The sequence below is a fragment of the Vigna umbellata genome, chromosome 2 (assembly GCF_029865625.1).
Source record: "Vigna umbellata cultivar VRB3 chromosome 2, Vumbellata_1.0, whole genome shotgun sequence".
NCBI lineage: Eukaryota > Viridiplantae > Streptophyta > Magnoliopsida > Fabales > Fabaceae > Vigna > Vigna umbellata.
In genome coordinates, this window is record NC_142166.1 from 10,559,499 (window position 1) to 10,693,541 (window position 134,043).

At 33.2% G+C, this 134,043-nt stretch overlaps 7 protein-coding genes and 4 pseudogenes across 9 annotated transcripts; 7 read left to right on the forward strand and 4 right to left on the reverse strand.

Annotated features, from left to right (window-relative positions):
• The first annotated feature begins 3,881 nt into the window (after window positions 1–3,881).
• LOC148203402 (uncharacterized) lies at window positions 3,882–7,311 on the forward strand. Its single transcript, XM_088106093.1, has 6 exons — window positions 3,882–4,163; window positions 4,424–4,669; window positions 4,756–4,929; window positions 5,029–5,135; window positions 5,347–5,678; window positions 6,342–7,311. The coding sequence occupies exons 1-6, from the start codon at window positions 4,014–4,016 to the stop codon at window positions 6,899–6,901; spliced, it is 1,569 nt and encodes a 522-aa protein (XP_087962219.1). The 5' UTR covers window positions 3,882–4,013; the 3' UTR covers window positions 6,902–7,311.
• A 5,766-nt stretch (window positions 7,312–13,077) lies between these two features.
• Window positions 13,078–18,312, reverse strand: LOC124834512 (serine carboxypeptidase II-2-like). Its single transcript, XM_088106094.1, has 10 exons — window positions 17,980–18,312; window positions 17,748–17,855; window positions 17,436–17,531; window positions 17,115–17,207; window positions 16,760–16,845; window positions 16,411–16,674; window positions 16,177–16,316; window positions 14,127–14,222; window positions 13,545–13,650; window positions 13,078–13,437 (listed from the first exon to the last, which is right to left on the reverse strand). The coding sequence occupies exons 1-10, from the start codon at window positions 18,248–18,250 to the stop codon at window positions 13,276–13,278; spliced, it is 1,422 nt and encodes a 473-aa protein (XP_087962220.1). The 5' UTR covers window positions 18,251–18,312; the 3' UTR covers window positions 13,078–13,275.
• A 7,978-nt stretch (window positions 18,313–26,290) lies between these two features.
• LOC124821834 (putative LRR receptor-like serine/threonine-protein kinase At2g24230 pseudogene) lies at window positions 26,291–29,407 on the forward strand (annotated as a pseudogene).
• A 4,597-nt stretch (window positions 29,408–34,004) lies between these two features.
• Window positions 34,005–34,863, forward strand: LOC148203403 (uncharacterized; annotated as a pseudogene).
• Window positions 34,864–39,073: 4,210 nt separating this feature from the next.
• Window positions 39,074–58,014, forward strand: LOC124834509 (protein REDUCED CHLOROPLAST COVERAGE 2-like). Of its 2 annotated transcripts, XM_088106097.1 has the most exons (23): window positions 39,076–39,608; window positions 39,843–39,904; window positions 40,661–40,753; window positions 43,267–43,339; window positions 43,415–43,714; window positions 44,497–44,561; window positions 44,865–44,996; window positions 45,224–45,265; window positions 45,344–45,856; window positions 45,938–46,095; window positions 46,403–46,922; window positions 47,098–47,160; window positions 47,245–47,346; window positions 48,416–48,736; window positions 48,823–48,915; window positions 49,006–49,107; window positions 49,194–49,298; window positions 49,671–49,804; window positions 50,422–50,605; window positions 53,638–53,769; window positions 53,858–53,970; window positions 55,276–55,354; window positions 55,478–58,014. In XM_088106097.1, exons 1-23 carry the CDS (start codon window positions 39,539–39,541, stop codon window positions 57,569–57,571), a joined length of 5,550 nt encoding a protein of 1,849 aa, XP_087962223.1. In that variant the 5' UTR covers window positions 39,076–39,538; the 3' UTR covers window positions 57,572–58,014. The 2 variants fall into 2 exon arrangements, with proteins under 2 accessions (XP_087962222.1, XP_087962223.1); XM_088106096.1 differs by having other exon boundaries at window positions 39,074–39,608; window positions 48,823–49,107.
• Window positions 57,731–61,511, reverse strand: LOC148203404 (heptahelical transmembrane protein 2-like). The gene is made up of 4 exons (XM_088106098.1): window positions 60,837–61,511; window positions 60,181–60,249; window positions 60,017–60,095; window positions 57,731–59,015 (listed from the first exon to the last, which is right to left on the reverse strand). Exons 1-4 carry the CDS (start codon window positions 60,986–60,988, stop codon window positions 58,335–58,337), a joined length of 981 nt encoding a protein of 326 aa, XP_087962224.1. The 5' UTR covers window positions 60,989–61,511; the 3' UTR covers window positions 57,731–58,334.
• Window positions 61,512–63,469: 1,958 nt separating this feature from the next.
• On the reverse strand, window positions 63,470–66,876 carry LOC148203405 (disease resistance protein UNI-like; annotated as a pseudogene).
• Window positions 66,877–72,755: 5,879 nt separating this feature from the next.
• On the forward strand, window positions 72,756–94,189 carry LOC148203406 (histone-lysine N-methyltransferase ASHR3-like). The gene is made up of 11 exons (XM_088106099.1): window positions 72,756–73,162; window positions 73,246–73,392; window positions 73,790–73,954; window positions 74,389–74,415; window positions 74,729–74,846; window positions 75,028–75,121; window positions 75,560–75,653; window positions 75,798–75,876; window positions 76,093–76,264; window positions 85,304–85,384; window positions 93,790–94,189. Exons 1-11 carry the CDS (start codon window positions 72,914–72,916, stop codon window positions 93,950–93,952), a joined length of 1,389 nt encoding a protein of 462 aa, XP_087962225.1. The 5' UTR covers window positions 72,756–72,913; the 3' UTR covers window positions 93,953–94,189.
• A 1,459-nt stretch (window positions 94,190–95,648) lies between these two features.
• LOC148203407 (putative WRKY transcription factor 32) lies at window positions 95,649–99,141 on the forward strand (annotated as a pseudogene). Its single transcript, XR_015784502.1, has 5 exons — window positions 95,649–96,035; window positions 96,125–96,174; window positions 96,920–97,609; window positions 97,726–97,884; window positions 98,692–99,141. The product of XR_015784502.1 is annotated as a putative WRKY transcription factor 32 (transcript).
• A 7,041-nt stretch (window positions 99,142–106,182) lies between these two features.
• LOC148203408 (uncharacterized) lies at window positions 106,183–113,531 on the reverse strand. Its single transcript, XM_088106101.1, has 5 exons — window positions 113,307–113,531; window positions 113,129–113,189; window positions 112,926–113,030; window positions 109,512–109,875; window positions 106,183–106,361 (listed from the first exon to the last, which is right to left on the reverse strand). The coding sequence occupies exons 1-5, from the start codon at window positions 113,445–113,447 to the stop codon at window positions 106,340–106,342; spliced, it is 693 nt and encodes a 230-aa protein (XP_087962227.1). The 5' UTR covers window positions 113,448–113,531; the 3' UTR covers window positions 106,183–106,339.
• A 5,564-nt stretch (window positions 113,532–119,095) lies between these two features.
• LOC148203409 (leucine aminopeptidase 1-like) lies at window positions 119,096–133,570 on the forward strand. The gene is made up of 10 exons (XM_088106100.1): window positions 119,096–119,389; window positions 119,471–119,888; window positions 120,618–120,812; window positions 122,034–122,259; window positions 129,654–129,780; window positions 130,230–130,325; window positions 131,922–131,999; window positions 132,394–132,454; window positions 132,704–132,891; window positions 133,222–133,570. Exons 1-10 carry the CDS (start codon window positions 119,168–119,170, stop codon window positions 133,348–133,350), a joined length of 1,740 nt encoding a protein of 579 aa, XP_087962226.1. The 5' UTR covers window positions 119,096–119,167; the 3' UTR covers window positions 133,351–133,570.
• Window positions 133,571–134,043: the final 473 nt, after the last annotated feature.

Consider the following 134,043-nt stretch of genomic DNA (forward strand, 5'->3'; position numbering starts at 1 on the left):
GCAATTATTGTTGCATTAAATTTCTAAAAGGCATTTAATGTTCATTCATCAATTAAATGTCCAACAAATACGTTACGTATAAATTCAACGATAATTTAAAATACATTAAATTCTTAAAATAAAATAAAAATTGAACAAATTCTTAATCTGCCAAACAAATTCATTGACAATATACATCTAATCTCCACCTAATCTTTGCTTAATATTTTACTCATCATTTTTTTTTACAAATCAAAAATCAAATATAACAATAAAGACAAAGTTGCCAAACAAAATCATTTACCATATATAACTATTCTTCACCTAATCTAAGTATCTGTCTTAATATTCAACTCACCAATTTATAACCAACCTTATTCATTTCACTAAATTCTAAAGAAAATTGAAGGAGAGATCTCATATAATACTCAAAAGTAAAAGCTAACCTTTTCCTATGAAAAAAATATATATTAGCATTAATTGAATTATTAAAGAAACTTTTATAAAATTCATTAATTATTAATTATTAATGAATTACAATTTTTAGTTTGACAATAATTGTCATTTAATATTTTTATAACATGATTAAATTTATTGAATGTTATTAATTTTTAAATATAATCATATTCGACATAAACTCATATATCTCTAATATGTTTTGCATTCTATGGGTAGATATATGAATATAAAAAATAAATTATAAAATGAATAATAATTAACTCTTTTAAAAGTTTAAAATGATAATTAATTCAAAATAGTCATTTTAAATCAAAATAAATCATAAAAAATAAATATCAAAATTATTATTCAAATCTTAAGTATTAAATATTTCACTTGTTTTTATCAATTGATTAACGAATTTCATTATGATTGTCCTTTTTATCATGTAAAATGCTTTTTATCACACGTGACTTGTTGTTTGTCACCTCACAAAAAACTTAACACATTTTAAGGACTAATTATAATAGTTTCAAAACTAAAAAAACTAAAGGAACAAAACTTTGGAATAGAAACTAAACCCAAAATCGTGTAATAGTTAAATGACTAAAAACATATTTAACCCTTATAACTTTTGTAAGACCCTGAAAATTAGAAGAAAAAGTAAGTTTTGAGTCATTAGAATACTAAGAAACTCAAGATGTAACAAGTTGCAACAAAAGTACGAAGTATAGTACAAAATACAATGTTGTCGACTTTGACAAGGTTTAGTATTTCAATTATAATTTTTTTATAAATTAGATATTGAGTTAATTCTTTCTTCATTAGAAAGTAGATTCGAATAGCTTCGATTTGAGTACTCATACGTGTAATTCCGACATCGGGAAGGAGTTCAACTAGACTGACAAAGTTGTCCGAGTGAGTGGACACGTTTTTGACGCGTTTTTGACTGTTTAAACGCGTTTTACTGTTTAAACGCGTTTTTGGCTATTTAAGGACGTCCCAGGGGCTGGAATGGTTCCTAAGTTGAACCAGAGGCTAGAGTACGAAGGTTTTGGAGCAGAGGGACTTTAGAGTTGTGATTTGAGTCGGGAGAACGTTCGCAAAGTTTTTTTCCGAAAGGCTAGCTAAGGAGAAAATCGTAAGGGGAGCTAACCTTGAGTCTTTTTGTTTCTGTATGATCTTAAATTTGGTATATGTTTAGGATTTTGATTCTCTTTATGATTTTAGAATGAAATTCTGCTTCTGTTGTATCTTTTGAATTGATGTACGGTTTGGAATTGGGATATGCTTTCTGTGTTGATAATTTTGAAGAGATCTTGTTCGTATTAAGTATTTTGAATCGGTGGAAGTTCTTTTTAAGGTATACGTATAGATCGAAGATTTTGAATCTGTTTATGGATTTAAAAGGAGACTAGGTTATTGATAGAAAATTTTGGATTGTACTATTCATCCGCTGCCTTTTATTTATATGTTTAGTTTAGATGTTTATAAGCTTTGAATGAATATGGGTTGTTGATCGGAGAGTAGTTTTTGGATGTCTAGAAAGTCTGTATGATAAAAGGAATAGTCGGTATAGCCGAGAAGTGAATTTTTGTGATTTTGGAATAGTAAATTCGCTTGAGCGAATGAGTCAACTCGCTGGAGCGAGTTATGTGTGACAAATTTAGTGTTTTTGATGTTTTTGACATTTTTGGAGTTTTGGATGTCCGTTTTGGACGTTCTTTAGGTCGATATGGGGGTTTTTGACCCTTCCGGAGCCATTGGTGAGGGTATCCAAGCTGTTTGAACTACTTAAGGGTTCGAATTAATAAACCATAAAGAGTTATGTGTTAATAAGTGATGTTTCTGTAAGGATGTGAAATGTCTGAGTATGTAAGAGTTATTTTCTTGAGATATGACTAAAAATGATAATATGTTGACATGTGTATTTATGAATGGAAAGTGTGGAATAGTGTTCCAAGAAGGAACTCCTTGTTGATTTTGTGTCAAGTACCGTACGTATGAATGTAGGAACTCCGATTTAGGGGTTCATTCTTATGCTCTCAATAGTCTCGATCTCACTTAGAGAGAAAGCTATGTGGTGGAGAGTGGGAAATCCTTACCGAAGATCTACAGTGAGGTGGACAGAGTAGGAAGGATGTAGCTTCAGTGGTTGTATTCATATCCGAAGATCCAGTTTGGGGGACAGAGTAGGATAGAATACTTGAGCTAGCAAGTAAGTGCATCCATATCCGAAGATCCAGTTTGGGGGGACAGAGTAGGAAGGATGTAGCTTCAGGGGTTGTATTCATATCCGAAGATCCAATTTGGGGGACAGAGTAGGATAGAATACTTGAGCTAGCGAATAAGTGCATCCATATCCGAAGATCCAGTTTGGGGGACAGAGTAGGAAGGATGTAGCTGAGTAAAGTACCACTGTAACTGTAGAACTAGCTAAGAGTTCAATATTCATACGATTATCAGGATGAGTGAGTCTACCATGATTATGGTATGTTTATTGTATTATTGAGTAATTTAACTTGTAAGTTGGAAATTTGGTTATTAATTTAATTTACCATAACATTTTATGTTGCATTAGCTCACCCTTGCTTTGTCTGTTGTGTGGTTGTTATTTTGTGTTATATATTTTGTCTGGCGATGATCATCCGGTGGATAGGAGCAAAAGTTGGTGATATGCCGGTGGAGCAAGCTTTAGACGGAGGATCGACAGAAGCTTAGTTATAAGAATGAGACTTATATTTTTAGTCTCTGTTTTAAGCGTGAATTGTATTTGGTTTGAAATTTGAGTGATGGTTTGTATAATAATGAGGAAAACTGTTATTCCTCCTTCTATCAACTGTTCTATTGTATCAATGATGTAAGAACTCTATTATAGTTTAATCCTATAATAATTGGGATGTTACAACTTTTACCTTATATTAATTAAATAAATGATAGAATTTTATCTTTCAAGATTGCTAATACTTTTAGACTATTTTCAATGTTCTTACCATTTTTAATAATAATAATATGTAATTTACATTACCATTTAACTATAAATAGTGATAGTTAAATTGTATAATAATAATTATTTTAAAAACTATATTTTTTTTTTCATAAATACCTATTAAACTCCTTTAGTAATTCTACATATAAATTAAAATGTGTATTTTATAATATGTTATTTAAAAAAAATATGAATATTTTTCTTCAAAAATAATATTTTTAGAATTTTTCTGGATTTTTTTTTATATATTGTTTATAAATTGAAAATTTATTATTTTAAGAAAATAATTAAGTTATAAATAACCAACGGTTTTACTCCACAATATTAGTTATTAGTAATCTATTATAAATTTATAATATAATTTTCTATATTTAAAAACACATGTAAATTTTAATTATAATATAATTCATATGCTTAAAATATATGTTTTGGAAAAATTTATTTAAATAGAAAAGGAAATAAACATTACGTGGACATAGACACCCCTTTCTTCCTCAACGAACAACCATTTCGAAAGCCCAGCCCATCGCTACTCTTCGTTTGCAATTAGGGTTTCCGGTATCTCCAACACCTTCTTCTCCGTCTTCGATTGAATTCGTTAGTGGTAATGGTTCAGCTGATGAAGAATTCTGGAAAGGCCGAAACCATTTCGTGCGGTGATGCGAAGAACAAGAACACCGTCAAGTTGGAGATCGTCGAGGACCCACTGGAAGAAGAGCATGGCCCCCTCAACAAGCGTCACAAACCATCGTCTCAGGTATTTCGTAAACGTTTTATCTAACTGTCTATCTCCCTTTCATGGATCGCGTTTTTAGTGACCTAAATTGCGTTCAAAAGATATTTTTTTTATTTCTTTGTTAAATCCTTCTTTTGCGTTGGCAATTGCTATTTCCAGACTGTATTAATTTACACGTTATCTAAATTGCCTAATTTGCCTAATTGTATTTTTCCAAATCATAGAGCAAGCGTTTTGTATTGTTTAGTTGGAGAGATTGAAATTTTGTGCTAATCGTGTAGCAATGGAGTGCTTCCAGTTCTCCTCCCAATCTGAATATTCTCGACGAGCCGAGTCCTTTAGGGTTGCGCCTGAGAAAGAGCCCTTCGCTGCTGGATTTGATTCAGATGAAGCTCTCTCAGGGAACAGCGCAGCAAGACGAGAATTTAAGTCCTGGAATGAAAAGGGAGAACAGGGCTGCTACTGCTGCTGACAAGCTTAAAGCTTCAAATTTTCCGGCTTCGCTTCTTAAGATTGGTGCATGGGAGGTATATTTGAGATTTGTTGGGGTTATGTTTTGTAACTGTATTTTTGTTATTCAACTTTGACTGGCTGAAGGTTCTACTTTTGGCAGTATAAATCGAGATATGAGGGTGACTTGGTTGCCAAGTGTTACTTTGCTAAACATAAACTTGTCTGGGAAGTTCTTGAAGGTGGTCTGAAGAGCAAAATAGAAATCCAATGGTCAGATATCGCCGCACTTAAGGGTCATTGTCCTGATAATGGGCCTAGTACATTGACTGTTGTGGTAATTTATTTATCTGTTTTAGCTGTTTGAGTTTTATGAATCATTTATGTATATGTATGGGTTTGAGATTAGAGTATGATTTTTCAATTATTGTCTCAGCTTGCTAGACCGCCTCTTTACTTCAGGGAGACTAATCCTCAGCCTAGAAAGCATACACTATGGCAGGCAACAGCGGATTTTACTGATGGACAGTGTAGCAAACATAGGTATATTCTTTAAAACTGTTTTCTTCTGGGATGGGTTCAGCTCTTTCCCTTTGAAAAGTTTGATGATTTTATTCATTTATCATAAGTTGTCATAAAAAAATAAAGCATTTCAATAAACCCATTATTCAGCTTTGAAATTTGAAAAGGCGGTATGAGGTGTACTGGAGTAATTGAGTGAATGAGATTGAAAGTATGATATTGTGGTTTGTAGGTTGCACTTTTTGCAATGTCCACAAGGGCTGTTGGCAAAACATTTTGAAAAGCTTATTCAGTGCGACGTGCGCCTTAATTTCTTAAGCCAACAGCCAGAGATAATTTTGGAGTCACCACATTTTGACCCACAACCTTCTGCTTTTGAGGATCCAGAAAATTCAAAAGGTCATGAGCAACTTCAAGTCAGTGGTAAAGGATCCTCCGCATCTTGTTTTCAAGACAGTGGATCACCTGTGACATCCCTGTCATCATCACTTAAGATTGAACACAACGATCCACCTGGAATCACAATGGATAGTCTCCTGCAAGATGCACATTCACCCAGTTCAGGTATTAATACAAGAACTAAGTTCACTCCGCCTTCTGTTTCATGACCAATTCACTTTGCCTCCAAAAATATAAAAATAAAAAGGAAACAGATGACTTGAGAATTAAACTCTAAAATAATTCTTAGAGGATTTTAGTTGATCCCTTTCATAATATTTTTTATTTATATGAATAAATGGACACAATATAATCGTGATAAATAGGGTAAATCTAGATATAATATAGTCATGATAAATAAGGTAACCTAGACACAATATAATCATGATAAATAAGGTAATCTTAGACACAACATGATAAATAGGGTAATCCTTGACACAATAATGATGATAAAATAGGAAAATATTCTAACAAGATATTTAAAAATGAAATGCATACTTCTATCCAAAGGTTCTAATGTACTGTTCACATTGGGGTGTATCCCAGAACTTTCAGCTTTGGTTTTCCATTTTGGGCTCTACCTAGTATTCCAATTGAATATGATGAGGATTTCTTGAGCAAAAATTCTATCTGTATAGTTGAGTTTGATTGATTAGTCATTTCTGTACCTTATTTGCCAGTCCATGTTTTTTCATCTTTAGATATTATTTTAGTGTATTTGTCAGTACCTTGATTTTTTCTGGTGCTGTTTGGCTTACTTGTTTTATTTGTTTGCATTTTATACACAAGTCATGGACTGTAGTTCAATTGAAGGGAGTACAAGCTCTGAAACTGATTCGAAGGGCCCAAGAAATAGGGATCAGATAAAACTTCCTGGACTTCGACCTTCTATGTCAGTTAGTGATTTTATTGGCCAAATTGAACTTTGTCTATCAGAGCAAATATCCTCTGGGAATCCACCATTCTCTGATGGAGGAGCAGAGTACAAGGAGATCCTAGAAGATATTGCACAACATCTTCTCAATGACAATCAGGTTGCAGCAACTTCTGATGAAAAGTCACTCATGTCAAGGGTTAATTCTCTCTGCTGTCTTCTGCAGAAGGACCCTGTAACAGTGCAGAATTCTCATTTTACTGAAGATAGTAGTACTATTGAAGGACCTGATGATGGAAAAGATGTCAAGCCTGCCGAAGAGGAATTAAGGGATGTTTCTGGTGGCAAGCAAGCACTAGGCATGTCTAGGAAAGACTCGTTTAGTGATTTGCTTCTCCACCTACCTAGAATCGCATCTCTTCCAAAGTTCTTGTTTAACATATCAGAAGAGGATGGCGACAGTCATGCCAATTAGTTCTCTTATTCCGAACTTTCAAATTTGGCAAGTACGGAGCTACCTAGCAGTGTTTACCTGCATGGGGAGTATGTTGTGTCTTTGTAGCAGTGCAGGTTTAATTTCTACCCTGGGAACCACTGGGATTTGGAAAAGTTGTTTTAATGAAGAATCCAAGTAGTGCCCATGTAAAAAATTGTCAGAGTAGATGTTTTAGCTCTGTATTTGTTTTTGAAAGATTTATATCTGTATTTGTCTACTTGTAAGTAAAATCTTGTGTTGCCTGTTCTATCAGGCTATTATTCATGGTTGGTATCCCTATCTTTCTATGTAATCGAGATAAGCTTGAGCTAATACTATCGCACTAGCAATCTCAGTCTGTAAATTCAAAATACTAGTCTCATTATTCATCAGTTTCTGCAGTTTCTGCCTTTACAAATTCTTTACCTTGGTTTTTGTTTGTCACTTTGTCATTCTTTAACGCAAACGGATAGCGGAAAATTAAATGAACAAGGGTCAAGCAGCTTTCTAACCAAGGGCAGATTATTTAAACACAAAATAAGTATTTCTGTAATAAAGTATATTTTTAAATCACCATTTTTGGAAGTAGCTAGAATTTACCTATTTATATAGGCGAGAGATTATATATTTTTAAAATAAGCATATTTGATAAGCAACAATGAATAAAAAGTTGGTCATTTTATTTAAAAAGTTGTTTTTTTTAAAGTAAGCCATAAAATCGAGGGATTACAATTTGACACTAAATTAAGTTTAACAGGAATGACATCAGTTATGTTTTAATTGGTTGGATTCAATTGATTGTCCCGAAAATTTTGAATTTAAATAATTAATTTATCCAGATTTAACTTGCTCCTGTTCTATTGAAGGTCTTGGTTTCAATATTAGGCCCACTAAGAGTTGATTATCTACATATATTTTTGGACTTGCTAAACAACACATAGAAGAAACACAAAAAGAATTTCAAAACACTCACACAACCTCTTATTCATGAGATTTTTGCAGTGACCATTCAAACTTTATTTGCAAATGTAAGACTTGAATTCCCAGCTAAGTATCAGCACACGTTCTTATTCTTATTCAAACTTAGGGTGAGCTATTATGAGTTAATTTATAAGCTATTTGTTTTATGCGAGAGATTTTATTCTAATTTTTATAAATATTTATTTTCTGAGTTGCCTTCTTGAGATATCTGTTGGGTATCCAAGTGTGAGTTCAAGTCTCACATTGGATAAAAATGAAAAAGTAGAACAATATATAAAGATGAAAGACCCATTAACCCACTGCCTTAAGGTTTTGGGTAAAGAGTGGTGTCGATCCCTTATATAGTTGACTCAGATGTTATTGGTGTTTGTGTAACACATAGGGAACCTCCTCCTCGATAGATCCAACAATGGTATCAGAGAAAGCATCGAGAAAATAGCTAATGCAAAGTCAGCAAAAGAAGCATGAGAAATTTTGAAGGTGCCATACAAAGGAGATACACATGTGAAGCAGGTCCGAGTACAAGCTCTCAGAAGAGAGTTTGAACATATGGAGATGGATGAAAATGAGGTCGTTGCCAAGTTTATAACTCGAGTGTAGAAGATGGTCAACCAACTCGGAATGAACGGAGAAGAGGTTCCTCCTAACCGGGTTACTGAAAAGATCTTGAGAAATCTGACGAATGATTTTGAAAGTATCGTGGTCACTATTGAAGAGACAAAGGATTTGTCAACTCTCATTCTGGAGGAGTTAGCTGGGTCATTAAAAGCCCACAAATTGAGGAAGAAAAAGAAAAAGAGGGGGAAGAAAAAGAAAAGGAGGGAACCCGACGATCAAACACTACAAGTATAGTTTGACTCGAATAAATCTCGGATTACTCAGAGCCGAGGTCCTAGCGGAAGAGGATGAGGAGATCGAGGACGAGGTGAACGTGACCGAGGTAATTTTGAGAATGTAAAGAAGAGCAAACCAGTCAACAAAACTAGCGTGACCGAGGACAAGGGAAAGGCCGAGGAGATCGGTCAGGAGTGAAGTGTTTTAAGTGTGGCAAGTACGACCACTATGCAAACAAGTGTAGATCAATCAAGTGCTATATTTGTTGTAAGGTAGGCCATATTGCAAAGTATTGCAGGTCCGAGACAATGGGAAAGACAAATCTCGTTACTGAAGATGTTGAAGAAGAGTGTGGAATTCTGTTGATGGCAAAGAGCTCGGGTGTAATGGACAATGGAGAACCCAATCCCAACAGTGGATGAAGTGATCTCGATAAAGGATGCAACAATTGTGGAGAAGGAAAACCTGGAGAAAGAACTCAAACAAAAAGATGAAGAGATTCAACGGATAGGGAGGTTTCTAGATGAAGCTAATGAAATTATGAATAAACAAAAGGTTGAGATTGAGGAGTTGAAGAAGGCGACTCTTGGAAAAGAAGAGAAAGCATCTAATGTTCTTGAACCAGACAGAGAGGATGATGAAGATGTTGAAAAGAACCCGATGAAGATGTCGGCCAAGATTATTGAGAAATCGCCTGAGGTTAGAAACAAGTTGGTCAAGGTTATTGAGAAGTCGAACATAACAAAGTCAGTCAAAGCATTAAAGAGGACAACCAAGGTAAAAGACAAGAGGGCCATAAGAAAAAAGAAGAAGTCAAATCTGATTGGAAGAAGTAAACCCGGTGTGGGATGATGCACATGAAAAGTCGAATGAAGGAAGGAAGGATTTAAGTTTATGGGGAAGTTTGTTGGGATAAACTTAAATTTTAGGGTTTTATTAATATTTTTGTTTAAATCTTATTTTATTAGTTTTTGGGTATAGTAATATTTCGTTTGATTTGATAGAGATAAAATGGGTATACGTAGTTATGATTTTTGGTTTATCTAGGTACAATATTATTTTATGACAGATGAAGCAGATTTTATTTTTAAGATACTTGATATTTTATTTTCAGATTTTATTTTCATTCCCGTAATATTTTTATTCTTGTAATTATTTTAAAGCCTTCAATTATCAATGAATAATAAGACTCAATTTTAGGAAAATATTTGAGTGTGTATATTGTGAGATTTTCTCATCAATATCTTCTCTAAGATCTAATTTGGATAAAATAAAATAGATTGGATCCATAATCCAAATTCATTTTAACTAAGTCAACAAAATTTAGATTTTTCTAATCTATCTTAAATTGGATCGAATTTAGATTGAATTCACTTGGTCAATTAAATTAAATACAATGATATTGATATAATATATTTGACTATTAAGTCTATTTATTAGATATGGATTGGATTGACTTGACTTAACTTGACTAAGGTTGACTTATGATAAGTTGAGTCTGGTTCACTTGGCTCGACTTGGGTCTAGGTCTCAACATCAGTTAAAGCTTCTAAACCAACCTGCCTTTACTTGAGTTTATGTTGATTTGTCTCGACCTTTAATTACTTGGACCAATTTGTCTTAACTTTTAGTTAGGGTCAACTTAGCTTAACTTTCGACCTAGGCAAACTCTACCCAACTTTTAGCTCATGTCATCTCGACTAGGCTTTCAACTCGAATCAATTCATCTCAATTATTTGGCTTGGGTCAACTCATCCTGACCTTCATACTAGGTTGACTCATCTTAATTCTTCAGTCTTAGCCAACTTGACTCAACCTCTAACCTGTCAGCCTAGAACATATTGACTTGACTTTCAACCTTTGTTAACTTCGTTTGATCTTTTGGCCTATGTCAACTTGAGTTGATCTTCGATTAAGGCCAACTTGACTAGAACTTTGGTTGGAACCATCTCGGCTCAACCTTTGGTTGGGGTTGACTAAGTTCAATTCTTCAATTGAAACCAACTTATGTCGGCTCTTATCCCAACTAACTCAACTTAACCTTCGATCGAGCATACTGAAGTTTATGTAGACCAATTTGGCTTGACCTTCGTCTTGGATCGATTAACTCAAACTTCGACTTCGACTTCGATTGACTTTGTTAAAGAAAAAGCATGGTTGAATTCAATATATCAAGAAAAAAGAGAAATGGGGCAACGTTTTATACGAAGATTGCTTTGCTTGGCATGAGAAGCACACAACTAAGTAAAAGCACATTAATTCAAATATAAAGATATAAAGAGTTGCACTACGCTTAATCTGAATATCAATAAACTTTTTCAACAATTTGAACATATTGTTTAAGAAAAAATTATAATGAGTTACAAGGATATACAAAGTTATCAGAAATGATAGTACAAAGTTAATCTTATTTTGATCACTCTCACACGTATACATTCCTCTTATGTTCAACTTGTTTCAAAGAGAACAAGATATAGTAATTGCAACAAACATAATTGAAAAGAAAGAAACAAATGCATGTTATGACTATGTTATCACAATGGTGGATGAAAAAGAGAATGGAGAGTTTCACATGCGTCATATATATATATATATAGAGAGAGAATAGGGAGTGGACAATTACTTGTAGTTGTAGAAAATTTGAACAATGAATAATATTGTGTTTTCATTCATTAAGAATATTATTTTGTAAGGATATCAAGCTTCTTCAAGAAAAATATATATTAAAGAATTGGATAAGACATGCACGAAATGATACAATGATTGATCATGGTGGAAAGCCAATTAATGTTGATCTTAGATTGGAAAGCTCAAAACAATATAAGCAAACAAAGATGTTCAATACTTTTAAGATTAGTTCATAATGTATCAGATTATCCAGAAGCATACACTGTGGATTATGAAGTTTATTAGAGTCATCAACTTCATTCCCAGTAAAGTCATATTTAGTACCTTCTTTGTCTCAACCATATCAAATGAGTTTCACGTGCTTATGGTTTGTATATGTATTTTTTTAATGTAACAATAAATTACAAGATATTTTATTGAAGTTACTGACATAAATCTTATTTTATTTTGTTTCGGATGTTCAGAATAACTGCAATATTGCATCAAATGAATAATTAGAATTTAGTTAGACTATCTTAGCTGTTGCATCGTTCCAACAATTCAATGAAACTTTATTAGAAATTGAGGCAACTCATGATTAGTTGTTTGTATGATATGAGTAGGTTAATGTTTTTTTTACTGATATGATTGTGTGATAAACTTTGCAGCATCAATTGTATAAACAAGAATGAAAAAGAAGTAATTCCATCAACAACTTTTTATTAGACCAATTAAATTGTACATTATTACAATACAAAGCTTTCAATACCTTAAATAAAATAAAATAGATATTACAACAATAAGCTTTACTTCAAAAGATAAATTAGATATTGCAACAGGAAACTACGCTTCAAAAGATAAACTACATATTACAACATGAAGCTGTGTTTCAAAAGTCATAATTCTTTGATATATACACACAATCAACATCCAGACAAATTCTTCTAAAGCTTCGATGAAATAGTTGGTTGGATGAAAATGTTGGAAAAGGTTGTGATGATAATATGCTGTTGAAGAATATTCCACGAGGGATTGAAGCAATAGGCTAGTGAGTGGCCAAAAGATTTATGCTGATATCCATTGGAAGAGCACTCTTCATTACAGCTTCATTATATTTCTATTTCTCATCTCTGAATGTACCTGTAACAAAAGAGTTTTAGGTTGTATGTAATATATAAACATCAAACAACCAAAACAGGGGAAAACACAATATTTTTAAGATCAAATCATTTGAAAGCTGAAAGAATGAAAAAAAATTATATCTAGAGGTATTTTTTTGTTAGAAGTGTATGATTATATATATGTATATTTAAGCTAAATCATTCTTTTGCATGAGATTTATTATTTTAATTTATTATCTATTTATAACAAATTATTGTTATTTTGAAAGCGAATATAAAATTTAAATGTTTTAAAAGTAAAGATAAATCTACCATTTTACGTATTCATAATCTTTCGTACCTTCATTAAATTAATTTAATGCAGAGTTAATTTAAATTGTATGCTGATGATATTCTTTTAATGTACAGATTGATTCTTCTTAAACTTTATTATGTGAGCTTTAATTTATTTAAATAGAATAATACTAAATCATATTGCTAGACAAAAATTATGGACATTACACTATCTATTACTTTAATATATTTTCAAAATTTCATCAAACAAGCGATCTTTTTCATTTCCTTTTCAATTCATTTAATTTTTTTTAACTTTTCCTAGCGATCGTTTTTCTCAATAATTTTCTTGGATAAATCTATCATACCAAACTTCATCCATTTTATTTCCATCATTACATATGATCCTAAAATTAAACAGTGAACAGCACAAGTCTGACTTACGCAATATTAAAAATAAAAAAGAAAAGTAGAAAAAAAATGGAGTCAATAGAGAACATTTTTAAACATAAAATAATGCAACAGAGGAGGGTCCCGTGGTAACGGTAAAGGTAAATTTCAAGAGGCACTGTGAAGCTCAAGATCAGGCATTGATGTTCCTGCTAAGAAGTTTTGGAAGAGTGTGAGAGCAAGTTTTGGTTTATGCAAAGGAACTTCATGCCCTGCACCCCTTACAACCACAAACGTAAGGCCATCGTATTCTTGGGTCCATCCTCCTACCTGTTTCATTTATATCACGTAGCAGTGCACATGGGTCTTAATAACAGAAAATAAACTAAGAGAAACCAAGTCACAAGAAATACAAAACTCATTGTGGAATCACTTACCTCCACATCATCATACCATGCACGCCAAGGACTCACGGTAGGTAGCTTCAGAGCATTTATGCTATAGCGAGTAGACGTGACAGGTATCACCGTGTCCGTATTACCACTGATATGATCAAGGACATTGAAATTATTTTGTACATTTAGATGATGTGAAATCATGAATTTGATCAAGAGGGTTTCAGATCATAAGTAATTAGCCAATTGTACAAGGCAGCGTAACAGATGCTGAGAATCACTTTCAAGCTCTTGGCCCACTTTACATATATATGTATGACATCAAACAAACGAGTAAACCCGTATAAAGACAGAGGTATTAGGTTAAATTAACCATTTGATCCTTTTACAAAAACTTGTCCTTTTAGTCCCTACACTTAAAAGAACTCCTTTTGGTCTGTACATATATCATTTTTAATCCCTTTTGTTCCTTTTCATAGGGACTAAAAGACAAAAATATGTATAGGGAGAGAGAAATTTAAAACGGGGTGTAAGAATAAAATGGATCCTTTACCTATATAGACTAAAAGGTAAAGTTTTTGTAACCTATAGGTTTAAATCTAGATATAAGAAAATAACACTAACCTGAACACCCATATCTTCAAACCCACGTCAATAAGTTCATGATAAATATCGAGCACTGTTATTGGAGAATCCTTCCAGTTTGAATTTACCACGTCACTGCAAAAAATGAGAATAAGAGGATTGTGTTGCCTGTAAGTTTGGTAAAAGAAACCAAACAGGAGCAAATAGAGAGATATAAACAAAAGGTACGACAATACATTTTATGTTGTTCCTACAATCCCTAAAGTTGCTACCAATTATCAAAATCTCGAAATGATGTAGTTGCAGGGATTCTTAAATTATTAAAGCGATAGTAAAAATAACAAGAAATGAAAATATCAAGACATGTGTGGTCATATGAAAAATGACAAGACAAGATACATTTGTAAATAAGGAGATATGGGCTTTGGCACCGATTGTGAAAAAAGATTAACAAAAAATCAGTTAAAATGACTTGGAGACAGATGAGAACCACCTATGGTAGTTGGAGACCAAAGCCCTATAAACCCCACACTAGAGTCTTATATTTGAAAAAAAGAGCAAGAGAAAAATTCTTACAAAGGTCGTCTTTATCTCGAAGATGAAACTAGGTGGCATTCGAGTTACCTAATGTTAGAGACATTCTTGACTTTTAAAGATGCCTTTAATTTGTTGGATATGTAAGACAAGAATTTTGGTGTTGAATTGTCCAAAAATTATGGTAGTGGGCCAATAGAAGAAGATTGGAAGCATGTTAGGTCAATTATACTCTCGATATAGGAACTTGTTCGAGCCGGTCACCAAGACAAACATTTGACTCTAATACCACTAATAGGTCTTTCGAGAGAGATATCACATAGAGATACAACTCAATGAGACATGAGCCCAATCCACACATAAGGGATTAGCACTACCTCCAACCCAAAACCTTAAGACAATGAATTTATGGGTTTTCATCCTTATATGGTGTTCAACTTTCTCATTTTTACTTAATGTGGGACTTAGACTCACACTTGGATTCCCAACAGGAGAGTGTGTACTCGAGGCTCATCTTGATGAATTCAATTCAATCTAGATGGAGCAGCTCCAAGACATCGATATCAAGGTAGAAGATGAAGATGCACTGATAATTTTGCTCACCTCTCTCTCATCATCCTACTAGAACTTGGCAAGTTCTTTTGAGTATAGGAAAGGATTGCATTACGCATGAAGAGGTGAAGTCTAGCCTCTAGACAAGGCAGTTTCGCCTTAACATTTGAGAGAGCAGAAAATGCGTCTTCTTTTGGGTTGGTGTTCTTCAAGAAAAACCCAACATCCAAAAGTGGAGGAAGATAGATTAATCCTAAAGATGCTTACATATATTGCAAGCAGTCGGGGCATTAGAAGATAGATTGTCCAATATTGGGAAAATAGGATTAGATGGCAGCTATAGCTCAGAAAGTGGAGTCATTTGTGATGATCACGTGTTGAGCATTGTCTCAAGACAACAGTGATTTGATAGGTGGGTGTTGAACCACATGAGTCCTCAAAGGGACTGGTTTACCATATTTGATGAGTTGAAAGGTTATAACATTTTGGTGGGCAGAGATACTTCTTGTAAGACAATTGGTGTAGGCTTTGTACAGATAAGGATGTACGATGACATCATTCATACATTGATCAGTATTAAGTACCATACAAAATCATGGTGACGGAGAATGAGTTAAGAAATGTAGTCAAAGAGTAGGGCAAAGTTATTCAAGAGAAATGTGCCATTGTGTCTCAAACAAACACTTGGCAGCAACGAAATGATGAAAAAATTGCATGGATATGGGAGAGAAGGTGAATGAGATATGTCCAGTGTGGTGGAGACGGTAAGGGATCACTAGAGTAATTTAGGGTGGATGTTGCCATAGGAGAGAAAGCAAGACAGAATATTTTCACCTGACATTCTAAAGCCTTTCCCATCCCAGTTCACATAAACCTTATTTGGAGGTTACACTTTTCTGTTTTTCCTTCTATATTTTTGTTTTAAATCAAATCATTTTATATTCGCATCAAATACTGTGGATGCAAATAGAAAATTTTCAAGTGCTTCTCAAGTGATCATTACCTGCAGGTATCCCATGTAGCAGGCTTATGATCTAGATCAACATGAAGAGCTGTTTGGACCTCAGGTCGATTGAAGTATGCAGTGGAGTGACTTTCGGTGCATGGATCATATGGTGCATTGAGACCGAGTCTACCAATTCTCTGTAGCATGACATAACACAACAATAATAATTATATGTACTACAAACCTGTCACGTGCACTGTACAATCATATTTAAAATATATTCACACTTACATTCTTTCTTCTCACCAGCCCACTTAGCTGACTAACATTGCCATGGCACGGTGGTGTATACAGACTGTATGGGTCTATATTTCCAAGTTCGTTATAAGCAATATCCCAAATTTTATCACAAGCATGTGACGGGTGTTCAACTGATTGAAAATCACAAAGTTGGTTCAAAAGCTTGTATGTTTGATCCGAAATCAAACCAGTTGACCACATAAACTCGAACATCCCTAATTGATCATGATAATCATCCGTCAGAGCATTTCCTACCTGCAGCAGAGATATATAGATTAAACTAATAATAAGAAGTGACACAAATCAAATATTTATTTTTATGCAAAATTAGAACCCATACCATGAAACCTTTCAGATTTATAGCATTTTCTTTACTAGCTGAGTTGTACCTAACAATAACTTGGCTAAGTTGAGGAACGTAATGCCCTGATACATGAGATTAATGATTGAACAATATGAATTAGAGCATGTTAAAATCTATAAGACCAAAATCAAAGAACTCAAACATACACATAAAACAAACAGAGCAGTATTGAAGTGCCAAATCTATTTCAGTTGACAACATAACCACTACTAGCAAACAATGACTTTAAAAAAAAACAATGAAACAAAACAGAAAAACAGAAAGATCTAAAGATCAGAATATCAATTACTTTCAATTTGAGCACAAACTTAAGCTGAGCAACATTGTTTACCTCCATAGCTCTCACCAACAATTAAAAAGTCGTTTCTTCTATACTGAGGGAAACGCTCAAACCATTTCAGCAGAAATGCTAAATTGTCCTCAGCTGCACAAAAAGCTTGATTAATTTAACTTGCACAAATTTATACGTAGCAATATAAGGTGACAGCTGTAGGGGAGTTAACCTTAACCATTCAATCTTCTTTGATTTAACCAAAACCAATATTAATAATCACTGAACGGTAAAGATCCCTGCTATCTCCTAATATGCTTATGTGTGTATACATGTGCAAATGCGAACCTGAAACAGGAAGCTGAATGAAAATTGCACTACCTGTCCTGTTATCGCCATTGTTCAGCAGGTCGGATCCGTTAATTGAATATGAAAATCCAACCCCAACAGGAGTGTCAAGAAAAAGAACGTTGGCAACTAAAAAAACAAAAAAGTGGTTAAATAATACAACTGTTCTCATATAATATAACCTCTTCAACTTTCATCTTCTATGTTTTCTTCTCAGATAAGTTTTCTCATAACTCTTCCAAAACAATTTTTTTTTTCTTTACATTTTCTCTCCTACAAAATTGTACGGAAAAGTTTCTCCCAACATGACCTGAAAGTGGAAAAGGAAGGTTGGGGGCACCTCACCTCGGTTCCAAGAATAGGGATTGGGATGAAGAGTCTTGCCATCTGGATTTATATAAAAGGGTCCAATTTCCTCGGACTGTCCGTAAGCAATGGATGAACAACCAGGTCCTGCGTGCATGAACACCAAATGTTTGATTTCGTGTCAATCGAGCGTTAACAATGTTATATGTAGTAGCAGAAGAACTAAAACAAAGGTGAATAGTTAGCTAGTGAAGAGTAAGATTGAACTGGCCTCCATTGAGCCATAAAAGAAGGGGCTTGGAATGAGGATCTTCAAGGGCCTCGATGAACCAGTAGAAGAGTGTTCTCTCAGCATTTTCATCGACGGTGATGTACCCAGCGTAGTGTGCGAAGCTAACGTTGAAGGTTTGACCCGGGAGCGTACCGACCCGGTCCTTTTGTTGTTGGAGCAACGGAGGGTCCGTGGAAAAGGAGGTTGCAAAACCGCCGCATAACAATAGAGTGGCTATGCACAACATTTCCGACCACCCGCGTTGCGCCATTTGCCACTCGACGCCGGAACTCCCTGGATCTGTCACTGGTTACAGATAATTCACACCCTTTGCATTCGTTGCATTAAAGGATTTTATATAAATTAAAAAATTAAAAAATATATTTTTTAGCCCTTTATTTTGGTTTTTAATCAAATCTTATTCATTATATTTTAAGAAATTAATTTAGCTTTTTCTTTAAATGGGTTTATACAATAAATCAGCGAACTTTCTAATTTTATACCCTTCCCTTCATCTAGTTATCCCGCCCAACCATTTCACTGAGGTTTAATCGTACACGTAATTTTTTTTTGTCTCGAATAAGTCTTCCACCTATTTTTTTATTTTAATTAAATTTTATTTTTGAAAAATTAAAACATTACTATTAGTTCCTTACCGTTAAAGAGATATTAGTTGATGTTCTTTTTAACTTTTTCAATATTTTTAATTATTTTTATTTTCTTAATTTATTTAAAAAAATAAAAAAACTTGTCTTGTGTGATTCTCTTGTATTTTTATTTTGTCTCACGAATTTGCTTTTGGTATCACTCCAAAAAGCCTCTTACCAATGAAGGTATCTTATGTGTATATAAACTCATGTCCATCTCTTATTTTATCAGATGTGGGACTTTGTTTGTACCCAACATAAATTGAGACAAAATAAAAATATAGAAATTGAATTAAGACAAAATCAAAATACAGGAATCAAGTTGAGACTAATGCAATGACATGTAGTATGCCAATGACAATGACACGTACTAATAGGATCACATCATATTGTCATTGTCATATACCACATATGAGCTTAACACGTGATAGTGATACTTTTTTATTTTAAAAAAATTTAAAACTAAAAATATTTTAAAAATTCAAAAAATACAAATTGACATGTGATATTCTCTTTAACCGTGTTAGTATGGAACTAACGACAATAACCTAATTATTTCAGCTTTTCAAAAATAAATATCCAAGTAAGACAAAAAATAAGCAAGAGACCTATTTGAGAAAAATTACTAGAAATAGAAACTATATGTATGATTAAATCTTTCACTAATTACATATAATTTATGAGTAGAATGCTTTGTCACTCACTTTTATTTATTTATAAGAGTACGAGTCTCTCTAACTTATTTACTAATAATTTCTTAAGATGTATTGGGTATACGTTTCTTTAGACTAACTTCACAAGTCTTTATAGACTAAATAACAAGTTATTTTGTGTTTACGAGGAAATTCTAACTGAGAGGGTGTTACAAACCTTTTATCTAGAATTTTAACTTTATTGAGTAAAGAATTTATAAGTATAAATCATCTCTAAAAATTTGTTTATAACATGCAATGATTCTACTTAGGACTTAAAGCTTTACGGTTTTCTTTATGTAAGAATTTACATAGTGGTATGTCGTATACATTTTTAAGTTGATTCTCCCTGCAAAAACTTCCTTTTATAAACTTCCTAAATTGGACCATTGATGTTTGTCTTTATGTTGATGCTTTTTTTTAAGATGTTTGTCTTATCTAACATATTTTGTTAGGGACATGTTTTTTCTTTTAAAACTCATTAGTTGTTCTATCAACTGTGGATTGAACATATAATGTTGTGTCAAAATCATTCTTAGGATGAGTTTCAATTCAACATTTTACCACTTTAAGATGTCTACTTGTAACTCTATCTTGTGTTTATTACATATAAAATGCATCTAAGTCAAAACATAAAATATAAGAGTTGAAACCTATTTTAAAAACTTTTGAATTTTTTTTTCAATATATAGTATGATGAAGTCTATGTTGGGTGCCACATGAATCAAGCCCAATGTCATGAAAAGGCACACCTCAAGTTTATAAACACTAACTCTTAGTGGTGATATGAACTGAGCACCACAAAACTCGCTCTGAGTGCAACTTTACTCGTGCCGAGCACCATTTTCGTTTAAGTGCACGTGCTCAGCTCATAACATGTGGCATTGGGCACCAATTTTGATGGCATGGCATCTATGGCTAATTTCTCCCTAGTTTTTAAAGGAAAGGGGGTCTTTTGGTAATTCTAAAGTGGTGAACACAATTTTGAAGACATTTAGGGTTGTTAGGGTTTTTTTAGTCCTTTATTCTCCTCTTTAATTATCAATCCTCTCTCATTGTTATTTTTTTTTTCTTTTTAGGTTCTTATGACAATGAAAAATTATTCATTTTATTGATGTTAGATGTAATCAACTAAATTATTATGTATTTGGTAATGTTTTTATATCAAACTTTTATTTGACTTTAGTATTTAGTTTTTATGTTTAATGTTGGTTGTGGTTTAATTATCCATAATTGGAGAAAAATTATAATTTTTAATTTAGAATTGAAACAAAATATCTAATGAAACTGATATCTAGGAACGAAGTTTGATTCACTACTTAAGGAAGAGGGTGAGTTAGATGTGAGAGACTTAGAAGTGTTTAATCTAGCTTTATTACGTAACGGGAAATGGAGACTGGGCAAAGTGAATAAGAAACATTGTAGTGGAGGAAAACAAGTTAAGACTCAAGGAAGCATGTTTCAAATAAGAAAATATCATTTTAGAGCAACTAAGACTCTTGAACTTAATGCATGGTTGCTCATTGAGGATTCAAGGAATTGGAACTTGATAAGTTATCATAAACTCAAAGTCACTAGATATAGGATTTGAGTAATATTGTGAGTTGATTTTGACATGAATTTAGAATTGAAATTATTGGATATGCATGAGAATGAAGTTGATGAAATCTAGTATTGACATTTGTAAATATTTTATGTTCATTTCTCCTTGCACTCCAATTGTTTGATAAAAATACAAAAAGAGTTTCTTTGTGTTTTATTGTGTTTTGTCGTTTAATTAAGTTGTGAATTGTGATAGTTGTCATGTGTTAGTCCTTATGAGGTGAACTATATTTATTACTTGTTAGGTGCGACCGATACACTTGTCATTTTTAATTAATAGAAATCAACATACAACAAAATTAGAAATAGAATAATGGGCAAACACTAATATTTTTTGACAGTTTTGCAATAGTTAATGGAGTTTCAACTTGTCCAAAAGAGGGGTGGATGTGACAAGTCATCTGTGTATAATGTGTTTTTAAAAAGTTCTATTTTTTTTCATAAAACTTGGAGATTGTACATAATTTTTATATTAAATTTCAAACGAAAAACTAAGGTTAACTCAATAACAATATCACATAAACAAAATATAAGCATATTACGAATTATAAAAAATAAATAATGCAGCATATATCAAACATACAAAAAAATACATTAAACATAAAAGAAATACTTTAATATAAATATACAAAAGAAATATTAAAAACATATGTAAAAATAAATAAATAAAATTTATGAACCTGGGAGCGTGAAACTACTTATAGCTTGGCATTCAAATGTTTGGAGTAGTAAGTGGGGAATTAAGAAACCTGAACAAAAATACAGAAACAATGCATTAGACACCAAGCATTAAGAAAAAAATGATGAACGAACCTTGCACTTTCGCAATGGGAAGAAAAGGGAGGAAAAAGATTGGTGGTGGTCGTAACAACAACAACGAGGAGGAAATTGGAGAGAAGGGAAGGGATGAAAGGGTAATGGCAACGTGAAAGCAATGGCGATAGTGTAGAATGATAAAAGCAAAATGGGAAGGGTGCAGTGCAGATCGAAAAAAGAAAGAAAAAAAGGAAGGAGAGTGGCGGCGAAGTGTGGAGGAAGGGAGAAAGCAATTGGAAGGTGATAATGGTGGAATGGAACAATGGAGGTTTCAAAAATGACTTTCGCACTGACGAAAGAAAAGTGACGCCTTCGTAAAAATTTTGCGTAAATTTATCCTAGATAACCTTTAGGCTTCGATTATTTATAAAATTGGTGCCTATATACCTCTTAGGTTTTTGTTCTATTAATAATCAAAGCCTAAAAGTTTCTACTAAAATAATAAAATATAAATTTCTATGACAATTTTAAAATTTTCTTCAATGTTTAGATCGTGACTCTCTTGAAATCGAAGCATATAAGATATATAGGCTTCGATTTCTAAACAACAGCAACTTATATCTTATCCTAAAATAAAATAATTAAAAAAATGAATTTTTGAAATTTTTATGAACTTATACGCTCTGGTTCCTTAGGAATCGAAGTGCATACAACATTTATGCTTTTCTAACATCCCAAAATTGCAATAGTATTAACACTGTTGTAGGATAGTTCACACGTCAATAAAACTATAATACTCAGAAGAAAAACATATATGAACTTTTATAGTTATCCAAGAGTAACCATAATAGTATAACATGAAGAAGAGATAAACTACTATTCAACACAACTCTTTAACACTTGAGAGTTAAAGCATAGGTAGAAGTTTATCAAAAGAAACTACACTAAAATATAAACATATACACAACATCAACAACTAAGAAGTCTAAGACAAGTCTTTTGCTCCATCATCGCCACTTAACATCTAATCTAGAGATAGCTTATCATTTGCTCACATCATGAATATGATCATTGTAACCCAAGAGATGAACAAATACAAACACAAAAAAAGGGTAAGTTAGTTTATCAAAGAAACACATATAAGCATCATTTATATCCATCATTCAAACAATTCAACTATCAATCACTAAACAATATTCACACACATTTCAACATCTAACTCTAGACTGACCATCATACATGTATCGATATCAAACTATAGAGGCTCTACCTTTGAGGAGGTATATCAACAACAACAACAACCTCATCAACGATCACCACACTCCAAGGTTAATCCTTTCAAGCATCTATGGCTAACAAATAACTAATAGACTAGGAACGTCCAACTACTCTCTACCACATAATCATCCTTCTCTTCTTGAGACTAGAGGTCATTCAGGATAACCTCTAATTACTAGCTTCCTATATCAATATTTACACTTACACACATAACCATTTAAAGGAATTCTCCATGAACTCCTTGTAACCATCATTCACATGCCATCATACCTTTTAATCATATCACAAAATATAAGGTACGTCATTAAACCATTCACAAATAAACATAGTAAAGAAACTCTTAAAATTAGCAAGAAAACCTAGACTTGCTCGCTTAGCGAGAGAAAAACCAGAGAGCTCTCACAGCTAAGCAAACTGGTTCGCTTCTCCTGCAACCAACACCTAATACCCTACAAACTCGCCCAGCGAGTCAAAATCACTCGCTCAAGTAGTGCGAAAACAGAGAACTCCCACAAACCAGTGAGGAAGCTCGCTCAGCCCCTAAAACTCATTGCCAAAACCCTTATTTACTCGCTCTGCGAACAATTTGCTCACTCAACCCCTCTCCATAAACCAGCAGGCCTTCAATTATGCCAAAGACACCACTCCAACCTCACATGTCCTCTCCCATGCACTTTCACTAATTTCTAACAATTCTAAATGGTAATCTAAGCTACAACCAACCTGTATATATGCACATAACCCAATCTAAACAAGTTTTAAATCCTTCTGCCATGAAATTCCCATTCAAAATCAACTCAATTTCCACTTTATAGACTAAAATTCAAATCTATCAATTCTTACTCATAACCATGCAACTTAGGGGTCTGAACAAGTCCAAATGGACTAAAAAGCAAACCCCAAACTCTCCCTTCTACCTAAACTCTTCTATTTCTAAAATTCATTACTCAAAACCTTAAAATATACTTAAAAGTCAATAAACAACACAACTTATCATTTACTATGTTATTCTAGACCAGCTATATGTTCAATCATCATCCAAATCAGTCCTAAATGACCCCACCAGAGATATCAAATTATCATTTCTTTCATTTTATCATTTCTTCTACAAGTCAACTACCAACCCTTCCCTCTTTACCCAAATGATCTAAAATCTCTATAATCTAAATTTTTAAATTCAACAATCCAACCAAAAATAACAGTACCATCTCACTAAATTATCATCAACAAGGTTAATCCAATCATACACATACTCATAAAATATATCGAGCATCATACCCCTAATTTCACTTAATCAAAACAATATTTTGACCAAGTCATTTATTTCTGACATAACTAAACCATACCATCATTATAAAGTTCATCATGCATACTTGAAATGAAATACTCAAATCATAAAAACTATATTCCCTTACCTTAAAAGAAAATATCAGTGCTCTACACAGCTCGCTACCCTTGCTTCGGCTCAAGGAACTCTAGAGAAATATATAAACCACAAGAGCACGATCAGAGCAAGCCCTTAGGACCTCTGATCGACAAAGAGGTAGGGAAAAAACTAACCTAACACATGCGAAGAGAACCCTTACGCATGAATTTGACCGAGAAATTAAAGAAAAAGGAGCATAAACTTACTTGTTCTATAAGAAAAAGTGATTGCACAAAAAGGAATGATTATTCACCGTGATTACTCAGACACCTCTTGATCGTCAAACAAATGATTAGGCGTTAGAAATTGTAGGGAGAATGCAGAGAGAGCTAAGAGAAATGTTTCTAAAGAAATGGTAAGTGTTTTGGATAATGAAACGAGTTTAAAAATTTATATTTATATTATTAAATTATTTAACTTTAAAATATTCAGTCTCATTATTTTAAAATATCTATCAACTCTAATACTCGATTTTCTAGAATCTTACAGTTTTAATTTAGGAGGAACTAGAACCTGTAAGTTCGAAAAATTTTAAAATTGTCATAATCTTTTTTATGTTTTGGTTTTCTAAAAACCAAAGCATACAAGGGGATGTCGAAATGCAAAACTGCACTAGCGTCTAATTACTGCTTGTTATTGTGTAATTGATACACTTGCCATTAAAAGAATCATGCTAATAGGGTTATGTGTCTTTTCCTAATTTTAAAGAATCACTCGTATGCTAGGGTTAATTAAGAGTTAACTAAATGTCAAATGTAAAATTGGTTGAGTTAACTTTAATTTAAATAGTCTTATATTTGCATTTGGGTTTGTTATGTTTCTAAAGATAGATGTTTTTCCTGTAATGTCCTTATTAAAGAGATTCAACTCCTTTTATAGTTTTTGAGTTCACTTTCGAAGCTGTGAGAGTTATTTACCTTACCTTGATTCTTATCTTGAGCTACTATTTCAAGTGGCTAATTTTCTTAGAGTTATCCTTCGGAATTCCTTACAAAGAAGGCATTTTCTTTCTCATTTTTAAGTCTCCATCTATTTTCTAATTTCTTTTGCAAAATATTTTTATTTTACATGTTTTTTTATTATATTCCTTCTAGGAATAAATCATTATGAGAAGAGCATGCTTTATTATATTCTTACTTTGAACCGTAACGGAGAAACAACAGCCAATGGACCCAGAAAAAAAGTGATAAATACTCAATGAAGAATCATTGAATTCCCACCAACATTTCTTCATACATTCACCAACCTCTTCCTCAACGCTATTCCCATTCAATTCCCTCTCATTTATGACCCGACCACACCCCAACCTTGCTCTTTACTTTTCCTTACTCATTCATATTGTCCTGCATGATTCACAGTCTCTACCTTGTTCATTTACTGAGTCAAAAAATTTAAAATCTATTAAAAAAGTCTTGTTTTGTTTCTTAGAGATCTAGCTTTGCTCCGTATGCTCTGCCACAGAAATAAAGTACCTTAGCTTTAAGTTTAAGACAAAGACATCAATATATAGTTTGTTTCTTGCATTAGGTTAGAACACATTCACTTGTTTACCATATATAATTAAGTTAAAATCTTATTTTATAATTTGATTATGTAAGATCAAATTAGATTTAAAATTTATTTCTTAATGATATTAAAATCATAAATTTAAATATACCTTAATAATATTTGTTATTTATTAAAATTTATTTTGTTATTGGAAAATTTATTATTTATTACATCTATTGTTTATTTATTATCGAATCACTATTATTGAATTAATTATTATGTCTATTCTCATATACAAATTATATGTTTCAACGAGTATAAATAAAACCAATTTACAGAAGGGAATTTTGCAAATCTCATTTTACAACAAATATAATGGTATAGGATTGAGTTGGAGTTAAAATTGACTTTTTAAAGCATGGTTTTGTTTCTTTAAACTCTATAAATCCAGTCAAAGAAGGGTCTCTCAGATGTTTTTTGTAGAAGTCCACAACCTTTGTGTTATGTTACATCAGAGGTACTTCATTTTTCCTTAAAAAATCTTCGTACTAGTAATTGCAAGTTGCAACCCTGTTGTAAGTTAATCCTTCTACTCTATTCTTCACTACAGCAAAAACATAAAGCATGATTTTTTTTCTGTTTTATCAGTATTTTCCTTCGGAGACTGAGTATTACAGATAGTGCATGGAGATATGGAATGTAGAAAAGCACTGGAGTATGCTTAATTATTCTAGTGTTGAAGTTCTGAGAGGGGCATTTTCCATGTTGGTGGAGGCTTTGCCGTGAGTGACTAACTATCTTGCATCATTTCTCAGTAACCGACATCTCTCCTTGGTGATGGCTTTGGGAGTGTTCGGTTCTGTTCTAGTTCTGACACTCTTCTTCAAGCACTTATCATCCCAGCAACCAAACACTGATGATTTCTTTGTGTCTGAGTTCTTGAAGAAGATGGGCTTAGCATCCTCCCAGGTCTACAACTTTTCTGATTCTGTCTGTTCATTTCGAGGGGTTTCATGTGATGCCAAGAAAGAACATGTTATTGGGTTAGTCTTTTCTGGCATGGACCTTTCTGGTCCCATTCCAGACACCACCATAGGTAAGCTCACCAAGCTTCGATCTTTGGACCTTAGCCACAACAAAATCACCGACTTGCCTCCTGATTTCTGGAGTTTTAGCTTGCTCAACAACCTTAACCTCTCCGGCAATAAGATTTCTGGTTCATTGACTAACAACATAGGAAACTTTGGTTTGCTGGAAGTATTGGACTTGTCCAGCAACAATTTCTCTGGGCCAATTCCTGAAGCTATCAGTTCCCTCGTGAGTCTGAAAGTCATCAAACTTGACCACAACAGGTTTGAGCAAAGAATACCTTCTGGGATTCTTAAGTGTCGTTCTCTTGTTTCAATTGATCTTTCTTCAAATCAGCTAAGTGGGACAGTTCCGGATGATTTTGGTGCTGCTTTTCCTAATCTCGTTACCTTGAACCTTGCTGGGAATAGTATTAATGGCAGTGATTCTGATATTTCTGGGTTGAAGTCCATTGTGAGTCTGAATATATCTGGAAATTCCTTTCAGGGTTCTGTGATGAAGTTATTTCAGGGAAGGCTTGAGGTCATGGATCTTAGAAGAAACCAATTTGAAGGTCGCATTTCTCAGGTACATTCCATCTCTAATTACAATTGGTCTTATTTAGTTTATCTGGATTTGTCAGAGAATCTGCTGGATGGAGAAATTTCCCAAAATTTGATTGAATACAAGAACCTAAAACACCTTAATATTGCCCACAATAGATTTAGCAGACAGAAATTCCCCAAGGTTGAAATGCTATCTGGATTGGAATATCTGAACTTGTCCAAAACTAGTCTCATTGGTTACATTCCTGCTAAAATCTCCCAACTTCGAAATTTGAGTACACTTGATGTTTCTATGAATCATCTAACAGGGAAAATCCCTTCACTAAAAAATAGAAACCTCCGAGTTCTTGACCTTTCAAACAACAATCTGAGTGGAGATATCCCATCATCAGTCATAGAGAAACTTCCTTCAATGCAGAAATACAACTTCTCTTATAATAACTTATCCTTCTGTGCTTTGGAAATCAAATCAGCCATCATCCAAAGAGCATTCTATGGATCAGTGAACAGTTGCCCCATTGCTGCAAACCCAAGTCTTCTGAAAAAAAGAGCCACTGAAAATAAGGGAATGAAGCTAGCTCTAGCATTGACCTTCTCAATGATCTGCTTGATTGCTGGGCTTATGCTTCTAGCTTTTCGTTGCCATAAGAAAACAAAACCATGGCCTGTTAAACAAACTTCATACAATGAAGTGCATAACATGTCAGGTCCCTTTTCATTCCACACTGATTCAACAACATGGGTGGCTGATGTTAAGCAAGCAACATCAGTCCCAGTAGTAATCTTTGACAAGCCACTATTAAATATCACATTTGCAGACCTCTTGGCTGCAACTTCAAATTTTGATAGGGGTACCCTTTTGGCAGAAGGGAAATTCGGGCCAGTTTATAGAGGATTTCTACCAGGTGGTATTCACGTAGCAGTAAAAGTTCTGGTGGTTGGATCCACTCTTACGGATAAAGAAGCTGCAAGAGAACTTGAGTATCTTGGAAGAATAAAGCATCCCAATCTTGTTCCTCTAACAGGATATTGTGTAGCTGGGGATCAGAGAATTGCTATATATGACTACATGGAGAATGGAAACTTGCAAAATTTGCTCTATGACTTGCCACTTGGTGTACTTCAAAATACAGATGACTGGAGCACAGATACATGGGAAGAAGATGCGAGTAATGGGATTGAAAATTCTGGATCAGAAGGAGGTCTCACAACTTGGAGATTTCGCCATAAAATCGCACTTGGCACTGCTCGAGCATTGGCATTTCTGCATCATGGATGCTCCCCACCAATCATTCACAGAGATGTTAAAGCTAGCAGTGTATATTTGGATTACAACTTAGAGCCAAGACTCTCTGATTTTGGGCTGGCTAAGATTTTTGGGAGTGGCTTGGATGAAGAGAGTGCACTTTGTTCACCTGGCTATGTTCCACCAGAGTTTTCTCAACAAGAATTTTGTACCTCAACTCCAAAATCTGATGTGTATTGCTTTGGGGTTGTTCTCTTTGAGCTGCTATCTGGGAAGAAACCGGTTGCAGATGATTATCCTGATGTAAAGGAAGCAACTTTGGTTAGCTGGGTGAGAGGGTTAGTGAGAGAGAACAGAGGTTCAAGAGCCATTGATCCAAAAATTCGTTATACTGGAGCAGAAGAGCAAATGGAAGAAGCCCTTAAGATTGGTTATCTCTGCACTGCCGATCTTCCTTCCAAGCGACCCAGCATGCAGCAGGTACTTGGACTTCTTAAAGACATCGAACCTTCTAATTAGCATCACCATAAACAAATGTTGTCGTTTTCTTTTCATTTTATCACTTTGACTTTTGCTACCGTAGGAGAATGAGTGTCACGTCAAACCATGAAGTAAATGTAAATCGCTTCAAATATTCAAAGTATGTTTTCCATGTTCGACCAACCTCTTAATATGCCAGTTATGCAACGCGTTTAGTCAATCATTTATTGTAGTTTTTTTCTTTTTTTACAAAAGCATCCTTCTTCTATAATTTTTTTGAAAACTATTTATTGATTTTTAAAAAAAATTAATATGAATAAGTTAAGTTGTATATATAAGGAGGGTCACACAAATTTAGTATAAAATATTTTTAAATTTGGATGGTATTAAGCTAGTACAACTTCAATATAAAATATTATGTGTTATAAAATGTTTGAATTAAAGTCATATCGTTTTAGAACTATATACTTAATTTAGTAACTTTTTTAAATCCATCCATTTCATTAATTTTTCTAAAATATTGTACCAATTTGTCTATTTTTTTTCTTCCTTTTACAACTCTGCTACATTGATATTTAATATACATGTTTGATATCTTCTCGATACATTCTTACTAGTTACCTTTTTTTATTTTCCATTTCTTTTAAAATTTAAATACTATTTTGGTTTATATTTTCATTAAATTTATTTAATTATTTCTAATTTTTTGTATCAATTTAGTTCTATTTTTTGTTAATTTTATTTAATTTAACTTTAATTGAATAAAATTAATAAAATTTAGAATTAAATTGAAAAAAAATATTACTATTGAATTAAATAAATTCAACGAAAATAAGAACAAATTATTTTAAGCATTTCAATTTGTTAATGCTCAATCTGTGCAATACATTAATTTCTGTTAAATTTTGTTTGGTGACTTTGTTGTCTGGCAACAGTGATTGACTAGAGTTTAAAAAAAAGTATAAAAATGGTATATATTTCAATGGTTATATTGAACATACTTTTAATTAAATTCAGTGATATATATATAGTTATTATTAGTATTATGAGATTTAAAAATCAAGGAGTATGAAAGATGGTGATATGTATTGTTTTTTTTATTAAAAGTGAAATCGATAAAGAGATCAATAAATTTGTCATGAACTTGAAAAACTAAACTCTAAACTTTGAAACAAGAGAATAAAATAAAGTTATAGGAAATTTTGTTGAGCAGATATTTTGACAGAGAATAAATACGATCACGAGTTCAATAAAAAAATAATAATTATAGAAGAAGCTACTTTTAAAAGAACATCGAGTCAAAGAAAATTTGAAGTAATTTGTTTTGGAGTCTAATATTAATTATCATCTACCATTAATGTAGGATGATAACAAATAATAATAGTAAGTTTTGATGGAATGAGTATCTCATCTGAGTGAGATAATAAAGAAAAACATGATCTAATCTAGAATTGCATTTGGAATTGTATATTACAAAAATTGTAATCTAGAATATAAATTTTATATTTTAAATTGTGTCAAAATATAAAATAAAAAATTGTTTTAAATTACACATTTTAGAATATAAAATAAAAAATATATTTTGGAATGTACATTTTAAAATGTAAAAGAAAAATCATTATAAATTGTATAATTCACAATATAAGAAATGTCTTTTTATAAGGGCAAAAGTATATTTTCAATTAGCTTATGGAGGTGCAAGGAGAAATGTATGGGAGTGTGGGAAGAACTTGCCCAAATTGTATGCAACAAAGAAAACATAAAAAGACCCAAATAGAGCAAGTTAGAACTTACAAGACATGTCGTCCTACATAAAACATGAATTCATTTTTGAACATCAAACCATCTACAACATGCAAAAGTTTACTCGTGCATATCCAGGATGTAATTAAAAGCAAACAATTGTAATTAAACTACATAGTGTTGCAAACAATGATAAGAGAAACCTCAAATATTCGAATAAAATGTAATTAAACTTAATTATTATTTATGTTAAAGAAGATAAGTTGTCTAATATATTGTCTTATTTATCTTCCTCTTGGTCTAATTATGAAACAACTTATACATTTGACTTTATGTTAATATTTAATTCTCATAAAAATAAATATAAACTAAATCAAATGCGTAACTTATGTTAACATTTAATTCTCATGAAAGTAAATCTAAACTAAATCAATTGCAGGGATATATTACTTTCATCAAATAATCAATCATAATCGCACTAATGGTATTGTAATCTAAATGATATAATATTTACATTCAAAAAGAATCCTCTTACCTACTACATTAAAATAAAAGCAAATCACAAAATTATTTTAAAGTTTACAAATAAAGTAACTATTGTAAAAAGATCACCAATTATGTACAATGATAATTAATAGTTAGAATTCTAAATGTGAGTTTATGTACCATATTGGATAAAATTGAGAAAATAAAACATCATATAAAATTGCATATTTATTAACTCATTGTTTCAAAGTTTTTAGTAGAAAATAGTGTCAATTCTTTATATGGTTAAACTCATTTTATTAGTGTTGTATCTCTCTAGCTCTATGTATTGAAAGACTTTCAGATAAATGTGTCTCGTGAACATGCAACCAACAATTATAAGTTTTTCAGCCTTATAAATATAAGTGTCTTTCCATGGAGCAATAAATAATGATCTTACATAAATGCACACATTGATATATTTGCATGTTCCAAAGTGTTATAAAAATGTTACAAAGTGATACCAAATGCAAAATTGATAATGTATTCAGTTATGTGAAGGTATTTAGTTTTTTTTCTTCTACCGAAATAGTGTATTTTTTTACACAAATTACTGAAATGAGCATATTCAAAATAAATTACAACTTTTGGATAAGCTATGCTGGATGAACATGACTTCAACTTTGAATTTTATAGAATAGGACTTCAACTTTGAATATAGTTATAATACGAGAAGTCGTATACCTCTTTCACGATTTCTGTGTTAAAGGTGATTGCCAAAGTCATAAAGATAAAGAACGAATTTTAATTTATTTTATTTTTAAATCAAAAGACATTGTGTTCCTTACACAATTTAAGTGTTAATTCAGTTTAAGTGAAGTCGTAAAGGGCAAGACGATTTCTAATTTTGAAGGCTGAAATTAAAAGTCGTGTTCATAAAATTATCGTAAAAGGAATGTACGACTTCTAATTTTAAAAATTGTTAACGACTTTTATAAAATTTAAAGTTGAAGTTGTGTTCATAGAACTCAAAAGCTCTGTAATTAATTTTGAATCTACCAATTTAGTAATTTGTGTACACAAGTATGTATATACTATTTCTGTAAAAAAATCCTTTATCAACCATGAGAGGTTAGAATACTTTCTTTCTCTTTGTAGTCAAGGCATAAGTTATAGAATTCTCGTGGAAGACAAAATTATTTAATAAAAAAGATTATTTGTTTTCTATGTAAAAAACGAAATCTCACCATGCTATAAGTAAGCATTTAAACCGGCTAAAAGAAAGTTTTAACTAGATAAATAATTTGACATTAATTTAAATCAATAGTTTAGTTAGTTCGGACACAATTTTAAAACATAAACTATATATTAAGATCAAACGTTATCTACTCACTCACACTAATCTAAGCCTAAGGCTTACAATTTAAACAAAACAAATACATAAAATCATAAACTCTTCATCTTGTTTAAAGGGGTTCAAAACATCAAATAAACTATTCAAGTTCAACACTATTCATTAAAAATAAAAATACACACAAAAAAAAGATGTTTAACATATTTCAAATCATAATGGGTAAGCTTGGTAAACATTATGATAATTATAATCGTATTGGTAAAATTTTAAAACATTTGACTGAATAGTAGAAACAACACATGATAAGATCTAATTAAAGAAGGTCTAAGAGAATGAATTGGTACAAAAAGCAAAAGAGAGAATAAATACAATAAGAGTTTAAAACACATTATCAAAACTATTAAAGAAGACTTACAACACAAATGCATACAATATTAGAATAAAATACGTGTCTAAAATTTTCCTTAAACATCTTCATAAATAAAAAAACTATAAAATACATTTTCTTTTTTTCAAATAGAATTTTAGTTATTAGTTCATAATTTAAAAACAAAGATATTGTTTAAAAAGATAAGTGAATCAACCAAATAATCTCCAAATTCTTTGTATTTGTTATTTGTAAAATCAATTATAATCTACAAATATATTCATTAGCCATTGTAACGAATGAAGGAGAAGTGGAGGGAAATGCAGCTACTAGGAAGGGACACATGGAAGAAGAAACTGTGAGAATGGACACGTGTAAAAGGGTGAGAGCACGTAAAGAGAATGTGCTATTAAAGGATTTTGTTCGGTGAGGAAAGCATGACTCTGGTATGATCTATTTTCTGTTTCCTCAACTGAGATCTGACTTCATCTCTTTCTCTCTGAAACTACACCTTCCTTTACACCCTTCTTCTCTTCTTCTACTTCAGGTTGAATCATACACTTTGGGGAATTCTTGCTTGAAGAGTATTAGAATTTTTCTATACTGTTATATTGTTTAGTTCTTGTTCTTGTTGTAAACAAATTTCACAAAGTTTACTGTTGCATTATGTTAAATAAACTTCCCTATTTCATTGGTGCTTTCATTGACGTCAATTGCTGAGAATACTCAGATGAAGGACATGCAAACCCAGCTCACTTCCATTTTGAATTGGATCGAGAAACAATCGGATCGTGATAAAACAAATTGACATTTGCTCCTTCAATTTCAAACCGCAAACAACGATCGTATGGATCAAATGCATAAATTGTTTGATTCTTTAACGCATAGAGACAATCGGCATATTGATGCTTCAAACTCAAATGGGTCGTCGTTGCTGGTGACTCCCTCCGCTTCTGCGCTGCCGGTACGCAACATCTCATTGGGTTTTCCTCATTTTGATGGCACAACACTGGTGTTAGAATGGATTTTCAAAGCCGAGCAGTTTTTTAATTATCATCATACCTCGGATCAAGAGAGAGTCGACATAGCTTCTATTCATTTTGAGAAGGATGTGATTCCGTGGTTTCAAATGTTACACCATATGGCGGTAGTTCGTACATGGTCAGATTTGTCGAGAGCTTTAAAGAGCCATTTCAGACCATCTCCTTTCGACTCGTCAACTACAAAATTGTTCAAACTGTATCAGTGTGACACTGTTTCAGAGTACTACCTCAAATTCATGGCCCTAGTTAATAGATCTAAGGGTCTTACTGATGGCGCGGTGTTAAATTGTTTCTTAAGTGGTTTAAATAGGGATATTAGAAGGGACGTAGTGGCTCAATGTCCTACTGATCTTCTGCGTGTAGTGTCTTTGGCCAAATTGTATGAAGAAAAGTATGCTCATGTTGTGCAGCAACGTTCTACCACATATACTCATAAATATTCTCCATTATCATCTACTATTGCAAATCTTACTGCAGCAAAAAATACAGTGAAACAATCATTACCTCCGCTGCTTCCCACACCTACCAGTCCACCAATATGCCATTCCAATGTAAAAAAAATTACACCTGCGGAGATGCAATTGAGGCGAGAAAAAGGTTTATGTTATTTCTGTGATGAGAAGTTTACTTTCAATCATAAGTGTGCTAATAAACAATTGTTGATGTTATAAGCTGAAGAAGAGGATTTTGATCATGATAATGAGACTGAAAATCTCCAATATGTGACTCATACAAATAGTGAAGATGGATTAGAATATACTCATCATTTGTCTTTAAATGCTATGAAGGGAGGTTTGGGAGTTGGCACTATTCGTTTTGTTGCTCACATTAATTCTTTGCCAGTCACGATATTAGTAGATGGAGGCAGTTCGGATAATTTTTTACAGCCACAGATTGCTAAGTTTCTTAAGTTGGACATAGAACCAGCTCCTTTGTTCAAATTTATGGTGGGAAATGGAAGTTATATGAAAGCTGAAGGATTGATTAAAGCTTTGCATATTCAAGTTCAAGGGGCAAGATTTGAATTACCTATATTTTTGCTACCTATTTCAGGTGTTGATATGATTTTGGGAGCCAAATGGTTAAAAACCATAGGATCTCATATTGCGGATTATGATGCATTGCAATTGAATTTTTTACATGAGGGGAAATTTATCACTCTACAAGGCAATCTTGATTCTTCACCTACGCAAGCACATTTACATCACATAAGAAGAATGGTGAACACTGATTTTATTGCTGAGGTTTTCAGTATGCAACTGCTCCAAGACAATCCATCTCAGTCCCCTGTGTTTGCTCTGCCTGTGGATGTTGCATCAGATTTGGCCTTGTTGTTACGTAATTATAGTTTGGTTTTTTATGTCCCTACATCCTTGCCACCTCCTAGATTCCAGGATCATTCTATTCCTTTGATGGATGGGTCTCAACCTGTCAAGCTGAGATTGAAAAATTGGTGCACGACATGTTTGAGGAAGGCATAATCCAACCAAGCAAAAGTCAATTTCCTTCTCCAATCATTTTGGTCAAGAAGAAAGATGGTCCATGGAGAGTATGCAATGATTATCGTGCTCTGAATGCAATTACAATTAAAGATAATTTTCCCATTCCTCACGGGTTACTATAGGAGATTCATTAAGAGTTATGCCACAATAGCGGCACCTTTAACATATTTGCTAAAAAAGGAATCATTTTAGTGGACTCAAAATGCATCCCTAGCATTTAAAAGGTTGAAAGAGGCTTTGACATTTGCTCCTGTGCTTGCCATTCCAAATTTTGATGAGCCCTTTGTTTTGGAAATAGATGCTTCGGGGTCAGGAATTGGAGCTATTCTTAGCCAGTGTCAACATCCAATTGCTTACTTTTCAAAGAAACTTTCTCCTCGAATGCAGAAACAATATGTTTATATCTGAGAATTTTATGTCATCACAGAGGCTTTGGCTAAGTTTAGACATTACTTGCTGGGCCATAAGTTCATTATTAAAACCGATCAAAAAAGCTTGAAAGAATTGCTTGAGCATCAACTCCAAACTTCAAAGCAGCAACAGTGGCTTCCTAAGTTTTTAGGCTATGATTTTACTATACAATATAAGCCTGGAAAAGAGAACATCTCAATTGATGCTTTGTCTAGAAGTTGTTTGCTGGCTTGGTCTGAGTCCAAATTCAAATGGCTGGAACAAATTGCTAAGATGACAAAGGAGGATGCAGATTTGAGCAAGTTGATGCTGCAGCATACCCAAGGCACTTTACCTACTCAGAAGTTTGTGGTTAAAGATGACATACTTTTCAAAAGCGGAAGATTAATGATACCAGTAGACACGACATTGAAGAATCAAATTTTGCAATAGTTTCATGATTCTAAAGTTGGGGGTCATGCTGGAACTATTAAGACTATAGCCCGAATCTGCAATCAGCTTTGCCTTATGGGTTATTACAACCATTGCCAACACCTCAACAGATTTGGGAAGACATAGCTATGAATTTTATTACAAATCTACCTCCTTCACACGGTTTTTCTACAGTCCTAGTGGTAATTAATAGACTGTCCAAGTTTGGGCATTTCATTCCCTTAAAAGTTGGTTATACTAGTAAGACAGTTAGTAAGACAGTTGCCGAAGCTTTTATTAATAATGTGGCAAAGATTCATGGTTTCCCTAGAACTATTGTCTCGGATAGAGATAGGATTTTTATCAGCTCTTTTTGGCAACACCTATTCAAAGCTCAAGGCACTACTTTGGCAATAAGCTCGACATACCACCCTCAAAGTGATGGGCAAACAGAGATATTTAACAAGACATTGGAGATGTATTTGCGGTGCTATGTTTTTTAGAGTCCCAAGCTATGGTATTCTATGCTTCCGTGGGCACAATATTGGTATAATTCTTCTTACTATCACAGTATAAAAATGAGTCCTTTTAAAGTTGTTTTTGTTCGGGAACCCCCTATGATTATTACTTATGAAGTTAATGCTAAAGATCCTTCTCTTATTCAAGAGTCTCTAAGCAATAGGGATAAATTGCTGCAACAGCCCAAGCACAATCTCATGAGAGCTCAAAATTACATGAAAATACAAGTTGATAAAAAAAAGAAGAGAGTTGCAACTACAAATTGGTGATCTGGCCTTAGTGAAATTGCAGCCGTATAGACAAAACTCGGTGACTCTTAGAAAGAATCAAAAACTGAGCATGAGGTTCTTTGGTCCATTTGAAGTAGTGGAGAAGATCGGTGCAATGGCTTACAAGTTAAAGTTGCCTCAGACAGCTCGAATTCACCCTGTTTTTCACATTTCTTTGCTCAAAAAGTTTTTGGGAAATCAATCTCAACCATACTTACCTTTACCTTTGACCACTAATGAGTTTGGCCCTGTTATAAGTCTAATGAAAGTGCTAGATACAAGAGTCATACAGTGTAACTCCACTGACATACAACAGGTGTTGGTTCAATGGCACTTTACTGCACCCTAGGAAGCTACTTCGCAGGATATTAATGAATTTCAACAAGCTTATCCTCACTTCAACCTTGAGGACAAGGTTGCTCATAAAGGGGAGGGTATTTTAACGAGTGAAGGAGAAGTGGAGGGAAATGCAGCTGCTAGGAAGGGACACGTGGAAGAAGAAACTATGAGAATGGACACCTGTAAAAGGGTGAGAGCACGTAAAGAGAATGTGCTATTAAAGAATTTTGTTCGATGAGGAAAGCATGACTGGTATGATCTATTTTCTGTTTCCTCTGCTGAGATCTGATTTTATCTCTTTCTCTCTGAAAATGCACCTTCCTTTACATCCTTCTTCTCTTCTTCTACTTCAGGTTGAATCATACACTTTGGGGAATTCTTGCTTGAAGAGTATTAAAATTTTTCTATAATGTTATATTGTTTAATTCTTGTTCCTGTTGTAAACAAATTTCATAGAGTTTACTATTGCATTCTGTTAAATAAAATTCTCTGTTTCAGCCATCATTTCTTTGTATTTTAATATCTAAACTTTCACACATGTCAATCCTTAGATATCATATTTTCCAAGTCAAATATAGATTATGTCGATAAAAGACACTCCAATACTCGAATCAATACATTAGATGACAATAAATACAGTAATTAATGAATACAATTAATGTATCTTATAGAATGTGTTATTTATGTATATTATTAATGGATCTAGACAACATGACTTAATTATATGTCAATCTCTTTGACTATTTTATTTTAACCTAATCATAATTTATCAATGTCAAATTATTGTTATTTCGAACAAAATAATACTCATACAGATATGGTAAAGGTGTGCTCAAAACATGTGTAGTAAAATATTTAATCATGACAAGACTTTTTAAAAAGTTATACAATAATAAAACTTTTGTACATGAACTATTTTTCTCTCTTAAAATCCAAACACACACTAACATTAGAAGCAGCTAGATAAAACTATCCTTAGTAACTTTCATCTCACTTGATGGAGAGAAGCAACACTCTAAAGTTCCACTTGTATATAAATAACAAACTTTGCAAGAACAAAGACACGAAGAATGACAATTTAGTTTGGGTCGAGAGTAGGACACAAGAACCGTAATTATTATCCCTAAGAAAGCATAGAAAAGGCATAAAAAAAATGAAGAGTTGTTGCGAGAATTATATAGATAGATAAAGGCGTGTGTAGTGTTGGTGATTTGTGAGGGTGCCACTGAACGGTGGCAGCCCAATCCAAAGAGCGTGGAAGAGGACAAGAAAAGCCTCAAATGAGACTCTTATGCGTGTCAACAAGGGTGAAAGGTTGTTATAGCGAGATCGAGAACGATGAGGTGTAAAAGAACAAAAATATATATGAGGCCCCAAATCGCTACCCTTACATTCTCCCTAACCTGCGTATCCCAGGCTTTCGCTTACCTTATCCTATCCTCACTCACGCTATTTCTTTTTCTATCTCTCTCTCTCTCGCAATCTATATTCTCTCCCTAACCACTCTTTCTCTTCTCTCTTAATTCCCTCACCATCTCTCTTCTATCTCATTCATTTCCACACTATATATCAATCTTCTTATACAGCAGCTTCGTCGGTGCTTTAATTTTCTTTTGCGCCATCCAAATAATAACAATATATATATCTTCTTACTTTCTTTCTTTTAATATAAAGAAAAATTCCAGAGCTCTCAACGACGGAGATGCTGTTTCTATTTCGTCTCTCACTTCACATGCACAGATATTTCTGTTTTCTCTACTCGATGAATCCAACTATTGTTTCTTAGTAATTTCCGTCCGCGAGAAGCTAGCTGCCGAAGGTGTATAAATTTTCCGAAACGTCTAATCACTATTAATTCGACTGATTGATTCCTTCCGTTCCACTGCAATGGCTCCCAAAACTGGCAAAACCAAACCGCACAAGGCCAAGGGAGACAAGAAGAAAAGAGAAGAGAAAGGTTAATTCGTATTTCCAACTCTCAAATATTGCTTTCAATCCAAACGGAATCAAATCAGTTTCGGTTTTTTTTTCGCTTTTTCTTGTTGCATTACCATTAACGTACGTGCTAACAGAATCAACATTCAAACGCCGTCGTTCTGGTATCCAATGCATTGCTTATCTTTTAATCTCATTGGTTCGCCAAATTCTTCACCTTATCCTCTCCTCATATAAATTACATTTCCCTCTGCAGTTTTGCCCACCGTCATCGAAATTACAGTAGAAACACCAGACGAATCACAAGTTACTCTCAAGGTACCGCCTATGGAGTCGTTTCGCTTAATTTTCTGCTCTTTCGTCAGATCGATATTATATATATATATATATATATATATATATATATATATATATATGTATATGTATGTATGTATATGTATATGTATGTATGTATATGTGTGTGTAATAGAGATTCGTTTTTAATTTTTGTTTTCTGGACTGTGATTTTGTTCCTTTTAATTTCACCTTTCAAACTAAATATCAAAATGTCAACATTTGTTTTCAAAAGTTTGAGAAATATTTTTGGCTTTCCTACACATTATCAACTTGGTGGTTGTGATAATGTCTATTTTCCGAAATGTATTTGTGATTTAAGTTTCAAGAATACCTAATTTTTGATATTGACACATTCACAGTGTAACTCGGGGTTTTAGTGTTTGTAAATTTTAAGAAGTTGAAAATGGTCCTATAAATCATTCTTAAATAATAAAATCATTTTTTATTCTGTAACAAACACTTATATTTTTTTCTCTTTTTATATGACGTCATGGTTAAAACTAAAAGTGTTTTTTATTTTAAATCCAAATTAATCACATTTATTTTGTTATTACATTTTCCTCGTATAATATTATGTTTTCATATTTAAATTCACTTTATATTTAAATTATTTAGATATAGTATATTCATGCAAAATTTCACAGGAAGTTAAGATTATTCACGTATATGGTATGCTTAATTTATTTTAAACCATGTATTTTTTTTTCAATAACAATTATTTGCATTTGTGTGTGGCAGGGCATCTCCACGGATAGGATCCTAGACGTGAGAAAACTTTTAGCGGTACACGTTGAGACTTGTTCCTTGACCAATTTTTCCTTATCTCATGAGGTAAGCTTCTTCTGTACTTTTTTTTTTTAAATATTGTTTAAGATAATGTAAATATAATTATTTCAGTTCTTGACTTTATAAGCTATTTTTTTACTCATACTTTACAAACTTTTATCTTACAAACATAATTCATTTTTAAATATTTTATCATATTAAAATGAATTATTTTTTACAAATTAAAACTCGATGAAAATATAAAAATAAAACGAAGGATTAAATAACTAGTTTTACCTTTTAGGCCATTTATTCTACTCCATTTCTGGTAAATCTTGTCCTGACTTACTAACAAAATAAATTGTTTACATCAAAGTATAACTGCTCTCACGCAATTGAATATATAGAAAACTACATTGTTTGCATAATAATTGAAAATTTTGTTATTTTGGCTCAGTTTTAAAAAAATTTAGTCTTACATAGAATAATTATAAAAATAATACAACTTTTATATTTTTTAATCTAAATATTTCTAATTTTCCTAAAATATATATTTGCATTTTGTTTTTTCTAATCGATTCTTCAATTTGATTGATAAAATGTACAAGAGTTAAATACATTTATTTTGATAAACCAAATTTAGATATTTTAGTTTAATATTTTATTGAAAAAAATGGTAAGATAATGAATGGCCGAGGACGACGTGCAGTTGCATTAATTGGTGTCTTACCATTCTCCAACTATAGCTAGTGACCACTCGAGGATTTGGAACGTGGGACAGTTTTTCTCCATCTTTTGCATATGCATATATGCATACATACTCGTGTTTTGCAAGTTGTTTTGGCATGTCTCTTAAATCATATTCATGATTATAATGCTACAGTAATATAAACATGTTTTCTTTTTTGTTATTGGGAATTACATGTATCATGACTTTGAAAATGGAACAATATATTTTCTATATAATAAGAAAATATTTTACATATTTAAAATATCTTTCAAAAAGTGTTTATATAAAATTGAATTAATTTTATCATTCTATTTTTTCTTAAAAAATAATAAAATTAAATAATAATAAATAATTGTAATATTTGTATTTACATAAAAAAAGATACATCTCTTTTATATACACATTTAGTTTTCTTATTTTATCTTTTTATAATACAACTGTTTATGTTAACTTGTTTAACTGTTATTTCATAAAACTCTTACAAACGTTTAATTTATTTTCTTTCTTTTTGTATGTTCAATTAATCTTCCTTTCTTTATTATACTAGCTGTTTTTACTGCTCACATCCATATACTTCATTTGTGTTTTTTTTTCTTTCTTGTGGAAACTGTACAATTCTTCTGTGGAAAATTAAAAGCGAGATTTTAAAGTTTTTGATGTTGTAGTCACAATTATAATTTTGTTAGAAAAGGTTTTAAAAAATGCTAGTGATAACAATTTTGGTCGATACATTTAAGTGTATGAGTTTCCACAAGTGTATTATAACTTAACTTATCCGCAATTTTCCTATGTCAAATAAATAATTATATATTTTAAATTATATTTCCTTTATTTGTAATTAATTATTCATAAAATTATATATATATATATATATATATATATATATTTGTATATATTTTTTTATATATTACATTATTAATATTTATTTTTTGAAATTAAAATAATTATATTATCATTTTATCTTTTTTAAAATTATTTATTTAAATTTAACCGTTTTTTAAACTAAATTAATTATTATTAATAAAGGAAAGGAAACAAATGCGTGAAGCATATGCGTGTCCCCTAATATGACAATTAACAAGTTTTCTGTAGATGTATATAACATGGACGGCGTCCCCTAATATGACAGTTAACATTTTTTTTTTCTGTAGATGTGTATAACATGGACGGCGAAGCAATAATTTCTCCATACCTTATTAGCTTATGTCAAAATAAATCATAGATAAATAATATAAATTACATCCTTGTTTATTTACAAATTTTCATATACCATAATTTTTTTTTCATAATTAGGAAATTTGATTGATTGAGTGAAATTTTTAAGAAAAATTTTCTACGAAAACAGTGTACATGTAATAAAATATTATTGTATGTAATAGATGTATTTACGTTTACAAAAGTTATTTAAAAATTCACACATACGATAACTTGTGATTATTTAACAATTTTACTCTGTAATCTTTTACAATAAAAGAGAATTACGTGTAGAATTTCTAAAAAATTGGAATCTTCAGCTAATCTCATAAAATATTGATTAATTTAATAAACTATTTTACATAAAACTAATGATGAATAATATAAAAACAAAGAAGAAAACGCGATGCAATTATTGGGAAGTTGTAAATAAATAATCTAACGTCGACTAAGTGATAATAATAATAAATAATCTAATTAAAGGTAGAGAAATGTTTTATTATATTTTTTTTAAGTAATAAAAATTTGTAAGTTTACTACAAAGAGTAAGAGAGTCTCGAATTATTTAACCCTCCCAATGCCCTTGTCTTTCTGAAAAATAAAATAAAATAACTACAATAAATAATAATAACGGCTAACAGAATAAGTTGGACAGGTACGAGGCGCGAGGCTGAAAGACACGGTTGAAATCGTTTCCTTGAAACCCTGCCATCTGACCATCGTCCAAGGTAACGAACAGCACTAAACCAGAGCCCTCTGTTGACTATCACTGCCCACTGACAGTTTTTTTATTCTTTTGTCAGAGGACTACACGGAAGAGCTTGCCGTCGCACACATTCGGCGACTCCTTGACATCGTGGCCTGCACCACCTCCTTTGCCTCCGCCACAAAACCTCCCGCCTGCAAGTCCAAAGACCCCACCGAACCGGGTTCAGAAAATGGATCGGAAACAAGCCCAAGAGTCAAACCCGTGGATCCGAATTCGGACTCGGGCAATGCCAAAACCGACAAAGTGGACGGTGACATCTCCATGTGTCCACCTCCCAGGCTTGGACAGTTCTACGATTTCTTTTCGTTTTCTCACCTTACGCCGCCGTTTCAATGTAAGTTATATGTGTGTGTGCGTGTGTGTGTAAATATATATATATATATATATATAGAATGTATGTGTGTATAAAAGTATGCAAAATGTGTATTCCGTATTTTAAATGTCCACTGTGTTTTCCTTTTAGTTAGTTGCCTTTTCATCTTATTTGAAGCCCGATGAAATTTGCTTGAGGAAATGTATGGGCTTTGCAATGCTAAACCGGTACAACCGTAGTTATAAAATTTTATAGTTTTAATTCAATTGCTGTGGAAATCTATGTTGAGTTTAATCTTAAAGTATACATTGTAATTTTTTTCTTGCCCTTATAAAAGTGACTTTTGAACTGGTTGTTTCGAGTGATAGTGCATCTTATATGCGTATTTTAATGAAATCTATTTATGTTTTTGGTTATTTTCCTCTGCTTTGGTGAAATAATCTTCTGTGAAAACAATTGGGTAAAATTTATACTTCGAACTGTAGCGATGCTGTTGGAATTTTTATTTTCTTTTTGTATTTTGTTTTAGTGATGAATGCTCTTTTGCTCAACAAACTAGAAACATGGTGTTGTGCCAAGCTGCTAGCTCCAACAACTTTACGACCGAGTATATTTTTTGTTAAACTATGTTTCCTCTTCCATGGATATGTTACACTGCAATTAGATACATGAATAGTGGTTTGTGCCAGTGGATTTCGGTTAGCTTGGATATAATTCAAATTATTTAAGCAATATGAATATGCTTGATAGTAAATTGAGCTGGAAACCTTGTTTTTATTAATGTTCTTTTGGTTTTGATGCAGACATACGGAAATCAAATCGACCTTTCCTTGAGGAGAAAACAGAAGATGATTTCTTTCAGATTGATGTGAGATTTATTCTTTTGCTAACTTTTGTCTCGCGTTTTCTAAATTTTTTAACCCAAAAGGAATTTCCACAACCACTGGTGGTGAATGTGATATACCTTTGGAGGAAAGAGAGATAATCAATAGTAGATGTGTTAGGCAATGTTAAAAGGAGGATATAGGAGAGGAACCTATAAGGGTAGAATAAATTTGAGTTGTGAAAAGATAAAGCTTTATGCACATACTGTTTTGCTCCTTTCTCTTGAATGAGCTCTAGCAAATAATTTATCTTTGAAGTGATTTTTTTGTGCATTTCGCGTATGCAGGTTAGAGTTTGTAGTGGAAAACCTACTACAATTGTTGCTTCTAGAATAGGATTCTATCCTGCTGGAAAACATCCACTTGTGAGTCATACATTGGTGGGTCTGCTTCAGCAGATAAGCAGGGTTTTTGATGCTGTAAGTTCTAACTCATTGATGTTTCGTTACTGTTGCTGCTTTAAACAATTCCAGAACATTTTTCTTTTCTCGTAGTAACCGTTTATAAAAAGTAAGATTAAAAGCCATGACCAACTGGTCACCAGGACACAAATTTACTGCTATGCTGGGGTCATCCTCCAATATTTAATGTTGTATATAATTTATATTGCATGATTGAAAATAATAAATAATAACCCTTCTTGCAGGCTTACAAGGCACTTATGAAGGCGTTCACGGAACACAACAAAGTAAGTACTTCCCACAATTTTTCACATTACTATTCTAACTGTACCAGATGATTTTACTGTTACAGTGGCTCCTTTCAGTTTGGTAATCTTCCTTACGGTTTTCGTGAAAACACATGGGTTGTTCCTCCGGTTGTTTCTGATAATTCATCCATCTTTCCACCACTTCCCGTGGAAGATGAAACTTGGGGAGGAAATGGGGGTGGACAAGGCAGAGGTTGTAATCACGAAAATAGACAGTGGGCGAGAGACTTTGCAATTCTAGCTGCAATGCCATGTCAAACTGCAGAGGAGAGACAGATTCGGGATAGGAAAGCTTTTCTACTTCATAGTTTATTTGTTGATGTATCAGTCTTCAAAGCTGTTTCTGCTATAAAAAATTTAGTGGATATTAAGCAAAACTCTTCTTTGCCAACTTCGTATGAAGAAAGTATTGGGGATTTAACTATTAAAGTAACAAGAGATGTTTCCGACGCTAGTTTGAAGTTGGATTGCAAAAATGATGGAAATCGAGTTCTTGGATTGTCTGAAGAAGAACTAGCTCAAAGAAACCTTCTCAAAGGCATAACTGCTGATGAGAGTGCAACTGTTCATGTAAGTTAGCTAAGTGTCATGAACCTATTGTAGCACTAAATGGTTTTTGTTTTGATAAATTGTTCTTGCCTTTTGTTGTAGGATACTCCTACTCTAGGTGCAGTACTTATAAAACACTGTGGCTACACAGCTGTTGTAAAGGTCTCCGCTGACAGAGATTTGGAGGGGAGTCCTAATTCGTCAGAAATTGATGTTGAAGAGCAGCCTGAAGGAGGTGCAAACGCATTGAATGTTAACAGGTCATTTATTCTCTAGCACCATTTAATTTATTTTAGTACTAGAGGATCACGAGGACTATTTAATTAAAAATTAGTTCTTGCATTACTTTCTAATAAACTTTTGCATCATAAAAATTATAAAATTCATACACCAATAACGGGGAAAACTTGTTGCATTTGGAACTTATAATGCTGCAGTACTAATCTATTTTGGTAATTTATTTTGTATGATTAGCTTTAGCTTAACGGTGCTTTTACTTTTTTTTTCTTTGGGTAAATATGGTTTTATAAAGCACCTGATAAAAGTTTCTTTTCAAAATTATCTCAGCTTACGGATGATATTGCATAGGCCATCTACACTCCAACCATCAAATGCAAGTCAACGAATCCAAGGCACAGACATTGAATATTCACGTTCAACTCAATCATTGGTAAGGAAAGTCCTAGAAGAAAGTTTACAAAAATTGAAGGAAGAAACCACTAGACACAGAAAATCTATCAGATGGGAGCTTGGGGCATGTTGGGTACAACATTTACAAAATCAAGCTACTGGGAAAACTGAGCCAAAAAAGGAAGAAGAGGCTAAGGTTGAGCCAGCTGTTAAAGGTCTTGGGAGGCAAGGTGGATTACTAAAGGAATTAAAGAAAAAAATTGATAACAAAAACTCCAAAGTTGAAGTAGGAAAGGATATTTCCCCATCTAATAATGACAATGACATAAACAAGCAAGAAGCCACGAAACAGGAATTAGAGAGACAAGGGGAAGAAAAGGAAACTATATGGAGAAAGCTACTTTCTGAAGCTGCATTTACACGTCTTAAAGAATCTAAAACTGATCTTCATCTGAAGGTTCATCTCTGCTTTTTGACTTAAATGATGCTTTATTTTTCTGACGCTGTAACTGGAATGTTATTCTCAATAGGAATATGTCAATTTTATGATTTCTAGTCAGCAATGTGCTTATTATTCTATGTATTCATTTTTATTAATATATTTTTATTTGATACCTTCTCCATATTCTCAGTCACCTGATGAATTGATGGAGATGGCACATAAATATTATGTTGATACTGCACTTCCAAAGCTGGTGAGTTTCCTAACATTGAACCTATTTATATTTAAACTGAGTTATTTTGGAATGTGTTTAGTGATTGTTACTTCAAATTCATAGGTGGCAGATTTTGCGTCCCTTGAACTCTCACCTGTTGATGGAAGGACGTTGACTGATTTCATGCATACTAGGGGCTTGCAAATGTCTTCCTTAGGCCAAGTGGTAATATTCTTACGATAATGTTAACTAATGTCCTAAGGCATTGGTCAAGGAATCAAAAGTGGAAAGTTTCTATAAGAAAGTGTAATATTTAATGCTACAAATGCACCACATCCAATGAGAAAACCAAGTTATTGATTCCTTACCCATTCCCTAGGATACTAAAGAATAATATTTTTATTTTTTAATTATATATTTTTTTCTGCAGTATTTATTAGGTTCATAAATATATGTAGGGGTTTTCACAGGTCTGTTTGGGCCAAATTTAGTTGAAAGTAAAATTTGAACCAATTAATTTTCATTGTTTTGAATTTTTCGAAAAAAACATTCAAAATCGAAATCCAACCTGCCCATTCTTGATCTTCTCGATTTGGTTCAGACCAATTGGATCCAATTATATTTAAATATACAAAATTTTGTTTTTGCGAAGATGTCAGAATACAAAATTTTGTCCAAAATTCGCCAATAATTCTATAATTAAAAGAGATAAACAACATTTTTGAAGTGTAATTGACTTACATCAACTAAATAAAAACAAAAAATTATATAATTATATCTTAAAATCTGATATATAACAATTAATAATAGAAAAATTCATCCTTGGTTTGGTTCTGGTTCATCATGCTTGGACCAATTAACATTGGATTTTATTTCTTTGGTTAGAATTAGATGCGATTAAGCTAAAATGCCAAATAAATTTAATTGGTTTGATTTGTATTCTTGAGTTGGTCTGGTTGATCCAAATGGATGAACACCCTTAAATATAATAATGAACTATATGCTCTCTCTCCCATGTGCATGTGTTATGAAGTCTAGGTTGAATGTTTTTAAATATACAGAGGTGTAGTATTGTTTCATTGTGTCTAAAAGGAGAACACACATAGCTGTATTTATACTTACCCTGTTTATACAAAAAGAATCAGACGTAAATGATAATACGATCAAATCCCTGACTATTAGCAGCTCATATCAACATGTGATGTTCTAATGTTAACATTAAACATGCCATTTAACAATAGGAAACTTCACTAATAATCCAATACTATTTTTTCATTCAAATTCTGCCTGCCAGGTTGAGCTTTCAGATAAACTCCCTCATGTGCAATCTCTATGTATACATGAGATGGTTGTTCGAGCCTACAAGCATATCTTACAAGCAGTTGTTGCTGCAGTTGATAATGTTTCTGAATTGGCTCCATCTATTGCATCATGCCTAAATATATTGTTGGGAACACCAACATCTGAAACTAGTGATGAAGATATTATTACTAGTTATGAACTGAAATGGAAATGGGTAGAAAACTTTCTTCTGAAGAGGTTTGGATGGCAATGGAAGGATGAAAATGGTCAAGATTTAAGAAAGTTTGCCATTCTTCGGGGACTCTGCCATAAGGTAAAATAAAAGGCCCATTCTGTAATAGATTGATTCTGATCACTTTACTCCATTGTTATTTCAATTAAAAAAAAATCCTCTAACAGGTGGGGCTTGAACTGGTTCCTAGGGACTATGATATAGATACATCATGTCCTTTTAGAAAGACGGATATTGTAAGCATGGTCCCCATATATAAGGTGAAATACACAACACCTTCACTTTTACGCAGGAAACTAATACTTTCTAAAGTCCTAATCACTAAATTACAACTTGAATTATCTTCGCAGCATGTAGCTTGCTCATCTGCTGATGGCCGCACACTTTTGGAATCATCCAAGACTTCCTTGGATAAAGGTAAATTGGAGGATGCTGTCAATTATGGCACAAAGGTATAAATAATTTATTCCATCTCAGATTATATCTGTTCCTGAAGCCAACAACTATATTTACCCACATTTTGCATTGAATCTTGAAGGCACTCTCAAAATTAGTGTCGGTATGTGGGCCTTACCATAGAATGACAGCAGGAGCATATAGTCTCTTGGCTGTTGTGCTGTACCATACTGGAGATTTCAATCAGGTATGTTTTTATATCCTTAAGTGCTCTCCGTTAATTTATCAATACTAGTTACATATTGTTTTTCTTCTATGAATCATACATAAAAAAGTGTTAAAAGTATTTTTGCGAACTAAATATTTCACTTTTTTTGGTGGTTGTTTTGCTTAGTTTTGATAGAACATGACATTAGTGAATAAAGAAAATCAATATTAGGTCAGTGCAGAGAATCCCTTGGGGACGGCATCAATTTTCTGAAGTACATTTTAGTAACTGCAAACACTATCAAAGAATAAATGAGGCTTCACATAATCAAGAAACATTTTTGAAAAAGGTTCCGAGTTAATTCCAATCAAATTAGTATCATTGTAATGACTTTATATGTGCTTTTGCTAGGCAACTATTTATCAGCAAAAGGCACTAGATATTAACGAAAGAGAGCTTGGACTGGACCATCCTGATACGATGAAAAGTTATGGGGATCTTGCTGTTTTCTATTATCGACTCCAACATACGGAATTGGCTTTAAAGTATGCTTCTTTACATCATATTCGTAAGATAAACTGTTTGATTGTAATAATGGAAATAGCTTTCACGGTTCTTCATGTGAGAATCTGGTACCCTTTCTACTTCTGATGATAGAAATTGTTACAATTGATAGTGGGGTTACATAGAGATCATAATTGATTGAAGTATTCTATGCATTTCAGAAATTCCTGAAGGCTTTACTATGAAAATGCTTTCTTCAAAATTGCAACACAACTTAAATTAATATTAGTAAAAATCAACAAAACTAATATTATTGGATAAAAATGAGTAGGCAAACATCCTAGAAAAGTCAACAGAACTGGGCCAGTTTCCTATGTTATATATTGTTTCATGAAAGAATATTAAGAAAATTCCAAAATTAGCTGGTGTTGTTGATCTATAATTGCGTTCATCTTAGATCATTATAGGGCTTTTAAGATAAAAAGCGCGTGAATTGGATCTCATTTATTATGAATTTGTTGACGGACACGTGATTTTCTTGATGGATACATACTATGCTGTTCGGGTTTAGTAAAAATTTCCCTTTGTCTAGTTACGTAACAAATAAGAAAACTCCTGTAAATAATTACACTAATCTTTTTATCTTATTTGTTTCTAGGTATGTTAATCGTGCTTTGTATCTTCTGCACTTAACTTGCGGACCTTCACATCCAAACACGGCTGCCACCTACATTAACGTAGCAATGATGGAAGAAGGATTAGGGAATGTCCATGTTGCTCTCAGATACCTTCATGAGGCTTTAAAATGTAACAAAAGATTACTTGGAGCTGATCATATTCAGGTTCTCCCTTATTCCTTGCACGAACCTTACAGGTTACTGTCGCATGAGACTTCATGTTCATAAGTTGGTCTGGTAATATGATAAATATAACTTATGAATAGATCATAAAGGAAAAAATGAAAAACTAAATTCACTTGGTGACTGACTTAAGACTCTAAGCCAATAACTTACTTATCCATTTTACTTCACCAGTCATGACAGTTCAAATTTCTATTCAACTTGATTATTAATTCTTTGGAACAAATCACTGTTTCAGCATTCATCTTGACCTGAGCTCTTAGGCTGATTGAACTACAACTGGCTGAAATAGTGGATCAGTTAACCCATGCATTATTTCAAGATTCAAAGCAGAAAACTAGCTATACACCACTACCAATACAACCTAATTTGTCTTGTACATGCCTTTACTCTTTTCCGTTGTCATATTTCATCTTAAAACCAATTGTCATTAAATGAAATATTCCAATAGACATATAAGTCTCATCCCAAAAGTTCACCCAGGCAATATGGAACTTTCCAATACCCCTCCCTCCACAGATTCTTGTCAAACTAGGCAAACCTACTAGAATAGGCAATTATCAAGATAATAATGGGTTCCAATACTAAATCCAATTTCATATTTAAACTAATTTACATTGAATGAAGTTATGGAACTTTCCAATTGATTTTTGTACGTGTCTCACTTCTTGGAATGCATCTTATATATTATCTACCGGGAAACTTCCTGTAATGTAAATTAGTTTTAGGATGAAATCTTACATTGTTTAACATCTGCTCTCCCAGCTTCAAATAGCTGATGTATTCTACTTTTTAACCCAGTCTTTTGTATAGTTGGCCTTGGTTGAAGGAAACATATGCTTTGGAAATTTTTGAAGAATTTCACTTGACAATTTTAACTTTATAGTTCTGTCACCAGTTGAACTATTTAACTTACAACAGCAAATTACTAACATATTTGAGTTGTTGTCCTGACCTGATCATATGTAGGTTAACCTTATCGTGTGAATTTTCTATTCAGTTCCTAGTGTCAACTTATCATGTAAAGCATTGTAGCAACCCCATACACACAATTTAAACTGTGGAGATTACATGTTTAAAAAACAATTGGGGCCCGTTCTAAATTTTAAAAAAATTATGAGTAATGATAGGGTAACACACGTTTACATTCATTTGACACACATTATAAAGGTAAAATGGTCATAGAAAAGTGAATTTTGTATTTTTTCAAAAAAGAAGAAAGAAAAAAGTAAGAAAGGATAGTGTTAAATAAATTAAAAAATATGTGTGAATCAAAGTATCATTTCTCAAAAACTACTTAGTCTCAAACCTATTGACTAACTTAGCGTAACTTTTGCCTAGTACTGACATAATGTAGTGCTTGATTGCAACAAGAGATTGTGTTGGAGTCACTAAAGCGGGGGGTATTGTTGGAAATTTCAAAAGAGGAGATTGGCATCAAGAGTAGTGTAAAATTTGACAAATATAGTGACTTTCATTCTATGATGTTAGAAGTCTCACGTCTACTAGAGATAAGGTCAATTTAGAATATATATGTAGGTGCAAAGTTCACCTTATAAGCTGGTTTCATAGAGTTGAGTTAGGCTTAAAATCTACTTCTTAACATGGTATCAGAGCTTGGTTTTGCTAGGTGATAATGCTGTCGTTGACACAATCAAATTAACACTACTAAACTATAATAACTTCAATATTGTTAAGATAGTAGCAAACAAAATAGAAAGGGTAAAGTTAACCCTAAGTCATCGCCCAACGAGAAGGCCTCCCTTGCCTCTCTACCAGACTCAAATTTGGCACTCGCTCAACGAATGGTTGGCTTGCCCAAGAGTCTGCATAGCACAAACACCCAAAATTGATACCTTTGGCTCTAAAATCGTACCACTTCACATGACTTATTAGTGGCCAAAGGTATCACTTTACAATTTTAATTCAAATTTCACACATCAAAGGTTAAGTTAACATGTAACACATATTCACATTCAATCACTCTTTATTTATCATACTGAGTTAATCAATTATAACATGCCAATCTATAATAGATTTCCCAGTCAATTTCCTCATCAAATGCACCATTTGAAATCAATTGAGTCCAATTTACAAAATCCTTGAGGCCAACACACCAACAAATAACAACTACAAATAATAAACTCTAATAATACTATCAAGTCAACCAAATGCACATCCTAACCAATTCATCTCATCCCCAATTTCATTTAGTTCAAAACAAATTAATACTACAATTTCCTACAAAAAGAAATCAATTTTAAATAACTAAATTCCCTTATTTTACTTATGAGTTAAAGCCTATCCTAATGAGATTTATTTTTTGTTCCACCTATTGTGCCACCCGCTATCAAGATATTTCTTGTTTGTTGAGCCTATCGTGTCACCCGTTGTTAGGTCGCTATTGAACCACCCATTATTGTTCAAACTTGCACTCGAGATATATATCTCGATGTAAGGGGGTTTTGTTGGAGATCTCATATCGACTAGACATAAAACAATTTCCTAGTACACAATGGGTTCAAATCTCACTTTACAAGCTAATTTTGTGGGGTTGAGTTAGACTTAAAGTTCAATTCTTAATATGGTATCAAAGTCATGGGTTAGAGTCTATCTTAACAAAATTTGATGTTTGTTGGGTATATTATTCCACCTGCTATCAGACCACTATTAAATCATCCACTAATGTCTAGTCGCACCCTCGAGATATATATACCTCAGCGTGAGGGGAATGTGTTGGAAGTCTCACATCGACTAGAGATAAGACTCATTTAGAGTATATGTGGGCGCAAACCTCACCTTACAAGTCGGTTTTGTGAAGTTGAGTTAGGCTTAAAGTCCACTATTTAACATATGAAATGCAATTTTGTTTGAGTACTAGTCATGTTATGTAAGGTGTAGGCTAAATATTAAGTTCATGAAAGCACTTGTTCATGCTCGATTTTTTCACAAATATGCATTAGAGTAGCGTAGTTTGCATTTTTAACTTGTTTTACACATATTTGGCTTTTCAGACAGCTGCAAGCTATCATGCAATAGCTATTGCTCTTTCTTTGATGGAAGCATACTCTCTAAGTGTTCAACATGAACAGACCACCCTCCAGATCCTGCAGGCTAAACTTGGTTCTGACGATCTAAGGACACAGGTAGTCTTACATATCCCTTTTTGATGATGGATTAAGTCACATAAATGGTAATCCTTGTTACTTATGCAAATATTTGAATTCATTATAGGATGCGGCAGCATGGCTGGAATACTTCGAGTCAAAGGCTCTCGAGCAACAGGAGGCTGCACGGAATGGTACACCTAAGCCAGATGCCTCAATCTCCAGCAAAGGTCATTTAAGGTAGTGATTACAATTAGAACAAGCTCCACTTATGTCAATCTATCTGGTTCACTCTATGCATTTTGGTTGAATGATCTATACATAAGAGCTTATCTGAGTTTGTTGACCTCTACTAGATATTTCATCTTTTATAAAATCACCAATTGGAATGTGTTTAGACTTCATGTTGAGTAAGCATATGCATTTATCAGTATCACAGGCCAAAGCTAAAGGTTAATAAGTTGGTGGAACAATAAGCAAGCTTATTTGTTATAATTTGAAAAAAAACAAAGTAAAAAGATAATGTTGTGGAGTGCTTGAGCATTTAAATGATTAAAGTAAACATGGACAATGCAGCTCAATCACAGTTTCTCCTGTGTTTTGATTTTACAACAAAATTTGAGAATATATGCTTTTTAAACATGCGAACTTTAGAACAAGATCCACTTATGTCAATCTAGCTGGTTCACTCTATGCATTTTGGTTGAATGATATAACATAAGAGCTGATCTGTGTTTGTTGACCTCTACTAGATATTTCATCTTTTATAAAATCACCAATTGGAATGTGTTTAGACTTCCTGTTGAGTAAGCATATGCACTTATCAGTATCACAGGCCAAGGTTAATAAGTTGGTGGAACAATAAGCAAGCTTATTTGTTATAATTTAAAAAACACAGCAAAAAGATAATGTTGTGGAGTGCTTGAGCGTTTAAATGAATAAAGTAAACATGGACAATGCCAGTTCAATCACAGTTTCTCCTATGTTTTGATTTTACAACAAAATTTTGAAATACAGGATTACATTATGTTGAGAATATATGCTTTTTAAAAATGCCAACTCTATCTAATTCATTAATTCCTCTTCAAACATGCAAACTTTATCTAATTCCAGAAGAGCATAGTTTTCAGCATCCAACAGATTTTTTATAGGACCAATTTTGTCAATGTTTTGCTGAATCTGGTCAACTGTATCCAAAGGAACATCAACCTCAGAATGATCATTGCCAAAAGAACACACTTATGTATCCCCTATCCTGCAGTCTATCGTTTATACAAATAACATAATAACTTCCATAAAACTTGATAACTTCCTACGTAGACCATATTTAAAATAATTGCTCCTAAACCTAATAAATTAATACACAAATGATAATATGTAACTGCTCCTATTTTTTTCCAATAACTGTCATAACTTCTAATCCCATCATTAATGTCTACTGAAAAATTTAACCACTGTTTACATCCAGTCCTATATGACTTTGGTTTTATTAAATCTTTTCATTTCCTTTCAAAGTTCATGACAATAAAAAATGCCTTCTACCAGTGTGTCAGACCTCTTGGACTACATAACACCGGACGCAGATCAGAAAGCGCGGGAAGCACAGAAAAAGGCTCGTGCCAAGGTAATACATGTCTTCTTTTTACCCAGGCTGCAAATGCATTCGCCTTTCTTATATTACTTAATACTTGTAAAATTAATTTTATATCTCGTTGTGAAACAAACTAAATTATCATCTATTTTACAGTTAAAGGGAAAACCGGGCCAAAACTGGGAAACAGCTTCAGATGAAAATCAGAAGGATGAAGACATGTCTAAAGATTATTCATTTACAGAGACTACTAGTGATAAAGAAAATAAATCTGAAGCTCAAATTAAAGACAACGGGATTGATAAAGTTGAGTCCACTCACATAGACCAAACGATGGTCAATGAAAGTAATAATAAACTGGCACAGGATGACAGCTCGGATGAAGGGTGGCAGGAAGCTGTTCCCAAGAGTCGGTCACTCACTGGGCGCAAGTCATCTTCATCTAGAAGACCCACCCTAGCAAAACTAAACACTAACTTCATGAATGTTTCTCAGTCAAGATATCGAGCCAAGCCTAATAACTTCTCTTCTCCAAGAACAAATTTAAATGAGACCATTGTGGGACCACCTCCTTCTGTTCCAAAAAAGTTTGTTAAGAGTGCAAGCTTCAGTCCAAAGCTGAATAGCGGTAGTGCCCCCGATGGTGGAGCAGTAACAGACTCTAAGTCAGCTCCAGCCACCCCTGCTCCAAGTGATCAAATTGCTAAACCAGCTCCTTCTAGCACGGGTGTCAGTGTTCAATCAGCAGGTAAACTTTATTCCTACAAAGAAGTAGCCTTAGCCCCACCTGGAACAATTGTGAAGGCGGTGGCTGAACAGTCACCAAAAGGAAATCCTATCCAACAAAATTCTGAGATTAGTGGCATGATAGTTTCAATAAAGGACACTCAAAATATTGTGGCAACGAATGACGTGGAAGATTTTGGTCAGAAATCAATTATTGAGAAAATACAAATCCCTGTCCGTGAAGAAAAAAAAGAAAGGGAAACCACGGTGGTGAACGGTAATACAGAAACAGTAAACAATAAGGCCGACGACGAGGTTGCACTTAAAATCCAGGAAGCTAGCATTGTTTCCATAATAGAGAAGAAAAGTGAAGTTGGAAACATCACAGTTGTCGAGATTGCGAATTCTGGTTGCATAGATAATATAAACAAGACTACCTCTAAAGGTGAATCCGAGGTACTACTGCAAGAAAGTTGTGAAGCAACATCCGACAATCCAAACCCCCTAACCATTTTAGTTGAAGACGAAAAACAGGTACTTGACAACGAGTCCTATTTGTTGATAGATACGGGTAACGAGGGAGATGACAAACATGAATCTAGCAGCAATGCAGTCTGTAAGCCACTACCATTAGAAGGAGAAAAGCAAGAAACAGAAACAGGAAAGGAACCGACCAAGAAACTTTCTGCAGCTGCACCACCCTTTAATCCATCCACAATTCCAGTTTTTGGATCTGTTCCTGTTCCAGGCTTTAAGGATCACGGAGGTATTTTGCCCCCACCAGTAAATATTGCTCCTTTGCTTCCTGTCAGTCCCCGAAGATCACCGCATCAGTCAGCTACGGCTAGGGTTCCATATGGTCCACGAATATCTGGTGGCTATAACAGATATGGGAACCGTGTTCCGCGGAATAAAGCTGTATTCCTCTCAGGTGAACCCTCCCCTGATGGTAACCCCAATAGTCCTCCTAGAATAATGAATCCACATGCCACAGAGTTTGTACCAGGCCAACATTGGGTATCTAATGGCTATGTTGTTTCTCCCAACGGATATGTGACTTCTCCAAATGCCATTCCAGGGTCTCCAAATAATTTTGCCCCAGTGTCTCCCAATGCCATGCCAGTGTCACCTAGTGGATATCCTGCTACTCTAAATGGTATCCAAGTGAATCACAACGGGCCTGTACCATCTCCAACCATTTCAACTGATTCATCACAAATTGCATGTGTTGAAACTGATATTGAAGACAAGAGTCAAACTCTGGATGAGGAAAGTAAAAGTTCTTTTCCAACAGATGTAAGTTCTGAAAAGAAACATGTTGAGCAAAATCCTCAAGAACTATCTGCCAGCAGTGAAAACTCTACTCCTAAAGTAGAAGAAAAGCAGGCAGATCTCAGCCCCCCCTCTGATTTTAGTAACGAAGATACAGTGATCAAGAAGGATGCAGTGGATCAGAAAAAGCAAAGCAAGTGCTGGGGAGATTACAGTGACAGTGAAGCTGATATGATTGAGGTCACAAGCTAAGGAGTGGTAAGCTTTTCTTATTAAAATGATAAAAATAAAATAAAAAAGAAATCGTTTCCTCTTAGCTAGGGGATTTGTATGCCTATCGAGATACCAAAATGTGATGCCAGAATTGACTGGACTGAGGAGGTCTTTGAGGCAGAACTGATTATTTGAGGATTTGTGAAAGGCCTCACGCCGGTACATACTTCTCTCTGGAGGTTCAAATTTAGTGCGTGATTTTGTGAAGGTCACCATGATAATGGAGGGGGAAAGGCTTTCTTGGTAGCTAATTGGCCATGTCTTGAATTGTTTTAATTTTTCCTGCTACTTTCTTTTTGCTTATTCAAAATGGAAATACTCTTACGGCTGATCACTAGGTTGAAATTGCCGGACAATTAAGGCTGCATTTGTCAGGCCTGTGTTTAACTTTTTCAAGTTGTAGAAGCAACCCTTAGATCTTACGAACTTGTCCATAATTTTATTTTTAAACGGTGACAGTGTTTGGCACTAAAATTCCGGGTTTGAAAGTGACGGAGCGATGATTTACTTCAAATTCCTATTTTAATAAACTGTTTTGAATTAGGTTCACATTTTTAAACTTCGTTATTGGCACTGGTTGTTTGAAAGGCTGTGTATTAAACTTTTCTGTTTCTAACATTACAGAATGATTGAATTAATATCTACATCAACTGGTGGCGGCTTATAATAAGTTAGCCATTTTTGGAAGGATGATGATCCAATCGGAAACAATCACCAAAAAATAACAATGATGCCAACTTTTCTAAAATGCACATGTGGGCGATCTCCGTCGAAATTCCATGACTAGCAGCGTGGCTTGAGTGTGTGCAAGCGCCCCAAGAAGAACAAAAACATGAAAAATCTGATGACTATGACCTGCAATATCAAATGCCCCAGGCTTCCATCGCTCTGGTATTCTAGTGACATAGAACACAGCTCCAGTGGCATATAGAATGGCCATTAGAAGCTCAAATCCTAGTGCAACAACAACCTGTGGGTGCTCCCAATGGGTCACAAGAACATGAACTGCAGGAATGACACCTGAAAATCCCATGGAGAGAAATAAACAAGCTCTGAAGGGTCGCAAGTGAGGGGAAGAAAGTGAAGGGGCGAGAAGGGTGATGATGGCGAGGACTCCAAACACAGTTATTGAGGTCAAGTAGAATGTCCTTATGTGAGGATTGCAGAAAAAGACATAGTAAATTGGAGCATAGAAGGAGCAAACTATCATGAGAGAAATTCCTACATAATCTAGACGCCAGAAAAACAGGTTGAAGCATTTTGAGTGGCATGCCATTAGATGGGAAATACTACTGAAAGCCAAGCAGCCCATTCCTCCAGCTAAGAAAACAAACCACGGCCATCTAGGAATTGTTTCTGCTTCTGCGCCATCTCCCAGGTCAGGAATGATAGATGGTACCAATAAGTAGCTCAAATGCGAATTCTGAAAATAATTAAATAAATAAATAAAATCACCAACACGGAATGAATTACTAAGTTTATCATAAAAGTAATCAAACATAATGCAAAAAACAATTTAGTACTGTCAGAAGACTCTCTAATACATCCAAGCCAATCCACTACTATAATCGATTAAAAAGTACAAAATTATGCATGAAAAGTTTATCATGTAAAGAGTGACTGTCACAGTTTTATTTTCTTTAAAAAAATTAATAATAGGTGTTTGCTCTATTTTTAAATAATAATAGTTTTAAAACTTTTACACGTTGATTAGAAAAATATTTAATTAATATAAATTTATTCCTGACTTTTATTGTTTTATATCTATTTTTAACACAAGTGATTTTGCATTGGTTACTCCTAATTTTATGTAGTTATTGAAAAATGGCTTAAAAGACTAAAGTTGTTTTGGAGCAGATAAAATATATTTTAAAGAATATGTTAGAAAACCTAGTTACCAAAAACTATACTAGTATCGACTAGATATTAATTCAATTATTATAATAATGATATATAAATATAATATCGTAGATGTGAGATTTTAAAAACTTAAGTAAAATATAAATTTACATTATTTTAACATTTAAAATACATATAGAAATTAAACATATCATCAAACTTAAATTTAAATCTCTATAGTATTTGTTAATAGGAAAATTTTCCATGGACCTCTTTTAAACTTTTGTGCACCTTCCCGAATTTAAAAGTATTATTTTGTCGGTGTTAGATGGAGTTGAGGTAAAGATGGATGATTTGTGTTTCACCGCCCTTGTTAATAATAATCTATTAACCCCACATATACATCATCCAATTGTAGTTTCCAAAATCAGAAAATTATAACATCTCTAGCCAATTATCTTAAAAGCTTTTAACTAATTAAAATACTAATTTTACGTAAATTATTTATTTGAAATTGGACTGGAGAAATTATTTTCAATTTTGAAAAAAAAAATATACTAGGCTCTAAGTAAATAGAAAACAAACCAAGAATCCAGTAGTGATCGGAAGAGAACCATTGAATTCCTTTCCCATAATAAAGAGTTCCATCTCCATCGCCCCTACCCTACAATACGACGTAGCATCGCATCACTTCATTCATTCATTCATCTTTATCATATTCTCTCCAAACAAAGACCCTTAAATCATACCTGAAGATACTCGGAAAACAACATCCCAGCATTGCCAACGCCGCAAATATAAGAAACCCAACCAAATGCCTGCACCAATAACAGACAAAGAAACAAACATGTTGTGTTAAAACGATTGGACGAGAAAACACTGTGCCATAATCTTACTTAGTTATCCCTTATTAAAAAATTTCACATGACTTCCAAATTTATATTATGGATTATATAAATCTGGAATATAAATTCAAAATTTTACAATTTGGTGAAACATAATTTGAAACATTTTTTTTTTAAATTTGTATTACAGAGGGTAGAATTTGTAGTATAAATTTACATTACATATATTACATATTGTTTCAAGGAAACATAATTTGCATTTCAAATTTATATGTAAAATTATGAATGTAAATTTGATCACAAAGTATATAATTCAAAATATGATTTATATTATTGAATGTTTTTTAAATTTATATTACGATTCACATAATCTAAAATGTACATTTGAATCATGATGATAATTAAAAATATTTCTGGATTACACAATCCAAATACCTAAGTTAATTTCGATGTAAGTATAATTAAAATTTAAGAAAGTGTAAGGAACAAGAAGAAAAAAGAGGTTGCAAGAAGAAATTCCCAATAAACAACGCATAAACAAGTGAAGAAGAAATTCTCACGTCCAAACATTGAGCGTTTCGTTGTGCCACATGAAGACGCTCAACAATGCCTCCTTCACGGACCACTCCGACCGGTAATGATCCAAGATGAACTCGTTGTCTTTCAGGTACGTCGGCAACTCCTCAAACCTCACCAATCGCCTTTTCCCCATTCTCTTCCTCTTCCCTCTTTTCCCGCGACCGTTCCTCCACGCTCGCCGGAAAATAACTAACCGTTTTTTCCGGCGAGTGGGTCAACAGCGCTTTGTTTTCGCTCTCACCCCTCACGCCTTAATCCATTTTCTTCCCCCTTCCTTCTATTTATGCGCATCGGGTAAAAGACAATGCTATCTGAAGTGTGAACCATTTTTCTTTGCTTAAAAAAATTGTTTGGTTGTGGACGCAAAGCAATAGAATTTGAAGGCAATTTGATTGCGTGCGTGCAGGGATTAGTGGAATACACTAAGATTACCGTAAATTGAAAATGTGTTTTTTTTAGGGATTGTGATTTTAGACTAAGGAAAGGGGAATCACGTTTTGTGAGAAGGTGAAGAGTGAGATTTCTGTGAACGAAGAAATAGCATTTTTCAAACGATAAATTAACGAGCTCGTTTCTAAAGCGTGACGAAATGTATTGTCACCGCTCATGCAAAAATCACTTTTGATAATGGCTTCTTACTTTTTGCTTTATGTCCAATTAAATTTGGTGTTAAGGTTAAGGAAAATAAATAAATGTAGATATAGTATAATATAAGTGACTAAAATAATAATTAAAAAAAATAAACAAAAAGCACATGGTGTTGTTAAATATCTTGATAAAAGAATGTGATTATTATAAATTTTTAGTAAATAGAGTGACTCACACTCTAATACTAATTTCAAATTTAAATGGATTTATTATATGTAATTAAAAATAATTATAAAATATAAATAACAAAATGAATATATTGATAAGATAAAATAAAAAAATTGTTTGGTTAGAAAATAATTACAAAAAAAAATGTTTTATTAATAATTAAGTTATAGATTATTCCATACATCTTCCCATATGCAATAAGATTAAATAACGATTATATATATATATATATATATATATATATATATAAGATGGACAGGAGACAAGAAAAGAGCAATAACCTGGAGTAATCACAACGTCAATATGGGAAACAATTCCTATTCCCTCTGTTTTATCCAACAAGTTCACCCCTTCTTGGATTTTGATAGTTTTGTATGGTCCTGTTTCTGTCTTGTCTTCATTCATCTCATTATCTTGTTTAACAACCTGGGAATCTTGTGGAAGTATATTTGCACCGCTTGACTTGTGAATTGTAACGCCATTAACCAAGCTAATGTTATCTCTACCAATTGGAAAGGTTTTAATTGTAGCTCCCTCTGTTGCAGGTCCACCTCTGCTCCTTTCTCTTCCTATTTCCTCAGTATTCTATTCATCATGAATGGAAAAGTAATGTTTTTGTATAATTAAAGTTATAACTTTTAAAAAACATTTGTTTCATAATGTACATCATGTATTGGTACCACATTTGTGTATATTACCATGTTTACAAGTAAAAGTATTTTATGCAAGGGAGTTACCATACAAGTTTGAGATGAACTTCTTACCTCTAAAATAGAAGTTGGTATTGCAAGTTTATCTGATGTCGGTTTTTTCAATGTTTTTTGCCTCTATTTCATCAGTACGCTTTTCCAATAGTTATGTTGATTGATTAGTAAGTGAAGTTTAGTTGTGGTTGTTTTAATTTCTACCATCATGTAGTTTACTAATGTATCATTTTCAGAAGATTAAAAGAAAATATGTAAATACCTGAGTCATGTTTGGAGAAGAAATGACTGGAAATTATATATGAAAATATGATAAAGTATATGAAAAGGAGCATCTCAATAAGTCAGTTTTTTGACAATAATAATAATTATATATGAAAAGACTGTTTTTCAATTAATGAATTGAGTCTCAGAAAAATGAAATGAAGTTTGTCAAATTTTAGTGAAGCAATTATTATTATGATTGAAATTCACAAGGTTAAGTTGGACAGGTTGATTAGTTCTGACCTGTGAAGAAGGCAACTCAGTGGAATTGTTGCTTGTAGAAACTTTATCTAATTCCTTAATTTCATCCATCAGTGACTCAATATACAAGGAAGAAATTTTAGTGTCTTCCAAACTGTAGCTCAAGTGTATAAGGACAAAAAATAATGCAAGTTCAATATTCCATGAATGATCATTATATTGTCACAATTAAAAAAAATGGAAAAGAAATTAACGTGTAAACAATTAAAAATACTAGTGATTTTTTTTTACAAATATTTGGTTTGAAATATGAATTAAATAGTTAATTTGTACATATTTTCTTTAGGTGGAACAAAGAAACATAAGTTTCAGTTGTGGAAGTTTAACTTCGGTCCTGTCTCATCGTATTCGCATGAAATAAACTCTTGTAGTTCAGTGGGTCCCTTTATGATTAGAATCTTCAAGTTGGAAAGATCATTGCATACAAATACAGAGGTGAAACATTTCAACTTGTGACATTCTTGAATAAGCAATGATGTTAGTTTGGGGAAGCATGGTTTTGGAGAAACGATATTGGACAACCTTTTATCCTCCAAATCCTCTTCAATGATCTGTCTTAATTCCTCGCATCCACTTACTTCTAGATGATTCAACTCTGGTAGGGATCTCAACATACACTAGGAAATATTACTTCCAATTTTTCACATTTCTTGATACTTACCTTTTTCAAACTTGAGAACATTGAAAGATCACTTTCAAATTCATGCTCATTTTCAGCCGTGTTTTTCTTTTTATTTCTTTTGACTCTTGTAGGAGTTATTATATACTTCAAACCATGACAGTCAAATATCTTCAATTTTTCCAATGAAGTCATGGTCTTAGTTACGTATGTCGTAAACAGTGAGCCTAACATTGGACATGAATATATCTTAAGAAGTGTAAGGCTAGACAGAAAAAACGATCCTGAAAAACAATTATAATTAATAACAAAAATGTTAGTCAATTAAGAGTTTCATTATTGTTTTCAATAGATTGATCTTGACGAACTAAAATCACAAACTCAAGCATCAAATAATCAGCTAATAATGATATTTAATTCTATCACCAAAAACTTTATTGAATTTGAAGAAAAAATAACATTCTTTTGAGATATGCAATATGGAAAAGGTACCTGAGGGTGTTGATGGAATTGAAGTGATTCTGGCCGAAAATCTAAATTGGTTAGATTCAAAATGTTGATGGTCATCTTCCTCAACAATTTCATTTGTTTCTTCATGGTGTGTTGGTGGAAAAACATCCTCAATTATTTGTTCTATATTGCAGTTTATAATCTCAAGCATTTTCAATTGAGTTAGGCCTCCTGTAACACTGGCCGAGAATACATGTTTTAATTTTCCACATTTATGTACCTCCACTTGTTGAAGATTCTGGAAAATTCTGGATTGCACAGAATGTTCAATTGTGAATTTATCTTCACTCTTTTTTGTTTTGCCATCATCAGCTACTATATACTCCAATATGTCACAATTGCATATGCGTAATATTTTCAACTCTGTCAGACCTTGAGCAATGACATATGTGAAGAGAGATGTAAACTGTGGGCAATTTTCTATATACAGCTTCTCTAATTTTTCAAAACACCCATTGGCAGGTTGACAACCATGCCATAAAGCTTTTAGATGTTTCATGTTGACTATCCTCGTCAAATTCAACTTGGAGAAGAGATTTTCCATCTTACTCAAATGATTGCTAGTGTCAACCAAACACACTATCTCTTCACAATCACGAATCATGAGTTCTTTCAACTCATTCATGCCTTCTTCAATTTGAAATATATCAGGAATTACATTTTTTGCACCTTCTTTAATATTTGCTACAGATAACTCTTGCTTTTTTTGCCAAACCTTTAATAACCTCATTTGATATGTCAAAATAATTAAGTACTAAAGTTCTCTCATAAGAAGAAAACTTTTGCCATACATATTCAGTATAAAAATAATCATATCCTAATATAATTCCATACCTTTGTAGTGTTTGGGGGACACTAAACGAGTTAAAGAATAATTTAACCTTTTCTTCCTCGTGATACATCCAGGTGTGTTTAAAAATGTATAATTCTTCAAGAAATGGGATTCTTTTGATCTCTTCAAAAATCTTGCTTTTACTGTCACAACTTTGAAACTCTAACAACCAAGTTTGTAAGTGGTGTAACTGCAATATCAGTTTGCAAGTCAAGGAATGAAGGCCATGAGCAACGATGAAACGAAAGACTTTCAAGTTTCTTCATGTCTCTTACAAATGAGATGTCTCTCAATTTCCAATATCGAAGCACTAGACAACGCAGATTTGTCAATGCTTTGAAAGACGTTGTTGACAACTGCAACCCATAGTCGCATTTATTGGTAATAACCAAAACTCTAATTTTTCCCATTCTTTCAAAAATTCCATTCGATACTTCCAATTTTGTTTGTATAGTTAAAAACTCAAGATTGGAACAATCCAAACCATTTGGAAATTTCTCGCACCATAAATATCTTATTAAACCTTGCTCTAAACTTACATCCTTTTTCGGTTCACACTGGATGATCTTATTTCATTATTTGCTATCCAATGGGCTACGTCACGAACCAAGTCATGCATTTTGACACATTCATGATCCGCCTCCATCATTAAACAAGAACTTACAAGCTTCATTTTGGCCGCAATCACTTCAATCCTTACCTCTTCATATGTGTCAACTTCTCCAGCCACACCTAACCCTATTACACATCTTATTAAACATTCCACTGAAATCTCATAATCTTTGGGGAATACAGAACACAAAAGGAAAAGTGATTTAGCTTCTTCATCTAGATTATCGTAGCTCAATTGTAAACACTTATAGGGATCTCGCAAACCTTTTCCAATATTGATCGGCTTAGAACTTCTCAATTTATTCAACGCAGCACGCCATATCACCTCTTCTTTTCCCTTCAAGCTACTAGCAACAGCTACAATGGCAACAGGCAATCCTTTACATTCTTCTGAAATTGATTTTGCCAAATGCTTGATGTTTTCAAGAGTGTCTTCAGACATAAGTTCTTTGTTTTGGAAGAGAGTCCACGCTTCTTCATCAGTTAAGATTGGCAGATAAATCTTTTTCTGAAAATCCATTAAAATACAAACTTCTTCTGATCTAGTGGTAATGAGAATCTTGCAGCCTTTATGGTATTCAGAGGAGGGAATCCCTATGCGACCAAAATCAAGCTTTTCCCATACATCATCCAAAATCATAAGAATTTTTTTTTCCTGGGTTAATCTCATGCACAAGCGTTGTGCTCTTTCCATTTCTTGGTTTTCTTGAAATGTATACTGCAATGAACTTGCAATTTTTTCTTGAATCCTTGAAACTTCTATTGTACTAGACACAGGCACGAAAATAACTGGGTCAAAAAGATGCTCAGCTTCTGCTATCTTCTTAACTTCCATTGCTAATGTGGTTTTACCACAACCTCCCATCCCGTACAATCCAATCATGGCAACCCCATCATCTTTCAGTGCTTCCATTATTTGCTCAAAAGCAAATTTTCTACTATCAAAGTTCATACATTTATCTGTGAGAATATCGAAAGTGTTTGAAGGAATTGAGGCAATGCGTTCAAGTTGTATAAATTGTCTGCCTTCTTGAATGATCTTTTGAAGGTCTGCTTTTTTGTTTGCCAACTTTTTTCCTAAACGGTATCGCCAAATCCAATTTGGACAGTATCCAAAAAAGCAACTCTTTTTGGCATTTGTCTCTCAGCAAACGATTCACATTTTCTGAATCAATGTTTGCATTCTCCAACCATTTATCAATAACTTGAGCACTCTTTAAGGTTTGTCTTCGAGCATGTATGACACGATCTTCTACATTCCTTCTCGTTTCAATCAAGTTGTCTTCTTCTTTTTCAAGCTCTTTAACAAAACTATTAAAGCAAAATGAGTATTGCAATTGATTAACCGCTCCACACGCCACGTCTTTCAAAACTCCAGACAAAAAATCATTCAGAATGTCCATCAATTCACTTCACTCGATTCAACTTAATTAACCTGATAAGACAAATATAAGATAAAATAAATGAGTTTTATATCCAATTAAAAACCAACTATAAATTAAAAGATTAGTTTTGTTTTTCAAATTGCCCAAAAACAATCTTATAGTAAAATTAAAAGAAAATTATAAATGAAATAACATTTTCTACTATTTTATCTTTTTTGTATTCTGACATGGATTTTTTTTTGTCGGCATGAAATTTATTTAAAAAATGTTTTGCCTTCCTCCACGCAAAAATTCAAATTCAAATGTGAATATACTTAAATGGCAAACAAATTTTCCACCACTCAATAAAGTTGTCTAATAATAGTTGTGGACTAAAATAAGTACAAATTTTTATTAGTAAAAAAACAGGTTAATTTCTCAAATGATACGCAAAACTTACCAATTTATCAATTTAAAATACTTTGAATACAAATACTTCGGGAATAGTTAATCGCAACTAAAGGTTATTTAATGTAATTGATACAAAAATTTATCATGTGTTTGATAAAAAAAGTAAGTAGAAGAAGAGGATAAAAAAAAGGAAGAAAAACATGTGAAAATTACACTAGAAATGAAAAACATTTTTCACTGAAAAAAAAAATTGAAAATGAAATTACTCACGTTTATATTTTAATTTCAACAAATAAAAAGAATAATTCAAAAAATAATAAAATATGCTAATATGCTCTTAGGAGTCACACTCACTTGTTAAATTAGTTTTATTAAAAATACCTATTAAACAGAATTGCTAAAGTTAGGAATCAGTTGTTAACTTAATTTTATTAAAAACACCTACTAAACAGAATTGCTCAAGTTAGGAATCAATCTATTGTTGGAATTTCTCTTAGGCCTTGTTCACTTGAGTGGATTTGAGGGAGAGTAATTAAGGGAATTTGAGAGGATTTGAAAATAAATTTTTTTGTTGTTTATTTGAGTCAATTTGGAGGTAAGTGAGAATGAATTTGGAAGTAAAGATTGTGAGAATTAGTGTAGGATTTGATTGACGTGACAGATTAAAAAAATTTACTTCCAAATCCAATCTCATTTACCTCCAAATTCATTCAAATAATCAACAAAAAAAATTATTTTCAAATCCTCTCAAATCCCCTCAATTACTCTCCCTCAAATCCACTCAAGTGAACAAGGCCTTAAGGCTCTTAAATGATGAGAGATCCAAACGAATTGGAAATAGAAAACGAGCAGAAATTGGTAAGCTCACCTCGTCTTCTTTCAAATACTGTCGTTGATAACTATAGAAGATTCCAGCAAGAGATGGAACAGAAGATAGAAGAGTTGGTGAGAAAGAAGTTGTGTACTGCAATAAAGGAAAGGGCAGAAATTGATAAGAACAGGAAACCTGTTGGAAATTAAACCGATCATAGTTACTTACCTTTCAGAGAGAATAATGAATATCGAGATGAACAAGGGAACACAGAGGATAATCTTACTCATTCACTCACTTCGTCTTCGTCTTCGTCTTCGTCTTCGTCTTCGTCAACACTACTACTCATTATTGTTCTCTTTTTCTCTTCTTATTCACAGCCCAGCTGTGATGCACGGTCTTCATTCAATGCTCTTTTTTCCTTTTCTTCTTTTTTATCGACAGCCTAGCCGTCAACCCGTCACCCACTTGACATACCTTCCAATCACTAGTACAAAATTTGTCTTTAACGTCATCTAGTAGACATCGAACCACAAAATAATCAACCTAAATAATTGATCGGTGGCATTTTCGTAAATAAGTTGGACACATAGACGTCTGTTAAGGGGGCCCGACGTCTATAATGTTATAGACGTCAGTGCCCCTCCTAACAGACGTGTATATATATGACAAGTAGATGAAAAGTTCTTTTTTTCCGTCATATAGACGTCTGTCCCCTTTGCGTCTGACGTCTTGTTTGTTGTTAAAACAGAAATTGAACATGCGGTTACGCGCACTTCATTGTCTTCCTTCTCGCCTTTTCTCTCCGCGACATTGCATTTTCAGGTGTGTTTTGTCTCTTTTGAACCGTTTAAACTTACTTTTACTCCGATTAAATTAGTCTTTGATGGATTATCTTCCATTTGAACCGATTAAAATGAGTTTTCGTTGTGTTTTGGTGCAGTTTTTCTCGTGTCTTTGGGTAGCGTAGTAGCACATTCTCCCTTTGCTAGTTTCCTCGTAAGAAAAACTTGCATCTTTTGGATGTCTTATAGCGTTTCAATCCAAAACTGAACCTGGGTCCTGGCCTAGTTCTCATGTCACCGTATTCGTTGTCATTGCCGGTTGGAATGGAACTAGGCAAGGACCCATATTCGATTTAAAACAATGTGGCATTGAAGATCATGACATATCTCCATTGAGAGAATTAAGCAATTAATAAATGAAGGAGTACCTAATACTTTGGATTTTACTAATTTTGAGACTTGTGTGGATTGCATAAAGGGTAAGCAAACTAACAAGTCTAAAATTGATGCCAAGAGGAGTTCAAATCTGTTGGAAATTATTTGTTGTCCAGAGATGAATGCAAGTATACTTCATCACCTTTATAGACGATTACTCAAGCTATATGTATCTCTACTTACTTTATTCTGAGGATGAAGCTTTGGATGCCTTTAAAGTTTTTAAAGGTGAAGTTGTGAGATCAGATAGAGGTGAAAAGTATTATGGTAGAAACACAGAGAATGGACAAACACTTGGTCCGTTTGCGAAGTTTCCTAAAAGACATGGAATTGTTGCCACAATACACAATGCCTGGTTCTCCATATCAGAATGACGTGACAGAGAGAAGGAACATGACTTTAATGGACATGGTGAGATGTATGAGGAGTAATAAAAAAATTCCTCAATTCTTGTGAACTGAAGCATTAAAGACGACTGTGTATATATTAAACTGAGTCCCAACCAAGGTCGTCTTAAAGACACCATTTGAGTTATTCAAAGGTTGGAAACCAAGTTTGCAACATATGAGTTAATATGACGTATGAATGTGGGAATTTCCAACATCTAAATAGGAGAATTATTTACAACAATACCACCAGTCATTTTTAAAATTGATTTTTTTCAATGTAAACGTTGAATGCTAGACATGAAATGTCATTTTTGCATTACGTCAATAAGTAGCATAATTAAAATAAATAAACGTATTTTATGCACACAACAGAGATTAAACGCATGACCATCGATCTATGATTAAGAGTTCTAACCATCTGTGTTACACTCCACTTCTATAATACTTATCTTTTCTGATTTTAATTAATAATGTCAATGCTTAACACCTTTATGATACTTAATTTTTTTGGGTCTTACATGAAGTTTAGATCAAGGTGACTATCCTCCTTGTTTTATTCCTCGTCAAAGTGTTGTCTTGCCAAACACTAGCAATGAGTAATTCTCTTTTTTTCCACGAGGAAGGATGAGGATGATTTTGGTGAAGCTTTGAGCATTTAATACATGATGGTGTAAGTTTATATTGGAACCACCTAATGAGGTGCATAGAAGTTTTCTAGAGAGAAATATTGTTGAAAGTTTGATAAGTAAACTTATATGAAAGAAATGTTAGTTACAATAGACAAAATTAAGAACATTATTTTTTTAGTCAAAGTTTTTCTTATACCCTTTTTAATAAATTTCCTATAAAAATTCATGTTTTTTTATTTAATGAAACATCCATAGCCATGATACGAATACTCCACAAAAGAATATTACTCGTATTTTCAAGTTTTTTCTCATACTTTATGCATGTTAATCTATCAATATTCTCATACATTAAGGATTTTGTTACCATTGTCTTTGAAATTGATTTAAAAGTTATCATCATTACGAACTTCACGAAAGTTTCATCTCTCAAGTTGGATTATTAGACTATGGTACTGCAGTCCACGTTTTGACTTGTGTCTAATCAATCATATAAACATTGTTTATGCCTTAACATACGCTATGAAGTCTATTAAACATATTATCCACTTTTCATTATATTTTCCAAAGCTTTTCACATTGTAGGCGAGAGGATGCAACCAAATGAGCAACATTTATTTGTTAAAAAAATATTCACAGAGGTTTTGACAAGTCCTATGTAAAGTAAATAAAGAGAGCAACATCACTCAATATGAACTACATACATTTCTCTTCCAAAAAACTCTTGAAAAGTTTCACTACAATATACGTATTATTATACGAGTATTTTCAATGAACAATATACATATTATACAATATACAATATATATCCTCTACCTATCTAGAACAAGGAACATGGACATTATTTAACATAAAATAAAGAGATTTTTAAAATATAAAGAAAAACTATCATAGAGAGAAAAACTAACTTTTATTTTTACGAAAAAACTTCACAACAATGTAAATATTAAAAATAAAGTTTTTTCTCATCAAATGCTTAATAAGACAGTCAAACACTTTTCTCATAGTATTGGCTTTTGCATTCAAGATCACATAACAACTAAATATATTCAAGCTATCAAATCCATCATTACCCAAATAAAACATTTGCAACAAGATAAAAACTTCAATGTATTTAAATGACATCAAAATCTAAAATTCATCTTTATTTAAATACAAGGTTAAAATAAGAAACATGCTATGACAAATTTAAGTTTATTAAAAGCTTTACTTCATTTTTTAATCATCAAAAGCAAACATTAAATATAATATAAAATTTTGGTCTTTCAATTTTGTTAAACATATGTGAGTTTGTCCATGAGTTTACAATATTGACAAATATGCAATAATATATACTCTTCAACCTAACATATAAATATAAACGCATCAACATATGTTAGATTAACTTGTTATATATAATTATTTTAATGTAAATATATAAACAAAACAATAACTTCGTGTCTCCTAAAAACAATAACTTTGTTATATAAACGTTTTGTAACCATTAATTATTTTAATGTACATAATTTATGATTGATTTTTTTCTCATTAGTATATTTTATTTTGTTATTTTACCTTTTAAATACTGTAATTATGTTTTTTTAATCTTAATTAATTATATATGATAAAAGTTATTGATAAATAAAATTATAAATTTTTCTATTTTGTAATTATTTTTTATGAACATACTTTTTTCTCAAAATTTAATAGCATTTTTGTTATTTTGATATTACTACTTTATTTTTCATTATCATAAGTAAAAAATGGGTAAATGTTTTGTCAAATGACGTGTTTCCACTATTATAATTAAATAAAGACTTAAATATATTTTATGTATCCAAAATATTTAAAAAAAATTAAATATACATTATTTTTTCCTGTATTACGTAAAACATTGTGAAAGCTATATTAAATCATTTATAAAACTCATATTGTTATATCATAATTATAAACACTACACATACAGGTAGATGTTTTACATTATTTTACAAAAATAAGTGAAAACATATATGCTATATGTTTATTTTTTTGTATGTGTGTTTATTTATTTTTATAATAAAAAACAATAAAATTATCATTATAATTATAAAATTAAATATAAATATTTTTTATAAATTTATTGTAAGTAACTTTTATATATTTTGTAGACAATTTTTTAACTAAAAAGTGGTTAATTTTAAAAAAATAACAAATTAAAAAAATGATTAAATTTAAATAAACAATCACTTATTAATAAAATAATTATTTTAATTTTAAAATAAATTTACTTAGAGAATTCCCTTTTCATATATATATATATATATATATATATTTAACCTTTCAACAAACTGTTTCTCTAAAAAAAATATAAGTTAAATAAAATTTAATTTCTATACCCAAAACTGTCGAATAGCCACTTTTGTCCCTTTATATTAGAGAGAGGAAGGTGCAAGGAAGGATCTGGCAAAATAGTAAATATAGATTTGGTGACACGCATCCTTCGGTATTTCACCGCTTCCTCTGAAAATTCAGACTTTCCCGCCCATTTTTTTCATCTTCCTCCTCCTCTTCTTCATCTATCTTTTGCTCTTTCTTTCTGCATTTTTTCTCCCTCACTCTCCCTTCGCTTCTGTCGGCAACTTTCTCCTAACTGTTTCGGCAATGCCAGATTTAGGGAACCTCGTTCTCTCTTCCACTCTCACTCTCTCTCACTGCTCCTCCGATGTCGCCGACGCTCCCGTCAAAACCCTACCCAATGCCTTCGCTTCCGAGCCCGCCTTCGAGCCTCGGGTTTTGAAACGCACCCGCGGCTCCCTGGATCGGGTCAAGAAGCCCGCTTCCGACAAAGCTTTTCAGGATCGCCTCAAAGATCCCTTCTCTCATCCGTTTCTTGTTGGCGCTCCCAAATTGGTATTATTTTTTTAACCAGCTTTTTAATTTTTTTTTGATTAATTGATTTTGCATGCAACTGACTGTCACTTGCGTGGGTTCAGTGGGAGTGTTGTTTTTGCCGCCATTTTATCTACCCTGGGGAGGAATTGTTGTGTTCGGTTCGCGGATGCGACGCGCGGTGCCATTCTGAATGTGCAAAAGATTCTGGTGGAGCTACCAGTCTGAAAAAGTACAAGTGTCCACAGCATGTAGGTTTTTAGTGAATGCAGCATTGGTTTTTCTCGTGTGAATTATGGTTTTCTTCTGATTAATGAAATTTGTGGAAGATTAATTGGATGTGTAATTTATCATTTTTCTGATACGTAGTTTAACACTGAGTGAATTTTAGAGTATTTGTTTCTTATGATGAACTCCGGGAGGTATGAACACACGTGGAAATGGAGATTGGTCAGTTCTAAAATGTTGATGTGTGTGTGCTAAACTCTTCCATAAGTACACAGTCAAACTTATGAATAACTCTCATTTAACAAGAGCTTAGTGAATAGTTATTGAATTAAGCTGTTTGCTGAACTGCAACCACAGTCTTTTTCTTTATTTTTGTCTTCCTTGTCTTGCAATTCTCTTACCAAGTTCTTCAATGAATAGGTATGCTTCATTTGCAAGCAAAAAAAGCACTTGAGGTGTGTACGTTGTAAAATTGCGTTCCATAATAAATGTGCACCGTGGCCAGACGCAGTGTTGCCGCTAAAAGATCATCCTGGGCTAGCTGTTTGCTGGAGGCATCCTTCTGATTGGCGCTTGGATAGGAAGGTCAATTTTTTCTTTTCACCAGAATCTTTTACTGTTTCTGCTTATTGTTTATACTGCAAACTGCTGTATCTCTTTCAGCTAGATTCCCGGCCATATTCAAATTCAGTTATTTATTCTGCTTAGGATATCTAATTTTGCGTTTCTTTCTTTACCCACTTGGATATCTCCTTTTATAAATATCTCACCGTGATGGTTAGATATTGCGTATGGTTCCAGTGGCTCTACACAGTCATAAGCTTTCTTGATGTTTAAATTGATTTAGTTGTCACATGTGCAAAAATATACTTTTTAAGGTTTTACTGCTTCTGCTTGGATTAATATATTTGTAGAGCCTCACTTGATTTAGATATATCTTTTCAAAGTTTTATTTTTTTATTGGTATTTTTCATTGATTAGGCTGGCTGACAGGAATGTTGTATTTGTTGGATGAGCAGCCTGATGCTTCAACAAGTGACATTTCGGTAAGGCTTGTGAAAAATATTTTACATCTAATGCACTTATGTACGTGTGTGTCTACTGTTCTGACCTTTTGTGATATTTATGGATGTAAGATGAAAAATATATAGCTTGTTTGAGAAAGAAAGGAATCTATATTACTAAATTAATTAATGCGAAATTATGAAGGATTCTGTATTTTAATTTTAATTTTAATGACTTTGATTGTTCATTATATATGCTGGTTTCTTTTGAATGAGTGAAGCCAGGTACTTGCATAATACCTTTTGTAATGTTGCTAATATAAGTTTTTAAAATTTCCACTCACCTTTTTTCCAGGAAGTATTCTGTCGCTTGCCTCTTCCGTTTATCAGTGAGGAGTTTAAGATTGATTCCACCTGGAAAGACATGGACAGTAAGATGGAGCAGCCACCAGCATATGTACACATAAGACGGAGTATCCTACATGTTTTCTTGTGTGCTATAGTGAAGCAGCTATTGTATTCAATAAAATTAGAATTTGCGTAGTCCTTTTAGAATGTTAAGTCAAACAACTTGATTTTGCTCTTGGTATAATTAATAGTTTTGAAGTTAAGTACTACACTGCTCATCTTGTTGCTAGCCTGAATTAATATCAGATATATACTTAGTAAAGAAGAAACGTAGTAATGTGGATGATGGTGCAGGGTGCACCAGTTGCAGCTCTACATGTTCTGACGATTGTGTGTGCAGGTATATGTATCAGAGTCTTTTTCTTTTGGATGAAACTTCTTTTGTAAATGTGGATTATGTAGAGATAGTGTAGGTCTTTTAATTTTAGTGGACAATGAATTATTTTTCTATTGCTTATTCTGGACATAAATGATTTTTAACAGTTGAAAATTTGTTGATCCTAGACATGAAGGAGAGAAATATTGATGCCTGCTACTCCTATTGAGTTTACAAATTATAGAGAAATATTATTTGTGTGGTCTATAAAATTATGATCACCTTCTCCCTTTTAATGGAAGAGGTTGTAGTGTTGTACACTGACAATTATACACTTAAAATAACGTGGCACATTATATGACATGTCACTGTAATTGGTTGTGAACATGTAAGACTAATATAATAGTTTATTAAGATTTAATCAACAGGGTTATACATTAATTATTGCATATCATCCATCAGGGTTCAATGCATAAGTTGCTCAAAAGCGTGTCGCTGCTCTGAAAATTGCAACAATCGTCCATTTCGCAAGGAGAAAAAGATCAAGATAGTCAAGGTGTGAAATTTTACTGCATCAAGATGGACACAATATATTTTTATTTTGAAGCATGTTTTTATTTTTTTGTGGGTTTCTCTTCTATTAATCTTAAGAATTAAAAAATATTGCTATAAATTATCAAATGTCTTATTTTTTTTATAGACTGAGCATTGTGGATGGGGAGTGGAGGCTGCTGAAACCATTGATAAAGGTGGATTTATAGTTGAGTATATTGGAGAAGGTAGTTTCTATATGGCCTCTAGTTTCATATTGTCAAATATTATTTGTGTCCCCTTTCTTTGGTAACCATAATTGAGTGTGCCCTTTATAAAATATAAAATGTCATTTAATCAGGAAAGTTTTAAAAGCATATGATCTTCTATACCACATGTTTTCTGTAGCTTATGTCTTTATGCTACGTCTTTAATCTATTTAACTAGAAAATTTTATGCTGCAGTAATTGACGATGCTTTATGTGAGAAGAGGCTCTGGGATATGAAATACATGGGTGTACAAAATTTTTACATGTGTGAGATTCGGAAAGACTTCACAATTGATGCAACTTTCAAAGGAAATACTTCACGTTTTTTGAACCATAGCTGTGATCCCAACTGTGTTTTGGAAAAATGGTTAGTGTCAAATACCATCATACTCATCCTAGGCTGCATTTTTTTTTCACTCTTCAGAGACTAATCAACATGTTGAAATATATTGTATTGTATAATGGGCTTTTAGGGCTGGTCCATTGTTCCTTATATAGGACTTTTTTGTGTAATAGAAACTTTAACACAGTAATAATATTTTTACCATCTTTCAAACTTTCACATGGTATCTAGAGCTGGTTAGGGTTCGCCGCTGCTCACTGCCCGCGCCGTCGTTCTCCGTCGCTTTCCGCGCCGCTGCCGCCGTCCGCCACCGCCGTCCGCCGCCGTCCGCCGCCGCCGTCGCTGCCTTTTCTCCGGCGAAGTTAAGGGTTCGGTTCGCCTCGACGAGCGCGACCCATCCCTGGTGGTCGCCGCCTCATTCTTCTCTCGACGCGCCGTCACGCGCCGTTTCTCTCTGACCACTCTCGGGCGCGTGGGCTTCACGCGCCGCCTCTCCCGTGCCGGATCTTCACCGCGCCACTGCCGGTCGTTTCGCCGCCGTCTCCTGAGTGTATTGTGGTCTCTGATTTGCTGTTCCGTTGAGGGTTTCTCCGTTTAGGGTTTCTTCCCACACCTTTTTCCCCTCTTTTCTTGTTTGGCTTTATAATGGCTGGTCTTGGAACACCGTCTCTCTCTGCTACTCCGACCATTACTTCTGCAAAACTCAATTGGAAAAACTATCTATCTTGGTCTTCTTCCGTGGAGTTATGGTTTCTTGGTCAAGGACACCATGATCATCTTGAACAAGATGTTTCCACCGTTCCTGAAGAAGAGAAATCTCAATGGCAAAAACTTGATTTTCAACTATGTGCTGTCCTATGGCAATCTGTTGAACCAGAAGTGTTAGAAATTTTAAGACCTTACAAATCGTGCTCTTCTTTTTGGAGAAAAGCTCAAGATATCTTTGCTAACGATGTGCAACGTCTCTTTGATGCAACTCAAAGAGTGACTTCCCTTAAACAAAACAATCATGATATGGTTACTTACATAGGAACGGCCCGTGCTGCTGTAGAAGAATTGAAGAATTTCTTTGTGGCTGATTCTTTAGAAGGCCTAAACAAGAAGCTTGATAAGTTTTATATGGTCTTAATTTTGAGAGGTCTACATTCAGATTTTGACCATGTTCGTGATCAAATGTTAGCTGGTGATCAAGTTCCATCAATGGACAGCTTAGTTACTCGACTTCTTCGGGTACCTTCATTAGTTAAAGACGAAAGTTCAATTGGTGGTATTGAAACATCAGCTATGGTAGCACCACAAGGAAGAGGAGGAGGCAGAGGCAACCGAGGAGGACGTGGTGGCCGTGGTATGCGTCCTCAGTGCACATATTGTAAGAGGATAGGCCATACTCGAGAGAAATGTTATGCCTTACATGGATATCCTGACAAAGTCGCTCATGTTTCGAAATCTGATGATCTCGAACCCAAAATTTCAAATGAAGAATACCAAGAATTTTTGAAGTATAAGTCTGGAAAATCTTCTCATCCTGACCAATCCTCTTCCATGTCCAATGTGTCAACTGCCTGCATATCTCAATCTATGGAAGGTCACAATCCATGGATCCTTGACTCAGGTGCCTCAGACCATATCTCTGGTACTATTTCTTCATTTTCTTCCATGTCCTCTCAGAAAATTCCTCATTTAATTACTGTTGCCAATGGATCCAAAGTTGCATCTCAGGGAATTGGCAGAGTTTCCTTATCTCCTTCACTAAATTTAAATTCTGTTTTGTATATTCCTCATTGTCCTTACAATTTAATCTCCTTGAGCCAATTGACTCGTTCCTTAAATTGTTCTGTAACCTTTACTGCTAATTCCTTTGTTATACAGGAACATGGTACGGGTCGCCTGATTGGAGAAGGACATGAGTCTCGAGGACTTTATTTTTTGAAACATAGCTCTTCAGTTTCCTGTTTTACCACTTCATCTCCAAAACTTTTGCATGATCGGTTGGGCCATCCAAGTTTATCCAAGTTGAAGATGATGGTTCCAAGTCTCAAGAACATTCAAGTCTTAGATTGTGAGTCGTGTCAATTAGGAAAACATGTTAGATCTTCTCATCCTAAAAAGTCTGAGACACTATGTAATTCTCCTTTCTCAACTATTCACTCTGATATTTGGGGACCAAGTCGTGTTACTTCTTTTGGTTTTAATTATTTTGTAACCTTCATTGATGAATTCTCTCGATGTACTTGGGTTTATTTAATGAAAGAGAGATCTGAACTTTTGTCCATATTTGTGTCTTTTATTAATGAAATTAAGAACCAATTTGGGAAGACAATTAAAATCCTTCGTAGTGATAATGCTAAGGAATATTTTTCTTTAGCGTTTTCTTCATTTTTATCTTCCCAAGGAATTTTACATCAGTCAACATGTCCTCACACTCCACAACAAAATGGTATTGCAGAGAGGAAGAATAGACATCTCATTGAAACTGCACGCTCCTTGATGTTGAATACTAATATCCCTGTACATCACTGGGGCGATGCAGTCCTCACTGCCTGTTTTCTAATCAATAGGATGCCTTCTTCCTCTCTTGAAAATAAAATTCCTCATTCTGTCATTTTTCCAAATGACACTCTATATCATATCTCCCCACGTGTATTTGGGTGTACATGTTTTGTCCATAATGTTTCTCCAGGTCTTGATAAGCTATCCGCAAAGGCTATTAAGTGTGTCTTCTTGGGATATTCTCGTCTTCAGAAAGGGTATAAATGTTATTCTCCCTCCACCAAGAGATATTATATGTCTGCTGATGTCACATTCTTTGAGGATACACCGTTTTTCTCGTCCTCTGTGGAGGATCGTTCATCTGTTCAACAAATGTTTCCTCTACCATCGTGTGATCCCTTGGTTATTCCTGCTTCTATACCTCAAACTCAAAATGTGAATGACATTGTTCCTCCACCTCTTATCACATATCAGCGTCGGAGACAATCTCAAGCTCAGAACAATGAAGATCCTCTAGACTCATCTCCTCCTCCCTCAGCTCACCAGACCATGGATCCTTCATCCTCCTCGTCTTCTACTGACTCAGATGATAATTTGCCCATTGCCCTTCGAAAAGGTATTCGTTCTACTCGTAATCCATATCCTGTTTATAATTTTTTGAGTTATCATCGTTTGTCTTCTACCTATTTCTCTTTTGTTTCTTCCTTATCCTCCCTTAAGACTCCTAATAATATTTATGAGGCACTTGATCATCCTGGATGGCGTCAAGCCATGATTGATGAAATACAGGCCCTTGACCACAATGGTACTTGGGACCTTGTTCCTCTTCCTCCTGGTAAGAAGCCTGTTGGCTGCCGATGGGTTTATGCTATTAAGGTTGGTCCTACTGGTGAAATTGATCGTCTAAAAGCTCGTCTAGTAGCTAAGGGATATACTCAAGTTTATGGCATTGATTATTGTGATACTTTTTCTCCTGTGGCTAAAACCAGTACAGTTCGTATTTTACTTGCTATGGCTGCCATTCGTCATTGGCCACTTTACCAGTTGGACATTAAAAATGCCTTTCTTCATGGTGATCTGGAAGAGGAGATATACATGGAGCAACCTCCTGGGTTTGTTGCTCAGGGGGAGTCTGGGTTAGTTTGTAAATTACGTCGTTCCCTCTATGGCTTGAAACAATCACCCCGTGCTTGGTTTGGTAAATTTAGTCGGGTTGTGCAAAATTTTGGATTGAAACGATGTGAGGCGGATCACTCAGTGTTTTATGGTCATTTTTCTCCTGACAAATGTGTTTATCTCATGGTGTATGTTGATGATATTGTTATTACAGGGAATGACAACACTAAAATTACTCAATTAAAGAATCATTTGTTCAACCACTTTCAGACTAAAGATCTGGGTCGTCTAAAATACTTCCTTGGTATTGAAGTAGCACAGTCAAAAGAAGGTGTCATCATTTCACAAAGGAAATATGCTCTTGATATTTTAGAGGAAACAGGCTTGACAAATTGCAAGCCTATTGATAGTCCTATGGACTCAAATCAAAAGCTAATGAGAGATCAAGGTGAACCTTTCTCAGATCCAGAGAGATATAGAAGGCTGGTTGGAAAACTCATATATCTTACAATAACAAGACCTGATCTTTCTTATCCAGTGGGAGTTGTGAGTCAATTTATGCAAAATCCACATGTTGACCATTGGAATGCAGTGATTCGAATTCTCAGATACATAAAAGGAAATCCAGGACAGGGATTGTTGTATGAGGACAAGGGAAGCACTCAGATTGAAGGATATTGTGATGCAGATTGGGCTGGTTCTCCAATTGATCGAAGATCTACTACAGGATATTGTGTTCTACTTGGAGGGAACCTTATATCTTGGAGAAGTAAGAAACAAAGTGTTGTTGCTAGATCTAGTGCTGAAGCTGAATACCGATCTATGGCTTTGACTACATGCGAACTTGTGTGGATCAAGCAACTTCTCCAAGAGTTGAAATTTTGTGGAAATGAGTCTTTGAAACTGTACTGTGACAACCAAGCAGCCCTTCATATTGCCTCCAATCCAGTGTTTCATGAGAGAACAAAACATATAGAAATTGATTGTCATTTTATTAGAGAGAAGTTGTTGACTAAGGAACTTGTTACTGAGTTTGTCAATTCTAATGAACAACTCGGAGACATTATGACCAAATCTCTAAGGGGGCCTAGGATTCAATGTATATGTTCCAAGCTTGGTGCATATGATCTATATGCTCCAGCTTGAGGGGGAGTGTTGAAATATATTGTATTGTATAATGGGCTTTTAGGGCTGGTCCATTGTTCCTTATATAGGACTTTTTTGTGTAATAGAAACTTTAACACAGTAATAATATTTTTACCATCTTTCAAACTTTCACACAACATATTCGATATTTCCTACTAGACCAAATTATTATTAAAAACTTGTGAGAAGTATGACCTGATATTATGTACTTTGATTTCCTTGATGTAATCAAATATTATTTTACAGGCAAACTGAATATTAATAGAAACTCAACCCTTGGCATAGATGTTCCGATATCTGAAAAAGAAGGTTCATTATAATGGTGTGCTTATTGCCTTATTGCCTCCGAAAGAAAGCCCTAAACAATCCCAGATTACAACTTGTACTCAAATAAGATATGCTTACTATGCATGCTTTTAGATCAGATACTGAATTACTGTTTTTTTTTTTCATTTCAACTTGTTAGAAAGTGACTGGTATAGATAGCATTTATGCTGCCAATCGTGTATCTCTGTTAATCAAGACAAAAGGACATGGGATGCGTTTCTTAGATTATTAGATTTCTTTTGAATTCTTCAGTATGCCATAAGCTATCTTGAGTCCGGATGTGTTTCTAAAATAGCCAATATGCTCTTTGGTCCTTTTTATAAGAACCAAATATAGTGTTTGATTTGGTCCTTTATATAAAACCAATCTGGTATGTCTTCCACATTAATTGTTTTTCATAAAAATATCCTTAATTACGAGTCATTTTCTGAGTTCAAGTAATAGAAAGTAAAGTATGTTAATGTATTAGGCTGTGTGGGAGTTTAACTTCGTTTTGTGTACAGAGCATTTTTTTTTTTAAATTTACTTTGATTATTCACATGCATAGCTAGCAAAAATTAAAGAAATATATATATATTGTGTGTGTGTGTGTGTATACATGATGTGAGATTAAAAAAGTTAAAACAATTGTTTTGAAAAAAATGTGTTGTTAATGTTGGGGATAAATTCACGATAGTAACCAAATTAATTCATTTTTTAATTCCTAATGAATTAGTTAAGTAAGTCTATAAAAAGGATCGTGGGAGTCTTGTTATACATTGAGAAAAACAATCCTACAATTACCATTTCCCCATCTTCATTACACTGTTATTTTTAGTTTGTAGATAGAGCATTCTCTGTAGCGTAGCTTGTATATTGCTATATGGTGTGATTTGTGTTCAATATTATGCTTTGTTGATTAATTGGTCTTCTATAAAGCTATGCTGCTATATTCTAAATGAGATTGAAGATGTATTTGACCCTTTAAGACCATTAAGACTAATTTGCTTCACAATTTGTAAGATGTAAATTCGCTTAAGTCTTATTCAAAACATGGGCTAATTGGATTCTGAAGTTCCAATTAATTAGATTATTTTTGAAGTTTGTTTGTGTTATTAAACAAAACTGATTTTAGAGAACAATGAATAGAAAAATTTGAGTCTCTTTATTTCTGCAAATTTATAACAAAAGATACAAAGGAGCACTCTCCTTTCTATTGGATTATTCCAGTTACAAAACTCTTAAAACTTCCAAACTGATTCCTTTTCCCTATAAGCTTCCTCTAAAAGAGATCCTAGCTACTAACAAACTATAGTGGTACAAGCTACCGTACATGTTACATATCCGAATAGGAGACATAATTAAACACGATCACAATAGGTAGAAAAGACAATGAACGAATGATAATGGATGAATGAATCTCTTTTATTGATGGTAATATTTGAATAAACAAAAGTAAACAATAATTGGGAGCATAACCTCTCTCATAGGAGCATAGTCGCCTGTCAACAAACTCAATAATCAAAAGCATAGCCCTAACAATAGACTCTCCCTCTATTTATACTAATTGTTTCCCGCCCATCTTGTGCTAAATCTGTCCCTGGAATATTGTTCTAAATAAAATATTTTCCAAGAATATATTTCCCTAAATAAAATATTTTCCTAGAATATCGCTCTAAATATTTCTCTAGAATATTACTCTAAATATACTAAATATTTTCCTAGAATATCGCTCTAAATATTTCTCTAGAATATTACTCTAAATATACTAAATATTTCCCGCCTATCCTAACTGCTACAACAGTTAGGATAGTTGCTCCTCAACCGGTCGGCTCAGGTTCTTTGATGCTTCTCACTGTTTGGCTCGAGCTCTCACCGCCTTCAGCCGTTCGGCTTGACTCCTCACCGCCTTCCACCGTTCGGCCTGACCCCTCCTCACCTTCCATCGTTCGGCTTGACCTCTCTCCGCATTCCACCGTTCGGCCTTACCTCTCCCCGCCTTCCACCGTTCGGCTTGACCTCTCTCTGCCTTCCACCGTTCGGTTGGCCTGACCTTTCTCCGCCTTCCATCGTTCGGCCTGACTTCTCTCCGCTTCCACCGTTCGGCCTTCTCCTTCTCTCCTATACCTTCTTCTCTCATATACCTTGTATCCTAACAGTACATCTGTATTCTTAGTTATTGTTTTAAAACCTCCTCTTGTAATAAACATGTAATCCTGTCTTATTGTTAACATGTTGCATTTGTTTTTTCCTAACAATGCCACCCTCCTTAGAATTAACCTTGTCCTCAGGGTTAAAATCAAGAAATTGATTTTGAATAGTAGATAAATCTTCCCACGTGAATCCCTCAATTGTTTTCCTTTCCATTGCACTAACACAAGAAATTGATTTTGAATAGTAGATAAATCTTCCCACGTGAATCCCTCAATTGTTTTCCTTTCCATTGCACTAACACATGTTGTACTGGAGTAACATTTTTAGTGATCTTGCGTCTTCCTTGGATGTAAGCTTGAATGAACAATTTGATAGTTCCATGCAATTTTAGAGCAACTTCCTCTAAATGTTTCCCTTTGGCCTTCTTAAGCCAAGATACTTGAAACACAAGATGAATTCAAGCTTGTTGTGGTAATTCTAATTTGAAAGCCACTTCACTGAGTTGCTAAAGTACCAAATATGATCCATAGTAATGTGGTAACAGTTTGGGAAGAAGTTGATTAGATATAGAGGTTTGTCTATGTGGTCAAAGTTTTAAATATACCAAATCATCTAGTTTAATCTTGGCAGGTTTATATGTCTTGGTGTGAGAGAGGTGTGTTAGAAGTTCCATATTGACTAGAGATAATACCAATTTACATTATATAAATGTGTGTAAATCTCATTTTACAAGCCAGTTTGTAAGGTTGATTTAGACTCAAAGTCCCCTTAACATTTATGTTTTCTTTTACCAAAGACATGTTTGTTCTTAGGTCTCCTTCCACTATTTGTTGGCCTATTTCTCCAAAGTATCCACTACGTTTTCCATTATGCACTCAGATCTTGAAGGTTAGTTTAAATTGTTAGGAAACATCACGTTTTGAGAAAAACAATGAATAGTAAATTTGATTCACCACACGTACAACAAAAGATACAAAGAAGCACTCTCCTTTTCACTAAGATTATTCCAGTTACAAAACTCTTTAAACTCCCAAAAGTAATTCCTTTTCCCTCTAAGCTTCCCATAAAAGGGAACCTATTTGCCAACAAAATATTGCTGTCAAAGCTATCTTACAACTGTATTCTTAGTTATTATTTTTAAACCTTCTTCTATCCTATAATAAACCTGTAATCTTGTGTTATTGTCAACTTGTTGTATTTGGTTGTGCCTAACAGTTTGCCTAGGAGGTAGGAAATTTGTTTAGGGAGGAAGGTTGGCCAAAGTTTGTTATATATGCAACATGGGAGGATTTGGCATGTTAGTGCACAGGCAACTTAAATTAGTAGCTTGACAACCTGTAATATAGTGAAATAGTTTCTTTATGCTTTTAGCAGGAAGTATAGAGAGCATGAGGCAGTCAATTTCCTGCACAAGTGAATTGTATGTTCCATATTGTTCTACAGGAGTTTGTTAATGCTCATGTATGAAACATATCTTTCTTTTCTTATACTGTGTTCTTAATTTTGTATGTTCTCAGCTTAGAATTTGTATTCTAATATAGAATTCCTGACTTAGGTGTCCATTAAATTTTTAGTACTAAGTACCATGTTCCCCTAAAATAATGTTTTTATTATAAGCCATATACTGCTATTGATGAAGTGGTTTATATTTTTGTGCTTAAGTTATTGACATTTAACTTGTTAATTGGTAGGTTTTCTACTTTATGATAGTCTTCTTTGCAGCTGATTGATATGTTGTATAACTAGAATAATTTGGCATATTCACTGCCATTTAACAAAATGAATCTATTTATGCATTTCGTCGCAACATCTGTTTTATATTTAGGTCTAAATTTATCTGGTTTCTTCTAGGCAAGTAGATGGTGAAACACGTGTGGGTGTATTTGCTGCTCGTTCAATAGAATCTGGAGAGCCATTAACATATGATTACAGGTAAATTTGATCCTACCTTTTATGCTATGGTTGAGAGAGAGTTGACAATTCTCTAGAAGTGGACTAGAAAATGGTGACATGTCAAATTTGACTGAATGGCTCATTACTAAGAGAATCTTATTTAATAATATTAATCTTTAATGTTATACAAGGAAACTTTACCTAGTGCATAACTAATTTAGTGCCATTTAAATATGTCAATCAATGAAATAAAGCAATTAAACCAACTTCTCTAATTTGTGCAATTTTCTTTGAGTAAATATTGCTGGTGGATCTTGAAGCATCAATTTGCTTACCAGAAGTTGATGGCGAGGTGAGACATGGCCTTAGTAAAAGACATCAACAATCTTCAGATTGTTGGAGACATGAGGAAGACACATAAGGTGGGCATCATAGGCTTCATGAATATAGTGACAGGCTACTTTGAGTAAAATACCTTGAGCAAGAGTACTTAGTGAGTACCTAATTTATTCAGTGAGCGTCAACCAAGTTTAAAAGAGGAGAGTGCATTAATTGACTAGTTGAACAAAAAAGCAAGGTTGAGATGAGTAATAATTAAATAATTGATGTTGCTAACCCATTGACTATATAGGGAAGGATTAGACATGGGTTTTCCTTCATCTTTATAATGCTTTCACATTCACTTCCACGGGAGTCTGGGTAAAATTGGCATTTTACAATCTAGCCTAAGTGATTAACTCCTAAAAGTTGTGAAAAAATGTGTAGGTAGTAAGCAGTAATATGGAATTACTTTTCTTGATATAAAAGAGAAACAATGCATTGGTGTTTTGAAAAAAGGAAATAAATCTGCTAAAATAAAGGAAAGAAATCTCCAGATGTAAAGACTCTGAATCTTGAGCAAATCTACAAATCCCAATCCCTTATTTTAGGGATTTCTTACAAACAAATCTATCTATATTTATTGTACAGTAAATGTGCAATATTTACATCCATTTTTCAACCTAAGTATATGCCATAATTGCTTATGTAAAAGAGTTAACTTGTTAGAATAGGTCTTGTATTACCTATGTGTAGATCATCATATTATATTTATTTCTCTATTGATGTAAGAATCCATATAAATGAATGAATTAGCTTAGAGATCACTGAACTCTCTGTCATTTTTCATATTTTCCAGTCTTAAGTTTGTATCAAAGCAGGTTGAGTTTGCTCAATTTGTCATAATCTGGTGCATTCTTCACTTTCTGTTGCTGTCCACCATCAATAGCTGCATTGCCTTGCTGCTTTTGAGCAGTTGTGTCTATCTTGTCTAGAAACACAAAACCCATTACATGTTATTGTCTGTTGCTATTGCCCACTGACTTTTTTTCAAAAAAGAGTTGGATCTGAAGTGCCCATCTGAGCAATGGAGGATCCTACCAGTCTTGGAGGCCATCTCTTCCCCGTGCAACAGTGTGTATTGTCCATGCACAACCTTTTGACCACTACAACAATTTCACACCACCCTTTTTGCTCTCACTAACTGCTTTTCTTCCAACTTGTCTTCATTTTGTATTGGTTCACGCATAATCATAGTTGAATACCTTGCAGATTCCTTTCTTTTTACCTGCCTTTTTTTTTTAAATGGCTATTGGCAGACCTGCCCACTTTTTTTTTTGTTCTCGAATAATTTCTTCAGATCTTATGTTGAAAATTACTTGTCTTGGTCTTCATCAGTTGAGCTCTTGTTTCCTGGCCAAGGCTTCCATAATCATTACCATTTGACAAGGTGGAACAGTGGAAGAAGATGGATTTTCAGCTTTGTATCCTACTATGACAGCCTGTGCTACCCAATATATTGGGAACTCTTGGAGCAATTAAAATTTGTAACTCCTTCTGGAAGAAGGCTGAGTTTTTTCTTGCAAATGATTTCAACACCTTTATGATTATGCTCATAAACTCGAATCTTTGAAACAAATACATGATGACATGACCTCCTTATTGCTAAAGCCCAATAAACTATTGAGGAATTGAAGATATTTTTAGAAGTTGATTCTTTAGAAGAGATTAAGAAGTTGGATAAGTTCTACATGGTTATAATTCTTCATGCTACACACCCAAATTTTTATCTTGTACAAGACCAAGTCTTGACTGGTCAAGAAATTCCATCAATGGAAAGTCTCATAACATGAATGCTTCGTGTTCTCACTCTCATTACCTTAAATTTGCATGATTTTTTGAATCATTTGTCATGGTGTGTACTCGCAGAAGGGTGGCTACACATATAGAAGAGGATGAAGTGGTTGTGGTCATCCTTAATGCTCTTATTGTAAGAGGATTGGAGACAACCAATGTCTCCAAATCTAATATGGTGGATCCTAAGTTTTCTTATGAAGAATATTAGGAATATCTTTGGGTAAAACCAAAGTTTGTGTATTCTTGATTTAGATGCTTTTGATCATGTTTTCGGTAATACTTCTAAGCTTTCTTCTCTTGTAGAGTTTTTCTTTTTATTACTTTAGCCAACAGGTCCAAACATGATTCTTAAGGAGTTGGTCAATTCTCCTTCTCTCCTTCCTTGAACATAAATTACATTCATCTTGTCAATGCTTGTCCTTGTAACCTCATTTCTTAGTCAATAGTATTGAATGTCTTGTACTTTTCATGAGCATGGTATACGATCTAAAGGGCACAATCATTGATTTAATCATTGTTTCCAAATGATTATGTTCTTTATAAGCCTTCATGTGAAGGGGCATATAATCAAATTGAGGAAGCAACACTTGATCAAAGTGAGGTGAAATATGTTTTTGAAAGAAGTACTGTTCTTTAAAGAAATACAAATTTGATTAACCATATCATCATAACCTACATAAACTTTTTCACATGAACTATTCCAAAAAAACACATTGAGCAGGTTGTTCAATGAGTGTAAGACATTCAAAAGACGATAGATGAACGAAACAACTAATAGATGTAAATTATGATAACTCAAATCTTGACCAAATAGCTAATAATATAGGTGTTTTTGGAAGATAACAAAAATAATAAATAAAAAGCAGAAGCAAAAAGCCAGATCAAATCTACCCTTAATAAATAATGTGTAACGATAAGATGCACAAAACAGAGAAGGGAGAGATCAATTGACACTAAAATTTTTAATGTGAGAAAACCTTAATGTGGAGTAAAAATGCATGGGACCTAGTCTAGAAAAATCTTCCATTATTAATAATTAATCAATATACTTCACTCCTCTTGGAACTTTCAAGGATCAATAAAAAAAATATTCTCTTCACCAATTAGGCGGATAACAACACAAAATAATACCCTATTAGGTACTTAATTAAACAATAGAGAACCACTCTCTAGTGGCTTCTTTTTCACTCTTTGGTCTCACCAAAGGCACTCTTTGGTGGCTTCTCCTTTTTCTTTTCTCAACACTCAAATTTGAAGGAGTGGAGGATGAATTACACACCCTATTGAATCTATCTTGGCTTTTGGGTATTTATAAAAACAATCGAACTAAGGAAAGGAAAAAGAGTCAAGCTTTTGGTTGGTGTGCAAAGTAAGTTAATGCACTCATGGATTGTATGAAGGGACAAACTTTTGTTGATATTGCGGTAGTTAGTTTGCTTTCTTTGGAAAAATTTCACTTGCAAACAAAATTTTCTTCTTAAAGTTAGTATGGGTCAAATAATTGGTGACCCATTTGACAAATCTTCCCCTTGCCAATTAATTGGGGACATAGTCAACCAAACTAACTTCCTCCTTTCAAATTGCAAATTTTTGTAAAAATAAGATCTTTCTCATTATGTCTGACCCATTCTTGTCAATATTGATTTTCCTACAATCTTCCACCAAGTGTGAGCCCTTTCACATTGGCACTTCCCCCTTGAACTAACCATTAGTACCTTTATTTGTATCGTCCTTCATTATAATGGGGCACACATGCTTGACCTTCCATCATAAAGACTTTTGATACAAGAATTTGTCTAAGTCAGTCACCAACACTAACCATCGACATCGATACTTGTTGTTTGGATGATAACAAAATAACAAGCCAAAGAAAAAACCTAGATGAAATCTTCCCTTAATAAATAATATGTGTAATGATAAGATGCACAAAATAGAGAAGGGAGAATTCAACAGGCACCAAAACTTTTAATGAGGGAAAGCCTGAATATTGAGCAAAAACCCACGGGACCGAGTCTGGAAAAGTCTTCCACTAATAATAATTAATGAGTCCACCAAAACTCCTTTTGGAACTTTCAAGGATCGACAAGGAAGAATATTCTCTTCTCAACAATTGGTATCAAAGTCTATGGTTAGTGTTGGTGATCGGTTTAGATGAGTCCCTCTATCAAAAGTCTTCTTGACAAGAGTCAGACAAGCGTGTCTCATTATAATAAACGACAATAGAATTAGTGGTACTCATGGTTAGTTCAAGAGGGAAGTGCCAATGAGAAGAAATTGACACTTGAAGGCGGTGATTGTTGGGAAATCCATACTAACAAGAATGGGTCAATATGATGACTAAGATTTTACATGCAGAAAAATTGCAAACGCTAGGGAAGAAGACAGTTTGGTTGACTATAGCTTCAATTAATTGGTGAAGGGAGATTTGTTAGGTGGGTCACCAATTATGGGCCCACACTAATTTTAAGAAGAAGAAAGTTTTGTTTGCACGTTAAATTTTTCCATAAAAAGCAAACCAACTACTTCAACATCAACTAAAGTTTGTTCCTTCTTACAACTTGTGAGTGCATTAGCTTACTTTGCACACCAACCAAAAGCTTGTCTTTCTGGTTTTCCTTCGTTCAGTGTATTTGTGTAAATACTCAAAAGCCAAGCCAAATTCAATAGGGTGTGCAATTGATCCTCCACTCCTTTAGCTTTGAGTGTTGAGAAAAGAAAAAGGAGATGTCACTAGAGAGTGCCTTTGGTGAGATTAGAGAGTGGTTCTCTCTATTGTTTAATTAAGTACCCATTGGGGTACTTTCTTGCATTATCCACCTTGTTTGTGAAAAGAATGTTTTTTCTGTTGATCCTTGGAAGTTCCAAGATTTGTAAGTATTAATTATTATTAGTGGAAGATTTTTTTGGACTAGGTTCCTTGGGTTTTTCCTCTATATTCAAGTTTTTCCATGTTAAAAGTTTTGGTGCTTGTTGATTTCTTCCTTCTCTTTTTTGTGCATCTTACCATTACAATTATTTATTGAGGCAAGATTTGATCCGAGTTTTGGTTTCCGCTTGCTTTTTGTTATCTTCCCAACAATGGGGACACATTCAGATGGTAACGTAAGATAAACAACAATTTATAAAGTTTCTACCCAAAATTTAAAAGGCATCAAGGACTGTAGATGCAAAGTGCATACATAACAATAAAAATGACGATTCTTGTTAGAATCTGTTTTATTAGCTTGTATTATTTCTATCAGAATCTGTGTTTTATTAGTTGTATTGTTTCCTTATTTAGCAGATTACAATTATAGTGTATGATGGGAATATCCCTTAATCCTAGGGATCTAGTTGTCTAGGTGCTATTATTATACTTCCTAAAATAGCTTTCTAGTCTTGTATATATAATTCTATTCTCATCATAATTTAATACATCAATTATTCTACCCTAAATTGTGAGAGATCTATTTCAGCCATTCCAATATGTTGATGTCTACAAGGACGTGAAATGTTGAAAATTTCATGGGAATTTAGGATCATAAGTTTGGTCTTTATTTCAAAGAAAGGCATGTTGAAACAAATATCTTAAAATTTGAGTGTTAGGGTGGTCTATCTCTTATGCTGCACCTCAATCCAATTAGCAATCGTTTTACAAGCCAAAAACAAGGTTATAGGACGAGGAAATAGTCCTCACGCTTTAGCTCCCTTCATGATCAGTTTCTGTGACACTCGATGTTGTACAGGATAAGCATTTCTTAGAGAAAAAGATATTGTAGTTATCATGTACTAGGTATCCAACTGAAATCAAATTAGTAGATGATCAAAGTGACAAACACATTCTGAAGCTTTGGTACCATATCAAATCTGATTGATTACCTCGCGTCATTGAGAGACCCCATTTAATGAGAATCTTTAATGTTATGCATAGAAACTGTGTATAACTGTACAAGGAAACTTTGCCTAGTTTACAACTATGCAAATCCGTCAATGAAATAAAACAGCCAGTAAATCAGCTGTTCAAATGTACGCAAATCTGTCCAGGCCATCAATAAGAAAGAAATAAATTAGGGGTCTAGCTAATCCTGTTTACAAGACTTGGCAAATATTAAAAGTGACATACTAGAGTTCCTTTCAATTATGTTATGTTTAACTTTTCCTTTTAAAAAGCTTGAAAAAGTTAGGCTAAATACCATCTGTGGGTCAAAGTTTATATACTGTGTTTTAACATGTCTGGTTAAAAATAGTGAATGGATTTTGGGTTGTTTGGATTAGGAATGAACAGTCAAAATAAATATGAAGGAAAATTTGATAGAAATAAAGAAAAGTGTTGTTCGGATGGATAGAAGTAAAACTAAACGTAGTGAAATTTGTATACCCTTATATAGATGGTTGAAAGAGTAAGGAAATAAAGAAATTATACTGAAATTATTTGTAGATATGAAGTCTATTGGTGTGGCATAAGTGGAAGTTAATGTTTTTGTTAGGGCGCGACATTTGTCAACAATGGAAATACCAAACTCAATCCACATCGAAGTTACTACAACCTCTAGATCTATCGGAACTGATTGATTTTATCACTACACTTTCCAAGTTTAAATATTGGTGATGGTTGATAGACTGATGCCCATCTTCTTCCCCTTAAGCATGCCTTTCTTAGGTAATGACTGATTTTGACTGTTAAATTGAAAGGGACAACCTGTATTAAAATATATAAGATCGAATATCTATAATATTCTTTAAAAAAAATCAAAATATAAAAAGGTTTCAATTATTACTCTATTTTTTTTTCGAGATTGTGATGAATCTATCACAATTATAATCATGATTGTTTTTATCACCACTGTTCTTGTTAGTGTCACCATTCCCATATTTGCCGCCAATGCAATGACTGCCACAGCTATCACTGTATGAACGTTGGTGGTGGTTGCAATAGTTATCATGACATTGATGTTAGCAGTAGTTGTTGCAGTGGTTTTTGCAAAAGTGACACTGATCATCATGACATTAATGATGATTGTAATGAGAATAATAACAATGACAATAATAATAATCTTGTAATAATCAATGTGGATAGACAATAATAATCCGTGGATGTTGAACATGTTTGTGGTGGTTTTACAAAAATTTTGAAAGAGTGATGAGATGATCGAGTTCTTTTAGAGTTTGATATTTTTGTTTGATTACTTTTTTAGAAAATTTATTGTATGTATTTTGATCCAGTCTTTCTATTTAATTTATCAGTTTAGATTATTAAACTTCTTTTTACATAAAAAAAATATATTCTAATATGATGATAATATATATCTTTAAAAGAATTCTTCCTCATCCTATATACATGAAAGAAAGAATATAGAATAATGTACTGACCCTTCTTAGACATGAATAGAACACATCACAAAGGATGAGGACCTATAAGCTTAAACTATTAATTGAAAATACAGGACACCGGACACTATTAATGTTTAAATTATAGGGGACGAGAGTTGCATATACAATTGGAAAAATTCTAATGAAATGAGTAGAATAACAAAATAAGATGATGAACTCAAATTTTTTTAATGTTTTTTGTGATTGCATACCTAAAAAGTGAGACATTATTTTATTTTATATTGTACTTCCTCTTCTGCTAGTTAAAAGACTAATAAGCATTTAATAATACCAATGTACCTCATCTATTGTCTGCATTGTTAAAGTTTCAAAAAGGTGTTGACGTGTAAATGCAACAAAAAAATAGGTTTTTAAATTTTAATTAAAAAAGGGTTAGACAAGTTAAACAGTGTTTGTACAAATAAAATGTGGACGTTAAGAGACCAGAGAATAAAGTTTCTTACTTTCAGTGAGAGCGCAGTTGGAGACTCCATTAGAGTGGTATGGGTTGGTAAAATACTGCACTGAAGTGCAATGTTGGCTTAAACTCCTTTCGAATGCCCTGCCTGGGCATGAAACTAAGCCAGAGTGCAATAGATTGGGCAGAAACTCAAATGCTCTAGGTTAGAAAGCTTGCTTGAAGAGAGAATATACCAATGTCTTTGAATACTACTTGAGTGAAAAATGGAGCAAAGACTGTCCCCACTTAACTTTTAGCTAGTAGGAGTCGTGAATTAGCTGCAGCCCCATTCTCCTTTCTAACATATGTCTTGTATTTCTTTGACTAACTAAACTAGTAACATAGCTACCTAATAACTAAAGGATCTATCAGATAATTTTAATTTTGTTTACTCTGCAGTAGCTTTTCTCTGAAACTTCCACAATAGAGATTTAATGTTATGTGGTTATTGGCTTTGTAGATTTGTGCAATTTGGTCCAGAGGTTAAATGCAACTGTGGTGCAGCAAATTGTCAAGGCTTTCTAGGGACCAAAAAGAAGATTGGCAAGCTAGATTTCTGTTGGGGCTCTAAACGCAAGCGAACATCATCAAATGCTTGCATTACGCTGGTAACAACTGTATGATATGCCAATATATTAAGTGTATCCATCACTGTTGTAATGTAGACAGAAAAGTGAAAAGGGATGGTCGGATGGAGAGGTCTGGGTGTAAGAAAAGATGGGAAAAAGAATATCTCAAATATTCTGTTCCATTGTTGTAGAGGGAAATGCCAATTTATTGATTCAAGATTTTGACAGCGTTGTCACTCAAATTTTCATCCCAGGAATTAAAACATGTAAATTGATATTTCTGAGATAGCACACATCAGTGTTGAATAATGACCAGTATCAAATTTGTGTTTGATTAAAATTTGAAGTATTCTTATTTCTAAATCGTGAAGGATGGTGAAATCAATTTTACCAATTAATCGAAATGTATTGTTAGGCTGGAAACTGAAGTACTTCCTAAAAATGGATGAAGAAGATCAACAATGTTACATAAGATCTGCTTTAACTGATCGGAGTAGTAGATACTACAACTTTTTGGTTTACTAACAAATTCCTAACCTAATATATTTTTTAAAAGCACATAACAATTTGATTTTTTTTCAAATAGTCTTTTAATCTTGTAAGATTATACATTTAGCATACTTAAGTTCTTTACATGGTTCTAGCCATTGATTGGTAGGGAATATAAAACAATAATCTTTATCAATACTGTTATGTGCATGTATGTTTAATTCTTTTAACTATAATAAAAAATAAAAGGGTCATTATTATAATTATGAAAATGAATTTAAATAATACTAATAATTTTGTCGTAGATAGTTTTTATTTATTTTTTAGATGTTTTTTAATCACAGATGGTTATTTTAATTTTAAAAAATAACCAAATTAAGAAAAACAGTTAAATTTTAAAAAAATGGTCAGAATAAAATTAGTAAGAAAATTATTTTAGTTTAGAAAATAGTTACTTAAAAGAATAAACTTGGAAAAAATATGTACTTAATAGTTACAAAAACAATTGTTTATTAATATTTAAGTTATGACTACTGTTTACAGCACAATTTCTTATATGAAGTAAGGATTAAAATATGGATTTTTTTACATGTTTATTGTCTCTTAAGATGAAATTCTATAAATTGTTTTTTAGTTCTTTCAACCTGATTTTAATAAAATCATCTACTTGCATAAAAATATTTGCAAGTAAAAATTTGTTATTACATCTAAGAATTTTATTGCAATCTGTAGTTCTTAAGTGGCGAATGATAGTTTATTCAATGAAAAAGGAGGGTCAAAACGTACAAGTTTCACCGTAGTATTGGCTTTTTTTGTTCAGTTCTAGTCACTTTTTCTTCCATTTTTTACACAACAATTAGAGTTATATCTTGTTCAAGAACACTTTTTTTCTGCAATTATTTTTTTAGGTTGATATATGCTTTTCAAATTAGTCAAACAAGACTTTCATGAGGGTGTCTAAAATGATGAAGTATATGACGCTGATTATAATATAATAGTATTATGACAATTAATTTATTGTTTAAATATTGGAAGACATATTAGTTTTTGAAATGATTTCTATGTATAGTTTAATTTTATGCATGTTGAACAAATCTATTATCTTTCAATTAAACTAAACTAATTAACTTTTTATTCATTTTCTTACTTTTAAATAAATCATTCATTCAGCTCACAGGTTCCTTACTCAAATGCTGTTTGAAGAAGGTGCGATAAAATAAAACAAACGGCGTTAACAAATACCGTGAAATGGAATAGAAGATGAGCAGGTCCAAAAGACAAACATCGAACGCGGGCAAACGGTTAATAACAGTGCAGACAACCTCCGTTTCCAAGTCGCAGCAAAACCCGACAACCCACCTGAAAGAGAGAGAAAGAGAGTGGTCAATAGCAGTCAACACATCTTGTTTTCTTTCACTCGGCTGTTCGCTAATCAACAAAACAAGATCAAATCAAAACCAGAAAATGAAAATTCGTGATCGAATCGTAAACTGAACAAACCAAAAATTGTCGTGCACTGTCATGGAAAAGGAAGAACCGATGCAGCAACCGCTCACAGACTCGTCGCTAACCACCCATTCATCAACTTCCACTGCTTCCGATGAAGAGCAACTCCACTCAGAAACCCTATCTCTGCATTCTTCTGCTCGTAAGTTGCGTTTCAATAACACTTTTTTCTTCTCTGTTATATTGTATTGATAGTAGTAAATACTGAATAATGGTGTGTTCATGCGGCAGATATGCAAAGAAGCTCTACCGCAAGTAAGCTTGGTCAAGTTGAGAGTAAGGTTAGAGCATCTGTGTTAAATTATTAATTTTAAAAAAATTAAAACATTGAGATTGTGAATTTCAAAGGTGTGATTTTTATTTTTATTTTTTTAATTTTGAAATGTTCTGCTTGGTCTCAGTCACCTTATAAAGGGATTCTGGACGTGGTTTATGAGCCGTTGTTGTTGCTTCTTGTTCTTATGAGTGCTGAAGATATAGGTTTAGAATGACTATGGCTATGGCTTCCCAGCTTTATTAAGTGCTTTTTAAATTAGTGTTTGTGTATAAGATATTTCTAGAATCCAAGACGAAATGAGGTTTAGTATTATTGAAATAAGCTTAAATGTATCATAAGCTATGTTGTAATCTCTTCCGAATGAGTGTTCATGTCATTAGATAACCCCAATTAAGCTATGATTAAGCTCTTTAAACACACCCTCAGTGTATTTTTCTGTCACTGTTTGAAAGTTTCGTGACTTCTTGGCCTTTAAAGGTATTTGTGAGGCTTAGAAACCTGAGGTTACATGAAGCTTATAAAAGAAAACAAGAAGCAAATAGTCTCGAATTATAGAATTATTCCTTGACAGTAACAATTAATTTGACCAAAACTGCCATGAATCCAGCTGCAAAATCCAGTTTTTGATGTTTGGTATTAGATCTTCCATGAATAAATGGATCGGAGTTTGATACTTTGATTCATGCTCTCCCTTCTCTGCTTCCCATTTATTGATTTCTCAGCACTGAAATGCACCATTTTATGTACAGCAGTCAGCACAGCATTCTGATGAGGAAACTATTGTAAAGGAGACAGTAGAGGCACCTCAAAAACAGACAAAATCAACTTCAGATGTCTGTTTGTTCAACTTCATCGTCTAAACTATCACCAACTTCTGTATCAATGTATTTATCATCTGCCCCTAGTTCAACTGTACCACAACAGAGACCATCTCCCAAAGCTGTAAAAGTGCAAAAAATGGACAAAGGAACTCCTTCTGGTGATACAACCTTGTCTTCAGTTTCTGTTTCAAGGACATCTGCATCTGATGGATACAACTGGCGGAAGTATGGTCAGAAGCAAGTGAAGAGTCCTACAGGTTCTCGAAGTTATTACAGGTGTACCCATTCAAATTGTTGTGCAAAGAAGATTAAATTTTGTGACCATTCAGGATATGTGATAGAGATTGTTTACAAAAGTCAACATAGTCATGATCCCCCACACATAGTTGATTCTACTAAGGAAAGTAAATTCCTGCCTTACAGTGAACCTAAAATAAAATGCAGTATTCCAAAGCAGTCTAGCAGAGTTCAAATTGATTCTGATCCATCTTCTCCAAGAAAACCTTTATATGAATCACCTTGCAGTGCCAATAAAAATCAAGAAAACTCATCCCATGATGAGAATGACAAAGTTTTGTTGAAAAAAGAGCATGTTAATGACCCTGAGCCAAAAAGAAGGCAAGTTGCATATGAATTAATTTTTTTCATAGGAAATTTTTGAGGAATTTACTCTTTTTCTTGTACATGTGGCTGGATGTAATGTCTAATGCTCTTGTCCTTAATATGATAACTAGACTGAACAAAGGTGATTTAACATGCTTGGATTCAGCAATAAAACCTGGAAAGAAACCAAAGTTTGTTGTACATGCAGCAGAGGATATGGGGATATCAAGTGATGGATACCGATGGCGCAAATATGGACAAAAATTGGTGAAGGGAAACCCACATTTCAGGTTCATGGTTATATCTTGCTTTCTTTTTGTATTTAAATAATACCCCTACTCGTAGTTCTGTTCTTCTATGGAAGTCGTAGCTGCAGTGTGGAATTTTATAAATAAATTTCCTGTTTGATTTGTTGGGTCAAATCAATTGAAGATATTGGTTTCACAAAAAATCTCTCGTGCTTATGTTCATAGATGCCATTGTTTTGGTTAATCAATAAATGGAATGCTAAGAAGTGTTTGAGTGTTTTGTTTTAAATCAAGGGTTGCATGTCTCCTTTTAATATTCCAAGATATAGCTAGTCTGATATGCTTGGTATGCACAGGTCCATTAAAATTGTACTTTTTTTTTATAATTGTATTTTATATTTATTTAAAAATAAAAACAAGTTTTAAAACATATATATTAAAATTGAAGATGATTAATTATATTTTTAATTGAACACATGTTACCCTAAAATATTATTATCTGATCTTTCTTCAAGTAATAATAGTGATACTATATGTATACAATAATTAAAAATCAATTGTAATAGATATAAACTTATAATTAATTAAATTTTAGTATTCATTCTCTTTTACTTCAAATACTGTGTTTACATGTTGAATTTAATTTTTGTGACATAAAGGATTACATAAGTGTGACATAAGTTCAATCAGGATTTACATCACTTTTAACCCAAAAAATTTGTCTTTTTTCTTGTACAGTGTTAACTTAAAAACACTTAAAAACCCACTGTGAGATGTTAACTTCCCTTTTGTTTTATTTAATACGACTGTTGAAATCTTACTTCTGTGCTTATCAATGTGAATTTCCAGAAACTACTACAGATGCACTTCTGCTGGATGTCCTGTTCGAAAGCACATTGAGACTGCTGTGGATAACGCAAAAACTGTGATTATAACATACAAGGGAGTGCATGATCATGACATGCCTGTGGCCAAGAAACGACAGGGTCCACCAAGGGCTTCCCTTGTGGCTGCTGCAGCTCCTGCTTCAATGAAAAATTTGCACTTCAAAAAAGGTGGTTTGGTACAAAACCAGGAAACTTCTTCTGCTCAATGCTCAGAGGACACAGAAGATGAAGCATTGGACCTTGGTGGTGAGAAAGCAATCGAATCAGCTCGAACTCTTTTAAGTATTGGCTTTGAAATTTAACCCTGTTGAATGTATCTTTCAGAAATCATGCAACTTTTATCCATGTATAAATTAATTGGTCGGTCTCATGTAATTTTTGTGCTGTTCAATGTTTCTCTTTGTTGTGTTTTTACCCGTTTAGCTTTTTGGTTCAGAAGTTATGTTTAATTGAACACATGTTCAGCTTGTTTAGGAATTCACTACTATCTTATTCTCTCGTGGAGAATGAGAATAGGTGAAGATCTTTTTATCATTCAATTTCTGACACATTGATAGTTTTGAGTGTAAATAAGAAGGAATGCAAGAGTAGAAAGTAGATATGATATTTTAAAATTCTGCTTTTTTAGTTAAGGGATAAAAAAAGAAATGCTTTTGGGCCAAAATACTTTAATTTAAGTTGGGCTTTTTCTTCCTGCACCTTCATATATTTCTGAGAATTTCTTCCTTCATCCCATGTTTTCTTCCTGTACCCCTATAATTACTAACTATACTCTCATACTAGAAAAAAGGATTAAAATATTTCTTCCACTGCTGCAGTCATCATTGTTGCCATTATAAAAGAAGAAAAAGAGAAGAAAAATAATCATCAGAGAGAACATGGAAGAAAACTCGTTCCAAAATATATATACGTTTCCAAAAGTTTGTTCTGAGAAGTATTCCAAAATGCATTTTATATTTCAGAAGTCTTATTTTAAAAATTAGAGGATGGTGAAAAGAAATTTTGGGGGTGCAGGAACGAAAGCCGAATCCTAGTTTGAAACCCGCAGAGTAAAAAGCAGACTCCACGAAGCTGAGAGGCTACTGTCTGAAATTTGTGAAATGAAGGAATAATAAATTACTTTGGAAATGAATAATACTTAAAAAAGATAAACTTCAATAGCAAATTAGCAAACTGTACTTTGTGTTTTTAATTAAATGGTCCAGAGATTTAGTATCACTTTGAGTATGAAATAATGTTGAAAAGATATTACTCACCCTATATGCTCAAAATTTTGGACAATATTATTTATTAATTTAAAAGTAGATAATATGTAATGTTATCATTCAATAAAACAAAAACATGTAATATAAGTTGTTATTGTTCTTTTACTTTAATGATTCCCACAAATTTAAATATGAAAATTATTAACAAAACTCTTACAAGACTTTTTAAATACATTTTGTCAATGTTTTCTGTTTAAAATGCATTTTTTTTGTCATTACTTAATATTTCAAACACAATTTTTGGTTATTACTTGATATTGCTAATACAATTTTGTCATTACATGATATTGAAGAGTGACGTGAACACCTTATCATATTTCTTCTAATAAACGTATTACTTAACACATTTCTTCTAATACACGTGAGGCTCTGATTTATAATTTTTCACATTTCTTTCACTAATGATAAACATTTCTGGGGAAATATGATAATGACATTTTTCATTAAAATCTATTTTAATGAAGTTTATTTGGTGCTTAATACAATTTAATATTTTATAAACACGTCATTATGCTTCCTACGGTTCTCATCCAATGTGATTATATCGACTAAGGTTGGTTTTAAAAATTCTTTAGACAGGTGATCATGCACTGAAAGGAGTTCATCCATATTTGCAACATGCCCACGTTATAATAATATAATAAATATATAAATAAATAATCATTCAATACAATAACTTTTAACATATTTTATATTTAATACAATAAAAAATTACAATTTTAATATAGAATTTTAATTTTATTAATTTTATTTAAGCTGTTAAAATTTAAGATAATTGCACATATGTTTAAAATTGAACTATTGTAACATATGTTTATGAAAAGAAATATTAATGGTAATATATAATTTGTATATTTAACTTTAAGTTTTACATAACAAACAATTACTAAAATCAAACACACATACAATTAGTTTAATCATTTACTCAATTCAAACAAAATTAATAAAACTAAATTTTTTTATATTAAGGTTATTTTTTTTTTCTTATTGTACTATAAGTAAAACATATAAATAGTCATTGTAAAAAACTAAGTATTTACGAAAAAGAAAATTTCTGATTCAAGAATCTAAAATTGGACAAATTTCCTATTTCGTTAATAGGCTAACTTCTAATTGATGTTATGGTTACCATTTCGTATCATTCCATACTTTTTTTCTGTACTCCCATAAATATGAAATTTTTCACCTTGTTCTTAGAAAGTATTTATGGATTATACATCATACGTCATTTTTTGGCATAAATTTTTGTCCCAAAAATGAGTTTCAAATTGTAAAATCCACAAACATTTATAACTTCCAAATTGTAAAATCTAAAAAAAAAAATTATTTCAAAATTTTACAATATAAAAATATTTTTTGTATAACTTTTATTACTTCAAGATCATACAATCTAATTTTCTTTTTTCACGAAATAAAACTTTTGAATGTTGAAAGAAGGAGATTATTGATCATGTTGGAACTCAACAACTAACGACCAGTCCGAACACTAACAGTGTCCCTAGCTACTAGACCGACAACATAACAACCCGGCAGTTCAAGGGTCAAAATTGATTGTAACTCATGTTTGAATTCTCTATAATCAAAGTATAACTAATTAACAGCATTTTTAACACAAAAAGAATGATTTGAAATACATAATTGTCATCTCAATTCTTTTAATCAATTAACATACTTAAATAATAGATTAAAACATAACTAATCTTTTAGAATTCAAATCTAACTTATATTAATTGATTAGATTATTTTTATAATCGATTAATAATATCATGAAGATGGTTTTCTTTTAAAGACAAGTTTTCTTCTCATTTCAACAACACAATTTTCTAAATCTTATAAGAAAGTGGTTTTAAGTTCTTGAAGAGAGTAAGAGCTAGGTCTTTGAGAAATTCATAAACAAAAAGATGAGTTTAATTTTATGGATTCTTGTTTGATTGTAATGCTTACACTTCATGTATATACATTTCTTTTATTTTATGTATTTTTCATTCTTTACACTCTTTTTACTAGGTAGGAATATTGTTTTAATAATTGACACTAGAACTAATAATAAAAAATTAATCAATTAAAAAATCCTACTATAGCTAATATCTCTCAAACATTTGTTGAAGGACCATTTATTAATAGACCACCTCTATTTGAAGAAAAAAACTACCTATTTTAAAAATTCATAATGAAAATCTTCTTAGAATTAACCAAGAAAGATATATGAGATGTTGTGATAAATGGAACCTTTCAACCGACAAAGATTGAAAATGATAAAAATATACCTAAAGAATTTTCTTCATGAACACATGATGAAAACAAGAGAACACATTATGATGTTAGAGTCAAAGATATCATATCTTCTACACTAACATTGGATGAATTTTACATTATCTCAGCTTGTGAAATAGCCAAATAAATGTGGAATTTCTTGGAGATGACATAGAAGGCATAGGTGAAGCCAATAGGTCAAGAAAAAACAACATCTTCTAAGAATACGAAATGTTTATAATGAAGGTTGGAGAGAACATATTTGATGTTTAGAAAAGGTTTATTCAAGGTAACATCAAGATCCTACCGAGTTTAAACAGAACATGGTAGCTCAAGGTTACAACAATATCTCAATCAAAAGATCTTACAACTCTAAATATGGTCATCCTCTTTGGAAAATTGAGAGAACAGGAATTAGAACTGGAAAAACTTAAAGAGGAAAAAAGAGGAGAAAAAAAAGCATACCATAGCCTTGAAAATTGTTGCCAAGGTTGTGCAAAATATACTACCAGAAAGATTGAATCTAACCGAATATATTTAAAAGATGAAGCATTAAATCTTATGATAAAAGAGGTTTCCAAAATTTATGAAATACAAGAATAAATCTAACAATACTTCTGAAGGAACTAAGAGACCATTCTAAAAGCAAGAATAATCTATTGTCCCAACATGCTTTGAATATCATAAAACTAGCCACGTGAAGCCTGATTGTCTTGTTTCAAGTGAAAGCAAAAACTAGCCACTTGAAGCCTAATTGGTCAAATAATCAAAATATTAAGAAGTGGTAATGCAAAAGAGTATTTCTCATCCTCTTTTTTTGCTATCTTGAGTTCCCATGGTATTTTTCATCAGTCTACGTATCCTCATACACCGCAACAAAATGATATATCAGAACGAAAAAATAAACATTGGTTGAAACTGTCCATACCCTTTTGCTTGGTGCCCATATTCCTGTCCATCACTGTGGGAATGCCTTATTAATAAAATGTCCTCCTCCTCTCTTGATAATAAAGTCTCTTTCCTCATTTTGTTTCCTAATGATCCTCTCTTTCATACATCTCCTCGAGTGTTTGGTTATGTATGTTTTGTTCATGACATGTCTTTAGGTCTAGACAAACTCTCTGCTCCCGCTCTCAAATGTGTCTTCTTAAGTTATTCTCGACTTAAAAAAGAATATCGATGTTACTCTCCTGAAACTAAGTATTACATGTTTGTCAATGTCACATTCTTTGAACAAACTCCTTACTTATCTCCATCTGTTTAAGATGTTTATATCCTCCAACAGGTCCTTCTTATTCCAATGGCTGAGTTAAATAATTTCACTGTCTCTATCATTCCAAGTCTTGATCATAATCCTCCTGAACCCATTTCTCCACATACTGAGATCATGTCACACAGGGCCCCAATGGATAATCCACCTCCCCAAGATAATGGTGAATCTCCTACTTCAGATTTTTCTCCCTCGTCACCTCCTCCCATACCTCCTGGTGCAAATGATTCAGCATGGACTATTGCTCTCAGAAAAGGTACTCGTTCCACTCGAAACCCTCATCCCATTTATAATTTTCTTAACTATGATCGATTGTCACCCTCCTATTTTTCTCTTTTATCCTCAGTGTCTTTTGTTGTTATACCCAAGAATGTGAAAGAAACATTTGATCATCCTAAATGACGACAAACTATGATTGCAGAAATGTAGGCTCTTAACCACAATAATACTTGGGAGCCAATGCCCTTTCCCCCGAGCAAAAAAGGCGGTTGGTTGCCAAGGAGTGTATGCAGTTAAAGTTGACCCTGATGGTGAAATTGATCGGCTCAAAACCCAACTTGTTGCAAAAGATTACACTTAGGTTTACGATCTTGATTATTGTGACACTTTCCCTCCTATAGCTAAGATGACTCTATTATTCACCTCTTTTTTGCCATGATAGTCATCCGTCATTGGCCACTTCATCAATTGGATATTAGAAATGTCTTCCTACATGGTGACGTTGAGGAAGAAATATGGAGCAACCTCCTAGGTTTGTTGCTCAAGAGGAATCTGATATGGTATGCAAACTACATCAATCTCTATATGGCCTTAAGCAATCACCACATGCTTGGTTTGGAAAGTTTAGCTCCATTGTTCAAAAATTTGAGCTAAAACAAAATGAAACAAATCTTTTTTACTATCGTTCTTCTCTTGGGTAATGTGTTTACTTAATAATATATGTTGGTGATATTGTCATTATAGGAAATGATGTTGGTTGAATATCTCAACTGAAAGAGTACTTGTGTAGACATTTTCAAACCAAGGATCCTGGAAGTTTCAAATACTTCTTAGGCATTGAAGTAGTGCAATCAAAAGATGGAGTTATAATATCCCAAAGGAAGTATGCTCTTGATATATTACAAAAAACAAACATGATTGATTGCAGATCGGTAGACAATCTCATAGACCCAAACCAAAAATTAAAGACAAAAGAAGTGAGTTATTCTCCGATCCAGAGGTATAGGAGACTGATTGGAAAACTGATTTATCTCACTATTACAAGGTCAGATCTATCCTTTGTAGTTGAAGTGGTTAGTTAGTTCATGCAGACTCCATGTGTTGACCATTGAAATACTCTCATTTACATTCTAAGGTATGTCAGGACAAAGATTGTTATATGAAGATAAAGGAAACATCCAGGTCTCTCGGTATTGTGATGCAGATTAGGCAAGTTCACATATTGATAAACAGTCTACTCCAGGATAGTGTGTTTTTCTAGGATGAAATATTATTTCATGGAAAAGTTAGAAACAAAATGTAGTAGCTTGATCAATCATTAAATGTGGGGTGAAACAATTCCTTCAATAGCTTAAATTTTGTGACACTCATACTATGAAGATGTATTACAACAATTACATTGTTCTCTACATTGCATCAAATCCATTGTTTCACAAGAGGATTAAACATATAGAAATTGATTGTCATTTTGTTCGTGAAAAGTTATTGACTAAAAAAATATGTAATGAGTTGATTGGGTCAAATGATCAACTCGTAAATGTATTGACCGTCATTAAGAGATCATCGAATTGAGTTTATTTGTTCCAAGCTCGATACATACAATTTGTATGATGAAACTTAAAAATGAGTTTAAGATATTTATCCTATTTTATCATCATTATATTGTGTCAACGATGACCTTATTTATCATGATTATATTATATTTAAGATTATCCTATTTATCATGATTATATTGTGTCCAGGATTAATCTATTTATCATATTGTGTATAGGATTACCTTATTCATCATATATTCTTGATCAATTTATTCTTATAAGTAGAAGATTATAAGAAAGATCAATTAAACCTTCTAGAATTATTTTACAGTTAATATCCATCCTGACTTAGAATAGTTCTGAATTCCTAAATTTTCCTTAATTACCAGTCCATTATAAGTGCTTAACAATTGTAATAATTATTAATTTTGAAGAACACGTTAGTCTATAATTTGTAAGACTCCCAAAAAGTTGTTACTTAAAGCCTCAAGTGGAGTGAATACTCAACTGGGTGTTAGGTCGTATTAGCGTTATATATTTCTCTACACATGATTATTACTTATAGTTTATAATTTGTAGTACTCCTAGAAAGCTATTACTTATAGTCTCCATAATCAAAGGGTGTTGGGCTGTGTTAGTGTTATATATTTCTCTCGTATGACTTTTTCTGAGAATGAATTCCCTAATGCTGAATTTTTAGATGATCATGGTGAAAATTTTGCTTCATCTCTCCTGACAAATTCTAACAACTTCCGCTTAATCTCTGTATGAAATGAGAGTTCTAACAAGACAAGTCACATGAAGGATATGATCCATTCCCAGTGTGAGCCCAGGCTCATTATTTTCTGTCAGGAGACAGTTGCAAAAGCGTATGATGGTGATCTAAAATTAATTTGGATCCAAAAGAAAGATAATAAAAAAAGTGTAACTAGGTATTGAGTATGAGAAATGCACCATAACAAATTGTACAATAGATAGTCTTGCCAAGACAAATATGATAAAGGAATGAAATCCATATGGGAAAAGAAACAACCGTCACCACCGTCATGAGAAGAATAAGTATGACACCTACAAGATCCGAAAATGACATCTGCCAACATACAACATAGAAAACATGTTAGCAATAAATATGAACATATAGCTAGTAACAAAGGAATTACATTTCATATTGGGTAACAATAAATTTTAAGAATATAACCCCATTGTCAGTAGTTGTCTCGAGAAGCTTATTAAAAAAAACAATTATTTCAACAAAATAAATTAAATTAATGTCAGGGGTAAGAGAAAATTTTCTCTACATGATCAGTTGACCATACTTCATATGGAACATTGAATAATTTTAACAATTGCTAGTCAAGTAACATTATTCCACCCGCACTAACTTTTAAGACGTAGATGTTATGATAAGTAGATAAAAAATCTACCATAAACAGTTTAGTTTCATCAATCAATATGGTCTTGTTAAGACTACCCATGATTTCGATCATATAATAAATAGTAAGATCTTAATTAAATGCACAAAAAAACAAAATAAATCAAATTTTTACTCTTAAAGAAAAAACAAAATGAACCTTCACAAAGATCGTCAAACCCTTCAAAGCAAGAAAGTCTAGACCACGTTTAATGATTAGACTACAACCATCACAAGATGTTGACGACAATGTAGACACTGAAAACCCATGTGTAACACAAGACTCAAATTTGATTTACTAGACCGTCTACTCTTAACCAAACTGGACACACAGGTTCCCAAGTTTATTCTAACATAGTATATCAACTCATCTTGAGATCGTATGCTTAATTTGGTATTGTCAGTATTATGAAGGGATGTTCAAAGAAAAAGTTGCCATCAGCATTGCGAGTTGAGCACATGTCAACTAAAAGGCTGGCTACCAACCTCTAATAAAGCATTGAAACAAAGATAGAAGATCTGCAAGCAAGCTCTTACGGTCTTATTCAATATATCTATATATACAAGTTCTCCCATGCAGCAGAAAAAGAATAATGATTCAAGCGATTCTAAATGACTCTATGTGAGTTAAAGCTCTTTGCATGCAATAATGTCATAAGGCTTCTCTTAGTGCAAGACCTTAGGAGCATCTAGCACGACAATAGAGAATGCTTCTTATTTCTAAAGCCTTCACTTTGTGAATTTACTAAGTCCGTATCCTCTCTATTGGGTGTTATCTTAGTAATCTTTTCAAACAACTCTTCTGTTGTAGCAAGAAGTCACACTTAAAGAATACTCGGGAAAGTCAAAAGTGGCTACATGAACAAAAAAAAAAAAGACTTGTTCTTTAGCTTGGGAAGATAAAGGAGATAGTCAAGAATGATTTTATACATTTGTTATAAGCCAGAAGTGATAGTTAGAATAATTGTAACCAATTATTGATTAGTGAAATTCTTTACAATAGGAGAAACTATACGTAGCCCAGTACTGAGGTAAATCGTTATAAAATTCATAGGTATGCCACTGCCTCAAGTAGTGCACCTGTAACAGCTTTTTGCTGTCTTTTACAAGCAGCTTGCAAAAACCCTCTTAAAACATTATTTGACTGTCAAACGATCACTCATAGACATCTAATCATCATAGTCTGACAATACATTTGTTAAAATCTTTTAAGCTCTATTCAATCATTCCTTATACTTGTATTGAGATCAATTAAGAATTTTTCATAAATTAACATTTTCCTCCTCGAGTAATATAGTTTGTTCACCTAGAAAAGTTAATTTATAATTGAGGAAAAGTTAACCACCACTGCCTCAAGTATTGCACCTGTAACAGCTTTTTGCTGTCTTTTACAAGCAGCTTGCAAAAACCCTCTTAAAACATTATTTGACTGTCAAACGATCACTCATAGACATCTAATCATCATAGTCTAACAATACATTTGTTAAAATCTTTTAAGCTCTATTCAATCATTCCTTATACTTGTATTGAGATCAATTAAGAATTATTCATAAATTAACATTTTCCTCCTGGAGTAATATAGTTTGTTCACCTAGAAAAGTTAATTTATAATTGAGGAAAAGTTAACCACCACCTTATATGAGCAAACTATCAGCCCAGGTACAGAGAATCGGATGATAGAATATCAACACAAAAATACTTAGACTTTAAATATCATGGTAACTATTGGAAACTATTCGATCCCATTGTCTCTTAACTTGTGCACATTATATTCTATTACTCTCCCTTCCATTTATGTCAATAATCTCCTTTAGTAACCAAAAATAAAAAATGATACTAAGAAGATCAAGTATACATCCAATTGTATGATTACTGTGGTTGGAGAAACATGTAGAATTTAAGGGAAAAAAGTCAAGAAATAGTATGTATCTAGATCAATTGAAGAGAAATAATAACCTAATAACATGAAAAAAAGTGCATTAATTTATTTTTAGTCCCTGTATTACATCGATCTTATCGTTTTGGCCTTTGTTGACCATTTAATCCCTATAACATAAAATTTTACTATTTTTATCTCGTTGTCAATATCTTCTGTTCAAATGATGAGATGATAATCAAAATACTACATCACCATGACACTAACGAGGTGGAACAAAACAATAAAATTTTATGTTACAAAGACAAAAAATGTTAAAAGTGGGTATATTATAGGAATCATTTATATATTCAAGATTTAATTTATTTATAATTTTTTTTAAGATTATTTTTTTAAAATCTCACTTATCCACACAAAAAAACATAATTTTATAATTTTTTTTTATTTAAAGAAATGCTGATTCGTTTTATTTTTCTAAGATTAAATTTAAAAAGAAATGCATTTTTTCAAATTTAAAATACTATGAATGAATCATAAATTCAATATATAAAAAGCATTTTAAAAATTTAAAGAATTAAAAACCAAATATATATACAGAGACACACTCAACCTCTAGACTTAAATATAAGAAAAATGATCAAATTTCACACAGATTAAAAAGCTAGTTATATCCATTTAATGTTATTGATTTCATAAAATAAAGGAGCGTAATTTCTAAATTACTCAACATGTTTATTGGTATTGTGCCAAGGTTTAAACTTGAGTATAAGATAAATATTAAGGTTTAAAGATAAATTTTATAAATAAATATGCTCTTTTAAAATGTATAAGGAAAGGTAGTTTACGTTCCGTTATTTTTATCACCTTTCTTAAAGGAAACCTTTATTGATACTAACTAGGCAGACTAAACAAAAGCAAAAAAAAATAAAAAAATAGAGGGAGAACAGGCATACCCCAGTAGTCCTCTGCCTTGCCAAGATCTAGGTGTAACAGTTAAGTTTATCACTATGCCTTGCCTCACAATAACAACAGGTACTGCACGACCCATATTTGACTGAGCCTCCGAAGAAAGCCTTTGCAGCAAATTATCACCTGCTTCCACATCACCAAATTTAAGAATTTGATCTCCAAGTTGTAAACCATCCTCCACTGCTGGAGACGAATCTGCTATCTCGTCTACCATTGCAAAGGGTCTACTAATCAACACATCCACATCCATTGAATTGGGGGAATGTCTCATAAGGACATTTTGTGATGTCATCAATGAAACAGCGTCTGTAGTTGATGAGGTCTGACTATCCGAACCATCAACATTACCTTAGCATGAAGTCAAACATTGTCATAATAAATATCATTTATTATTCATAGAGAGAGTAATCTTAATCAAACTAAAGAAGAAGGGAGAAAGACTAATACAAGAATTCATACCAATACTAATTGTTGAAATGTAATGTTTTATTTTGTTTTATTATTCATGTAATGGAGTGCCTTGCCCCTTTGTGTTCTATAAATACAGTAGTAAAGTTGTAACAGTGTAAGAAATATACACTATTTTATTTCATTACATTTATTCAAGTTGGTATCACACTCAGACCATCTTTTTTGGTTCATTTTCATGTCTGTCATCAGCACCATAGTCTTTCATCCGCCGTTCGCAATTGTTGTCCGTCATCCACCATCGTATCTCCTTTGACAAAGTTAGGGTTAGGTGTGCCTCGAGAAGCGCAACCCATCCATAGTGGTCGCCACCTCAAAATCTGTCAGACACGCCGCCACGTGCCATCTTTCGTGGTAACCCATCCTTCTGGACGTGTTTTTGTCCTTGTTCTTCTTTTTTGGTGGCAATAGCTTTCACCTAGGGTTTTCCTCTCAAAGTTAAGGTTTTTTGGAATCCTAGGGTTTTCTCTCCAAGCTATGTTCTTTTTTATTTTGGAATGACTTCCTCTCTATCTATACTCCTATATTACCACTACAAAGCGCAATTGGAAAAATTACTTATCTTGATTCGCATTTGTGGAGTTATGGTTTCTTGGTCAAGGATACCATAATCATCTAAAACAATGTCTCTACTGTTCAGATGAAGAAAAACCTTAGTGGCAAAAACTGGATTTTGAGTTGTGTTGTTTTGTGGAAATCCATTGTCACTACAAGATATTTTGAGACCTTATAAGACATGCTTGAATGGAAATTCAACGTTTTATAGTCATACTTCTCCTGACAAATGTTTTTATCTTATGGTTTATGTTGATAATATTGTTATTACAGGAAATGATGTCACTAAAATTGCTGAAGTAAAGAACCATTTGTTCGCCACTTTTAGACCAAAGATCTGGGTGGTCTAAAATATTTTCTTGGTATTGAAGTGATACAATAAAAAGAATGTGTCATCATTTCACAAAGAAAATAGCTCTTGATATTTGGGAGGAGATAGACCTTTCAAATTGCAAGCCCATTGAAAGAGCAAGGTGAACTTTTTTAAGACCCAAAGAGATGTAGAAGGTTGGTTGGAAAACTCGTCTATCTTGTTATAACAAGACCTGATCTTTCTTATGCACTGGGAGTTGTGAGTCAATTTATGCAAAATCCCCACATTGATCATTGGAATGTTGTGATTTGCATTCTCATATATGTAAAAGGGAACCCAGGACAGGAACTGTTGTACGAGAACAAGGGAAGTACTCAAATTGAAGGGTATTGTGATGCGGATTGGGCTGGTTGTCCATTTGACAGAAGATCTATCACAAGATACTTTGTATTCCTTAAAAGGGAACCTTGTATCTTGGAAAAGTAAGAAACAAAGTGTTATTGCTCGATCTAACACAAAAGTTGAATATAAATCTATGGCTCTAGCTACATGTGAACTTGTGTGGATTAAACAACTCCTTTAAGAGTTGAAATTTTGTGAAAATGAGCAGATAAAGTTGTATTGTGCCAACCAGGCAACTCTTCATATTGCCTCTAATCCAGTGTTTCATGAGAGAACAAAACATATAGAAATTGATTGTCATTTATTTAGAGAGAAGCTATTGTGCAAGGATGTTATATTAAGTTTGTCAGCTCTAATGAACAACTTGCAAACATTTGACTAAATCTCTAAGGAGGCCTAGAATTTAATTTATATGTTCCAAGCTTGGTGCATATAATCTATATACTCCAGCTTGAGTAGAGTGCTGAAATGTAACGTTTTACTTTGTTTTATTATTCATGTATGGGAACCCAACTTTAGGGTCAGGGTTTTAAGGCAGTGTCTTGCCCCTTTGTATTATGCCCTTTGCATTCTATAAATACAGTAGTAAAGCTGTAACAGTGTAAGAAATATACACTGTTTTACTTCATTACATTTATTCAAGTCTAACAAAAACAATAGCTTTGCACAAACAAAGATTAGTCACTTTAACAACAAAACACAATAACAAACAATCATCTTTTCCTACATCAGGTTTACAGGCAACTTTGCAATGGGATTTTTTGCATCTTCAAGGAAGAGTGGCTTTGTTAAGCCTCTTTGGACCAATATTTTACACGCATGCCCATGACTTTGAAAGAAAGATTTTGCAGTGGGTGGGTTCTGCAGGGTTGATGTGCTTGTAATTGTAGGACATGCTGGAACTTCTCATGAGATAGAGTGGTAGCTTGGCTTCTTTATGAGTGTGTTAAAGTTTTGATGCTGATGGAATTGGCAGCAGGGGAAAGAAGGGTGCTATCATGGATAATAACATATAGACGTAAAATTTTCAAGTTGGTCAGATTCAACAACAAAAATACTACAGTGGTTTAGACTTTATATTTTAGTAACATTTCAACATGATTAGTATTATACCTAAAACAATAAACAGACCAAGTAATTATTTGCACAACAATTTATGCCCCATAAGCTAATGACAAAGAAATAGACTATAAAAAGTTGTCATAATTTGAGATTAAAAAGAAAATTACGGCATTGGCACGGGAATCAGGGTAAGGAGGACCCAACATCAAATTTGACAGAGCGCAAGGTTGCTCCAGAAAAAAAATTGACCCTAACACGTGCATTCGGTGACTAAGCAGAAGAAAGCTACAAGGCAAGACACATACATACACAAGGAAAAAATCATACATAAAAAAAGACAACCTTAAAACAAGAAGAATCATGAATTCATGCTATAATAATTCATAAAGAATAAATGCACTGCTAGCAATACCCAAAACCCATAAAAGATAGACATAGAAACAGAATTTCAAAATCCCAAATTCCATGGTAAAAGGAGCAGCTAGACCACTATGAATCACCTTATTGACAAACAAAACCTAAGTTCATAGTAGCATATAAAATCAAAGTTCCAACATGCAAATCTATATGCACAAGAACACCAACTCTTTGGTGATACCTGGATTCTTGTAGACCGATGACCTACTTTCAAGTCTTGCAGAATGCAGAATTTGAATATTTTTGTTTATTTTCTCAGTTATCTCCTTGTGGTCATTGCGCAACTCTACAAAGAGAACGGAAATCATAAAACATCAGCATGTTGACGCTTGTAAAAAAGCCATCGAACACAAATAAAAGTAGTTCGAAGCCAAATCTGCGAACCTGCAAGGCGACGTCGTTCGGCTCGAACAACGGGGATGTCGATATCGGAACGAGGAAAACCCTAAAAAATGTAGCAGCGGCGTCTCGTAAAGAACGAATGAATAAAAGCTTATGCAAAACTTTGGAATGAATAGATGGTTGGAATTAGTGGTGTGAGAAAAGAAAGAGAAGGGAAAACCTCAGAATCGACGAGACCACCAGACACACCAGGAGCTCCGGGCCGGGAGAGGCGAGCGATGACGGCGTTCATCTCCGCCTCCAGCGCGCTACGCTTGTCCATGAGAGACATGGTTTCCGCCTTCACGTTCGTCGCCACCATAGCCACCTTCGAGAGAAACGATTTTTGGTTGTTCTTCTAATAAAATAACGATGAACTGGTGTATTTATTTATCTAGGGTTTTTTTTTTCCTATGCGCGAGCAGGGTTTCTAATGTCTTTAACTTGGAAAGGAAAACTATATAATTATTTTATTTGTAACCATCACTTTAATTGTTGTTATATCAGTTAATAATTATTTTTTAAAAATAAACAAATAAATATATACTAGATTGAATAGAAAAATTTAAAGATTCGTTTTCCGATGACTATCTTACATACTGAAGATACTTATTTACAATTGTCTTGAAATATCTTATGAAAAAATTCTTTTGTGAGCAAATGTACAGATATATAGATTCAAATTTGCATAAGCATTATCTTCATTACGTGTGTTTGTCAATTTCAATAGGTTTAACTTTATTATATTTTGCATAGTTGACGCGTTATTACATCACAATTGACATGGGTATTATCAACTTTTTATTTTAAAGTCCTATTGTATGATTCGTATAAGATGGTGTCATCAAGAAGAAAATTAATATCATTATCTTTAAAGCTTGCCACTCCAGCTCAACCCAACTAATATACTCAAAGTGGAATAAGAACATGAATAAGAGTCATCAAACTCACATTAAAATGCATTATCTTTCATCTCATACAAAATTCCCAAAATGTGAAATAAATTAGGTCACATCAAAGATGGTAGTCTAAGACAAAAGCCAAGATAAAAAGAAAAAGACAATCCTCCAAAAAGCTACGAGTGCATGGATAAGAATGGTTTTGAATATCTTTAAATAAGCAAAATCTTGTATAATAAATCAAAGTTCAACCAATTTTTTTGTTTGATTTCGACTATGTACTTAAAAATCAATAAACTATAAATACATATTTTTAAAAACATCGCGTCTCATCAAATGTTTACTAGACACAAGTGGTTTATTTATATACTTTTTCTAACCTTTAATATTTCTTATACACAATGAAAATTTATAAATACTTATTCATTACACAAAGAAGATTAGTGACATGTCCTTAACCTCTGTCAAATATGGAGATAAATGTTTAAGATGTTGTATAGTGTATGTAACTTGTGATCTTTTAAATAATCAAAGTGTTTTAGCTACTGAGTGATTTTGTCTAGATAATACTTGTACTTAATCAAATGTAATTGTCTTCAAGTATTTCTTGTAACTTATTTAGGAGTGGTTGTATGTAAAAAATATTTGTAACTTAGCAATTGGCTGTGTCCAAAGAATACATATAGTGCTCAATCGATACTCATTATATATAAATAATACTTATTTTTTTAGTTAGAACTAGAGATTAAATAATATTTGTATTTTGCAGTGATAGTGGTGAAACTTGATCAAGTTAATAAAAAATTAAATGTTTTATGTTTCTTCAAAACAAACCAATATGAAAACATAATGCATAAAACTATATATTCATGTCATTTATCTTCAACTAACTTAAAGATGAGAACTTTTTGAAATTTTAAATAAGTTGCTATAATACAATTGTCATATTGAAATTGAATATGATAAATTTTGTCAAATACATCTCTTACACGACATTAAACTTCGTTTGTGTTTATCAAGTTAAAGATTTGCAAAATTGTTTTTTAAAATTCCCAAAACACAATTTAACCCCATTTGTGTTTTTGGCCTATTTTCACAATTTAGTTTATTTTGATTGTAACTTTACTGTTATGTAGTAAGATATTTATTACATAAAATATCTTAGATATTATATTTATTACATAAAATATCTTAGATATTTTAAACAGTTAAGTAACTAACCACATTTTTAGGTAAGGTGGTTATTTTTATTTTGCTTATAAATACAGTAACAGGGCAAAGGTCCAGGTACGTTCTCTTTATGTTCTAGAGACCCTGAATAATATTTCAGAGCAGTATCATAATCACTCCCTTGAGAGCTGAGGCTCCATAACTCACATCTGACTTGAGCGTCGGAGTATCTTTGCAGGTACCGCCCCCTCCTTTGGCAAGCATGAACAACAACAATTGGAGAAGAGCAAGCGTCCCAGACAGCCAGGAGCAACAAAGACACACCGGACAACATTTATACCGAAACATTTTGGCGCCCACCGTGGGGCCGAGTGTCATCTCACAAAAACCGCAAGAGGAGCACTCAGCCTCGATGAATCACTTCTTCGGATAAAGCTACTCCATCAAATCGCTGCATCGCCGCCAAGATTCTCCTCCGCGAACCATTGACGCCACTGTCATTACCAGATCAAACGACGCCTCCAGCGAGTTTCTCTCCTTCTTCCGTCGCCACCGACGTCGTCTTTATCAAGATCCAATTCCTAGACCAGCACCAATTGCTGCAACAACTGGCTCGGCGTCTTCTACGACCGTGACTCTCGCATCACCGCAAGGATTCTCCCCCGTGAGCCATTAACGCCAGTAAACACCTTTGCGAAATCGTGCCTCTTTTTCGGGTCAGACCCAGCGCAGAGACAGCCCCCAAATCGGGTCCGTCCATCACCCTCCGCCACGCACCACCAGACACCGCTGTCACAGGGGCACCATTAATTCATCCCCATCATCTCCACGATCGCACAATCCTGCAAATAAAAACCCTCAAATTCCAAATCATAACCCAAGCAAATCGCAGATTCAAAACCCCGTGCCATCCAACTCGTCGTTCGGTTCCACCTCCACGCCATACGTAGCGCCTTCAAGCCAAGACTAGGGTTAGATACTGTACCGTACGGTCCGTCCGACACATTGACCGAACGGTCGTCGAAGGTCGTCCATTCAAGACGACCATCAAGAACGAGCCACACTCCAAGGTCGTCCATCTAGGTCGATCGACAACACCGAGCGTGTATCATGACCAATCGGTAGAACCTAGCGGCCACCCACCCAGGATTGACATCCTTGATCGCTCACCCTTCTGAACAGGCCTCACGTCCATTCAGTAGCCACGAGCGTTCCACCACTCGTCCGTCCGGCCTCACATATTGTCGGGTCTTCGTCCTCAAATACTCCAACATTTGCCCGTTCGGCCTAAAACGTTCGGCCCTTCGCTCACCAATGACGTTCGGCCTCTACTGCTCGACCATACATCGAAACGACCTAAATTTGTAAAACAAGTGCAAGTGATGATGTTGTATTCGAGTTCATTAAACGTAACCGACTTGTAGATGTAAATATTAGACTATTAAAAAGTGAGAAGAAAATGGAATACCATCAAATCAAAACATGTCTCCAAATTGTTAATTAGGAAAAGGATGACAATGGGTTGATTGGACATGGACAATGTCTATCACTAATCCGATCCGATAAAAAAAAATTACCCGCTATTCGACCTGCTATCAACATAAATATCCGCTTAAAAAATATCCCGCGAATATTTTAAAACCCGCGGATACCTGTGGATAACCGTAAATATTCAAAAAATATATATTTTTATAAATTATTAGAATAAAATTTAAATAAAATTACAAAAATATATAAAATTAAATATAAATTAAAATTTAATTTGAATTAAATTTAACCTTATAAAATATAAATTAATGATAATGTTAATTAAATTTAACTTAATAAAATATGAATTATTTTCTTTTTACGGACGGATATCTGCAAATACCGCATCTGACCCGTTTATAAACGGATATTAAAATATTCACTATCGCAGATAGTAAATATCTGCGGATACTAACTATACGTCGTGAATTTTATTCGCAAATATTTGCGTGTGGATTTTTTTGCTATTTAGGAGATCAAACAACGAGGCATGTTATGCCTTTTTAAATTTTAAAATTTGAACACAATTCTACATTTTGTCACATAGAGTTCATCAATGCTTAGGATCGTTACTGAGCAAATCTGGTAGATTTGTCGTGTATATTCTTACAAATGGTGAAACAAAAAGTTTGTATTTTTGTTTGCAAACATTTAGAATGAATTACATTATAAATGTGTTTCATAAGAGGAAAAAAACCCTTATCATGATGTTTGGACAACGGATGTTCTTGTTGAATTATACAATAAATATTTATTTCTACACTTTAGAAAGTGTCAAAGAAACATTACATTTGACAAACGTTAGAAAAACAATATAATTGATATTAAGAAGTTAACTATGAGTTATACTATTTGTATTAATAACATTTTATTATTAAACCGTGTTAAAGATAATTTACCAAACACGTGTCAATTATATAACAATGTGTAATGTTTCGTTCAACAAAAACAAATGTGTAATAAAAAATGATTAAATTACTCTTTTTTTTTACCAAGAGATAAAATAATTTGTACAAATAGATTTATGAGTTATTAAATAAGAGATCCGTTGCTTAAGGTCTTTTCAAAACAATAAATATGTCATATGAAATGTAACTACATAAACTTGAAATTACTCTTAAAGTTTTAAAAGTTGAACATAAAAAAAATAATATCTAGTACATCAATCACAAACAAACCACGACCATTATTGGGAATAAAATTAATGTTACTTTTTCAACAGAAAAATTGTTTTGTTTGAGAAATTTTTACTCTCATGCTTATTAAATATTTGTTTATGTTACATGGATCAAGTTATTATCAACTGATGTTGTAGACTACTATATATAGGGTTTAATACACAAAATATAATACTTATGTTGTCTGGACTATTATATTTTTAAAAGAAAGACTACATGATGTAATTATAATAAATGTTCGAAATAAAACAAAATATTTGACTTTTTATTATTATTAATGTCTACGTACATACCTTTATTGGCAATATAGAACATCAGTATTACACTATTGATAGTCAATGTCTAATACACAACCTTTTTAAAATAATTTATTACATTCTTAAATCAAACGAAACATTAATAATTTATTGATAATTTTTCAACACGTCTTTTTCTATTGATTTCTCAGAATATCTCATCTAATTCAGCAACACAAATACGCAACTCGATATTGAGATAATTTATTTAGTGTTTTAGTTAAAAGATTAAGCAAAAAATTGAACTTTAAAAAACTTAAAATCGCAATAAAATTAAATATGTTTTTAGAGTTATGAATTTTTACTCAAAATTAAAAATCATTTATGTTTAAAATTTTAATTTATTTTGATTCCAAATTTTAAAAGTAAATAAATATAATATTTTAAAATCAATTATATTTATTTATTTTACTTGATAAATATATTTTTCAATTAGTATTAAAATAAAAATGTATCAAACAGTTGACAAATAATTAAATGTTACCGTAAAATATATTTATCACGTAAAAAACATAAATTAATTAAAAAAATATATTCATAAAATTTTAAAACTTAAAAATCAAAATTTTTAATAAAAGCAAATTCGATTCTAAAATTAATAAATAAAAGGATAATGATACTCTCACAATATTTTTAACATGTTAACACCATTTATATCTGTAATTGGTCAATATTGGTGTTTATGATATTATTATTATTGATTATGAAGTAATATTGGACTAATGATATGTAGATAATGTTAAAATGTTGTCAAAGTTATTATCTAAAATAAAAATATAATAAAAAAGAAATGAAAAATTAAAAGCACTTAGCCTAGATATTTCACAGTGGCCCATGGAGAGGTAGCCATGGCTACCAAAAGAGATAGAATAACGACGAGCGCGAGTGCGATGCACTGTCAAAAAAGCCACCCGTCACACCATATTACCACTTTACCCCACGATAAATAGATAGACCTTCCCACACCCGAAAATGGCATCCATAGTTGCTGCCTCCTCTGCATTCTCCACTATCCTCACTGCTCAATTTCTCATTCCTTCTTCTTCGTCTTCTTCTTTCTTTCTCAAAACACTCACTCGAAGGTCAACTGCGCCGTTACTGCGTCTTTCTCTTACGTCACGACGACCACTGCGCAACCTCATGGCTTACGCCACCCTTGGCCTCACTCGCCCATCCAACACCGAAACCCCCAAGGTTGAATTTCATTTCTCTTGATTTCAGTTGAATTTGAATTTGAATTTACTCTGACTTGACATAAACGTGTGAAAATGGAAGATTTCTTTCGCGTCGAAGGAGGTTGACGTGGTGCAATGGAAAGGGGACCTGCTCGCGATTGGCGTCACGGAGAAGGACTTGGCGCGAAACGCCGAAGCGAGATTCGAGAATGCGATTTTGAATTCCGTGGACTCGAAGTTGGACGGATTGTTGGCCGAGGCTTCCACCGAAGAGGACTTCACCGGCAAACCGGGCCAGTCCATAGTTCTCAGAATCGCTGGTGAACTCGGATCCAAGCGCGTGGCCCTGCTCGGCCTCGGCGCGTCCGCGTCCACCTTCGCCGCGTTTAAGTCTCTCGGTGAGGCTGTTGCTTCTGCCGCTAAGTCCGCTCAGGCTGGCCACGTCGCCGTCTCGCTTGCCTCTCCAGACGCGTTTTCCGTGGAGTCTAAACTTAACACAGCTTCTGCAATAGCATCTGGTATTTGTTTCTCTTAAGATCCGCCTGTAGCATTAAGCTGTCTTATTTGATTAAATTTTTCAATAAACTCTCTTAGAGCAAAACAGGAAGTAGAAAAATAAAAACCAAAATAGAAAGTTATTTGGATTTCAGTTAGGAAATTAAGTTGAGTTGGTGAAAAATAGTAACTCATTGACGCATTTAAGTTTACTAGAGTTTGAGGTGAACTTTGCTTCTAAATGAATCTGGAAAAAAAAAGAGTCAAACATTCTGATACAGTGTTCCATGGACACTGAGGTTTGTTTGGATGTTCCAACTGAAATCCAAAGGAATTGAGTTTCTCAAGTTAAAATTAACTTAAGATAACGTTTCTACATCAACTTCTGGCGAAGTGTATAATAGATTATAGGAAACGTGTTTTTCTAGTTCTTGTTCTTTCAAATACTTTGGATTGCATATAGACGAAGGTGGTCTCGAATTTATAAGCCACGTGGTGAGAATAAATTCACACTTTTTTGACAAGTTTTAGACCTGGATCATCATTATGAAAGTACAAATACCTGGGTCACTTTTGATCTGAGTACCATAGAAACAGATTCTTTCCTTGAATCTTCTAGTTAACACAAGAAGCTTTGTTTGTTTTGCTTTTTTATTTTTTGTTCTTATAAGTGCAAGTTTATCTAAATAGAGTCTATACCTTAATTGAAAGGTTGTGATTTTGAAATAAGATTGAGTTGTGTTGTGTGGCAGGGACTGTGCTGGGAACTTTTGAAGATAACAGGTACAAGTCTGAGTCTAAGAAATCGGCACTTAGATCAGTGGATATTATCGGGCTTGGATCTGGGCCTGAATTGGAGAAGAAACTTAAGTTTGCAGCAGATGTTTCTTCTGGAATCATTTTTGGAAGGGAGCTTGTGAATTCTCCTGCCAATGTGCTAACGCCAGGTTCATATTAAACTAATGTTTATATAGGTCAATTTGACTAAACTTCTTACCAAGCTCTATAAAGAAAGTAAAATAAATCAAACTTTTGAAAAAATTTAAAATTAATTCATATATCTCAACTTTAGTCTTGTATTTTTTGACCCCCAATGTTTTTTTATTTTTTTCTCATTTTCTTTTAATAATATTTGTCATGTGATGACAAATGATAGATGTATTTTAAGGTGCCGGCCTAACTGAGATGTTAAAATACAGTGATGCCATTTATAATAAAAAAACTTAAGACTTGACTGTGGAACTTTGGCAATTAAAAGGTTCTTGCAGATTGAAAGGTAATACAAGCTGGACCATGCATACACATGCATACAGGGTTGTTAAATTCTACTGTTAATGACTTACAATTTTATGTTTCAACTCTATAACAGAGTAAATGAAATAACAATGTAAGTCAATACCAGATGCAATTGCCATGATATGTGCATTATTTTGTAGTTTAATAAGACATGACAAAGATATTAATGAAATTGTAAACTGAATTCCATAAAATTATTCAAGTACTCCTACAACATTGGCAACAATTATGCATTTTGAGGCTAAAACAATTTGAAAATTTAGTCTTTTAAATTCTGTAGTAGAATCAAAGATTCTGTTAGTTTAATTATACTTGTATGAAAAATAAAGAGAGTTAACATGTTCTTATATGCTATGGTTGTAAGAATTTAAAAGTAGATTCAAGAGGTTCAACAACCATGTGTGTGGATCATATAATTCAAAAGTGAGAGGTTTTAACTTGACCACTTAATGTTGTGTTGACAGTAAATATTTATGCTCTCGTTTGACACCCTCTATATGTATGCATTTGTCCTCTTTTTGAAGAGGTGAATTCTCCTTAGAGGGAGAAGACACAAGTTGTAGCTGTTGATTTGAAAATCAGTGGTTGAGATTGTGACAAAATGCATGATATGCACATGTATACAAGTTATGAGCCTATATTTAAATATATTATCTTGGTTTTCTCATTGATGGATATAACTTCTTTCTCTCTAAAGTGAATTTCTCTGTTCTAGGAGCTATAATATAGACTAGAATATGGATGCACACGCATCCTTGGCTTTGAAGTAACAGGGCAGTTAGTTGAACATTTCAATGTTCCATTGCTACATGTGTGAGATACTTTTTGCATTTCAAGGAATTGATGCGTCCTCAATGAATTATTTGGCTCAGGGGTATTGGCTGAAGAGGCATCAAATATTGCTGCAGCATATAGTGATGTTTTTACTGCCAAAATATTAGATGCCGAGCAGTGCAAGGAATTGAAAATGGGGTCATATCTTGGTGTCGCTGCAGCCTCAGCAAATCCTCCACATTTTATCCATTTGTGCTATAAACCACCAACTGGACCTGTAAATGTCAAGTTAGCATTAGTTGGAAAAGGTTTGACTTTTGATAGGTACTTGATTTAACCATGTCTCATTTTATTTTAGCTGCAACAGAAACATGCAATGAGATTTTCCCGATGTTATCCTCTGTGTTGATTTTGGGATTATAACTTTTTTTGGTTATAAAGTTGTATATTGTCATTTCTCTGGGTGCTGTGTCCATGGTAGTCAGAATCTTATTCCACTTTGAAGAATCACACGATTCTACATTTCTGTCATGCCTTAGCAAGTTTCTTCGTGCTTGGAGCTGCTGCTAAGCAGAATTGGTGATTTGCCCGTGTAGAATCTTAAAATTGGTGGAATAAAAGATTGTCCATGTTTTTTTGTGCGCCAACATTTAGCAGTGGGTCAAGTTTCTTTCTTTTATTTTTGGTTTTAGGATTTTGTAAACCTAATCATAAAAACCCAAGTCCCAAAACCAACTTTTCTATAACCCCAACACCAATAATAGAGGAAAGCATCTTCACTGACCTGAGATCACTGCTACTTCTTCAACCTCTATTACAAAATTTGCGGCCTCTCTCACCCAAGGCCCAAAAGCCTTGCCTGAACCTCAAAAGTTGTTTTTTTCATTCTAATATGACGATAAATTGCCTTCACTTTGTTGAGGGCTCTATAGTCTATGCAAAAAGTGCCAGTTAACATCTTTCATTTTAATTAAGATTACTGGACTTGAATAGGGCTTTCGCTAAGCTGATTAATTCCTAAGGCCAACATATTCAACTTGTTTTTTAATCTCATTCTTTAGGATGTACGGCTACTTGTAGGGTCTTACATTCACTGGATATACACCTGTCTTTCTTTAGATTTTGTGGTTGATTTCTCTTGGAGGCAAACCCACTGGTACTTTGTTACTATTTTGTGGGTCAGAAAAGTGTGATTAGTACTTCTCTACTAGCATTTGTTATAATTGCTTCTGTTTTGTAGTTTCTGCATGCTCTGACTTTGCTGAATCTGGTCCATTCTTGGCTTCCACCATCCACAATAATGATGCCTCCGCCTTTGTATTCTTTAGTAATGCTTGAGAAGAAACCAAGATTCTAGATAAACCTGACGCCTCCATAACTTTAACTACATGGCCTTGCCTCATAAACTTCATCACTAAAGTTTTGCAATTTACCCTAACTTCTCCCAGAGTAGCCAACCATGCTACACCTAAAATGAAGCCTACCCATCATAACTCAAACAAGAATAAATCTGCTAAGAATTCGTACTCTCCCATCTTGACTGCAATTTGTTGGCAGCAACCTTGTGTTTTCCTTTTCTATTTCCATTTGCTAAAATTGTGTCTGGTTCCATTTTCAATCAGAATCAACACTTTCTTCCTTGAATTATTCCTTCTACTTTCATTATTTGGGTCAAATACCCTAAAAAAGACATGGAAAAATCCATCCATTGGCACAAAGCATCTTTACCCCTGTCCCCTTCATCCCCACTTTCTAATTTTGCAATTCCCCCTTCATCATTTTCCAAAAGTAAATCCTCAAACTTCTCTTTAGATATCGATGTCCAGTTACAAATGGCAACCCACTGTAAAAGCATAACTTCTCATACTTCCTTCTAACATATTTTTTATATTATAATTCCTTGTGCTCGATTTTGTTGTTTGCGCCAATTGTTGTCTTCTAGATTATGAATTGTAGTCATGGCTTTAGTTCCTCCTAGAGAACCTTTACTTTGATAAGTCGAATTTGGCTTTGGGTTTGCCCCTTCCACTTGTGCTATCACTCTTGCATTGCCTTGGTATCTCGGATTTGCCATTGGGTTATGATATTTAGCCTCCCCAAAATTCATTTAGGTAATGGGAGCAAATATTGGCTTAGATATTTTGTGGTAGACACGCCAAGAAATACCTCAACAATTGATCTTTCAACGTGATGATGTTTGTGACACTAACACAACTTCTTGTGCATACTTCTCCATAGTTCCTCTTTGTTGTACCACTGCTTATCATTCATACATTGTGCTCCTTCTTTTCCCTCTAGATCTCCATTCCATCTAGATCTCCTCAGCAACACTAAAGAAAAATCTTCTAAAGATGGATTCTTGGAATTCTTCCTCCAATATCATCACCAATGAATGGTGTTTCCCTCCATGGTAATAATAAATGCCAATTTCATTTTCTGCTCTTGTAATCCATCCCAAGGGTTATTGCCCTAAAAACTGGGTAATCCCCCTTTGGGCGTTTCACTTTTAGTTGTGCTTTCTTGGCCATTGTTGTCTCTGTTACATAAATTTTGTACATGGGCTTGGGCCATCCTTCATTTATGCATTATTTATATACGTTCTTAAGTTGTGCAAATAGAATAACAAGAGGATTACATCACATGAATGTATACTGTTGCTCTCCACATGTAGATCTTAATCTGAATTCGTGCCTTCTTGCTGAACCCACTATTCATCGATGCCATTTTTTTTTTGTGGGAATTGTGTCTCAACGTTGAATTTTGGCTACCCTTATTTGTTGTGCCTTTTGTAGAACCTCAACAGTTCCTATAGAACAAAATCACATAATCAGCTGGTTCTATTATTGACAAAAAATCTACTTCTAGGTATTGTGTGTTTCTTGGAGATAGTCTGGTAGCATGAAGAAGTAAAAAGCAAGATATAGTATCTCGTTCTAGTGCAGAAGCTGAATTTCGAGCTCTTGCTCAAGGAATGTGTGAAGGACTCTAGATGAAAATTATTTTGGATGACCTTAAAGTCAATGTGGAAAACCCTGTGCAACTACACTGTGACAATAAGTCTGCCATGAGCATTGCCCATTATCCAGTACAACATGACAGGACCAAACACATCGAGATTGATAGACATTTCATCAAAGATAATCTAGACAGAGGCTTCGTAATTACAACATTATGTCAACCATCTTACCTATTAAACGACCTCCTTTAATGAAAAAGATGCCCATGGTTGGTCCAAAGTTGATGCCTAAGTTTGTAGGGTTCTGAAGTCAACTCTTCATCCTTCCTTGCAGTAGATATTTTGAGCCCATGAGACATGTGTCGAGGTTTGGGAAGATGCTCACTAGTGATACTCAACACCTTTATGGCGTTTGCTAAAATCTCAAGTATCATTACTCCTAGACATATTGATGGCTCTATGACGGAGTACTTTGCAAAAGTTCATGGTCTCTTGCATGACTTCAACAAACTATTGCCTCTTGTTGCCGCTCTTGCCTAGGATCTTTAACAACAACACACCTTCATGTTATTTGTCACAAAATTGTTCACAAAATTGACTGATGTCATGTTATGCCTGGTTGTCCTCCTTGATCAGCTATTGCTTAGGCAACCCCTCTATACCCCCTTATTTTGGTGTCAGCCCCTTTGGTAGTTTTGGACCTCCAATTCTCTTCCACGATTTCCTCAAATGGTATGAAGAAAGTCAGACGTTAGTTTCACTAATTTTGTTGTACAGGCAAGCAATTCATTTGTTGGCCTCACTTAGTTCACCTCTCTTGGCCCTTGGGTCTTCCACTCTGGTGACACCAATCATATATCTATTGACAAGTTTCTTTTCTCATCTCTCTTCATTTTTGGGTTTTTGTCCTTTGTCACTATGGCTAGTGGCTCCCAATAGGGGTGTGGACAAAATGAATTGCCAAACTATACGGTTAAAAACTGCACTGAACTAGAAACAAGTTTGCCTGAATTGAACGGAAAATTAATTCAGACGAACTAAATTGAACTATTTACTGTTCTATCAAATTGCACTGAACTGCACTAAACTATAATATGAATTGAATTGAATTGCTATGCACCTTAACCTCTTTTCGAATTGCACTATTTTTGAACTGAAATGCATTATTTTTGAACTGAACTGTACTAATTTTGAACCGAACTCCAATATTTTTGAATTAAAGAACTAAAGAAGGTAGTATTTACCCACTTCATTTATAATATAGGTTTCTCATAAAAAAAAAGGACATAAAAATAAGTAAATAGAAAATATTTGTCTCTACTGAAGAACATAGGTTCTTCCATAAACAAATGTCTTAATAATTCTATAACAATTTATCTTCGAGTAAAGCTTGGTTAATAAAAGTTAAGAAAATGACTTTTTTTTTTCTTTTACATTAAAGTTTAGAACTCTTCTATAGGACTACCTGTTGTAGATATCAAAATCATATTAGATATGCATTGATTCAAAAATGTATTTGAATGAGTTCATGAGATTCGATCTCATTGAATCTTTATCCTAATCAAGTTATATAATTTAAAATTTTAGTTATTTTAAATGTTGTGATAATTGCTTCATCGACTATTTCTAAGTCTTTGATAAAAAATTAAGAAACAATTACAAATAATTAAACACACATATCTATAAAGCTAGACAAAATTAATTGAACTGCACTGAAGTGTTAAAAATTTCACTGAACCAAAAAGTAGTTCATTTGAACTGAAGTAAACTACTTTTTGTTCTAACTATCTAAATTGAACTACTATTTAAAAACCTTGTAAAAAAAGAAAAATTAACTAAGTAGATAGAAAATATTTGTCTTCACTCAATAACATTGGTTCTCTTATAATACGAATTCAACAGAATTACTATGCACCTTAACCTGATTCGGAATTGCACTATTGTTGAATTGAAATGCACTATTTTTGAATTGAAATGCATTATATTTGAACTGAAATGTACTTATTCTGAATCGAACTCCAATATTTTTGAATTAAAGAACTAAAAAAAGGTAGTATTTACCCACTTCATTCATAATATAAGTTCCTCATAAACAAAAAAAAAGACATAAAACTAAGTAGATAGAAAAAATTTGTCTCTACTGAAGAACATAGGTTCTTCCATAAACAAATGTCTTAAAAATTCTATAACAATTTATCTTCGAGTAAAGCTTGGTTAATAAAAGTTAAGAAAATGACTGTTTTTTCTTTTTCTTTTACATTAAAGTTTAGAACTCTTCTATAGGACTACCTGTTGTAGATATCAAAATCATATTAGATATGCATTGATTCAAAAATGTATTTGAATGAGTTCATGAGATTCGATCTCATTGAATCTTTATCCTAATCAAGTTACAATTTAAAATTTAGTTATTTTAAATGTTTTCATAATTGTTTCATCGACTATTTCTAAGTCTTTAATAAAAAATTAAGAAACAATTATAAATAATTAAACACACAGATATTAAGGGTGAACAAAATTAATTGAACTGCACTGAATCGTTAAAAATTTCACTGAACTAAAAAATAGTTTGTTTGAACTAAACTAAACTACTTTTTGTTCTAACTAACTGAATTAAATTATTATTTAAAAACCTCTAAAAAAAAGAAAAATTCACTTAGTAGATAGGAAAGATTTGTCTTCACTCAATAACATTGATTCTCCTATAAACAACAAAATTAAAAAGTTGAGATGAGTTGAGTCGGACCAAAAGTTAAGATGGGCAAAATCAGGCAAAATGTCGAAACTGGTTGCGACTGAAATTCTCTTGAATTTAATCAAGACGGTCTTCAATCGAATTAGGCCAAGAAGGCCACACATGAAACTGAATCAAGTCAGTCTCGAGCGAAATTTGATCTAGTCGGCCGCGATCGAAAATCAGACAAATTTGGTTGGAACAATCACAGTCAAAACTTTCTCGATGCAGTCTTAATAGAAAATCGTCCGAGTTGGTCCCGATTGAAAATTGACTGAATTCGGTTGGGACGGCTATGACCGAAACTTAGTCGAGTTAGTCTTGATCAAAATTGGACGAATTTGACCGAGTTGGCACTGATTGAAAATCAGCAAAATTCGGCCAGAACGACCATGAATGGTTGAGTTGATCCCGATCCAAAATTGATTGAATTCAGTCGAGTCGGGCACGACTGAAACTCGATTGAGTTAGTCCCAACCGAAATTCGACTGAGTCAGCCCTTGCCATAAATCGTCCGAATTTGACGAGTCAGCTCCAACTGAAAATCGACCGAATTTGGCCGAGTCAGCCTCGACGAAAGTTTGGTCTAATTGGCAACTTTAGAGACTCTCAAACAAGTAAAAAGTATAAAATGAATTAATTTTAAATTAATGAGTAGTTAACTGAACTATAATTTCAAAAGCTCAGTTTTCTAAAATTGAATTTTAAAATAATACAATTTAGTAATTTTTGTTCAATATAGTGCAATTAATTGATAGTTCGGTGCAATTCAGTTAATTTTGCCGACTCCTAGCTCCCAAGCCACTCATGGTATTAATATTGTCCATCTTCTCCCTTCTCTTTCCATTAGCAACGTCTTTTTTGTCTTTCTTGGCCACTCCTCAAGACCACCCACCATTGGCTGCTGCTGAACTTGTTGATCCGATGGATGCTTTGCGACTATGATGATCCTGACATAATTTTGTACGATTTGGTATAGCTTATAAAACTTTTGTACCTTTGTAGAATAGGTTACATGCACATGCCCATTTTTGCTGCGTTAGACTTACAAAGAGTCTTTCTTGTTTATAAAATTAGTGTCTATTAATTAAACTTTATTGTCTTGTTTTCTCTCTTGTTTTTCTCTTGCTTGTAAAGCCTATAACAGGTAATAGAGAGAAAAGGAAAGAAAGAAAATAAAGGTGAATAAAATAACAAAGCCTACAATGGTAATAAGGAGAATGAAAATCTGAGCAAAATATCGATAAAAAAAATAATTAAGCATGGCATATGTGTGATGCAAAATATAAAATATTATTATTATATTCAAAGAAGCAGATAGTACCATCCTCTTCTTCACTGATGCCTCTCACTAGCATCATTCCAATCAAAGAGGCAACTGACGCATCTTTTCCTTTTCTTCATTTTTCGTCTATGATGCTTTGTTTGTTGAGTGGACCTGCACACCTTATGAATGATGCATGACAGTTGCAGAATCGCAAATTACACAATTCAGTTTCAAATCATTATTCTAAACAATTCCCTGTACGGTATGTATCCGGGTTGAAGATTTTCTCGAAGCCTTTCTAACTTTAATGACTAGGAATGATTTATATTCATTTATCAACTTGAGGGATAGTGTTGTAAATGGTAGATTATTAAGATAACAATATCCTCAATATCTCTATTAGTTAGGAAATTATATTGAGTCTTCCTCCTATTCGTCTAAGCATATTTTTATTCCTTATTTTATAAGTTTGATTACTACAAATAGAGGTAATGAAAATGTAATTTGTGTGTTTGTGATTAATAAAATAACTCTTTATTTCCTTACACAGTTCAAGTTTTCCCATTACAATTTGTGGACAACTCGATGATTAGAGGGCTACAACTAACTTACCATTGTGGAATATGCTGAAATTGGTAGTTTAGGTGGTTTTATTGGATAGATAGATGATGGTGGACAAATGGAATTTCTCCTTTAGCTTCTTATTTTGATTTAACACTATAGTTGTTACAACTTTTCTTTGTTTTCTTTTGTTTTATTAGTGGTGGTTACAACATCAAGACAGGACCTGGCTGTATGATTGAACTCATGAAATTTGATATGGGCGGTTCTGCTGCAGTTTTTGGGGCAGCAAAAGCTCTTGGTCAAATCAAACCTCTTGGAGTGGAGGTGTGATGTCTATATCATTGTTCCCTTCTTTTCCTTTTATTATCACACATTGTTTTTTATCCTGCTGACTTTCAAAGTAATGGTTAAAGCCTCTGCTTGGTAAGTACTTGATGGTGACTTCGTATAAAATTTATTGGAATTTTTTTATCTCGTTTTAGATGTTCTGCAGTTAAGTAATAATTATGAATCGAGTGGCTACTTTGCTATATGATAATCTATTCTGTTGAATCCTTTTAAAGGTTTTGGTTACAGTACGGAGGTGAAAATCTTGTAGTACTAGTATTGATCACTAGTAGTCTACGCAGTTGTTTTGGTAGAATGCTTGTGTTTCTAATCTATCTCTTTAGTCCTTGCATGTTTTTTTGAATAGGATGGTACTTGTAGCTTCTTTGCATCCCTTTGCACAAAAGAGTACATTTTACATTTGTTTAAAAGTCCTGAATGTGCAGGTTCATTTTATAGTTGCGGCTTGTGAGAATATGATAAGTGGAACAGGTATGAGGCCTGGAGACATTCTCACAGCTTCAAATGGAAAGACTATAGAGGTCAGGATTTCATATTCTTTGTTTTCATTTATACATGTTGAGAGAGAGAGAAAACTAGATGGAAGATATGTAGTGGAAAAACTGTGTTGGCTACACAATGTCGTCCATTTTATATAAGATGATGTGGTATGCCTATAAATCATATTCTACTAAATTTGATTCTAATTAGATATTCTTATTATAGTCATAACAATTCTCATTAAATAAGGAAACAAAAAAAAAACATATAAAAGTAGAATAAATATTCGGAGATCATCTAAGATACTCTAAAATATCGGAAGATAATATCTTTAAATGTTTCTTATCTTTTTAACACCGCCCATCAAATTGAATTACTAAGCTTTAGTTTATCACAAGAAAATAATTCACTTTCTCGCAAATAAAAAAATAGTAAAAAACATAAAATTTGAGATAAAGGCAGGACTAGTGCAACTAGGCAAAAGCCGTGAGGGTGCAGGGGAGGGGCAATGCATCTGGGGAAAGCCAGGGCTAGTGAATCTAGAAAAAACTGGGGCCAGCGTGCTTGGGAACTCATCAATGGAATAGTGACAAAAGAATTAATAAATGCCTATCCAATACTTTAATAAATCTGATTCTTATAAGATATTTCCCATAACTATAAAGATCCCAATTAAATTAAATAAGGAAACAAATTAAAATATAAAAGAAGATTAAATCGTAATAGTTCATCTAAATTTTCTAAGATTATATCTTTTGGTATTTCTTATATTTTTAACAATACACGTGCAAATTTAACTTACTATATATGTTATAGAGACAGAATGTTGGCCTTATAGGGTGGATTTTGATTGTTTTAACCATTGATCTTATCATTTTCACAAGAAAACATATCATAAGTGTTAGACACATGAAGTGCTACAACCTCCTCTTCCTACCATTGCTGAAGTTTCAATAACTTCAGTTGAATTTTCATCCTTCATCAATGTAGGCACATGAAGAAGTCTAGCGACTAAGCTATTCATTGGAGGGATTTGATCATGTATATGATCAAAATCTGAATGCAAGTTTCTCTGAATTAGATCCGTATATAACTTATCAAGTTTGTTGTTAGTGTCCTCCAATGAGTTAGCCAAGCTGCGACAAATCTTGTTTCGTCTTCTTGATGGTCAAGCTATCCAAAAAGTCACCCCCATGAGTTATCCCTCACACAAGCTTTGCATGTGTCGGCTTTGAGCCTCTATGCCCAGAACTTGAGTTTTAATTGGTGAAACTCTGTCATTATGGAGTCTTGATCCTATCTAGGAGGTCCTGATTTTCAATCTGAAGACTGTAGAGAAATTAGTAGTAGAGAAATCCACACTGATTAGAAATTTCAGTATAAGTGTAAGAGCAAGAGAATGAAGCAGATTTCTTCCTTTCTATTTTTTCTTTACCTTTCCCTGATATGTTTTGTTTCATTTCAAAATAATTAATTGTTCTTAATGAATTTTTGTAAATTTGTGCTATTGCATATCCATCGCAATAAATAAATACATTTTATGTAAATATGTGAAAGTCTATGCTTTCAAGTTTGACCAATGAGATCTATATAATTGCACTAGAGTATGACCTTGGTTTGATTAATCTCTTTTATAGGTCAATAACACAGATGCAGAGGGTAGGCTTACTCTTGCAGATGCTCTGGTGTATGCTTGTAACCAGGGTGCTGAAAAGGTATGGTGCTAAGAATCTGAATCTACAGTTACATAAATCATAATGTATTGGTGTATAGTTTAATATTTCGCAAGTGTTAGATTTGACCGATAACTATTTTATTTCTAATACAAGTTCTAGAAAATGTTGTAACATTTCTAATTTGTCCTGTTGAACTAAAGTTCAATTATTTGAATAGTGCTATTTTTCATTGTTAAAATACTTGCGTGTGGCGTTCCTGTACAGTCTGGAAAAACATTTATACAGAAAGTACTTTGTGAATTGTGTTTAGTAATGGCTGGTCGGTTGTCATTGTATTTTTTAATTTTGATTATGTAGTTTGAAACAACCTTACCACGTGTTAGTTGTGTAGTTTGGTTTTAGAACTCTAACAGGTTGGTTAACTGTTCTTCAGATAGTGGACCTGGCAACATTAACTGGGGCCTGTATAATTGGTCTTGGATCCTCAATTGGAGGTAATTATTATATATGATCACTTTACCAATATTTGTTAGTACAAAAGATGCCCAAATTTATAGCTGCCAACTTAAACTCGTAATATCGTGGGAAAGAGGCGAGCTTAGGAGTTGGGGTGGAAGAACCTGAAAGTGACATCTGGAACTTGTGAAAGTTGCCGCACGATGTTGTCTTTTCCCTTGTTGGCAATTATATGCAAGGAATATTCATTTTCAGCTGATTATTGATGCGAACTATTGTTTTCGAAGGTGTGTTTACGCCAAGTGATGACCTGGCAAAAGAAGTTTTTGAAGCTTCAGAAGCGAGTGGGGAGAAACTATGGAGGTTGCCATTAGAAGAAAGCTACTGGGAGTCAATGAAATCAGGAGTAGCTGATATGGTGAACACTGGTGCTCGTCCAGGTAGTGCTATTACTGCGGCTCTTTTCTTAAAGCAGGTATGTGCTAATAGAACATTTTATGTTTTCATTTCTCTCTTTAAAATAATGGTTCGTTGCCGTTATGGGTAGTTATAATATTTAAGACAATAACAAATTTTGGTATAAATGCTTGTGATTCTTATTTTGAAGTGGGTAGGATGATACGAGAACTGACTGGACTATTGTTAGAGGAAAAAGTTTATGTAGAGACTATTTATGAAAGAACTTAATGGGAGGAAAAACAGATGCTTTTTAAATACTGAAGCGCATCTTAATTGGCTAGCTTTTATCTGCAATCTTCATGGAAATTTCTGGCACGGTTTTATAAAACAGTTGTGCTTTTTACAGTTCGTTGATGAGAAGGTTCAATGGATGCATATTGACATGGCTGGTCCAGTTTGGAATGAAAAGCAGCGGTGTGCAACAGGATTTGGTGTTGCCACTTTAGTAGAATGGGTTTTGAAGAACGCATCTTAAATGAAATCTTGTCCAATTGTAGTTTGTCCAACTGAAGGGATATAAAAGGTGTGGCAGCTTTTAGGTCTATTACAGTGTATTTAAACATGTATGAATAAATACTGGTTAATCGACTTCAGTCTGTTTGTTAATACTTTTTGCTTCGGTGATTCTAGTTAATGTATGTTTATGGAATGAAATTCTAGGATTAAATATAAAACAATTGTAGGCTTTTATTTTATGAACCCGCACAACTTCTTGCACCCCATATTTTTTGAATGACCATTTTATCCTCTGTAAAAATAATTTCTGAATTACATATTTTGGAAAATTTTCGGAATAAGTTTTCTGAAATAGGATTTCTGGTTCTGGAACACGAATAAGCTTTTTGAATAGGATTTTCAAAACATCTTTTGAAAGGCATATAGTGTCTTCCGGAAGGAGTATTTCATAACAGTCTTACATTAAATGCGTTCTAGAAAGATGTTTGAATTTTCCTTTTTTTCTTCCTTTGCATAGCTTTTTCTCTGTTCTTTCTTTGTAGCAGCAGTGATGATAGAAGAGAAACAGTAATGATGGTGAGAGTGATGGTGATAATGTAGTGCAATGGTGAAGGGTATGTTTTATATGTTAGTGTGGAATGCAGTTAGTAACTGTGGGGTATAAAAAACAATAGCTGCAGTTGTGATGGAGTCGAACCCCTGTATTGGGTAT

What these genes read in the sequence shown, in the direction of transcription:
- LOC148203402 (XM_088106093.1), top strand. Translation starts at nt 4,014, where the DNA reads ATGGTTCAGCTGATGAAGAATTCTGGAAAGGCCGAAACCATTTCGTGC. An exon ending in TTAAGATTGGTGCATGGGAG is followed by an intron (nt 4,670 to 4,755) that starts GTATATTTGAGA and finishes TACTTTTGGCAG; the next exon opens with TATAAATCGAGATATGAGGG. An exon ending in CTAGTACATTGACTGTTGTG is followed by an intron (nt 4,930 to 5,028) that starts GTAATTTATTTA and finishes TTATTGTCTCAG; the next exon opens with CTTGCTAGACCGCCTCTTTA.
- LOC124834512 (XM_088106094.1), bottom strand. Translation starts at nt 18,250, where the DNA reads ATGGCGCAACGCGGGTGGTCGGAAATGTTGTGCATAGCCACTCTATTG. An exon ending in GGCTGGTGAGAAGAAAGAAT is followed by an intron (nt 16,317 to 16,410) that starts GTAAGTGTGAAT and finishes GTCATGCTACAG; the next exon opens with AGAATTGGTAGACTCGGTCT. An exon ending in GCTACATGGGATACCTGCAG is followed by an intron (nt 14,223 to 16,176) that starts GTAATGATCACT and finishes CATTTTTTGCAG; the next exon opens with TGACGTGGTAAATTCAAACT.
- LOC124834509 (XM_088106096.1), top strand. Translation starts at nt 39,539, where the DNA reads ATGGCTCCCAAAACTGGCAAAACCAAACCGCACAAGGCCAAGGGAGAC. An exon ending in CCATCTGACCATCGTCCAAG is followed by an intron (nt 43,340 to 43,414) that starts GTAACGAACAGC and finishes TTCTTTTGTCAG; the next exon opens with AGGACTACACGGAAGAGCTT. An exon ending in AGAAAAAGGCTCGTGCCAAG is followed by an intron (nt 55,355 to 55,477) that starts GTAATACATGTC and finishes TCTATTTTACAG; the next exon opens with TTAAAGGGAAAACCGGGCCA.
- LOC148203404 (XM_088106098.1), bottom strand. Translation starts at nt 60,988, where the DNA reads ATGGGGAAAAGGCGATTGGTGAGGTTTGAGGAGTTGCCGACGTACCTG. An exon ending in TGTTTTCCGAGTATCTTCAG is followed by an intron (nt 60,096 to 60,180) that starts GTATGATTTAAG and finishes GTCGTATTGTAG; the next exon opens with GGTAGGGGCGATGGAGATGG. An exon ending in CGATCACTACTGGATTCTTG is followed by an intron (nt 59,016 to 60,016) that starts GTTTGTTTTCTA and finishes AATTATTTTCAG; the next exon opens with AATTCGCATTTGAGCTACTT.
- LOC148203406 (XM_088106099.1), top strand. Translation starts at nt 72,914, where the DNA reads ATGCCAGATTTAGGGAACCTCGTTCTCTCTTCCACTCTCACTCTCTCT. An exon ending in CTTCAACAAGTGACATTTCG is followed by an intron (nt 74,416 to 74,728) that starts GTAAGGCTTGTG and finishes CCTTTTTTCCAG; the next exon opens with GAAGTATTCTGTCGCTTGCC. An exon ending in TCTGACGATTGTGTGTGCAG is followed by an intron (nt 75,122 to 75,559) that starts GTATATGTATCA and finishes ATCATCCATCAG; the next exon opens with GGTTCAATGCATAAGTTGCT.
- LOC148203408 (XM_088106101.1), bottom strand. Translation starts at nt 113,447, where the DNA reads ATGGTGGCGACGAACGTGAAGGCGGAAACCATGTCTCTCATGGACAAG. An exon ending in ATCGGTCTACAAGAATCCAG is followed by an intron (nt 109,876 to 112,925) that starts GTATCACCAAAG and finishes CTTCATGCTAAG; the next exon opens with GTAATGTTGATGGTTCGGAT. An exon ending in CAAGGCAGAGGACTACTGGG is followed by an intron (nt 106,362 to 109,511) that starts GTATGCCTGTTC and finishes GTATGTTGGCAG; the next exon opens with ATGTCATTTTCGGATCTTGT.
- LOC148203409 (XM_088106100.1), top strand. Translation starts at nt 119,168, where the DNA reads ATGGCATCCATAGTTGCTGCCTCCTCTGCATTCTCCACTATCCTCACT. An exon ending in AGCTTCTGCAATAGCATCTG is followed by an intron (nt 119,889 to 120,617) that starts GTATTTGTTTCT and finishes GTTGTGTGGCAG; the next exon opens with GGACTGTGCTGGGAACTTTT. An exon ending in CGGCTCTTTTCTTAAAGCAG is followed by an intron (nt 132,892 to 133,221) that starts GTATGTGCTAAT and finishes TGCTTTTTACAG; the next exon opens with TTCGTTGATGAGAAGGTTCA.